At 41.1% G+C, this 144,179-nt stretch overlaps 8 protein-coding genes and 1 pseudogene across 13 annotated transcripts; 4 read left to right on the top strand and 5 right to left on the bottom strand.

Annotated features, from left to right (window-relative positions):
* Positions 1–12,836: 12,836 nt before the first annotated feature.
* Positions 12,837–14,947, bottom strand: LOC147860928 (uncharacterized; annotated as a pseudogene).
* Positions 14,948–53,857: 38,910 nt separating this feature from the next.
* Positions 53,858–57,245, top strand: LOC147860927 (uracil phosphoribosyltransferase-like). 2 transcript variants are annotated; one of them, XM_087323166.1, is made up of 11 exons: positions 53,858–54,085; positions 54,275–54,353; positions 54,560–54,618; positions 54,946–55,026; positions 55,117–55,198; positions 55,378–55,426; positions 55,609–55,670; positions 55,771–55,838; positions 56,456–56,511; positions 56,605–56,652; positions 56,926–57,245. In XM_087323166.1, exons 1-11 carry the CDS (start codon positions 53,960–53,962, stop codon positions 56,975–56,977), a joined length of 762 nt encoding a protein of 253 aa, XP_087179292.1. In that variant the 5' UTR covers positions 53,858–53,959; the 3' UTR covers positions 56,978–57,245. The 2 variants fall into 2 exon arrangements, with proteins under 2 accessions (XP_087179292.1, XP_087179293.1); XM_087323167.1 differs by having other exon boundaries at positions 53,861–54,085; positions 54,949–55,026.
* A 1,826-nt stretch (positions 57,246–59,071) lies between these two features.
* On the bottom strand, positions 59,072–63,424 carry LOC147860926 (uncharacterized). 4 transcript variants are annotated; one of them, XR_015530137.1, is made up of 10 exons: positions 62,646–63,419; positions 62,351–62,485; positions 61,274–61,570; positions 60,848–60,952; positions 60,522–60,662; positions 60,306–60,356; positions 60,153–60,229; positions 59,850–59,948; positions 59,430–59,541; positions 59,072–59,344 (listed from the first exon to the last, which is right to left on the bottom strand). XR_015530137.1 is itself a non-coding variant. In XM_087323766.1 (9 exons), the coding sequence occupies exons 1-9, from the start codon at positions 63,135–63,137 to the stop codon at positions 59,295–59,297; spliced, it is 1,635 nt and encodes a 544-aa protein (XP_087179892.1). In that variant the 5' UTR covers positions 63,138–63,412; the 3' UTR covers positions 59,072–59,294. The 4 variants fall into 4 exon arrangements, 2 of the variants coding, with proteins under 2 accessions (XP_087179892.1, XP_087179893.1); XM_087323766.1 differs by having other exon boundaries at positions 60,153–60,356; positions 62,646–63,412; XR_015530138.1 differs by lacking the exons at positions 59,072–59,344; positions 59,430–59,541 and having other exon boundaries at positions 60,070–60,229; positions 62,646–63,424.
* Positions 63,425–65,986: 2,562 nt separating this feature from the next.
* On the bottom strand, positions 65,987–72,281 carry LOC147860925 (uncharacterized). Its single transcript, XM_087323891.1, has 7 exons — positions 71,944–72,281; positions 68,496–68,595; positions 68,311–68,406; positions 67,484–67,536; positions 66,688–66,736; positions 66,550–66,597; positions 65,987–66,419 (listed from the first exon to the last, which is right to left on the bottom strand). The coding sequence occupies exons 1-7, from the start codon at positions 72,279–72,281 to the stop codon at positions 66,324–66,326; spliced, it is 780 nt and encodes a 259-aa protein (XP_087180017.1). The 3' UTR covers positions 65,987–66,323.
* A 4,931-nt stretch (positions 72,282–77,212) lies between these two features.
* Positions 77,213–82,541, bottom strand: LOC147860924 (uncharacterized). 2 transcript variants are annotated; one of them, XM_087323721.1, is made up of 7 exons: positions 82,259–82,541; positions 79,860–79,959; positions 79,675–79,770; positions 78,878–78,930; positions 77,798–77,846; positions 77,660–77,707; positions 77,213–77,542 (listed from the first exon to the last, which is right to left on the bottom strand). In XM_087323721.1, the coding sequence occupies exons 1-7, from the start codon at positions 82,513–82,515 to the stop codon at positions 77,447–77,449; spliced, it is 699 nt and encodes a 232-aa protein (XP_087179847.1). In that variant the 5' UTR covers positions 82,516–82,541; the 3' UTR covers positions 77,213–77,446. The 2 variants fall into 2 exon arrangements, with proteins under 2 accessions (XP_087179847.1, XP_087179848.1); XM_087323722.1 differs by lacking the exon at positions 79,675–79,770.
* Positions 82,542–85,101: 2,560 nt separating this feature from the next.
* Positions 85,102–87,682, top strand: LOC147860923 (pentatricopeptide repeat-containing protein At4g13650-like). Its single transcript, XM_087323733.1, has one exon. It carries the CDS (start codon positions 85,241–85,243, stop codon positions 87,503–87,505), a length of 2,265 nt encoding a protein of 754 aa, XP_087179859.1. The 5' UTR covers positions 85,102–85,240; the 3' UTR covers positions 87,506–87,682.
* A 3,952-nt stretch (positions 87,683–91,634) lies between these two features.
* LOC147860922 (AIG2-like protein D) lies at positions 91,635–95,462 on the top strand. Its single transcript, XM_087323251.1, has 5 exons — positions 91,635–91,797; positions 93,319–93,391; positions 93,525–93,617; positions 94,744–94,851; positions 95,323–95,462. The coding sequence occupies exons 1-5, from the start codon at positions 91,676–91,678 to the stop codon at positions 95,392–95,394; spliced, it is 468 nt and encodes a 155-aa protein (XP_087179377.1). The 5' UTR covers positions 91,635–91,675; the 3' UTR covers positions 95,395–95,462.
* A 3,635-nt stretch (positions 95,463–99,097) lies between these two features.
* LOC147860921 (ATP binding microtubule motor family protein) lies at positions 99,098–118,249 on the top strand. Its single transcript, XM_087323406.1, has 21 exons — positions 99,098–100,637; positions 103,103–103,299; positions 103,391–103,517; positions 103,824–103,918; positions 105,096–105,237; positions 112,294–112,359; positions 112,451–112,513; positions 112,596–112,646; positions 112,723–112,805; positions 112,953–113,052; positions 113,130–113,214; positions 113,299–113,567; positions 114,547–114,952; positions 115,134–115,174; positions 115,311–116,151; positions 116,332–116,435; positions 116,521–116,583; positions 116,725–116,885; positions 117,247–117,576; positions 117,713–117,791; positions 117,908–118,249. The coding sequence occupies exons 1-21, from the start codon at positions 99,297–99,299 to the stop codon at positions 117,989–117,991; spliced, it is 4,728 nt and encodes a 1,575-aa protein (XP_087179532.1). The 5' UTR covers positions 99,098–99,296; the 3' UTR covers positions 117,992–118,249.
* Positions 118,250–119,603: 1,354 nt separating this feature from the next.
* LOC147860920 (uncharacterized) lies at positions 119,604–125,860 on the bottom strand. Its single transcript, XM_087323925.1, has 4 exons — positions 124,978–125,860; positions 124,521–124,812; positions 122,758–122,955; positions 119,604–120,327 (listed from the first exon to the last, which is right to left on the bottom strand). Exons 1-4 carry the CDS (start codon positions 125,810–125,812, stop codon positions 119,742–119,744), a joined length of 1,911 nt encoding a protein of 636 aa, XP_087180051.1. The 5' UTR covers positions 125,813–125,860; the 3' UTR covers positions 119,604–119,741.
* Between the last annotated feature and the right edge of the window lie 18,319 nt (positions 125,861–144,179).

Genomic DNA, 144,179 nt, shown 5'->3' with positions numbered 1-144,179 from the left:
CTGGGCTTCGATTGGAGAACCTTGTATGCGAAGCTTTATTTTCTTCACGGGTCGGTCCGACAGGTTCTCAAACAACCTATTTAAGAAAGTATATGCAAAAACATAAGTTAGGTAGTCACGTAGATTAAGGTTGTATATTAACATGAAGAACAGTTCCTAGTAGCAGTCCTATATTCAAAAATCTATTATAGGCAGGGCTATTCAACCTAGAAAATATATATCGTAATAAGTAAACAGGGTTATATATTCTTTTAAATAGTAGGTATGACTTATATAGATTCCAAACCTATATTGAGGAGAATTTGCTATCGTAAAGGCAATTTGTGGATCCTTTTCTACTATTTTAAGCTAAAGTAGGTCATAAAACACCTATAATTAGAATTGGTTTTTTTTTTAAAGTAAGGAAAGTCAACATAAAAAAGACTGATTTTGCCAGACAATTTGATATCTTTTCCACCCCATAATTATTTGTTACCCCAAAAACACAATTTTTCTCTCTCAAAGCCTTCTTATATACAGGAACTCGATACGGCGTATTGAGTTCCTGTTTAACGCCGTATCGAGTTCCTGTTTAAAGTGTAGGTTTTAAACAGAAACTCGATACGCCGTATTGAGTTCCCGTTTAAAACCTACACTTTAAACAAGAACTCGATACGCCGGCGTATCGAGTTTCTGTTTAAAACCTACACTTTAAACACGAACTCGATACGGCGTATCGAGTTCCTGTTTAAAGTGTAGGTTTATCGAGTTCGTGTTTAAAGTGTAGGTTTTAAACAGGAACTCGATACGGCGTATCGAGTTCCTGTATAAAAAGCAAAAACAAATTATGAACTCGATACGCCGTATCGAGTTCATGTATAAAGTTTGTATTGTATACATGAACTCGATACGGCGTATCGAGTTCTTGAGAAACGAAACATATTTACAAAAATGTCCACAGTGTCAGACGCCTACCTGGAGTCCTCGCGCTTGATTCTCTTTGAAGACATGGTTGATCGTGTGGAAGTGGAGGCGGAGATCGCGCTTTCGTGCTTTGTGCTTTGTGTGCTTTGTGTGCTTTGTGTGCTCTCTACGTTTTGTGTGCTCTGTACGCTCTGTACGCTCTGGTGAGTGAAATATGACGAGGTCTTACTATTTATAGGGATTGAACACATTGGTTAAAGTAACCATAGTCACCTTAACCAAGGTTGGTAACTTTGAGGATAGTTAGTTGGTAACCATAGTCACATTAACTAGAGTAACTTATGATTGTATTAATGATTACAAAGTCAAACTAACATATTGATCAATCTTTTATAGTCATAACAACCTACAATGACTTCAAAGGTTATGACGGAGACAATGATAGAGGTTCATGAATGTACCAATGATTGATTACTAAAAGCAACAAATTTTATGACTCTCAAATGCTATGTATTAAAGATGTTGGCATGAATTAACCAATGATTGATAAGTCTAATATTTAAAATGGTGAGCATTAAAGAACCAATGAGTGAGACGTTCTATATCAAAATGGGTGCCATTAATTAGCCAATGATTTTAACATTAATCCAACATATTCATGGCTTGTTAATGATTAGTTTTATATTTTACTTGATTTAACTTCATATAGATCTAGTTTATATAATAATTGATATTTTAAGTACAATTACTTTATTAAAAATAATTTTTTGATGTATTGTATTAATAGAATATTACATAATATAGACATTCTATTGATTTGGCTTTTGTTTAGAGAGAAGTTTATGTTTAGAGAGGAGCTTATTAGTTTTTTTCCTTACCCTAAGCACATAACTTAGAGAGCCCTATCTAGACCTTAAGCCATGAGTGAAGATTCACCGTTCTCGATTGAAGAATATTGTTTATCATCAGACCCATCGTTTTGTACTGAAGAGTATTGTTTGTCAACAGAGTCACCATATTCGATTGAAGAATATTGTCTGTCGACCGACTCACCATATTCTATCGAAGAATATTGTCTGAGCTCATCTACAGGGAATGTAAATAATGACACATGTGAAGAGTTCTCTATTGAAGAATACGATATTAATAAAGATACCGAGAATGAAGGAAGTGCCCAGGAAACATTGAATAACATTGGCGATGGTCACAACAGAGAATTAGACTGTAACAAGGTTACACCAACCTCTATGCAGGAAGAGAAATCTGGGAGCCCTATGCATATTAGAAGAATCCCACGAAGAATTCGTCTGGCTAGATTTAGCTTGGTGACATCAGATAAACAGATTGGATTTGATGTCAACAAAATATGTTGTGCCCGTGGTTGTATGTCTATGATTGGAAAATCAAAGTTGCGAGAATTAAGGCGATACTATTTTTCGATGACCGGTGATGAGCAAGACACTTACCTCGGGTCACATATGCAACTAGTATCTGACAAATGTACGGGGATCAAAGTATCATTCGAGTATTATATCTTCCATGCGCAATAGATATGTAGAGTTGCATTCAAAATTGTGTTATGTGTTAGTAATATGCGGCTACATAGAGTACAACAACGTCTACTTAGCGGGGATCAGATGCTCAATTGTAAAGAGGTTCCAAGTATGAAAGGTGCAATTGGAAGACTAGCTATTGGCTGGATGAAAACTTACTTTCAGTTAAATTGTGAAGTAATGCCCACTACAGGTAGGATGCATCTTTCTGATAATTATACACGTCAGGAAGTTTATGATGTCTATCGATCTGATATGTTGGGCTCACGTAATAAGTCTATCACCTATAGCCAATTTACAAGATTATGGAGAGCTCGGTTTTCAAATGTTATTATTCCTCGTAAAGTACGTATGGGGTATTGCTCCATTTGTGCAAATCTTAAAAGTTTGGCTAAAGGTGCAAAGACATCAATGGAAAAGGATACGAGTAAGAAGTTACTACAAGAGCATCGTGAGGCACAATCCTTAGAACGAAGGAAGGCGATGCATCATAGAGAGAAGTGTTTGAAGAGGCCCGAACAATACATGTGCTTAATGATAGATGGCATGGACCAGAAGAAGACATGCTTGCCGCATATGCGGAGGCTCCCCAAAGATGTCAATGATGAGTGCCTTGTTCAAATGCACTTGGTGGGATGCTTGGCTTATAATAGGTCTGTTCGACCTCACGTCTTCATTACTTACCCCAATGTTCACAATGACCCTAACCTAACAGTTACAGTGATTCACCGAGTTTTGATGTCTTGGGGACAACCTTTCCCCCCTGTTCTATACATTCAATTGGACAATACTGCTAGAGAGAACAAAAATTCAACTGTATTTGGCTATCTAAGTATGTTGGTCAACCTAGAATTGTTTAGGAAAGTGAAAGTCAATTTCCTTTTGGTTGGCCACACACATGACCATATAGATCAGATGTTTAGCACATTCTCCAGACAGTTGTCTCGGCATGATGCTTTCACTTTACCTAAACTATTTGATGTCATTTGTGATGCTTATACACCACGCCCAAAAGTGTTACACTTGAAGGAGGTATATGACTTTAAGAGATATATATTAGATGGGGGTGGTGGGAATGTTAAAGTGCTTGCTCAGTTAAACAATATAAGTTTCAATCACATTTTTTTGATAAAGAAAAATGGAATAAGTGGTTCTACACTTTTGTATGCTAAACAATATTCATCTTCTACAACATGGGAACCTAAAGGTGGTTGCCAGTTATTACTTTGTATGCCGAGTACAATTGTCCATGGAGCTAAGCAAATGCCAATTGAGAAGAAAGGACAGTTGCAGAGCGACTTGGTATCAGAACAAAAACGGTCATGGCTCCAAGCCTTAGAAGAAAAAAGAAAGCATATTGAGGCCGCCAAGAAATATGCCGCACAACAAGACACGTCATGGTGGGATGTATTTTATAGTGATCAGAAAGAAATTATAGACAATTGTGTATCTGTTGATAATTGGAATTTGGAAACGCCATTCACATGGTCGTTGCAACATGATCGCGTAAATAGAAGTCCGGAGCAACTAGTAAATGCGATTAATGACAGCTTGGTCCATCCACAATAAAGAGACATTTATGTGGGACCAAGGATGACGAAAGCAGCCGAAGCTAGATGGCAAGGAAATTTGCAAGAGCTCACCGCGGGGATGTTGATTGCAACGCCGGCTGATGAGAACTCACATGGCCACCAATTTTGGGTTGGTAAAATTCTAGAAGTGCTAATGCATGAAATAGAAAACACGATCAAGTCTATAAATGTTCATTGGTACAACACTAGAAGTGCAAATGCTTTTACAGGTAAGTATACATTGGAGATGATTGAATGCCAAACAAGAAGGGGAGGTAGGAAGAGGAAGCGAAACATTCGTAACACCTCGACCCTTGATATCTCTGATGTGGATATCATCGTGTACGACTTCACACTTACAAAAGCCGAACGATTAAGGAAGTCAACAATAGATATAATAAAAGAAAAATTACCAGGTCTACAAGGTGGCTCGAGTCAAAGGCAAACGAGATCTACTACATATAATCTAGAGTCAAACCATTTGGTTTATGACGAAGATAATGCACTGATTGGTACATCCGAGGATGATGAGGAGGAATCGTCATTGTATATTAGTTATAGTAGTGATTCTCCGTAAAGGAGTGATCATGAATGTATATTTGGGTATTAAGTGTAACTACATTCCGCTTGTAACAAATCGAGTAATATAAAATCATGTGTTTTGAATTCTTATGATTTCTAAAAAATCGTTTCTTATAAAATAACATTGGTTGTAAAGTTTGCGATATAAATTGAGAATGTATGTTTTTGAAATTCGTCTTTTTTTAGTTACTTCTAAATCACGAAAATAGTGGATTTTTAACCTTTTTCATAGTATGTTTGAACATGTATGATACTGATATCAATGTGTTTTGTAAAATCATTGAAAAACCCCTAAAATTTCCTTTATCCTTCCATTTATGCGCGATCCTTCCACTTGTGAACGCGAACGTGTTATTGGTAGTCGGACATCTATGTGGGCCCTACGGCCGAAGACCGTCGTCAATCAAGATCGATGCGATTCAAGCTATGAAAGAGATATGTGAGTCACAATCCGAAGTCTGTAGATTTCTTGGTGCATATACATTTTACCACATATGGATTCCGCACTATGCACATATTGCGGACCCACTCTATCACTTGATACGGAAGGGTAAGAAGTTCAAATTGAGGCCGGAACATACCAAAGCCATGAAGAAGCTCAATAAATTACTACAGAGGGCTGAAGCACTTAAGAATCCGAACTATGACCGGGCCGATCATAGTAACGGTTGATACTAGTCCAACTGGGATCGGATGGGTCATCAACCAAGTCGACTCGGATGGTTCGCGATATCCGATCCGATTCGGAGCAAATATTCTCAACAAAAGGCAACGCGGATATGAATTATTGGGAGTCATGTCGGCGATAAAATCGAATCAGGATTATTTGATTGGAGCCAAATTAGTGATCGAAACGAATTGTCTTCCGATATTAGGGATGATGCGATGTTGCACGGTACCGGATGTGGCTATGCTAAGATGGATTGCATATGTAAAGTCACTTAATCCAGTTATCAGACACATCTCTAGAAAAGACAACACAGTAGCAGATATCTTATCAAGAGCACAGTTCGGAGACGAAGTAGCTGAAATGGATAATGAAGAAGTTTCCGAAAATTACTTTACTTCGAGGCATATATCCCAAGTGAACATAATTCAGGAGTTCCGGGAAGAAGAGTACGAAGGAGAAAGCTTACTGATCAGGAAGGTGCTAGAAGAAATCAAGGAATCATTAGACCATAAAGACAATAGAGCCGAGATTCGACGGAAGAAACGGCAATTCAGCAAGTTCTTCTTAAACAATGGATTAATCTGGAGGGAGTCGAAAAGACCGGATGACATACCACTATGGGTAGTCAACAAAAAGGAACAACAGAAACAAATAATATCCGAATTTCATGAATCTGATTGGGCTGGACATCGGGGAACATGGGCTGGACATTTGTGAAGATCAAGAAAAAATATTGGTGGAAGAATATGTTGGGATTACGGTCCCTCCGGATGGGATGGTCGGATGTCCGGGAATCGGGAATGAAGACCCGGTTCCGGAGCCTGTTGATGAAGACCCGGTTCCGGATCCGGATGACGAAGACCCCGGCTACGGAGCCGGATGACGAAGACCCCGGCTACGGAGCCGGATGACGAATGAACCCGGAGAGAGATCCGGATGCGGGGACATATTTGTGAATATGTTTGCCAAGGGCCCTTGAGGCTATATTTGTAAATAGCCCGAAAGTCATATGTGTATAAATATGACTTAGGGCAAACAGTTTTATGTTGTTGCTCATATTTTCTGTTTTCACTTAGAGGGAGTGAAGAGAGCAGCCGAGAGTGAGAGAGAGTGAGAGACGAAGAGGTCGTTGCCTCTGTGTATTACCGCCGATTGTGGCGAAGACAGTGAGCTCAAGGTTGTTGCCTTGTAGCTTCACCATTGTACATCTCTGTTCATAGTGATAGTTGGAGTTTGAGGACTCCCGTGGTTTTTCCCATTTAGGGTTTTCCACGTAAAACATCCTGTGTACTCTTCTCTCTATTGTCGTCGTGCATTTTGTTTCTGTGAGTTGATCCTATTCCTCGGTTGTGGCCGAGCACTGTGTTCAACAAAGTGGTATCAGAGCAACGGTAACACAGAAAATGGAAGGCAGCGGTAGTGGGCCTCCGGGCATGATGGTGTTGAACTCACAGAACTACGCCGACTGGAAGATAAAGATGGAAGACCTTCTCATCGTCCGAGACCTGTACGAACCGATCGACAATGCCGAGATACCCAAGGGGGTAATAGAGTCGGAGTGGAAGCTCCTGAACCGGAAAGCCGTAGCGACGATCCGGCAATATGTCGATGTAAGTGTCCTGCAACATGTGGCGAACGATACGAACGCCTATGAGATGTGGCAGAAGCTGTCCGGACTGTATGAGAGGAAGAATGCTCTGACCCGGACCTCCCTGATGAGGAAGATAGTGAATCTTAAGTACCGGGACGGCGAGAGCATGGTCGAACACGTCAGCACGTTCATGGGATTCGTGAACCAGCTTGCGGCGATCAAGTTCCCGTTGGATGACGCAATGCAAGCCATCATGCTGATGTGTACCCTTCCGGAGAGCTGGGAGAACTTGGTAGTTACTCTCAGCACCTCCTGTAAGGAAGAGAACTTGTCTTTACTAACGGTAAAGACAAGTATTCTAAATGAAGAAGCGCGTCGGAGAGATAAAGAACCGGCCTCCGACTCGAAGGCGCTGCTTACCGAATTGGAACGGGGAAGACAACAGAACCGGAGTCCGCAAAGACGGGAGAAGTCGGGGACACGGTCGCAGTCGAGGGGAAGACCTACATGCTTCTACTGTGGGAAGCCGGGGCACTTCTAGAAGAACTGTCGGCATTTCCGGAAAGACAACGGAACCGACGGTACCGATTCGAAGAAGTCACCGGAGCAAAACGGTGCATACCGGGGAGCCACGGACCGGAGAGGTCCGGATCGGCGAGGGTAGGACCGGAAAGGAACGACGACACTCGCGGCAAGTGAAGAAGAGACAATGCTCATTACCGAAGAGAGGGAGCTGAACCTTGCCGGTGAAGAGATGACCTGGGTGGTCGATTCCGGAGCGTCGTTCCACCTGACCCCGGAGAAGAAATACTTCTCATCCTACACAGCCGGTGAGCACGGCTGTGTCCGGATGGGAAATGAAGGAACATGCCGGATTGCCGGCATAGGAGACGTGTGGCTGATGACATCAACCGGATGCAAGATGCTGCTGAAGGATGTTCGACACGTTCCGGAGGTTCGATTGAACCTGATTTCGGCCGGGAGGCTAGACGATGAAGGCTACACAGGTAGCATCCGGAACTGCGTAATGAAGTTCAGCAAGGGGAGCCTGATAGTGGCTCGGGCCCGGAAAGTCAACACACTGTACCTTATGAATGCCTGGTTGTGTCCAGAGGAGTTGAACGTGGCAGCCGACACTGCCGGTGAGCTGTGGCACAAGAGACTGTGCCACATGAGTGAGAAGGGGATGAAGAGGCTTGCAGAAGACAACCTTATTCCAGTGAAGCATGTGCACCTGGAGAAGTGTACCGACTGTCTGGCCGGTAAGCAAAACCGGACCTCCTTCCGCTCAAGACCACCGATGAGACGTTGTGTACCATTGGAGTTGGTACACACTGATGTGTGTCAGGTAGAAACGAAGTCACATGGCGGAGCCCAGTACTTCGTAACATTCATAGATGACCATAGCCGGAAGTTGTGGACGGCACCGTTGAAGACAAAGGACCAAGTATTGTCCGTCTTCAAAGAACTCCACGCGAGAGTGGAAAGGGAATCCGGCAAGAAGCTGAAAGCGATACGAGCGGATAACGGAGGGGAATACCGGGGGTAGTTCGCGGAGTACTGTCGCTCGAAGGGAATCCGGCTCGAGTTTACTGTGCCGAAGACGCCGGAACTGAACGGGCTGGCCGAGAGGATGAACCGGACCATAATGGAGAGGGTCCGGAGTATGCTGGCGCATGCGAAATTACCCAAGGGGTTTTGGGCTGAGGCAATGTCGACGGCGACATACGTGATAAACAGATCACCCTCAGTACCTTTGGACGGTAAGGAAGTGTCCTACCGGCATCTGAAGGTGTTCGGGTGTCTCGCATACATGCATGTGGCAAAGGACCGGAGAGGAAAGTGTGGACCGGTAAGGAAGTGTCCTACCGGCATCTGAAGGTGTTCGGGTGTCTCGCATACGTGCATGTGGCAAAGGACCGGAGAGGAAAGTTAGATCCAAAGACCCGGCCATGCATATTCCTCGGTTACGGCGACGACGAGTTCGGCTACCGAGTATGGGACCCGGTCGACAAGAAGATATTCAGGAGTCGAGATATCATCTTCATGGAGGACAAGACACTCGCCGACTGGGAGTCGGAGAAGAAGATGAAGAGCTCCAAGTCGACCGGTGAGAATCAACTCTACGAAGAGCAGTCCCGACCGGCAAGGGACCGGCCGAAGACGGTGAAGAAACAGAACCGGCCGAGGAAGATGAAACTGATACCGGAACCGGCCCCGATCCCGAAATGGATTCGGATGAAGAGGAAACGGAGGAGCCGGTTACCGAAGCTCCGGAACGGAGATATCCTCTAAGAGAGAGAAGGGCCCCCCGGAGATTTCCGGAACCAGAGCACGTGCTGCTAACCGACGAGGGGGAGCCGGAGAGTTTTGAAGAAGCAAAGCTTGACACCCATAGCCGCAGGTGGTTAAGTGCCATGCAGGAGGAGATGGATTCCCTGCATGAGAACCACACATATGAACTTGTGGAGTTGCCGAAAGGAAAGCGGGCACTTCGAAACAAGTGGGTGTTCAAGCTGAAACCGGGAGATGCCGGAAACCCCCCGAGATACAAAGCCAGGATCGTGGTGAAGGGGTTCCAGCAGAAGAAGGGCGTCGACTTCGACGAGATATTTGCCCCGGTAGTGAAGATGACCTCCATTCGGACGGTGCTGAGCATAGCGGCAAGCATGGACCTCGAGGTAGAACAGATGGACGTGAAGACGGCATTCCTTCACGGTGACCTCGAAGAAGAGATCTACATGCAGCAACCGGAAGGATTCGAGAAGAAAGGGAAGGAGCACCTGGTATGCCGGTTGAAGAAGAGCCTTTACGGACTGAAGCAGGCTCTCCGGCAATGGTACCGGAAGTTCGACTCTTTCATGACCGACGAAGGGTACCACAAAACGCAGTCCGACCACTGCGTGTTTGTGAAGAAGTTCGAAGGAGGAGACTTCCTAATACTCCTCCTGTACGTGGACGACATGTTGATCGTCGGACGGGACCAGGTCAAGATACGGATGCTGAAGAAAGCGCTTCACCGAACCTTCTCAATGAAGGTCCTGGGTCCGGCGAGGCAAATACTAGGGATGCACATCATCCGGGACCGGAAGAAGAAGCAGTTGTGGCTGTCACAGGAGAAGTACGTGACAAAGGTGCTTCAACGGTTCAACATGTCGGAAGCAAGACCGGTCGGATCGACCCTCCCGGCAAACTGCAAGTTATCCGGCAAGCAAAGTCCCAAGACAAAAGTTGAAAAGGAGGATATGATGAAGATACCATATGCCTCTGCCGTCGGGAGCTTGATGTACGCAATGGTGTGTACCCGACCGGACATTGGATACGCAGTCGGAGTGGTGAGCCGGTATATGAGTAATCCCGGCAAGGAGCACTGGAACGCGGTCAAATGGATACTCCGATACTTAAAGGGCACTTCGAACATGTGCCTCCGATTTGGCTCCGGTAAGCCCGAACTCGATGGATTTATCGATTCGGACATGTCGGCTGATGCGGATACCAGCCGGTCTACATCTAGGTATGTAATGACATATGCAGGGGGAGCCGTTTCGTGGCAGTCGAGGTTGCAGAAGACGGTTGCGTTGTCAACCACGGAGGCGGAGTACATGGCGGCTGTTGAAGCCGGCAAGGAAATAATATGGATGAAGGACTTCATTAGAGAGCTCGGTATCCGGCAGGAGGAGTACCGGCTCTACAGCGATAGTCAGAGTGCCATCCACCTCGCGAAGAACGCGGCCTATCACTCCCGGACGAAGCACATCCAACGAAGATATCACTGGATCCGGGAAAGGATAGAAGACCAGGAGTTCGTGCTGACGAAGATCCACACGGACGAGAACGGCTCAGATATGCTGACCAAAGTGCTCACACCCGACAAGCTGGAAGCATGCCGGAAGAGGGTCGGACTGGAAAGACATCCCATGCCGAAGTGAAGGGGGAGTTTGTTGGGATTACGGTCCCTCCGGATGGCATGGTCGGATGTCCGGGAATCGGGAATGAAGACCCGGTTCCGGAGCCGGATGATGAAGACCCGGTTCCGGATCCGGATGACGAAGACCCCGGCTACGGAGCCGGATGACGAAGACCCCGGCTACGGAGCCGGATGACGAATGAACCCGGAGAGAGATCCGGATGCGGGGACATATTTGTGAATATGTTTGCCAAGGGCCCTTGAGGCTATATTTGTAAATAGCCCGAAAGTCATATGTGTATAAATATGACTTAGGGCAAACAGTTTTATGTTGTTGCTCATATTTTCTGTTTTCACTTAGAGGGAGTGAAGAGAGCAGCCGAGAGTGAGAGAGAGTGAGAGACGAAGAGGTCGTTGCCTCTGTGTATTACCGCCGACTGTGGCGAAGACAGTGAGCTCAAGGTTGTTGCCTTGTAGCTTCACCATTGTACATCTCTGTTCATAGTGATAGTTGGAGTTTGAGGACTCCCGTGGTTTTTCCCATTTAGGGTTTTCCACGTAAAACATCCTGTGTACTCTTCTCTCTATTGTCGTCGTGCATTTTGTTTCTGTGAGTTGATCCTATTCCTCGGTTGTGGCCGAGCACTGTGTTCAACAGAATATGTACAAAGATGTAGCGGAGTTTACGGGAAGCTGCGAGAAAGGCCAAATCTACTCTGGAGTTCAACACTGAGATGAATTACATCTGACATTCTCACCGACAATGAATTTTAAATGGATGGTCAACATTGTGGCCATGCCAACAGGGATCGGACAAAAGAAGTACTTGGTGCAAGCTCGGGAGGATCTGACAAACCAAGTAGAGGGTCGGGGGTTACAGAGAAAAACATGTTCTGCAGTATGCCAATTTCTCTTGGAAGAATTGTTCTATAGGTATGGGTGCGTAGGACAAGTAATTGCAGATCGGGGAGAACTTGATTCCGATAAAGCCAAGGAATTCTTCACTAAACATGGAGTTCAGTTGACACTAACCATGACATACAATCCAGAAGCAAACGGGAAGATCGAACGAGGACATAGTCCAAGCGTGAAAGCACTTGCGAAAGCATGTGACTGAAAAGTGAAGAAGTGGCCACAGATACTTCCATATGCACTATGGGTGGATCGCACAATGCATAGTTCTGTGACCGGGTGTATGCCAGCACAACTTAAGACTGGACAAACGTTGATAATGCCTTCGGAAACCGCAATTGCAACATGGACAGTACTACCATGGAAGGAAGAGATGAGTCAGGAAGAACTACTAGCCGGATACGACAGCTAGAGGAAAGAACGGAAGACGTAAAGGAAGCGATATGTTGACAACAAGAAGCACGATTCCGGAACAAAAGAAGATTCGACACAGAGCACCGTCTACAACCACGAAAGATTGAAGAAGGGGATTGGGTGATAGTCTACGATAGTAGTTTGGAACATCATCATAGTTCGATAAGAAAATTTCCTAAAAGGTGGTTCGGACCAAACTAAGTTCAAAAGGTATTCGACAATGGAACATACCAATTATGTGAGTTGGACGGGATAGTAATATGGGTACCTGTAGCGGAGAAACGAGTGAAGATTTTCAAGAAGCGAAGTGACGAAGAACTCTATGTTAGTTTCGACAACATCGATACAAAGGAGCAATCGAACAAAAGTTACGAAGGTTCAGAAAGCAATGAAAGTGGGCTAGAATTAATAATTGACATAGGGGAAGAGATTGAGGGTACTACGGATGAAGGAGAACAACAAGCTCCAACAACTTCAGCACATACCTGAGGATGTGCGGGTTCGGAGGGGGTGAGTGTCGTAGTGTATTTCACACTAGGTTGCCCATTGGCTTGCATTCCCCCCTATGTGGATTGTTCTATTCCCCTCTTTATAGATAAGTTGCTCGGTCTTTCTTGTTAACTTCTTGGATGCCACGTGCCATATGCTTAACACTTCTCCTACAATAGGTGCATCCTTCGTAGACTTCTTGATAGCTCCAGCCTCCTTCATAGGCTTCTTCTTCTTCCCGATTTTAACACCCAATTCTGAAGGGGGCAACATCAGCCTTGACAATTGAAGACTTGATGAGCATCTGCATCCGCACAAGCTCATTGTTAAAAGCATTGTAGAAATACATCAAGATGTTGGTTTGTTCCAATTTGGGACTATTGTAAGCTTTACCTGGTTAATATAATTAATGAGCATGTTTTGTGTCTCAAATTGTTTCCCAATCATATTTTCCACGAAGTATGGGCATAATAGATTATAGGGAAAAGTACCAGGATACCATTGGAAGTTCTTCTATTTACCAGAATGCCCCTAGAAGTTCCAAATTTACCAAACTACCCCTATGTCCAAAAAAATACACTTTATAAAATAATTATACACTCAAATCTACAAGCCCTATTTACCAGAATACCCTTCAAACACAAATTTCTTTACTTAAGCTATTCTTTGGGTAAATAGGGCTTGATGTACTAAGCTCAATGTCACGTGTACAACTCTCACTGGATGGGACGGGCCCAGCGTCGCGTGTTCGCCTAACAATCGATGGACAATCGAGCCTGCTGTCACCACGAGCCCGTCTACCGTTGCTTGTTGCATTGGAACTCATGTCACCATGTGGATCAATGCGAACGATATCAGCAGGTGGGATGAAAAGGTCGAATGACAAGCCTGGCATGCCGAAAGCCACCTCATCGATGACCCACTCCTCCTCAACTCGTGTTTTGGTATGACTCATCGCAGCCTCACCGAAGCAAAATAGGGTAGTTGTTGTCCGGCCTGAGTGTGCTACACTGATGTCGTCCAGAGCTTGGTAATCTTCCACACTAGTGTCTATGTTGGTTTCCCAGAATACAACCTCCTCAGCTGATGTAGCCCGAATCTTGGTCTTATGGGAGTCCTCCAACTAGATCAGCAGCCCAGTCTTTTGGCTGAAATACCCCGACATTATGTGGCGTATTATCTCTGCAGGTTCCTCGCTCAGGCTTGATAGAATTCTGGGATCGATTGATAGAATCAAGATGAAGCAATCCTCTCCCCGTATCTTTTTCTCGGCAATGCATCGCGCCCGCGAACATATGGTTGCTATCAGCCTTGGATCCAACCCCTGCCAACAATCAAAATCCATCTAAGCATATACTCTTCCCACATCAAATTATCCACCAAGGTTTCCAGTTTAATTTCTCACTTGGTTTTCCCAAATGAATTTAGCCACAAATAATCTAGTAAATTCAACATTTAGAATCTTGCAATCTATCCACTCACAATCCCCATAGCAAAAACCATGCTATTCTAACATGACACTCTCGCATTTAAGCCTGGCGAGTCGATTAATTCAAGAGATTTCCTTACTTGCAAGGCTCGTCGGAGGGGTCTAACGGGCCCGTTGGCAACATCTGAGCCAAGCCTCCAGATGAGCCATCCATCGCTCCCAGGCACAACTTTACCACCACCGATTACCATTCTTCATTCCACATGTCCGGGGCCATTTGCCACAACACAAAACATCCAAATTCGGCCACACACCACGAAACAAGCTCTTGGCCTTGGCCATGTGTATGGTTGTTGTCGCCGCAGCCTCGAACTCTAATGCCAACATCTTCACTCTTCCCATGTCATACAAATTCGGCACATTACCGAGCTTCGAAATGCATGTTGCACAAATGTATTGTTGGATAATGTATTGTGCCAATGAGGTCGCCTAAGGGGAGGGGAATCCGTAACATCAAATCAATATTTATGGGGCATTTCTTAGTAATTGAACTAATCTAAGTTTACAAAAGGATCTTAATAAGCATGAAATGGGTGCCAGTTGAAACGAAATTAATGTCAGTTTAAAATGCATGAGGGAAGTCCATTAAACATGCATACAAGATGATGGTTATAATTGATAATTGATTCTATTGAATCTATGTAAATTGATAATTGCCCCAATCTCAACCATCCCCACCTCCCTTGACCTCTTCTCATAACCCCCACATTGTCAAATCTCTATGGGGTTGGACCTTCCATTAATGGGCTCAGAGGAGTACTTAATCCACAGTACCTTTGCAGGATCTTAAACTCTTCTTCTGCTTCGCCTTCTTCTTCTAATCCAATTTCTTGCTTCTTCTTCAAGATCATCATTCGAGAAGCCATGGGTTGCTGAGATTAGTATCAGCACAGTTAATCGTACCCAAAAAGGTAGCTTTTCTTTCGCTAATAACAAAGAAGCAAGAATCCTTTTATGGTAAGAAGGCTTGTTGACAAAGGGAGGCCCATTGAAGCTTTGACCTTCAAGTAAAAGCTATTCCTCCTACTGATTTGTTTTTGCTTGAAAGGCAATATATGTATGTGAATGTGCATAAATCAAGAAATCTTCAATTAGCTATGTTCTTTCTCACCATGTCTCCTTCTCACCGGGAAGAAAGCAGAGACAGAGTTGTTGGCATAAAAGGACAACTCCTTCCAAATTGTATCCGTCCGAGTGTGAACTCATTAATAAGTTAGGGCTTAGTATATAAGTGAATACCTAACATTGTAATGAGTGATGACAAGTGACAAAGAGATGAAGCGACTGTGCATTGTATCTCTAAGAGGGAAGGAAGTAATAAGAAGCTTTCCATTAAAGCTCGATCTACTGTCTAAGTCTCAATTCACTATATTTTCTATGTGTGTTGTTTTCTGTGCATAAGCGAACAAGTCCGCAAACATTTTCCGCATACATATACATATATATACATACATCAACAATTGGTATCAGACCGACCTTGCTGCACGGCGGCAACAGACAACAGAAGAAGCAGAGAGGAGAAGGCCAAGTTAGAAATCTTACTTTCATAAAAGGAATATGGCTTCAACATCCGGAATAGGAGTTGAAATCAAAAAGTTTGACAGCAAAAAAATTTCCCTATGGAAGGAGATGATGGAGTATGTGTTGATCATCCAAAGACAGATTGAAGCCATTCAGCACAACGAAAATCCTACTTCGATGACAACATAAGAGTGGAGATCAGTGGAGGAAATAGCACGATCCACCATTCGAATGCACCTAGCCGAAAACATCTACTTCAGCATGGCGAAAGAGATGACAATGTTCTCATTGTGGGAGACGCTACGGGCCGTTTATGAAAAGAAGTCCTCATCTTTGAAACTGATCTTGATCAAACAAATGTTCAACATGAAGATGAGGGAGACCGATCCGGCAACCTCCCACATCAACACCTTCAGTCGGGTGTTGTATGAGCTCTCGTCACAAGGTATCAACTTCGAAGAAGAAGTGAAAGCCCTTGCCCTCCTATCGAGCTTGTCGGCGAGTTGGGAGGTATTCTGCACGACATTCGCCACTAGCTGACCAATCCTAAACTTTGACGAAACAATCGGCCAAGTCCAAACAAAGGACATCAAGAAAAAATCGATGGGACTAACTATCGATGAGTCAGCAGAAGCCCATCACTCGACCGAGTCGTTCGACCGACAGAGTTTAACGAAAGAACAAGCCAACATAACCGATCGACGCTACAGCCGATCGAAAACAAGGGGTGACCGACAGCGGTCGAAGTCGAAAATGGGCCGATCAAGCGAGTACTGCACACACTGCAAAAAAGTTGGCCACAATGTTTCCAACTGCTGGTCAATAAAAAGAAAAGAGAGTGGTCGGCAATCCAAGCGGAATCGGGGACATTCCGACTCGAACCACTCTCCAATCGGCAACCAGATCAATGTTGCTAACACCCGATCCGGAGAAATCCTCTCCCTAGAGGATTCGATGATCGGAAAAGTCCTCTACAGTGCACAAGTTGCACACATGTTGCTACTAAACTCTGGTGCCACATTTCACGTGACCCCCAACATTGAATGGTTCTCGAACTATTCGGTCGACACCAGCGGCACAGTCCGACTAGGAAATGGGCAGGAGTGCAAGATAGTGGGAACTGCGGAGGTTCCCATCAGATTGCCAAATGGCAACACAATAACCCTGCACCAAGTTCGGCACATACCTGATCTAAAGAGGAGTCTGGTCTCCATCAGCATGTTACCTGAAGACGGGTATCCAATGACTCTACACGAATCGACATGGGTGATCAGCCGGGGAAACTTCAAAATCAGTAGTGGGAATAAGTATAATAATCTATACCCATTGATGGCGATCAACCCTAAAGGGTTCGTGAACGTAGCCGAGAAAACCGACCCAAACCTATGGCATGGCCGACTTGGCCACATGTCTCAAGCCGGACTTGATTGTCTGATGTCGGTCGGCTACATCCCGAAACTCCAGGCAAAGACGGACTTCTGCGAGCATTGTCGATAAGGGAAACAAACCCAAAGTCTGCACTCTCTCCACTACGAGATGGTACGATAGCCCCTAGAGCTCGTGCACCCAAACATATGTGGGCCCATGCTAGAGCGATCACTAGGAGGCTCCTGGTACTTCATCACATTCATAGATGATTGTACACGAAAAGTTTGGGCATACTCCATCAAGTCCAAATACGAAGCTCTCGAGGTCTTCACTCGATGGATATTTGAAGTGGAGAACCAATCGGGATACAGAGTGAAGACACTGTAATCCGACAACGGAGGAAAATACACCTCCAGACCCTTCAAACTATACCTGTCCGGAAAAGGGATCCGACACCAAAAGACCGTTCCCTACACACCCATGCAAAATGGAGTGGCAGAACATATCAACAAGACGATCCAGGAGAGGGTGACGGCAATGCTCCAGCAAGCCGGACTGAAGCTGGAATTCTGGGTCGAGGCATTGCAGACAACAGTGTACCTGATAAATCTGGCGTTGTCAAGAGCAATCAGGCTCGAAGTGCCACAAGCACTTGACAGGAACTCAAACGCTCCTTATGCACAACGCTCGGCCACAATCGAGCTTAGAATCATACACAGAAAACGGGAAATAAAACACGACACGAAGAAGAAACGAGTGTACAAGATGTTTACGTGGAAAACCCAAAGAGGGAAAAACCACGGCAGCCCACAGGCTGCAAACTATCACTATGCTAGAATGTACAACAGTGAGTTCACGGAGGCAATGACCTCGTGCTCACGATCCTCGCCACAGGTGGCGGTTACAACAGAGGCAACGACCTCTTTCTCTCTCACTCTCTGTACACTGTTACGCGCTCACTCTATTCTTGCATCAACAAGAATGACAACAACTACTACAAGTTTGCCCTAAGTCATATTTATACTAATATGACTTTTCGGCTATTTACAAATATAGCCTCGATGGACTCTCAGAAACATATTTACAAATATGTCTCTTCATTCGGTTCTCACCGGGTTTGCACCATCCGGCTCTCCACAGCCGGGTACTCCTCATCCGGTTCTCACCGGGTCTGCACCATTCGGTTCTCCGTAGCCGGGTACTCTTTATCCGGTTCTCACCGGGTCTGCACCATCCAGTTCTCTGTTTCCGGGTACTCCTCATCCGGTTCTCTGTTTCTGGGTACTCCTCATCCGGTTCTCTGTTTCTGGGTACTCCTCATCCGGTTCTCACCGGGTCTGCACCATCCGGTTCTCCATAGCCGGGTACTCTTCATCCGGTTCTCACCGGGTCTGCACCATCCGGTTCTCCGTAGCCAGGTACTCTTCATCCGGTTCTCCGTAGCCTTGGCCTATCGGCCTCGGCCGAGTTTGTTCATCGGCACTGTTCTTCTCCCTTCCCATTCGGAGGGACCTATCTCCCAACAAACTCCCCTTCACTCCGGCATGGGGTGTCTTACCAGTCCGATCCTCTTCCGGCATGCATCCAGCTTGTCGGGTATCAACACTTTGGTCAGCATATCTGACCCGTTCTCGGCCGTGTGGATCTTCATCAGTGCGAACTCCTGGTCATCTACTCTTTCCCGGATCCAGTGATATCTTTGTTGGATATGCTTCGTCCGGGAATGATAGGCTGCATTCTTAGCAAGGTGGATGGCACTTTGACTGTAGCAATAGAGCCGGTATTCCTCTTGCCGGATACCGAGCTCTCCGATGAAGTCCTTCATCCATAATATTTCCTTGTCGGCTTCCACAGCTGCCATGTACTCCGCCTCCGTGGTTGACAATGCAACCGTCTTCTACAACCTCGACTGCCACGAGACGGCTCCCCCTGCATATGTCATTACATACCCGGATGTAGACCGGCTGGTATCCACATCAGCTGACATGTCCGAATCGGTGAAACCGTCAAGTTGAGGTTTTCCGGAGCCGAATCAGAGACACATATTTGAAGTGCCCTTCAAATACCGGAGTATCCATTTGACCACGTTCCAGTGCTCCTTGCCAGGATTGCTCATGAACCGACTCACCACTCCGACTGCGTATCCTATATCCGGTCGGGTACAAACCATTGCGTACATTAAGCTCCCGACGGTAGAGGCATATGGAATCTTCATCATATCCGCCTTCTCTGCTTTCGTCTTCGGGATTTGCTTACCGGAAAGCCTGCAGTTTGCCGGAAGTGTCGATCCGACCAGTTTCGCATATAACATGTTGAACCGGTGAAGCACCTTTGTCACGTACTTTTCCTGTGACAACCATAATTGCTTCTTTGACCGGGTCCCGAATGATGTGCATCCCCAGCATCTGTCTTGCCGGACCCAAGTCTTTCATTGAGAAGGTCAGATTGAGAGCCTACTTCAGCATCCGTATTTTGACTTGGTCTCGTCCGACGATCACCATGTCATCCACGTACAGAAGGAGTATCAGGAAGTCGCCTCCTTCGAACTTCTTCACAAACACGCAGTGATCGGCCTGTGTCTTGTGGTACCCTTGATCGGTCATGAAGGAATCGAACTTCCGGTACCATTGTCGGGGAGCCTGTTTTAGTCCGTACAGGCTCTTCTTCAGTCGGCATACCAGGTGCTCCTTCCCTTTCTCCACAAATCCCTCCGGTTGTTGCATGTAGATCTCCTCTTCGAGGTTGCCGTGAAGGAATGTCATCTTCATGTCCAGCTGTTCTACCTCAAGGTCCATGCTAGCCGTTATACTCAGCACCGTCCGGATGGAGGTCATCTTTACTACCGGGGCAAATATCTCGTCGAAGTCAACGCCCTTCTTCTGTTGGAACCCCTTCACAACGATCCTGGCTTTGTATCTCGGGGGGTTTCTGGCATCTCCCAGTTTCAACTTGTACACCCACTTGTTTCGGAGTGCCCGCTTTCCTTTCGGCAGCTCCACCAACTCGTACGTATGGTTCTCATGCAGGGAATCCATCTCATCCTGCATGGCACTTAACCATTTGCGGTTGTGGGTGTCATCCTTCGCTTCTTCGAAGCTTTCCGGCTCCCCCTCATCGGTCAGCAGAACATGTTCTGCATCCGGAAATCTCTGGGGGGGCCTTCTCTCTCTGAGAGGATATCTCCGTCTTCGGGTTTCGGTAATCGGCTCCTCCATTTGCTCTTCATCCGAATCCGATTCGGGGTCTTGGCCGGTTTCGGATTCGGCTTCCTCTACTTCTTCTTCAGCCTGTTCGGTATCCTCACCGTATCCGGCTGGTTCTTCGAGTGCTAACTGGTCTCTTGCCGGTTGGGTCTGCTCATCATAGAGTCTATCCTTACCGGTCGACTCGGAGTTCATTATCTTCTTCTCCGACTCCCAGTCGGCGAGCGTCTTGTCCTCCATGAAGATAATATCTCGACTCCGGAATACCTTCTTGTCGACCAGGTCCCACACTCGGTAGCCGAACTCATCGTCGCCGTAACCGAGGAATATGCATGGCCGGGTCTTTGGATCCAACTTTCCTCTCCGGTCCTTAGCTACATGCACGTACGCGAGACACCCGAATACCTTCAGATGCCGGTAGGATACTTCCTTACCGGTCCAGACTCTCTATGGCGTGTCTCCGTCCAAAGGTACTGAGGGTGATCTGTTTATCACATATGTCGTCGTCGATAGTGCCTCAGCCCAAAACTTCTTGGGTAGTTTTGCATGCGCCAACATACTCCGGACCCTCTCCATTATGGTCTGGTTCATCCTCTCGGCCAGCCCGTTTAGTTCCGGCGTCTTTGGCACGGTAAATTCGAGCCGGATTCCCTTCAAGTGGCAGTACTCCTCGAACTGCCCCCGGTATTCTCCTCCGTTGTCTGCTCGAACCGCCTTCAACTTCCGGCCGGTTTCTCTTTCCACTCTCGCGTGGAGCTCTTTGAAGACGGATAGTACCTGATCCTTCGTCTTCAATGGTGTGGCCCACAGCTTCCGGCTGTGTTCATCTATGAATGTCACGAAGTACTGCGCTCCGGCATGTGACTTCGTGTCTACTTGACACACATCCGTATGCACCAACTCCAGTGGTGCATTACGTCTCATCGGTGGCCTTGGTCGGAAGGAGGTTCGGTTTTGCTTACCGGCCAGACAATCAGTGCACTTCTCCAAGTGCACGATCTTCACTGGAATGAGGTTGTCGCCTGCAAGCCTCTTCATCCCCTTCCATATTGCGGCGTTGATTTTGTCCGGTCTCTTATCCCCGAACTGAACCGGCAGCCAGAGGTCTTTAACCACGAGCATGTCCCTCATCTTCGACTTCCATACCGAATAGTTGGAGCCGGTGAGCTTGAACATATCTCCCAACGAATCGTCCATTTTCTATGTCGTTTCGCTCTGATACCACTTGACAGGAACTCAAACGCTCCTTATGCACAACGTTCGGCCACAACCGAGCTTAGAATCATACACAGAAAACGGGAAATAAAACACGACACGAAGAAGAAATGAGTGCACAGGATGTTTACGTGGAAAACCCAAAGAGGGAAAAACCACGGCAGCCCACAGGATGTACAACAGTGAGTTCACGGAGGCAACGACCTCATGCTCACGATCCTCGCCACAGGCGGCGGTTACAACAGAGGCAACGACCTCTTTCTCTCTCACTCTCTGTACACTGTTACGCGCTCACTCTATTCTTGCACCAACAAGAATGACAACAACAACTACAAGTTTGCCCTAAGTCATATTTATACTAATATGAATTTTCGGCTATTTACAAATATAGCCTCGATGGACTCTCAAAAACATATTTATGAATATGTCTCTTCATTCGGTTCTCACCGGGTCTTCACCATCCGGCTCTCCATAGTCGGGTACTCCTCATTCGGTTCTCACCGGGTCTGCACCATCCGGTTCTCCGTAGCCGGGTACTCTTCATCCGGTTCTCACCGGGTCTGCACCATCCGGTTCTCCGTAGTCGGGTACTCTTCATCTGGTTCTCACCGGGTCTGAACCATCCGGTTCTCCGTAGCCGGGTACTCCTCATCCGGTTCTCACCGGGTCTGCACCATCCGGTTCTCCGTAGCCGGGTACTCTTCATCCGGTTCTCCGTAGCCACCTACTGGAGACAGATATAGAGCTCACGACCGACTAGGCCGTGGTAAAGAGAGTTTGTACCCGTTTCGACAAGCGGCGTGAGTGAAACGACGAGGGTTCGGCGATAGCAGGACCGGCGGTGGCAAGTAAGTCTGAGGAGCCGTTACCAGCGCGAAAGGAAGAGACCCGAAATTGGCTCGAGTCGGGATCGGCCCCAATTGGCATGGTCAAGGGCCCATCTAGAGGAGCAGCTTTGGAAGAGGTAACGCAAATGGTGCACGACCTCCAAATTGCACAAGCCGGGAGAGACAGTGGAGAACAGTCATGCGACCCGAGGCCTCCAGCCGAACAACGATGCATGTGGTGTGACGCAGTCGACCATAGCAAGAGAGATTGCACAGAATTTACGGAAGCGCACAAAAGTAACGTGGTATACCTATGGAATGGGCATGTGCACACTAGCGACACCCGGAGAGCCCTGGAGGTGAATACCGGATGTGGCGGAATGAAACAGCTGATGGAGAAAGCTGCGGTGCGCCATGCAGAGGTCGTCCACTATTCTATGACAGCCAGGATCTTGGTCGAGAGCAACAAAGGCCAAAAGACAAAGGACTCTAGATTTTGGCCGATGGTGCTAGAAGGCCTCTCCGGAGTACGACTAAAGAGGGAGGAAGCGGACCGTACGGTGTCGCGTTGTTACGCGTGTGCGTGGAGAAAGGCGGGACCACGGGGGTCTTGGACTACAGAGTGATGGAGTGTAGGAAGTCGTGCTTCACCGTTACTGGGGCATCTCAGAAACCCACCGGAAGCAACCGAAGGGAGAGAGAGCGAGAGAGAGAGAGAGAGAGAGAGAGAGAGCATGTTTAACACTGACTCACGCACACACACGCACACACATGCACACACACGCACACACACGCACACACAGCCCGACCCGACCCACGCCTTATGTACAGAAAACGCAGGAGAGGGTAAGCACCCGACGCCAACAACGACGCGAATACACACAGACAAACGTATATATATATATATATAAGAAGAATGCATTCCCAGCTTCGAGCCGGACTGAGGTAGGTTACAGTAGTCGTCTGCTGCCAAGCCGCCGTCGGGGAGCTCACGGGCTCGTCACGCCGAGCGGGGTCTTGCGCAGGAGATGAGCTGAAGCAAACCCTAAGAGAACACGAACGGTAAGAAGAAGAAGCAGAAGAAACCTAACCCTAAACCTACCGGTATACCCTCTAATGCAAAATGGGCAACCCTTTTACAAAGGGCGTTCCCTTCCTTTTATAGAACAAGGAAAGGGAGGCATTACAATGCGGGACAAATCCCGACTTACATGGGATCGTCTGTCCCGACTTGACTACTCTTCGGTGCCATAAAGGCGCCCTCGATATTCACACTAAACGTACATGGGTGCGTACACACGCTGCACCCCGCTGATGTAGCCAATGTTTCCCGGTTTTTGTCTCTCGCCGAAATTCTTCACGACATCCGCCCCCACCTGACTACACGTCCACCGGTACGTGCCAATCTGGTTGAAGGGTGAGAGATTTCGGCCGGTGAGAAACCGGTCTCCCGTGATCCGCAGATTGGCTCGCTGCCGGTTTGATCCGTCGGCTTCGAGTCTTCCTTCGCGCTCGCCTCCCCGTAGGCTCGTTCGACCCGTCGATGGGTCCTCTGCCGCGATCTCCGTAGTACGCGCTCTTCTGTTGGCCCTGTTCGGCCGTATGAACGCCCCGCTTCCCGCCGTATGCCCGATGTCCTCCGCTTGAGGAATGCCCGTGGCAGCCCGCTTGGCCTCCGTTGTCGAATCGTGATGTCCCGATGGTGTTTCGCGTCGCCTTCGTCCTTCCGCCGCCACCTTCCTTCTCCATGGTCTTACATCGCCGCATTGGCTCGAACCGCCATGGTCTCCGGAACGGTGTGGAGGATCCCTTTCCGACGTTCTCTGCGCTCGCCTTTCCGTACCGGCACCTCCGTGTGCCACATACCCTCGTCCGTTGTCTGGCACTGCCCGTGTTGCACTCCTTGTTGGCCCCTTTCCGGCCAAATCGTGCATCGCTGCTCACCCGCATACCGGTGTCCTCTACATCCGAGGAACACCCCGTAGTAGCCCGCTTGGCCCTTCCCGTCTTCGTGCTGCTACAACAGGTCCAGAGTCTTTCGTTTGCCGTCGTCCCCTCACCCCCACCAGCTTGTCACCCCGGCTTGCCGTGTCAGTCTTCGTTACTTCGACAAAGCTTCCGAGATCTACGAAGCAAGTGTGGAGGATCCTCCTCCGGCCTCTCTTGCCATCCTGATTCCGACCCTGTGCAGTCCACTAGGCACTTGTCACTTCGTTCTCGGCACCTCCCTTGTGCCGTGTTCCGCTTCCTTCGTTCGGCCCCGCCCGCGCCGAACACCGTCCCGTAGTCACACTTCGATCCGGCCCACTATGGCCATTTGCGAGACTCTTGTTCTGTTCTAGGTGTGCCTTTCCGGCCTGACACACCTCCCCGCGTTTGCCCCTACCAGCTCCTTCTGAACCTCGTGTCGTCGGGTCCCGTTCCCTGCCGCCACTGTCCTTCTCCCTCGGTCTCACGTTGCCACGTTGGCCGAACTGCCGGAGTCTCCAGATCAGTGTGAGGGTCCCATAGGACCGGACTCCGTTTCTATGCTTGCCGAAATTCGGGGACCTTTGTTTGAGTCCCTCCCGGACTCTCCTCGTGTCTTCCACGTAGCCGGGTCCCGTTTCCCGCCGCCACCTTCCTTCTCTCTCGGTCTTACGTTGCCACGTTGGCCGAATAGCCAGAGTCTCCAGATTAGTGTGAGGATCCCGTAGGACCGGACTTCCTTACGCCCATTGTCTTCGTCACCTCGCCGCCACCGTCAATATCTTGGTCTTACGTCGACCGCGTTGCCGACTGCCGAAGTCTCTAGAACCGGTGTGAAGGATCCTCCGTAGACGCCCTTCCGTAGCCCTTGCCTTCGTCACCTCGCCGCCACCGTCAGTATCTTGGTCTTACGTCGACCGCGTTGCCGACTGCCGAAGTCTCTAGAACCGGTGTGAAGGATCCTCCGTAGGCCTTCCATCCGTAGCCCTTGCCTTCGTCACCTCGCCGCCACCATCAGTATCTTGGTCTTACGTCGACCGCGTTGCCGACTGCCGAAGTCTCTAGAACCGGTGTGAAGGATCCTCCGTAGGCGCCCTTCCGTAGCCCTTGCCTTCGTCACCTCGCCGCCATCGTCAGTATCTTGGTCTTACGTCGACCGCGTTGCCGACTGCCGAAGTCTCTAGAACCGGTGTGAAGGATCCTCCGTAGGCCCTCCATCTGTAGCCCTTGCCTTCGTCACCTCGCCGCCACCGTCAGTATCTTGGTCTTACGTCGACCGCGTTGCCGACTGCCGAAGTCTCTAGAACCGGTGTGAAGGATCCTCCGTAGGCGCCCTTCCGTAGCCCTTGCCTTCGTCACCTCGCCGCCACCGTCAGTATCTTGGTCTTACGTCGACCGCGTTGCCGACTGCCGAAGTCTCTAGAACCAGTGTGAAGGATCCTCCGTAGGCCTTCCATCCGTAGCCCTTGCCTTCGTCACCTCGCCGCCACCGTCAGTATCTTGGTCTTACGTCAACCGCATTGCCGACTGCCGAAGTCTCTAGAACCGGTGTGAAGGATCCTCCGTAGGCCGCCAATTTGTCTTCCTGACCCTGTCCCGGGTCGTCCTTTTCCTCATGCCGAGAGGGCGGTTTACTCCACACCCTCTCCCATGGTACCGACGTACCGTGTCCTCGGCCTCTTCGTAGGCCTGCTCTCTTCCTCCCTCCCGAAATGGTTATCCGGGAGTCCACTCCACCCGGTTCTCGTCCGTAATCTCGACCTTCGCCCGGTCGGTCTTTCTCCCCATGTAAAAGAGGGCGGCTCATCCCGCACCCCCTCCCGTATCGGCACCTTTATGCCGAGTCCGGCCTCGATCGAACGATCCACAACCGGATCACGCTCCACCCGTATCGGAATGCTGATCCCCTCGTGCTGTGTCCGCCCTCGGCCTCCTCGTAGGTCATTTCCCATCCGTCTTCGCTGGCATCGTGCCAGGACTCCTCGGTACCACCATCCATCTCCTCGGTCTTACATGGGCATACGGGCCCAATTGCCGAGTTCTCCGGAATCGGGTTCGTGGGCTTTCGTCCGCTCCTTCCCCCTTATCGTCTCGCCGGTGATTCTCGCTCTTTCGCCGCCTCCTTCCTCCGCTTGGGACTCATGTGGGCACTCGGGCCCGACTGCCATCGTCTCGGGAGCAAGTGTGGGAAGACACAAGGAATCACCCGTCCGTTCTTCGCCCTTGTCCGTAGCCACCGACTCTTCGTGGTCTGCGATCGTCTTCTTACCGATCGCGCAAGCCCCGTCTGGGCTTGCTTCTCCAATGCCCGGGATCTCGGGCTGACACACCCTTGACCGTTGGTCCCAATGTTCCGGTTCCGCGATCTGTATCTCGGCCTCGTCCTTGGCCGTTCTATTTCCGCATGTCGAGAGGGCGTTTCGTTCCGCAACCTCTCCCGTGGTACCGTCATACCGATCTTCCGTCGTCGCGTGGGGCAAGTCCGTCTCCTCGGTCTCAACTTCTGGCCCTCCGCCGCCGCCTTCCTCCGCTTGGGACTCATGCGGGTATTCGGGCCCGACTGCCATCGTCTCTGGAGCAAGCGTGGGAAGACACAAAGAATCACCCGCCCGTTTTACGCCCTTGTCCGTAGCCACCGGCTCTCCGTGGTCGGCGGTCGACTTCTTACCGATCGCGCAAGCCCCGTCTGGGCTTGCTTCTTCAATGACCGGGATCTCGGGCTGACACGCCCCAAACCGCTAGTCCCAACGTTCCGATTCCGCGATCTGTATCTCGGCCTCGTCCTTGGCCGTTCTCTCTCCGCAAGTCGAGAGGGCGTTTCGTTCCGCACCCTCTCCCGTGGTACCGTCGTACCGATCTTCCGCCGTCGCGTGGGGCAAGTCCGTCTCCTCGGTCTCGGCTTCCGGCCTCGATCTTCCTTCTTCCTCGAGCATCGCTTTGAGCGTTGCATACGCCTCCGCAATCCTGGCCCCAACGCCGACCCTTGCCGACTCTCTTTGCTGTTCGGCCTCTTCCCGCTGTGATGGCACGCCGTCGCGTACCTTCCTCTTAGCCTTCTCGGCTCGCTCGTTGTCTAGCCTTTGGCACACCCTTCCGACCTTCGACCAGTCCTCCGTAAGCCCATTCGCTCCATCATCGTCTTGGAGCTCAATCCCGATGGCTTCCCGTTCCGCTCAGTCGATCGACCTGACGAACAAAAGGACTTTGTCCGCCCCCACCAAACCTTGTTCCCGCTCTGGGAGCCGAGCAAGTCGTTGCTCGAACTCCCGGAACGCCTTCGTCGCACCCTGGTGGGTCTTTGTCGATGCTACCCACTGGTCGAAGTGGTGCCGTCCCCGGCTCTTCCGCCATCCTCCATATGCTTTCAAGAGCGCCTCTTCGAAGGCCTCCCACGAACTATGAGCCTCATGGAGCTCCTTTACTTCCGCATGCATCCGGACAGCTACGACCCGGCAGAAGAACTCCGGCCTCAACGCCTCTTCTACGCCACGCTCCTCCATTTCCACGTTGTAGGCTTCCAAGTAAGATGGGACTTTGTCCCCGTTGAAATGGCCGACTCTTTCGACCACTCGCTCAACCGCTTGTTGCGCTGCTTCTCACCTCATCACCACTCGTGCCGACTCCAACACCACTTCGGCCACCATCTCCGTAAGGTCGTCGTCTTCCAACTCCATCCTCCCTTGCCGCCTTTCACGTCGGGTTCACCAAATATGTCGCGTTGTTACATGCGTGCGTGGAGAAAGGCGGGACCACGGGGGTCTTGGACTAGGGAGTGATGGAGTGTAGGAAGTCGTGCTTCACCGTTACTAGGGCATCTTAGAAACCCACCGGAAGCAACCGAAGGGAGAGAGAGCGAGAGAGAGAGAGAGAGAGAGAGCGTGTTTAACACTGACTCACGCACACACACGCACACACAGCCCGACCCGACCGACGCCTTATGTACAGAAAACGCAGGAGAGGGTAAGCACCCAACGCCAACAACGACGCGAATATACACAGACAAACGTATATATATATATATATAAGAAGAATACATTCCCGGCTTCGAGCCGGACTGAGGTAGGTTACAATAGTCGTCTGCTGCCAAGCCGCCGTCGGGGAGCTCACGGGCTCGTCGCGCCGAGCGGAGTCTTGCGCAGGAGATGAGCTAAAGCAAACCCTAAGCGAACACGAAGGGGAAGAAGAAGAAACCTAACCCTAAACCTACCGGTATACCCTCTAATGCAAAATGGGCAACCCTTTTACAAAGGGCGTTCCCTTCCTTTTATAGAACAAGGAAAGGGAGGCATTACAATGCAGGACAAATCCCGACTTACATGGGATCGTCTGTCCCGACTTGACTACTCTTCGGCGCCATAAAGGCGCCCTCGATATTCACACTAAACGTACATGGGTGCGTACACACGCTGCACCCCGCCGATGTAGCCAATGTTTCCCGGTTTTCGCCTCTGGCCGAAATTCTTCACGACAACGGAGCAGCGGATATGGGAAGTTAGAGGGTGGTCCGACCTAGTCGAGGAGAAGACCGGATTCGTGGAAGACGTGTGCCAAAACTACGAACTTCTGGTAGAGGACAAGCGAGCGGGGAGAGCCGAAGGAACCGGACCCACAAACCAGTACGAGACTCGGTTCGGACCGAAGAAGAACAATGTCGGTAATCCTGGCATACCGGACAAAACGAAGTAGGCCGATTACCGGCTGGTCACAGAGATTGACAGATTGACAGACTTGCAGAAGGTCCTTGAGGAGAGGATCCTCGACAACAAGGTGTAGTTGTCGTTGAGAGAAGTGCTCGGGATCGCGAAGAGGGAGTTCCATGATTCCATTGTGGACTTGGTAAAGCATAAACAGCTCTCGACGGAGCCGGAACTAGAGAAGGCCGTGGAAGTGTGGACGACGCACCTGGAAGACGAGGCATTGGAGGATGAGTTGGCGGAGAGCCACTACTCGAAGTTGCACTGGGCAAGAGCTACTACGGAGACCCCGGTACGGATCGGGAATGTCCAAGAGCCGGTGGTACCATTGATAGACCACAACTCCGAGATAAACCTAATGTCCATGGACTTCTACAAAAAAGGCAAATGGTCGATCAACACCAAGTGTCATGAATCCGTGAACATTATGTGGCTTCACTTGGGCCTGAACCCAAGACCTTGTAATACATAATCAAGAACCTAACCATTTAGATAGCATATGATTATATGAAATAGTAAAAGCTACTTCTTATAATAGATTGATATTGTAAATGTTCTAGAATATCCTAGAACATCTTAGAATATTCTAGGTCTAGAACATTCTAGAACATTATAGAAATCACTAGGTTATTCTATAGGAACCTATAAATATGGACATACAATTCTTGTCAAAACCAATTCGAATCAACACCAGTCTTAAGCTCTCATCACCTATCTTGTATCCATTCTTATTCTACTTTAATACATTTGTTCTTCTCTTATCATTTCATTCCTCTTCTTGTGATCTCTTTATATCTTTCTTTTATCACTTTACCTTCTCTCTTGGTTCTAACACCAAGCACGGGTGGAAAATACACGCGGCTACATGCACCATGGAGGAGTTACACGGAGCATGCCCGAATGTGCGCATGAAGTTAAAAGACGTTGAAATAGACCAGCACTTCTTCGTGCAGGAAACATCCTCACACCCAGTTATCCTCGGCAAGCCATACATTACGGCAGCCCTTATGGAGACCAAAGTACTGGACAACAGTTCACCGTACGCAAGGGTAAAAAGCCAAGATGGATGTCACTCCGTCCAGTTCTTGACGGTACGACCGAACCATGAGCGCAACCAAGAGACCTTCGACGGCGATGGCCGAGGGGATTTTTAGAGAGGGCTATCAAGGTGTGGGGCCGCGATAGTCCAGACACCTCGGAGGAACCCCACACGTGTACCATAGGTAGGAAGTTTTGGTTCTCAGACAGTGGAGGTTGTACAGTCACCGGCATCGGCGGCCGGGAAAGGAAGAAGGTCGAGGAGCGTCTCAGGGCGTGCGGACTCCTTGGCCCAAACGAAGAGATTAGTGATGCCGTGGAGGCAGTCTCCTTTGACGACACCCTGGGAGAGATAGGGAGGGTGTTCGAAGAAGGCCTCGATGAAGACCGGGTGGTTCCAGTTGCTTCCGTAGAGATGTACGAAGTCATTGCGGACTTCTGGGAGAGGAGGACCGGTTTCGGAGGATGCTCGGGAGGCACGAAAAGGCCTTCGCATTCTCGTCGGAGGAGATCGGGTGCGTGGACTTGATGATCACGGAACCAATGGTTATCTTCACGGTATCGCATTTGTCGTGGAACCTCAAACCGATTCCGGTACCAAGAGCTCACATCTCGAAATTGATGGAGCTACTGAAGTTGAAGGTGGAGATTGGCATCCTCGAGCCGTCGAGTGCCCCGTATTCGAATTGGTGGTTTACGGTGCCGAAGAGGAATGGCATGTTGTGCTTCATTCAAGACCTGCAGTCGGCCAACAAAGTGATTATACTAAACGCATGGATCGGGCCGACGATTGACGAGTTTGCAAAGGCCTTCGCTGGAAGGTCGATCTATTCGGTTGGTGATCTGTACTCGGGATACGATCAATTCCAACTAGCCGTAGAGAGAAGGGATATTACGACAATGCGGACTCCTCTCGGTTTAGTGCGGATGTGTACCCTACCGCAAGGAGGGACCAAGTCGGTGGTGCACATGGTGAACGCAATGAATAAAGTGCTAAGGGACTGCATCCCAAACATCGCCATGCCGTTTTTTGAAGAGGTCCCGATCAAAGAATGTCCAGTAGAGGATATGGACGAATCGGTCGGACCGGATGGATGCCGGAGGTTTGTAGCAGACCACATCGACGACTATGAGCAGGTGTTATATAGGGTCGAGAACGCGCGGCTCAACTTCTCCAGAGAGAAGTCTGCTTTCGGGCAATCCGAGATCTTGGTGGTTGGACACTTGTGTAGGCCTTACGGTCGGAAACCGTCTCCGACGAAGGTGGAAACCATCTCCACAATAAAGGAAGAATGCAAGTCGGTTACAGAGGTCCGAAGGTTTCTAGGCGCGTGTGTGTTCTATCACATCTGGATTCCACACTACGCAAATGTCTCAAAACCGCTCTACGGGTTGTTGAAGAAGGGGCACAAGTTCGAGTGGAATAGGAGCATATGGAGTCGGTCTGGAGGTTGAAGGAAGCACTAACCGCAACATCGGCACTCCGGAAAGCGGTTTACAAAAAGGAGGTCCCGATTTATGTGACCGTGGATACAAGTCCGATCGGGATCGGATGGGTGGTCAATCAGGAGGAAGGAAACGGCACGAGGTTCCCCATCCGGTTCGGAGCGAAGGTACTAAGCGAGTGGTGGCAAGGGTACGCCCCGGTTAAGCGCAAACTTTGGGGTATCATTTTGGCATTTAAGGCCGACAAAGACTATCTTATCGAGACGAAGGTAATAATCACGATGGACTGCCTACCGATCCTCGGTATGGTTTCCGAATACGTGACGCCAGACCTGGCAATGCTCAGGTGGATCGCGTGCATTAAGTCCCTGAATCCGGACATACACCACATCTTCGGGAAGGACAACGCCATGGCCTACATGCTTTCCAGAGCACGGTTCGATGACGAAGGCGGCATGGTTTCTGAAGACGAAGAAGTCGGCATAGACTTCTTCGAGTCAGCACGCATGGCGGCAAGAGAGGGGAGCACACCGGCACTTCACGAATTTAACAAAGGTGAGTACAACAGGGAGTGGCTCCAGATCAGTAGGTACTTGAGGACGTTGACACCAAACGAGGCATGGATGAAGGACGAGGCAAACCGGATCCGGAAGAAGGCGTACCGGTTCTTCCTACGGGACGGGAGCTTATGGAGGCATCTGAAGAAGTGAAATGGTGTCCCACTCCGCGCAGCCGGAAGAGTAGAGGAACAGAAGGCATTGCTATCGGCGTATCACGAGAGCCCTTGGGCCGGACACCGTGGAACGTGGGCCACATTCGAGAAGATGAAGGAGAAGTATTGGTGGCCGGGAATGTACCGGGACGTGCACCAATTCGTGACGACCTATGAAAGTTGTCTAGTGCATTCCGTGATCCAGCACAGAGATGAGTTGCACCCGACCTACCCGCCGACTGTCCATTTCAAGTGGATGGTGGATTTAGTGACGATGTCGATGGGGGTCGGGCAGATGCGGTATTTGGCACTTGCACGAGAGGACCTGACGAACCAAGTGGAGGGTCGTGCGCTACTAAACAAGACGACTGCGGCCGTGTGTCGGTTCCTGATCAAGGACGTGATATGTCGCTACGGGTGCATAGGGAAGATCGTGGCTGACCGGGGATAGCTGGACGCGTAGGAAGTCGATGAGTTGTTCGGCCGGTTAGGGGTTAAGCTCTCTCTCACGACAACGTACAATCCGGAGGCGAACGGGAAAGTGGAGCGCGGACACGAGCCGATCGTGAAGGCCTTAGTATGAGCATGCGAAGGACAAGTTGGTAACTAGTCACGACTCCTACCCTACGTTTTGTGGGCGGACCGAACTACGCATAGTTCGGTAACTGGGTTCATGCCGGCAGAGCTGATGTGTGGGTAAAAGACGATCATGCTGATGGAGCAGACGAATTCCTCATGGGCAACATGTGGACTAGAGAGACGAGATGAGCCGGGAACAGCTGTTGGCGGCGCGGATTCGCCAGCTTGAGAGAAGACTAGAGGACGTGGACCAGGCAAAGGCAAAGCTGCAAGCGGCGAGGGTGAAGAATAAGGGTCGGTTCGACTAGACGCACCTGCTACGACCGAAGAAGATCGAGGAAGGCGACTAAGTACTGATTTACGATAGTAGCCTCGACAATCATCACAAGGCAACGCGTAGGTTTGTGAGGAGGTGGTTCAGGCCCTACACCATAACGGGCGCGAATAGCAACGGCATCTACCATCTCGCAGAGCTCGACGGAACGCAGATAGCGGTACCGCTGGCGGGGAAGAGAATCAAGGCGTTCAAGAAGCGGCACAAAGACTAGCCGGTCCCGGAGAGAGTGGACGATTATTCGGAGAGCGACAGTTGACCATAAGCCGGTTTTCTCCCTATATCTGTCTCTTTTCGGCGCATGCCCGTAGATGTGTGGTTTGGTGGGGGTGGATGTCCTGGACAAAACCGGCCGTAGGAGGGAGTCCTAGCACGTGAACAGTTTTTACACAGATACGCACCGATTTAAGTTAATGTACCTCATTTAAGAGTAGGTCGGCGTGATGTAAATATAAACATATTAATAGGTTAGCAAATCAAGGCGTATCTCTGTCCGAAGGGACAGGGAATAAAGGTGATGTAACTAGGATGTAACGGCCGATCCTCAACGGCCTATAAAAAAAAGGGGGGGAGAAAGACTGAGGGAGGGGATCGCTTTTGGGAGGAGGTGTTGTCAGACTAGGAACCAAGCACCAATTTCTTTTGTTATCTCTGCAGGATTCTTGCGTGGATGCCTTTGTTCATGAGGAAAGCATGTGTGCTTCCGGTAGAGGCTACACAGCGCATTTTTAACCTGGTGTGTGTGAGTGTGAGTGTGAGTGTGAGTGTCTGGCGTGGACGTCGGCGTACCGGTTGTAATCTCCGTCTAGTTGTAATCAACTCTTCCTAAGTGTGATCTCTGTTCAGTTGCAATATTCTTTAAACCACTGCGATTCTTTGTCTGTCTTTGGCGTGTTGTCGTGTCATTGTCTGACTCGGCAAGCTCTACGCTTGCTGGCATCTAGCACTTACTGTCTCGCTCTGTCTCTTTCTTTTCCTTCTATCTTCGCACACTCCTCGGTTCAAGGCCCCCGCGGTCCCGCCTTAGTTTCCTACGCGCAAACATGACAACATGACATCGTGGCGATAGAAGATCTAGAGCTCAAGCAGATGGACGTAAAGATGGAATTCCTACACGGAGATCTGGAAGAAGACATATATATGTCTAAACTGGCAAGCTTCACGGCGATAGGGGAGGATAGTCACCTCGTATGTCGACTAAAGAAAAGTCTATATGGCCTAAAACAAGCGCCGAGAATGTGGTACTAGAAGTTTGACTCCTACATACGGCAGCTTGGATACAACATATCAGACTCCGACCCATGCATGTATGGTCGGCAATTGGCCGATGAGTCAAGTATCTATCTGATCCTATACATCGATGACATGTTGATTGCAGGAAGCAATCAAGTAGAGATCGGTAAGCTGAAGCGGATCCTTCACGCAAAGTTCGCGATGAAGGAACTCGGACAAGCCCGACACATACTGGGCATGAGGATAGAGCGAAATCGGACGACCAAAACTCTCCAACTCTCCCAATCCGAATACATCCGCAAGGTGCTGAAGTGCTTCAACATGGAGAATGTGCACCGACACCGCTTCCGACGTTGATCAGACTATCGGACAGAGACTCTCCTGCAACGGACAAGGAGAGAGAGCTTAATGGAAAGATACCCTATGCGTCGGCAGTAGGAATTATCATTTACGCAATGGTGGCAACCCGACCTAACCTAGCCTATGTCGTAGGGGTGGTCAACCAGTACATGTCAAACCCAGGAAAGAAGCATTGGGAGGCCGTCAAGCACATTCTTAGGTATCTAAAAGGAACCTTGGATGCATAGCTAACTTTCGGACTGACAACCTCAGCCAAAGTCAAAGGCTACACCGATTCCGACTACGCTGGAAACACAAATAATCGGAAATCGACATCAGGCTACAACTTCACCTATCGTGGTTGGTGTGATATCATGGAGGTCGAAACTTCAAGAGTGCACGACTTTGTCTACCACAGAAGCCGAGTACATAGCATCATCGGAAGCAGCGAAGGAAGCGATCTGGTAGCACCGACTGACTGTCGACTTCGAAACTGCAAACCTAAAACGGCTAACCAACACCGACCATCTATTGCAACTCACAAAGCACAATACACCTCATCCACAATCCCGTCTATCATGTGAAGAGGAAGCACATTGAGGTGCGGTATCATCATATCTGAGAGCTCGTGAGCGAGAAGAAACTTGAAATCCAGAAGATTGACACCGAAGTGAACATCGTTGATTGCCTGACGAAGCCACTCCTAGATCAATGTTTTGGAACACTAAGGACGAAGATGGGGCTACGACAAGCGATCGAGCAGAAGAAAGCCAAACGAGGAGCGCAAGGTAAGAGTTGACCGACACTCATACTATACCCCTGCCGACTCGGCTACTTGCCGACAGACTTGTAACATAAAATCTAGTTAAATTTGTAATCTAGGTTTACGATGGAGATAACCCCAAGCACTTGTACATGCAAGAAAGAGTAGTCCTTTTACGGGGGAGTTTGTTGGCATAAAAGGCCGACTCCTTCCAAATTGTATCCGTCCGAGTGTGAACTCGTTAATAAGTTAGGGCTTAGTATATAAGCGAATACCTAACATTGTAATGAGTGATGACGAGTGACAGAGAGATGAAGTGATTGTGCATTGTATCTCTGAGAGAGAACGAAGTAATAACAAGCTTTCCATTAAAGCTCGATCTACTGTCTAAGTCTCGATTCACTGTATTTTCTGTGTGTGTTGTTTTCTGTGCATAAGCGAACAGGTCCGCAAACATTTTCCGCATACGTATACATATATATACATACATCAACAAGAGCAAGGGGGGAAAAGCGAAGATTAAAAAGCAGGGATGGGGGAGCAGAGTATATATATATATATAAGGGGGCAAAAAGTTTTTCTCTTTTTTAGGGGGCCAAAAAGTTTTTTTTTTCTTTTTTTTTTGGGGGGGGGGGGGCAAATAGCCCATTCCTATATATATATAGCTTGAATCGCTTAAGTCAAGAAATTTGTGTTTGAAGGGTATTTTGATAAATAGAGCTTGTACATTTGAGTGTATAATTACTTTATAAAGTGTAATTTTTTGGACATAGGGGTAGTTTGGTAAATTTGGAACTTCCAGGGGCATTCTGGTAAATAGACGAACTTCCAAGGGTATCTTGGTACTTTTCCCTATATTATATTCGTAATATTATGAAATAGTTGCCACCTCACATAAGCTAATTCATGATCACCAACTTGCATGCTTCAATAAATGCCAATTGACAATCATGAATGGATGTAAGGTGGCAAGCATACATGGGTCCACCCATGCTATGTAAGCAAGCTCTTTAGTCATTGATGAATCATTCCGATTTGACTTTGGTCTTCGGTGTATTCTTGTAATCATGTTCTTCTTTTTAATATAATTCACTTTCTTCTCTTATTTCTCTCTTCTTTTATCATTCTATCTTGTTGGCAACAAGTGTATTCTTGTAGCTAATTGATAGGCTGTTAAGAATTAGGTAAGTAATTAGGAGTTAATTAGTACCTAATTATGTGATAAAGTTAAGTGCGGAAGAGTATGTGATATGTGTGTGTATGTGTGTGAGAGGGAGAGAGAGAGAGAGAGAGAGAGAGAGAGAGAGAGAGAGAGAGAGAGAGACACTTATGAACAATACAAGATGGGGGATGAGTAACTATATATTAAATTAGCATCAACATCATCATCCAATATAAAAATACCCACAATAAGGTATATATACATCTCATGTGCAAAGGTGCACATGTGTGAGTAGAATATAGGTACTAATGTGTAATTCCTATATTAAATGTACTTAGGAGTGGAGGATCTAGAATATCCCACTCAAGTACAAGGTCCTATTTAAGGCGTTATGGTCAACACTTCTAACTAGATTCTATCTAGGTAACTACAAAGTTACATTGTTGACTAACTAACTAAACTAAGTTGAGCTTGATCTCTCAACAGGCTCCATAGTTGTGAGAAAAGCTCAATATGGTTCTCTAATAAGAAGAAGAAGAGACGAACAAGAAAACCTTTAGTTCAAATATCAAGAGCTTAACAAAATTGAGAAAGGAAAATAAGGACAAACTAGAATTTTATTATAGACACCAATATCAAGAGTTACAAGGTTATGTTGAAGATTAATGTTGAACTATAAATAAGAAGTATGTTTAATGCAATAATGTAATGGTTGAATTTTAATGTGCATATGTGTATATTTTAAATTTAGTTGAACTAGGACTTTCATGGGTTCAAGCGCCCCCCAAGATCTTTGATCTTTTGAGTGTTGATTGCACCAATACCACACTCTTGCATCGAGTTCCATGAACTGTAATCTTCAAACTAGGACTTGGGTTATCAAAATAACAATGATGAAATTCTTTAATAAGAGTTGCAACATTAGCAAGATTTTCGATCAATTCCCAAGCTTGAGCACAATGTACAAAGTAGGACTTGGGTTATCAAGATATCATTAATGAAACTCTTCAATAAGGGTTGGGGCATCAACACTTCAATAACAGTCGAGGCATACATAACATTTTCAATCAACTCCCAAGCTCAATTACCAAGCGTGTAACTTAACCAATCCATTGCATAATATAAATTGTTGTGCACAAACTTGGATTCCAAAATTACTTCAACCGTTGGCGAATATCTAATAGAATTAGAGGTGGGAGATGAACAATGTGATTGCCATGATAATCCAAAATGCCATAGATTTTGGAGGATTTGAACCTAAAACCTATCACAAAAGCATCCTATTCAACACAATATTAAATTAAAAAAGGAATTTTATTCTCAACAAGAACAAGGTTTGACAAACCGGTTTACCCAGATCGCAACAAAAAATACACATAGGTTTAATGGAAGCTTGAATCGGAGCGGGAGAGACAGAGAGAGCACAACAACATAAGGTTAAATTCAAAATACAAGTCCTTAAAAGGACTGACATGTACTTCAATGCTCATACGAGCGACTGACACTAACTCCAAGAAATATGCCTACGTACTAGGCTAGGACCGTGGGCCTCTAACGGTCTACCAGTTACAATCCAATCGGTCTCTCCGATCCGACTCATGGTTCCAGATACCTATACGGTTCTCCGTTTTCGATACCGATCCGGCTCTGGCTTATTCAGCTGATCCGGATCCAGTTGAGCTTGTCTGCTCAACACTCAACCTCAAGCTCAACTTCAAGTCGGATTGTTGTGTTAGTGTTTGTCGAGATTTGTAGTCGGCTTCTTCTGGCATCTTCTCGCCTTGCTCGCGCTCCTCGACCCGTCCGGTTCCGCTTCCCACGACCCCTCCGGCTCTGCGCCTCTTGACCTTCTCGGTCGGCATGTCTACTCAACAGGCCCATCTCAGCTCCGTTGTTGTTGCGACTTTGGCGCTTCTTGACCTATCAGTTCCTCCGTGTCGGTGTTGACTTCAGCCGCCTCCTCGTCTGTTTGGCCTTCTCTTGATTCCACTACTCCGAATCGGCTGCCTCCGATTCGTTCTAACTCTTGTCCGAATTGGTTGTCTACAATTCTTCTTCAACCTTCAGGCCCTTCACCACGTCAGACCACGTCTAGGTCTTGGCCTTCTTCCTCCGGTCGGCTCTGTCCTTCTTGACTCTACCGTCGTTGCCGCTTGTTCTGACTTTATCGGATGTGCTGACTTCTTTAGTGGACTCAACTTCCTTTTTCTTCTTGTCTCCCCCTGCCTCAGTCATTTCCTTCTCTCTAGCTGCTTGTCCAGTGCGTTTGCCTATTTTCCTAGTTTCCTCCTTTCTCCCCCTCAAGGGCGGCATGTCGAGATGCTGAAGACCAAGCATCTCCGAAAAATGTTGCAACTTGTAGGTTCCGAGTGCCTTGGTGAAGATGTTGGCAACCTGCCGATCCATCTGGACATATCAAAGTTCGACTTCATCGTTGAGGACCCGCTCCCGCACAAAGTGATAATGCACTTGTATGTGCTTTGTCCGAGCATGGAACACAAGGTTCTTGGCTAGTTGCATGTTATCGCAGTGATAATGCACTTGTTGTTACAGTGGTTTGGGATCGGAGTCGGTACTTCGATCCGGAGGTCTTGCAGCAGCTGTCGAAGTCATATGGCTTCACAGGTGGCAACGGTAGCACCTCGATACTCAACCTCAGTGCTCGATAGAGCCATAGTCGGCTGCTTTTTGCTACTCCACGCAATAGTCGCGCTACCTAGAGAGAACATGTAACCAGAGATGTAGACCGATGATCCAACGCATCATCGTCCCAATCGGCATATGTATATCCGACTAGCTTTTCGAGTATACCGGTTGTTATAACAGTCCCCGGTCCTTAGTGCCGCTAACATACCTCCGTATTCGGTGTGCACACTGAAGGTGCTCCACTGTTGGCTTCTACATGAATTGACTTATCATCCCGACCGAATAGCTGATGTTGGGTCAGGTGATTGTTAATTATATAAGGCTTCCGACAATCTGTCGGAACTGTCTCTCATTGCAGGCCGGTCCGGAGTCGGGATGAAGCTTGAGGTTCCGATCCAAGGGTGTGGAGACTCGTCGGCAATCCGTCATACCAAACTTATAGAACATATTCAACACATAGTGTCGTTGTGAAAGCAATATGTCGTAGGGGGTATGGATCACTTCGATCCTGAGGAAATAATGAAAGTCACCCAGGTTCTTCATTTTGAATGCATCCAACAATTGGGACTTCACTCGGCTGATTTCAGCAAGTCCGGTGATGACTAGATCACCTACATATAGCAGGATACATACCAGACCTTTCTGGATAAATAGTGAAGAGTCTGACTTCGAGGCCGCAAACCCCATCTTACACAACTGGTGCATGATCTTCGAATTCCAAGCACGGGGAGCTGGCTTTAGGCCGTGAAGGGACTTTTTGAGTTGGCACATTGCCGATTGAAAACCGGGGGGTTGGATCATGCAGACCTGTTCTTCAAGGTCACCTTGAAGAAACGCATTCTTCACGTCCATTTGGTGAAGATGGCACCCCCTTGTCGCAGCAACTGCCAGCACCACACGAATCGTTGTCATCTTCGCTACCGGAGTGAAGGTCTCGTCATAATAGATTCTGTGGGTTTGCGCATACCCTTTGGCCACTAACCGGGCCTTGTACCGGTTGACCGAACTGTCGGCATTGTACTTCACCTGGAAAACCCACTTCCAGCCAATCGGTTTACAGTGTCGGGGAAGGTCAACCAATTCCCATGTGTCGTTGGCATCAAGTGCCCAAATCTCTTTCTCCATAGCGGCACGCCATTATGCATCCTTTTCTCTTCTGCATAGCTCTCCGGCTCACGCACTTCTGCCACTTTTGTCATGTACGCATAGTGATGCACCATGTACTCATTGTACCCATACCGTTTTACGGGGTTCTTCTGGCGGGTGGATTGGCACAACTTCTCATTTGCCGATTTCAAGGCCCTCTTGGTCGGCTTGGACTTTGTTCCCGAAGGTCCGTCTTTGTTCTTTCCGGAGTTGTTCTTGCTCCAATCTGACTCTTCTCTGTCGATGTCATACTCCAGCATCTTCTTCATCCCCTTCTCTTTGCGTGTGAACAGTTTCCTTGGTTCCTTACACAGGGAGAGCACAGCCGAGTCTCCACTACTCGTCGACTCTTCATCTGACTGGTTGTTCCAACTCAATCGCTCATTCGGCCCACTTAGCCGGAATGAGATCGGACTCTCGTCTAGAGTACCAAATCCTTCTTCATCTTCTGCCTGTATCAATTGAGGCTCACTAGCCTCATCTTCCAGAATCTGGTCAGAATTGGGGGTCAGAGTCTTTCGAAAGTACCATGATGCCGACTCATCAAATTCGGCATCTCAGCTCACTCGAACTTGTTTTGTTCAGGGGATATAGCACTTATAACCCTTTTGTTCATGTGAGTAGCCAACACTGATACACTTCTGCGACTTCGGGTCCAACTTTCTCCGCTTCTCATCCGGCACATGCACATAAACAATGCTACCGAATACCTTGAGGTGTCTTAAGTTCAGCTTCCGCCCGAAATACAGTTCATGTGTTGGCACCTTGTCCCCGATCTGGTTTTGGATGTAGACAGCCATTTGGACCACTTCGGCCTAGTAGAACTTGGGTATGCTCTTCTCTTCCAGCATTGCCCGTGTTGCCTCCACAATTGACCAATTCTTCCTTTCGGCCACACCGTTTTGTTCTGATGTGTATCTACAACTGAATTCCCTCTGAATTCCTTTCTGTTGTAGATAACTGTTGAATAGGCTAGAAAAATATTCTTTTCTGCCATCTGACTACAGGCACTTGATTTTCCACTCCGTTTGCCGTTCCACAAGACTTTGCATGTTCTGGAAATAGTCGAAAAATTCGCTTTTCCTTTTGATCAGGTAGATCCATGTGTGCCGGTTGTAGTCGTCGATGAAGGAGACGAAATATCGACACCCGCCAAGACTAACGTTCTATGCCGGTCCCCATACATTTGAATGTATCAAGTCGAGCTTGTTACGGGTTCGGTTTATTTCGGTGAGGAACGGAAGCCGGTGTTGCTTCCCGAGTTGGCACGCTTCGCAAATTTGAGCCTTTCAACCACTAAATTTCGTCAATCCGAAGACAACCTGTTTCAATTGCAAGTCTTGAAGCCTTGTTATCTGTGGGACAAAGGTTATGAAGTGTGGAACAAATCTAAAAGAAACGAGTAGGTAAAGGTAGGTGAAAAGGAGAATCCATCGAGCATGAAGGAAGTACCGAATGAATTACGCACAACTGAGAATAAAGACCAGAAAATCAGAGAGGTGGTTGAAGCGCGCTAAGAAGAACCAGAAACTATAAAAATCCAAGTAGTAGTAGTAGGAACGGAGTGTGGGCAAAGAGAGATGTTTGTATACCTTTAAGAGAGGGAGATACTCCTATTATACTAGGCAAAGAGAATTATATATGTATGTCTACTTTTTTCCTGTTAGAGTGAATAGAAATTTCGGCCCTAAGCCGTGTAATCGTTTATGCAGTAATCTTATAATACACAATTGTGGGCCTATCTTTTCGTGTCATTAAACATTCATCTTTACTATTGGGTTTTTTGTCCGAGTTATAAGTATAAATCATAAGACCGGTTGTGGCCGGCCATTTTCATAGTCGATCGGTATGTTCGGCCCTATTTTTCCGTTGTACGTAACCACGATTCCTTGACCCGATTACCAAGGAAGTAATCGGAGGTGTATCTCCAAACAAGACATAACACAATTTGGCAGGCCTGGTTCACGTTGTGCAACACAAGGAACAACGTAGGAAGAAACCCCCAACCGCACCACGCGTTCTCAACTACCATCCCGCAGTGTCGAGCCAACCGAGGAAACTTCCGACTCCGCGCTCACAAAGCAATCATTGCCGGAGCCACCGGAGTCACACCACTCGCCATTAACGGCACTAGACACCCAGTCGCACATAGGCTCTGTTCCCGTTGCACCCTCGAGCCCCCCCGAAGTTAACGAAGCTGAATACAATCCCTTTCCGGTGTTACCAAAAGACCTGGACTTCGACACCATGTCATAACCATATCCCCATTATATAGATTGTCCCGATGCGGAATCCCACATCCGCTCTTTTCTGTCCACTTGGCAAGCCAACCATTCAATGCAGCGTCTCACCACTCTAGAGATCGATGCATCCAAGATCTCGGAGTTCACACTAGCCCTCGATGGACCCGCTACACGGTGGTATTCCCACAACGATCCGAGGGAGTTCACGACATTCTAGGATGTCTACACCCACTTCCTTGGACTTTTTCACCGTGAGATACCCAAGCGAGAATTGCTCCGCCAATTCTACACTATTGCACAGGAACCGAACGAAACGGTTTCTTAGTTCACGCTCCGATTTCAGGATCTCTGTCGGCAACTCACGCGGGATGTGTCGACCAATCATTTAAAAGAAACATTCCTTGCCGGACTCCGGGAGCCTCTACGAACAATGCTCGCCTTGACCGATTTTCACAGCAAACCATCAAGCAGGTGGTCGCTCGCGTCTTACCTTTGGACAGAGCACACCATAGCAATTCTTTCTCGATGGGCTCTCTCCAAAACACCTTGCCAACACAAGAAGAAACCCAGTTTAGGCAGGCTCTTCAATGCACAACGTGCTCGAACTCTGGCCACTTGGTCGTGGATTGCCCTTGGTGCACACTGCCCGATCTACCATTCTCAGGTACATACGATCGAGCGATGTGAATACAATATGGTTAATCGTAGAGCCTTTGCTCCTGTACGATAGATTGAACCACACCACGATCGCCCTCAACAAGATGATCGTCCTCCACCTCGGAATAGGGACGCCGAACGGTCGCGGTACAACGATCGGCATCACCGTGAAGAAGGTTATCGACCCAAGCCAGATCGCTTTCGCCAGGATAACCAGTACCAACCTAAGGAGCTGCGTTATCGGTCAGATAATCGACCTCGACCCGAGGACAACTGCCACCGATATCGCAACGAACGTTATCATCCAGACAACGACTATTATCGATATGATTACAACCTGGAGGATTACTATGAACCAAGATATCAAAGTCATGACCCTCCATGCCCCAATATTTGACAATCCCCCGCACACTCCGAGTCTCTAGAAAACACTCCCCGCGCACAACCCTACGCCTCGTTGGCTTGAAAAGAACACCGCTGACAACATCAAACATCTCAGTTCGAGCACGGGGAATCCAACAACTCGGCACCGGTGACGTGCTTTAATTGTAACCAACCGGGGCATTATGCCACCCAGTGCCCAACAAATGATCGCAGAAAAGCACCTCTAATAAATATCATTATGGCTGACGTCCAACAAGTCACCACCCAAAGTAACGCCCAGAAAACACAATGGGAAATACAGGACAAAGTCGGGCAAGCTGCCAAGCAATGGATAGAGACAGAAAATCACGCAAACACCAATAAAATGCATACCGAGATGAAAGATATCACTATTTGTCCATCAGCCTCCTCTCAACCTACCGGGTCGACAGACGATGACCCTGTTTGGCAAGCCCTCACAAGCTGCCAAAGCTCCATGCCCTTGCATAAGATTCTACAATTACTTCCACGATTGAAGGACATAGTGGTATCCCTAACAACCGGCAAAGAGCCAACCACCCTGCTAATACACCTTGCCAAGCCGGGCGTAGGTCCACCATTAATGAACTCCCAGAACCCCGCGGTTAAGCTCATGATCAAAGGGCGAGATGTTCACATCTGCATTGTCGATGGTGGCTCCAGTGTCAAAGTTATCAGTGAGGCCACATGTCATGACCTCAGCATCACCCGATGGGAGCCATGTCCATTCTGGCTTCGAATGGCGGATACCCGCTCGGTTCGACCAATGGGGTTAATTCCACACCTCGATTTTATCCTTGGAGGCCACACCTTCACAATCTCAACGGTGATGTTACGCCTCGATTCTCTCAGTGCGTACCCAATACTGCTCGATCGTCCGTGGTGGCACACGACTAAGATTAAGGACCACTGGCAGAGGAATATGATCTCGTTCCGACGCAATAAAACCAAGGTTTGTGTCATCACAAAGGAATGGATCGCTACACCTCAAGACACCACTCTGTTATATGCCGAACGAGTCCACATGCTCGCCGGACTTGCCCATGAAGAAGTTGACCACTTCCTGGAGGAACATTCGACGATTGTCCCTTTGTTTGAAATCAATGTCCTCACGGTTGTTAGACCGTACGTATCGGAGCCAGCCACTGAAGAGAACGAGGTTCATCAAGAACCTGATCCAACGTTCATTGATGAATTACGGCATGCTCACGATGCACCTGACCGTGAATTGGTGATTTCTCAATGAGTGAGGGCATCCAAACTAGAGGATATCAATCTTGGCTCCTCCATTGAGCCACATACCCTAAAAAACACAAAGGAACTATCTTGTGACAAACGTTCAACCTTGGTTGGACTACTCACAAAATGCCAAGATATGTTTGCTTGGTCATACAACGACATGAAGGGGTTATATCCCCAATACTATCAACACCAGATTCATCTTCAGCATGATGCACGACTAGTACAGCAACACCGCTACCGCATGAATCCCAATTACGCGGCCAAAGTAAAGGACGAAATCGACAAACTCCTTCAAGTAGGGTTCATTCGGCCAGTTAAACAGGCAAAATGGTTAAGCCCTATTGTCGTCATCCCGAAGAAAAATGGTCAAATACGGGTCTGTGTTGACCTTTGCAAGCTGAATGCAGCAACCGTCACAAATGCCTTTCCTCTTCCGTTCACAGATGGAGTGCTTGACGCGATGGCCGACCATGAATATTATAGTTTTTTAGATGGTTTCAACGGGTATAATCAACTCCACGTGCACCACGACGACCGAGAAAAGACAGCATTCGTAACAAAATGGGGCATTTTCGTGGTAGTCGTCATGATGTTCGGATTAAAGATGGGGTCGGCTACCATCCAAAGATTTATCGCCGAAATTTTCGAAGATTACATTGCGGCCTTTATGCAAGTCTTTCTCGATGATTTTGTCATGTACGGCTAGCAGATTGAGCACCTCGGTTACTTACGCTTTTGTCTTGAGCGATGCCGGCAAGTTCGGCTGAGCTTAAACCCTGCCAAGTGTGCATTTTACGTGACGAGTGTAGGCCATCTTGAATGCTCCAGCCCCGACCATAGCAAAAGCCCTCAATCGGTTTCTGGGCCAAATTAGATGGCACAATCAAATGTTGCGTTACCTGGCCAAATTCGTGACACCCTTGCACGTAGCGGTCCATCGGTTCTATTTCGATGGTCAGCAATGGCAGAAGACGCTTACTAATCCCTTAAGGTAATGCTATCACATGCACCGGTGATGCAACCTCCCAACTGATCACAACCCTTCCACGTTTTTGTTGACGTGTCGAACGTGGCCATCGGGAGTGCCCTCATGCAAAAGACGCCTCCAAACTGGTATCAACCAGTATATTATGCTAGCCAACGTCTCTCGATAGCCGAGAAGAATTATTCGACAATGAAACATGAGGCACTCGGCATGGTATACAATACAACAAAATTTCGACACTATCTACTCAGGCCGAAAATTTACATTCAATGTGGATCACTTGGCGTTACTATACCTCGTCAACAAGTAGGCACTAACTAGCCGATTGACACGGTGGATGTTACTACTCCAAGAATTCGAATTCGACATACACCATTGGGTAGGCGTGCAACATGTGGTGGCGAACTACCTAAGTCGACTCGAATCGGGGGAACCAACGGAAACAGTATATGATGATTCAAGCCCGACGGCTATCTCTTCAGTATTGATGCGGCCACAACACATACCAAAAGCAAGGACGAATGGATACATGACATGATGCACTTCCTAAACACCGGACTTCCACCCGACCATTTGACTTAGATGCCAAGAAATGGTTGGCAGTCCGTTGCCAGAATTTTTGCCTGTTCGCGGAAACACTCTACTACAAGGGCTCGGACAACGGTGTGATAGTTCCAAAAGGATGCAATCCTACGAAAAACACATTATGGAATCGCCGGCAGGCACTATGTCAAAGACACCACGGCTCGAAAAATTTGGCAAAGTGGGTTATGGTGGTCGAGGACCGGCAACTAGTCATCACACCCGAAAAGACAGTGGCAGTGGTTACCAACAAGGCTTTAGCCTTAACAGGACACATAGAGCAAGGGCAACCTTCCTGTTTCTTAGAGGAGGAAGTACTGACCTTCACAGACCTGCTGTTAAGTCTTACGAGCTTGGCGCAATCTTAAAATACGGCACAACATACGAGCTCATCGACTTCCTAGCTCGCCTCAAGGTTGCTGCCACAGCCCGCATGGCTCAAGATCATGCCGGACAACAGATGGTCGAGCGGGCATTAGCCAACGAGCTCGAATCAAATGAGGAGCCAAAGCTACAAAAAGTCGGACGCAAGCGAGTTACCAAAACATGTCGAGCACGGATCGAGCTACCTGAGCTCAACACGGCGTTGGTCGAAGTCTATCGTGAACTGGAAAAAAACCACTCGCGTGGCCAAAGATATGGATGTCAGCAACAAACAGGCACGCAAACAGGCGAAAACGACCACGGAGTTATGGCAGGCCTCGGAAAGCCGCCTGACTGAGCTTCAACAACAGCTCCAAGAAACAAGCGGACCCAACCTTCTCGCGTTACCACCCCCTGGTTCCACTCTTATCAAGGTATACACACAAACAGACGAAACACACCCTCTCGAACCTGTGGAGGAGTTCACTCAAATTGACAAGCCAACCGACTCTGTACTAGCCATAGTCGCGACCAAGGTCCCAACCCGCAACTATGATGAGGAGCTCGCAGTCCAAACGGCAATTGTCGACAAGGCCAAGGAGTGATACAAAGAGTCTAGAGCCAAAGCAGACCAACTCTCGGCACAAGCCACAAAGCGCAAGGCCGAATTCCAACATCTGCTAGATGCACAGACGACCCAGCTCCAGGCCACAGAAAAAAATGCCGCCACGACTCTCAAGGCCGTGTAGGACCTCGCAGCAACAAAGTTAGCGGAAGCAGAGCAAGAGCATCGAAGGGCACCTTGCCAAACATCCGACGAAGTCGTATCTTTAAAAATGAACTCTCGGAACTCCAGATCCACTCAAGTCGGCTCCTTCACTAGTTAGATGAAACTGAGAAGCAACGAGCGGCATTGTCAGAGTCCCTTCACCAGTTGCAAATCTCCATGACCCTAGAACTCGAATTGCAAATCTCCACAATTCCTCTGACGCTACGACATGCATACACTAGAATCACAACTCGCCAACGTTACAACATCGTGTGTGATCCTCAAAACCAAGCTCGAACGGGACGCAGCGAAAGGTCAAGATGAACTAAACACCGTCCGAGCCAAATATGAAATGGGTGAAGCACGAATCAAAGCCCTAGTGACCAAGCACCGAGTACGGCTAAATCAGAAAGTCGAGGAGATAGTCACTCGAGGCTGGAATGAATGGTCGGCTCAAGCAGCCGAGTTACAAGTCTTCCGAGCAGACGCCGAAAATAAGACAAAAGAGGGTCGTGGTTTCTACAAGATGGATGAGAACAACATCCAAATCCTCCGCAAAGACCTCACCAAGGAATTCCGCGCCCTAGCACAAATGCACACCACGAAAATCAGACACCTTCTTGAGGAATTCAACGACAATTAGATGTTGTTGAGATTAGATGTGGAAGCCTAGGAACACTAGCACATCCTAGCTAAAAAGGAAGCATAAGCCGTCGCACATGCATCAACAGGCCATGTAACCAAGGAAGCCGCACAGGCACTGAATTAAGAAGAGGAACCACAGTTGAGAGTAGAAACAGAGAAAGTGGATGCACAGATCATCGAACCACATACAGAGGCAATGGTTCCAGAATCCACGAAGGAGACTCAAGACCAACAACTCGATATATCGGTCGAGTTACATGCCAACGAGCACACAAATGAAGACCCACCTCAAGAACTGACGTATCCACAATCAGAGGATATCCTCACAATTTTGGAAGAAGAATGGGGCTACCATAGCGAAGTTTTTTCAACTATATAGCATTTCGATTTTTTTTATTTTTTCGATTTCTATTTTAGAAGTTTTGCTTTGGGGTTCGATGTGCAAGGAAATGTCCCACAGGCGTGCCAAGTGTTATCCGTGGGACAAAGGTTATGAAGTGTGGAACGTATCTAAAAGAAGCAAGTAGGTAAATGTAGGTGAAAAGGAGAATTGACCAAGCGTGAAGGAAGTAGTCGAATGAATTAAATGCAGCCGAGAATAAAAACCGGAAAATCAGTGAGGTGGTTGAAGCGTGCCAAGAAGAAACAGAAACTATAAAAAAGCGAGCAATAGTAGTAGGAAGGGAGCGTGGGTAAAGAGAGATGTCTATATAGCTTTAAGACAGGGAGATACTCTTATTATACTAGGCAGAGAAAATTATATATGTATGTCTATTTTTCTCCTGTTAGAGGGAGTGAATAGAAATTTCAACCGTGAGTTGTGTAATCGTTTACGCAGTAATCTTATAATACACAATTGTGGGTCTATCTTCTCATGTCATTAAACATTCATCTTTACTATTGGGTTTTCTATCCAAGTTATAAGTATAAGTCGTAAGACCGGTTGTGGCCGGACATTTTCATAGTGAATCGGCCTGTTCGGCCTTATTTGTCTTTCCTACGTAACCACAATTCCTTGACTCGATTACTCAGGAAGTAATCAAAGGTGTATCTCCGAAGAAGAGATAACAAGCCTTTGATAGTTGACGTGGTCGATCCGCTTCTGCCACAAGTCGATATCTGACTCGACTGTTTGTCCTTTTGCGAACAAGGCAGTGCCTACGTCATTGGTGTTGATGATGAACATCCTCCTGTCCCAACACCCTTGCGCGATGATCTGACCCTCTTCCTCAATGAAGCACCCAAGATGTGTAAACCACACCTACATCCCTTGGTCGATGATCTGCGCGACCAACACCAGGTTCTTCATGATTGTCAGGATGTGAAGCACATTCATAAGCTTCCCTTGTTGTCTGACATGACTCAAGGGGACTTCTCCAACATGCACGATCGGGTGAGGAATGTCATCTCCGGTTTCGACAACTCCCGATTTTTCCGGTTTTTCCAAATATGAGAACCACTCTTCATGGCTCGTCATATGGTTGGATGCTCCAGAATCAATGTACCACACTTCCTCTGATCCGGAAGTGGTCTTGTTCATCGAGTTCGCTTTGTGTTTCATCACAAAGGCTGGCCCTTTTCCAGTCTTACCGGTTGTGGATCCTTCTAATCCTTCTGTGTAGTGGGAGCTTTGCCAGTTCCCTTGTCCGGCCTTTCTAGATCCGGATTTATCCGAATCGGCACGCTTCTCCAGCAGTACCAACATTTCATGCATAGTTGCTCTGGTCGAGCTTTTCAGTAGGAAGCGAGCTCGCCATGCTTTTGTCCATATCTTCCCTCTTTTCGGTCTGTGCTTTCAGAAGTTAGGGTTCGTCTATGGAAATCGTTTGTCGGCAATAGAGGTTCTCAACCCTTGCATTCTAATACCATTTCAAAGTTAATGTGCGGAAGCTTTGACAAACCGGTTTACTCGGATAGCTACAGAAAATACACACAGGTTTAATGGAAGCTTGAATCACACGGATAGAGAACGGGAGAGACAAAGAGAGCAGAACAGCATAAGCTAAATTCAAAATAATAACACTTTGTACATACAATGTGCTTAGTGAGCACTTTTATACAAGTCCTTTAAAGTATTGACATGTACTTCAATGCTCATACAAGCGACTGACACTAACTCCAAGAAATATGCCTACGTACTTGTTGTCCGCCGTAAGTGGACAAATGTAAATAATGCATGATAAAGAGGCGTATTATTATAATAGAAGCGTTGAAGTAACGCGTGTAACAGTTCACACGGGAAGCGTAACCGACTAGGCCCTATGTATATAAAGGGCATATGAACATTGTAAGAGCTAACGCAATTTTGAGCATAGTCGTTTAATACAGTTTCTGTCTTCTCTTATCTCGGTCTCTAGAGTTTCCTGTGTTGCTATTTCTGTGTCAATACCTAGCGTAATTGTTTAAGATGAGTAAGTGTCGTTGTGTATTTACGCACGATAGGAGCTCGGTTGTAACCGTCTCCAAGTTCATGTCTTACCTCACAAATAGCCAATACACCATGACGTTAGACTACGATGTAGTTACGCATAGTACACATGGCCATTCCCTGTACCACGATCTCTTTGAGCCTACCCCGAAGGACTGAGGTTAGGCTGTGTTCCTAACCGATAACAGTACTAGGCTAGGATTGTGGACCTCTAACAGCCTACCGGTTACAATCCAATCTGTCTCTTAGTTCCGGATAACGATCCAGATACCTATCCGGTTCTCCGTTTCGGATATCAATCCGGCTCTGGCTTATTCAGCCGATCCGGATCCGGTTGAGCTTGTCCGCTCTACAAATTGTATTCGCAAAAAAAGAAGGAATTGCTAATGGACGAATGCATTCAGTGATTGTAAGCAAACTTTGTAAAATGCAGTAAGTTGACTTAATCATCTTGTTGGTAGTTGATGAAACAATGAAGGTACCACTTTACTGTTTGATTCGTACTCTGTTATTAGTTGTCACTTTTAGATGATAGCTTGAAGACAGCTTTCAGGAAATATTATTGTCACAAAATGCATCATTTATATACAACATATCGATGACAACTCTTATGCCACCTTCTCTTTGACATGAAAATTTGGTTTCATGAAAAAGCTATAATAAATTTATTAAATGGAAAGGTAAATCATTATAAAAGGTTATGCCCACACTTTTTGAGATGCATCACACTCCCTCGGTAATGAGCATTGATCAACTATTCGTTGAGGAGTCTCCCTACAAGTCACAACATCTCCTACCCCTACCTTATATGATCCTAGTGTGGACACCGAAGTGTGGACAACCCCATGCAAAAGGGGCTAATAGCCTTCCACTTTGTAGAATATATAAATGATACTTTTAATATGTTGTTACTTGTTGCTTTAATATAAATAACTAAATGTCATTTGATCCTCCATAACTAAATGAATCTCAACAACCATGCAGATTATAAATACCAACAAAAGCTCCATTCAAAGTGGATATGATAATTCTAGAGATCATTGTGCACCCAATTTGATGAATACTAGCATAAGTTTCCACACCAATACTATAGAGAGAAAAATCATGAGTATAAAACACACATAAAATTGTCCATGCATTCAAAATGTTCTAAATATATCCATTCCAAGAAGGAGAAAAAAATTTCCCCTGGCAATTTTTAGTATGCAAGTCACTAGTCATGCTAAAGACAAGTATGACAATGGGGTTGGTTTAGATTCCGAGAAAGAACTTCCAACTTTTTATGTTTTCATGTGAATCACGGTCTCTGTTACACAAACAAGGGTTTTGACCTTGAAACAACAATTTGAAGTTTGGATGTTCTCCTTTCTTGTTTCTTGTCTCTAAGCCATTTATGGAGTTTTTTTCACGTACATCTTCTTCTCTATAAGGGAAAACAAAAGGAGTTAATTCATTATTTACCGAATCACAATGATTCTCCTAACAAGTGGGGTACATGCAATGCAACATAAATGGTTGAGTTATTAATGACTTTGTACTAATGAGTGCTAAACACATAAGGCTCTAAATATACCCTCTCATTGTCCTTTAGACACATTCATACGCAAACATATTTAAGTAAACCAAACACAATTGATCTAGTTATGGCTTTAATGATTCTCAACCAATTCTAAAATTTGTCCTTGAATTCCTTTGCACAATATGTCTCTTCCTTAGGCTAAAGATTTTATGCATCTAACAGTTAGCACTCATTTATGAAGATGGTTCAATTACTAAGTGTATACTATCAAAATATCATGCCCAAGGGCCAAAAGGCTAGTCAAAAAGGTTGAATATTGTACATGCCAAGAAAGTTTCCCCAAAAAACTTATTGTCAACACATCTCTAGAAAGTGAGTCGAAAAGTCGAGAGACAATAAAAAGGTTCACATATGGTTGAATAAGTGTAGTAGTCAGACAAGGGTATCACTAAATATGTAGTTGCCTTCGACATAAAATTATGGTATGCTACAAATGTTTATATGCATTCTATGATATATAGGATTATCTATTCTCAAAGGCCACACAAGGGTTTTGGTTTCTAAAAGTTCTTTTAGGAGAAACGTAATAGTTTACATCATCCTAAACGCACAATATGAAGTAGAACAACTAAAATCTTGTTTTAGGAGAAACCCTCTAGTATGCAATATCTCAAGCAAAAAACATGAAGATTTTTTCATATTATAAGTGCAATGTTAGACTCATTGCTTGAGACTCAAAACCATAACCATTGGTCCACTTGACCAAGTTACAAAGCACATGCTCTAGCACTACACTATCATGCATGTTCATTTTCATATTGTAATGGATTATGTTGTTGGTTTATTAAATCAATGGATCGATTTTAAACATACGTATGATACCCACAATTACAAATATGTCATACGATAGGATACCTTTAGATCAATAATTGGTTTTTATTATCTCCATTATTGCTCATTGTGGAGCCATCTGATTTTCTACAACACAAACAATGCTCGGTCCAATAGACACAATCGAGCGATCTGTACACGTAAGTACATGACATATATGTGTGCAGTTGTAATCAGGTCCTTATGTGCAAGTTTACGTTAGAAGCCAAAGCAAAAAAAATGGTTTCACATTCTGCTATTGAATAATAGTAGCACATTGTGTTTTGGTGCAATTTGTCGAAGTTTCATAAGCATGGATTATGAGCGTTATGATGGAGAAGAGTGCATTATCGTACAATGGCGATAGTATACAATCGATCATAAATATAAAGATAGCAATATACACACACACACACACACACAAAGTGATAGTATACAATTGATCATTAAATATAAACATAGCATTATATATATACACAATTTCTTGTTGGTGTGCAACTACTTAGAAACCTAATCTCACATACAACCCAAATGAATCCAAATGTTTTATGTACATATATATAGTATACATACTAGAGGCCTACAAATTACAACCATACATGCATATACATACATTAAAGTAATATGTACACAAATGCTCAATACAAAATACTGATAGCATGCAATTAATTCTGTGTCTTCATTCATTCATTCATTCTAGAGAATAAATAAATGTGTGTGTAGGAAAGGCATAGGAAGGTTGCTCTGTTTTCACACACAAACTGTATATATATACATATACTGTTATACATATATATTATATATATATATATATATTATATATACACATACATACATACATACATACATACATACATACATATACATATATACACACATCCATACATATATAATTTGATTACTCTGTTCTTACCAAAGAGTTTGTAGATTGCTCTGTTTCTTCCAAAAAGTTTGTCCATTACTCTGGTCGTACAAAGAAATGCATTGCTTGAGGTTCTCTGATGATACTAGTACACCTCAACATACCAAGAATGACAATGTTCCCTTCGTTTGGTTCCCTGCATCAACCCTAATTCAACGAAGAATTGGAGAAGAATTAACACTGGTAGGAAAAATAAATAAAGAAATATATATGTTTTTAATTTTCTGGGTAATTTTCTTCCTCTTCTTCTTCTTCTTCTTCTTCTTCTTCTTCTCTGTTTTTATGCATTTGTGATGAGAGTATATATATACCCTATTTTGTATATATATGTATATATACATACATATTTTAGGGTTTGGTATGTAATTACAGGTTTTTGTGCCTCCACATCCACTTATCAAACATTGGTTATCTATCCTTCGGGACGAACTCACTCCACCATCCATTTTCAGTATGTATAAATTTTCTATTTATTTTGGGGCTCTTTTTAATGCTAGCTTTCAAAGATTACTCACTCAATTTAGTACTTTTTAAGTTTTAATTTATTTTCGTACAAAGAGAAACCCTTTTCTTGGCTACTCAGATGTTATTATTCTGTTTTAGTTCTCTTTTCTTATCATTATTTTCTTGTTTTGTCTTGATCATGTTTGACACTAGAAAATGCTTTGGCTGAATTGGGAAGATTTCTTATATATGAAGCTGCTAGGGACTGGCTAGTGAGTACAATGTTACGTTTCATATTGTCAATGTTGTTCAGGTTGTTGAAATTGGATGCTTTCATAGACCAAGTATATTATGGGCATAGGCATAGTAAATTACTTGGGGTTAATTATCCTAATCGTACTACATAACTGGAGTTTGATGAACCTCCTAATCATATTAAGGTGATTCATTAAGATCCTAATAATGTAGTTATGCATTCAAGACACAATGAACCTACTCTACACTTAACTAACTCCTACTAGTGTAGTTTTTGTGTATTCATTTAAGAAAGTTGATCATGCATTTCCTTTTTTCAAAGTATTAGAACACTTGTGACATAGCAGCTAACTATCAAAGGTGAGGTTCAAACACCCTATGGAGTTGCAGATGTGGACTTTATTGATGGCCAAGAGCCTGTAATGGTGAGCACTTTTTATTTATGTATTGAATATCCATTATCCATTCTTCCAGTAATACGTCCAGATTCCTTGTTATTGGTGGCAATCTTATAGGTGATACCCATGCTTCGAGAAGGGCTCGTATTGGTTGAACATGTGGCTTCTGTTCTACCCTCAACACAAACATATCACATTGGTGAGTAGTCATGGAATGTCATATCTTTTCGATATGAATATCTTTCAGTTCTCTTAATCTATGTTTTATTATTACACATGCTATGGGCTTTCTACTTGATTGACCATTTTTATGTTACCACTTTTGAATACATTTTGTAAGCATGGAATTTCTATTCCTTTCTTATCTCGGTTTGCCAGGATTTGGCCAAGATCAGGTCACACTCAAGCCTACCCTTTATTTGAACAAGTTAGTTGAATCATCCTTGAAACATTTCATGTTGGGAATCGAATCATGTGATAATTACCTTATTTCATAAGAATCATACACAGAAAATCTAATAGGAAGTGCTTGCTGGGTTTGGTATCTCATGAGGTTTTCTGACTTTTGGTCAGATGCTATGTATCATTTTCTATTTGTATTCTTTTCAGGCTACCAGATGAATTCCCAAATGGTGTCAGAGTTCTTATTGCAGATGCATTGCTAGCCACAGGTTAGCAATCAGGATCAAATCTTCGCATTTCTAGGATGTAAGAAAAACGATCCAACAGAATATAAGAGCATGAGCTGTTTTTTCTGTGTTGATTAAGCAGGTGAGACACTTATTTCTACAATCGAGCTATTAAAGCAACGAAATGTGAACCACCGACTGATAAGAGTAGTGAGTTGTTTAACCTTCTGTCTAGTTTAATTACTGGGATGGAGGAAAGAAATAATTGGTAGGCATATGAGGAGGAGACCAATAACTTCTGGGTGAGCCATTGCATGTCAATGGTAAAAGCAAATCTCTATCCAAGTAGCTAATGCTTTGGGCAGATAAACTCTTCAAAAAATCTTAGTATCATTGATTATGGATAGGAGAACATATAGGTTGGTTTATTTAATGTTATCAGGCATTATGGAAATTGGAGAATTCATATCTTCATACACCCATTTTGGAAGGGTGGATATTTTCATATTAGAAACATAGGAATGGGGGATGGGTTCCTAATATCTGTTTACTATTTGTATTAAGATGCCTGCTCACATCTCTCCACGGGGAAAAGTCATTTGTAATGGTCAACAAGCTCTTATCAATCTCTTACAAATAACCATCTGACTCTTGAGTGAGAACTTGCATGCACCTACTATAGCTGAGCTGCTGCTAGAAATAAAGATAAAAATGTTTACAAATTTGTTTATGATGATCCCAGTGGGATGGATACTTGTGCAGTCTCTTAACATGCATAAGCAGAGCTTTGAACTTTGACACCTAACCATGGCTGTCGTATCACACAGATATGTGCTGCTGTTACGCCTCCAGCATTGGATCAACTTAGTAACAAGTTCCCTGGGTACAAAAACATGTGAATCTTTTCCTGAAAACGTGTGAAAATCTATTGTTCCTAAATAAGAGCACCTTTATGCTGTAATATGTTCCTCTATAGGCTCCGAATATATGCAGCAACTGTAGATGAGGCAGTTACTGAACGAGGGTGAGTAATCAATTCTATCTTCTGATAGTCTTTTGTAATTTGAGACTACTCGGTTCCATTTCGTGCATTGTTCATATAGGATTGATCTTCTGTTTGACAATTTTGACACGAAACCACTTTTAACATGTATATGCATTTCCTCCATATATCATCTTCTGTAACTTGAGACTTAGTTTGATCTTTACTATTCCTTGTGGTGATATTTATAAATTTATCTTCGGGGTTCTTTGCAGTAATAGTTCGTAAATTGATCACACTCAATATTCTTTGCAGTGATATTGTGCCTGGTATCGGAGATGCTGGCGATCGTAGCTATGGGACATGATTCTTTTCTTTGTAAATACAAGCTGTATTATGCAGTTTCTATGCGAGGCTCCTGTACAGGTTTAAATCTGGTACTAACAATGACTCTAATGTGAGTGTATCATTCAACTAATGTGATTGTGTGTACAATGAATGACCCTTTGGCATTTTGATTCTGAATGCGGAAAAGATTTGATTTCCAAAGCCTACTTTTACTTTTTGTAAAGGTATGCATGAACCTTTTTTTTTGTAATAATACATGAACCATTTTTAAAAATTTCACTTGTAAACATTACCTAGCAATCCTCAGAAATTTTGTAAATATCCATAAATAAAATTATGCGTGGAATTTACATTATATTTCAAGTGAAATGTGTCATCTCAATTTCAATTGGTGTTCTATTTATGACTCAATTATGAGAGATCCCTTGATTAATACCAGGTAGAGATATGTAAGCATACTCGTATCCATTGGATACATACTGAACTTGTAACACCTTCAGACTCTAGGAAAGAATAATTAACGAATGCAAGAACGTGGTGAATATATAATGCTCCATGGTATCAGTTGGATCTTATGATGGTTTGAAACATGGTTCTTTACCCGTAATTTTGAACATGAAAACAGGAACATAATGAATGTATTATCAAATGCAAGAATCTAATAAATGTAGCACCGAGTGCAAGAATTGATATGGATTGTTAACCTGCGTAGCACCTTATGGTTTGAAACATGGTTTTGTATCCATTCTTTTGAACATGAAAACAGGAACATAATGAATGTATTGTCAAATGCAAGAATCTAATGATTGTTATCTAGTTTCACTACGGAAAGAACCCATCCAGGAACATAATGAATGTATTCTCAAATGCAGGAATCTAATGAATGTTATCTAGTTTCAGTACAGAAATAGCTCGTCCTTTGGTGCCAAAGAATATAGTATGCTATTTACAGTTGCTGATATCATGCTCAACTTTGTAAACATGGAAATGATGATTGCTCTCATTGTCATCGAGCTTACAAGAGGCTCATGGGCTACTTGTGATGCATTTGGGATTGTTCAATATATGGTGATTCAATTGATGTGTGTATAATTCAACTGTCCCAAAATCCAATTTATGCCTACTTTGCAAGATTTTCAATACACATTCAAAGCACTACCACTAGTAAGATTTATTACCTTCCATATAAGTTATGATCTATTGACGAAAAATCTTACTCTCTAATTTGTTGCAAGATTGATATTGATTATTTATTGACAGAAATAGTTAAATTATGATCAATGGTATGATGCCAATACATAAATACACAATGAGATAGCAAATACAAGCACGTTCTCAACATTATAGAGTAGTAATCTATTGACTAAAAATGACATCTATGTGACCTCAACGCAAAATTGAAGAATAATGCTTCAGTTAATATATAGCCTCACAATAATATTCCAACTTGGCTTTTTTGTCAGCAGTAATCCATTAAGTGCAAGTTGACATAGCAAATCATTTTGCAAGAGAGTTTCAGACATGTGAACTATTTCATAGGTTTCTCATATAACCAGATGGAGGAAACTTGTCTCTGGTATTTTTTATGTTTTCAGTTCATTTTCCATTCATTATTTGTCATTTGCGATACATATCATGACTCTTAACAAAGCTTTGATTTTCCACTATTTGACATAGCATAGCATAGCCATACTCCAAGGAACCAATATATAAAGTTCTTTTTAAGCTTTTGTCTCTCATTCAATATCATACCAGGTATGCTTTGTATAGCACTGTCTGGCCAATGATGGACAGTACAGAATGTCTAAACTACAGATATACTTATACACACAAACTGATAATATTCTCTGCCCCCAATAACTAATATTCTATACCCAATTATGATTCACACAGACATTTGAATAGCTAAACACCTAAACCCTGCACAATTCCAATGTTTTCTCCATGTGCCATAATTACTACTATCTTAATTTTTATATGTTCACTAATAGCTGTGTATGTGGAGAAGACTTGGGAGTATCCCAAGTAGTTTGCACAATTTGCCCTGGAGTACTATATCATCAGCAGCATATAAAAATAAGAGGTAACATGGTGAACATGCCAATCCAATGCCTTGTCACTGTAACTTCTATTGAGTCTCCTTATTAAATATTTATTGCATGATAGAGTACATATGCCAAAAACTTATTTTGTTACAACATTATTATGAGGGTACAAGAAAAGGCAAACTACCGTTTGCATCTGTGAGTAAAGAGGCTAGAGACACCAGTTGTGAACTCTCTATTGTGGAGATGAATATATATTGGGAGATGAAACTCAAATGTGCACCAAGCTGGCTATTCTACATCCTTTTGAATCTCATATAGCTGCCGAATATTTCCAGAAGCTATATACAGTACAACAACTACATTAGAGGGTTCAAATAAGAAAAAGGATATTTCTGCAAAGACAGTGCTGATAGATATACTCACATAAAAGCCACTCCTTGAAGTGAACTCGCATGACATGCGCCAAATGTCGTTTCCTTGGTACACTTATTTTCAGTGACTCTAATACTTCCCTCAGCACCTGAGCCGCTTTATTCTAAATACATAAACAATATTTAATGTACATAATCATCAAATTCCATGCTCATCTACTAAGATAAATAGTTTACTTAATTACTTAAATAGGGGGAAGTATTATGTGAATATTCAGAATCAACAAATAATAATGCATTCCTATTAGAATAATAAAAGAATTAGTAGATAGTAACTGTCAAGACAATAGAATACAAAAAACGATAAGCCTACATGCATTCATTTTAGAAACCTTAGCAGACAATATATTATGTTCCGAATTTGCATGACAATAGTTTCTATAGACTAAAAGAAAAAGAACTAGGTGATTACCCTTTGTGTCTGAGATTGTAAATATGCCCTTGGCAACATGAAAGGGTTACATGTTGTGACAGATCCCCGATAAGATTTACTATCAGTCCATTTTGGGATCTGCAAATTCAAAGGCATGGGGTATTGCCAATAATATCAGAATACCAAAGAATGTGTCTCGGCGACAGTGATTAATTACTGTAAGAAACACCAAGCTGCCCGTAGCTTGTTGCGTATTTACCAGAATGACCCTAAGCAAGTTAGGGGTATTTAAGTGTTTTTCCCTTGATCATATATCATGAACCATGACCAAGATGCACGCACCGTGAAGCTTGTGAAATGATCTGCTGGCAAGAGAGACGCACCCTCTGTTTCAGAATCAGCAATACCAGCTGCATGCACTGTAGAATCATGTGGATCAACAGCAGAGAATGTCAGTTGCTCATCCCATTTGTTAATGTTTGGTTCAAAACCCACTTGGCTCAAATGTTCCTCCAGCTTGGGGTAGTATGTATTGTATGGTGCTACCTATGTAAATAGGAAAAAATAAAATTACATAGGCATTTAATATATATACAATGATAGTATCATCAGTTGTATATTCTTTTGTAGTATCATTGCAAAATCTTTAGGAATATTTTCTATACAGTGATAGTATTCGTTTATACTCTCTGGCATTATAAGAATCCAAACCTGCAAGCTATGGTTTTCACCAAAAATCACTGGAGCTTGATTCACTGCAAGGTTAAATCGGCATTCTCGACAATTTGCAATGCATATCCGTACAGTTGCCACTATCAAGTGTACCCTTTCACAATGCTCCATGCGAACAGCCTATCATGCAAAAGTAAATATCATACTTACAGCTTGAAATAATCTTTTCACAAATAATCTAAATTCTTATAGAAACCCTAAAGGAATGGTGATGTTGCTTGCTTCTTACTCAATTGCATCAGAAGGAAAAACACATGCATGTAAACACAGGTAAATACAATACCAGATATGCAGGTCCAAAGTACCTTTCCAACAGCACCAAGAACCACTGTACAATCTGAGCATCCATAAATAGATACATAATTTAAAGGTGCAAGGACATAAATAGTTGAATCATTGCAATTTGTGACCTATACATCAAAAGAAGCATCATGAGATTTTCAGTTGGTAATTATACACTATTCGATCAAGCATATGGGCATTAGTAGACAGAAATCAATAAAATGGAAGCCATGGTGCAAATATAATATAAGACAATCTAAAAATTGGTAAGTTTTGCATTGAACTGAACAACTGAAGAAACAAAGACCATTGACCAAATGATACTTTAAAACATGAACAAAATTTAGGATAATTTTATCTAGAATTGGGATCAATAATTGGACTCTCAACTTTCATGCCTAAAGATTTAACTCGCCTCGCATAGACTTGGTGAAATAAAACATTCTCACCTTTACAGAACCACCGATAATGTTACTCTCATCCTTCAAAAATGATACTTTGATTACTCCATCAATGACTGTAAAATCTTGAATAGATGAGCATCCATTGGCATTACAATGGGTAGGTCTATCCTGTAAATGGTTTGATCTAGAGAATAAGTGAGACATCACCCAATCATGCACTTCTTGTAAAGGGACAAGAGCAGTGGATTCTGAGAAGAAAGGAGCGGCACAGCTTAGTGGCTCCAACGTTGACGACTCAATCAAGAAACCAAGGTGATTAAACTGCTCTTCTGAGATTAGCATCTGTTATTGCCAACAAATAATAAAATGAAGTTAAAAGCTACATCACTAGTTTTAAGCAACTTACCAAGAATGTCACAACTAATACCACTTATATTTCCCTTTGAAGACTAGAAATTTTCAATATTGAAACAAGCTGGGCCAGTACTCATGACAAGATTTTTAAGTTATTAGATCCACAGTAGATGTCAATATTTCTGAGGTTAATCTCTGTAAAATGTCAATATTTCTTGTGGTAAACCTCTGAACTTAATTTCCTTGAATAGGAAACAGCATATAAAACTAAAAGAATGTGCATGTAACTAAAACACATTCAGAACAAAGTTTCCTACTGATAATGGTCTAATGATTTAAAGATTATAATGCTACCTATATTTAAGTTATTATACTTCAATATATATGTTGTGATCCATATTCATAACTTAACATTTGGATGTCTAAGACTAACAAGAATAAATTTGCACACATTTTGCATTCTATGTTGAACCATCATTTCACAAACAATAGAAAAGATAACAATGCTGTAAAGGGGAGCTCAAAAATATCAACATTGTTGAATAGAAAAACAAATGTTCATTATTGTAAATAGAAATGAACACTAAATTGTCAAAATGATTAAGATTTACAAGTATAAAATGCAATGCAAATAACATGAATGCCTCCATTAAAATAACAGAAATTGTCGAATCGACGCACAGAGAATAACAATTTTTCAAAACGGCATAATAAAGTGTCTTCTATGAAAAATTAGTAAAAGCCAATATACGCATACCACCCATTAACCTGTGAATCAGTGCAGGTGTTTTCCAATGGCGCTGCCAAAAGAGAAAGTAAGTCATGAAGATGCTTTTGCATGTAGGCGAGCTGATGAGCTTCTTCATCTGATTGTGATGGTGTTGTGGTTTTTCGAACTTTTACCTGAAATAAACATGTAAATGTGTAAACTTGCAAGTGCTCATACGATAGAAGAAGACACAGTGTACCCCATCAATGGGTTAAATGACAAAAAAAAAAACCATAGCCAGTTTAGTAATCAACTTGAGCGTAAAAGCATGATTGAAGGGCATAAGATGCAAACATGATGTGAAGTAGAAATAGGTGTAGTAGTAGTCGTCGTAACAGTTGTTGCAGTTGTTGTCGTAGAAGATGACCCATCAAGGGGCCAAACATCTTCAACCAAAGAAGCATCTTTATGTGGCCGAATTGGAGCTCTCCTATAGTTCTGAATGTATAAGAACATGATCAAGTCATCAACGGAAGCACCCACAGAATCAATCTCTCCAAGAGAAGCACTATATATAGCATCATCATAATATGGAGGAAAGACGGAGGCAAATGTCTCTAGAAGCAATTGGGCTTGTTCATACATGATCCCAAGGCAGAGAGAGATGCCCGCCGCATTGATTCGATGATTTCTACGAAGATTATTTGAGTACCGATGCATCTTCAAGCGTAATCGCATGAGAGTAGATGATGAGGATGTATCCGCGGAGACGAAGCTCGGATCAGAGAATGGAAGAAGACCATATTCAAAAGGTTGGAATCGGAGATATAGATAGAGGCTGTTCATTGAGATGAATGTGTTTTTTTATCTCTCTCTCTCTGTTTTGTTTCGATCTCTTATGTCTTTATGCTCTCTGATTTTATCTTTTTTCTTGCTCTGGTTTTCTTTACCTGTGTCTCACTCTGTTTTCTTGTTTTGTTAAAAATATGCTCTGTTTTTTCTTCCTTTCTGCTTCTTGATTGCTCTGGTGTCTGTAAGAGCACTGCTTTTCTTTAATTCTTTTTGCTCTGTTCTGAAGTGTGTGATTCTCTCCTGCTCTCTTGCTTTGCTCTCTTCTGTCTCTCCCCTGTCTTTCTTGCTTTTCCTCATATTCTTCCATTTTTGTGGGCTTTCTTTTTGTCCTCAACAAAACAAAACAAACAAAAGAACATTAAGGTTTTGAAGACTCTCATAAAACCTTCTGTCTTCAACATGGCTTCATCTCTTGAGATTTTGAGAGAGAGAGAGAGAATGTGTGTGTGTGTGTGTGTGTGTGTGTGTGTGTGTGTGTGTGTGTGTGTGTGTGTGTGTGTGAGAGAGAGAGAGAGAGAGAGAAGTGTGTGTGTGTGTGTGTGTGTGTGTGTGTGTTTGTCTGTGTATTAAGTTTGGCTTTGAAATCTGTCAAGCAACAAAATATGGGACCCAACCATTTTCCTTCTCTTCCTGTCGGGTACCCCTTATGGCGTCCTGTTGCGATCATTTGCTCTCGTAAATGGCATTAGTATGAGACACGCGACGGACAAATGCATCCTATGTTGTAAGCCCCCTAAAAACAGAAGGTTTTTGTCAATTTGTCTTTTCAATCTGCCTCACATTCTTCTGGTTGGGTTCATTTCATACGAAAGAAAGAATCTCATGTGAACTCACATAGTAAGTGTTTCGGCTTCATTAGTGAGGCGTTGATGAGTTCTGGAATCTTTTTGTCATGGCTATTAGCTAAAATTGTTAAGTGAGGCAAGTCATGTGTGACTCCATTTTCTATACAAAAAACAGAAGGTCCTATAGAATCTTTTTCAATATGCTCTTTCTTTCTCTTCTGAATGTAATATATTGTTTACTAAAGCCTTTTGGAAGCTTTTATTATTAGATAAAATGTTGGATACATACACGTACTTTGACAAGGAGATGATGCTGACAATACCTTCTTGCAAGATGACATGGCAAGCATCATCATTCCCTCGCTCAATGACTTTTCATGTGTCTTGAGCTCATCTAGCACTGATTGTGTCATCCTACAATTTAGATATAAACATGTTTTGAAGCCCTCTCTCGTATCTCACTCTTCATTATTTCCTACATTTTTTTTACCCATCGATTCGAATACATGAATAAGTGCCTTAGACTGTACTTTTATACTCATGAATTACAAAGTGATGCTACAAAGAATGGTGTAAACAAGGAGAAATTTGGGCATTGATAGCCATTCATTTTGATCGTGTGGCAATGAGAGGCCACAAAATTTCAATAACATTTTAATAACATGTCAAACACCCCCAATGAATATACCACATGATCATGTAGTATTTAATTCCCATTTTTCACATCAAAGCAAAGTAGTTGAAATATTGAGGCTTGTCAAAGGATATTAAGGCTGACAACTTGGTACCTAGTCATACGATGACATAATTTGGGCAAAGCACAATGAATCACCCTACAAAACTTACAATGTTACTAAGTCCCCCACAATTTCCGAGTGGTCCATGTGGTTGCAAATCTTAAATGTATCATGACTCATGCACTATCATAGTTGACATTCAATGCCATACAACACCAATTTAATACAAAGAAATTGAAAACATGAATCATGAATTCAATCATAGAAATTTGCCATGTAGTTGAGGTTGAAATGATTGCTATAATCCAATCATCAAAGATGATGTTCTTGTTCCAATTAAAACTACACCAAAACCCTAAATGAAACAATATGTCAAATGTAGGAACCACCATGCACAATGGGTTTTGATTACCACCAGCATTATTGACAGTATAAATTTGATGAGGTTGTTAAAAGTAATCTCTTTTTGCCGGTTGATAGTGTGACTTACTCGAGTATAAACATAATTTGCCCCACGAATAATAAGTAACCAATGATAGCAAGATTGACCTTTGAAATGACAATCAAACCAACCTTCAGCCTTTATAACAATGAAGGTGTACATCAAGGTCATTGACGGTCTTTATATCCTCGACATAATATTCACCCGCCCAAATTCTGTAACATGGAGTTCAACAATGAACACACCAACAAAACATGGAAAACGTGATGCATTCAATTGACAACTATAGATTCACAATTGATTATATGGTATAATCAATTGAATGAATGATTACCTAACCTAACCCCCCCACCCCGACAATCAAATGCAATGTGATGTACAAGTTGCAACTACTAATTGTTAGTCAAATGTAAAATGTTCACATCATGCATCAAAATATGAAGTCATTCATCAAATATATGCTACCTTCTTATATGTAGAAACATGTTTCTCAAAGAGTATTCCACGGTCATCATGATTTCTTGTTGTCTACGGGTGTATAGCTCTAAGATACGAGTTAGCAATGTTTCAATATATATATACATATCTATATATTTCATTACTCTCTCCAGTCTCAACATCGTACTCAGTTCACAATCTCTTCATACAACGAGTAATGCCATACGCTGCAACCTTCACTCCAACATAACATTAAATTTTAAGTGAACATGCCATTAAATCAGAACCCATTTCACAAAAAACTAAATATAGAGTCTAATGTGATATTTTCACCTTACAAATCAATGCCCTATTGAAATTCATAGGCATCATATTACATTCACTTGAATCATTTGCTGCGTATTGGAAATGCCAATAAATATGATAGATATACACAATGACTGAAGTAGGATAACAATGTGGATTCTAATGTCATGTTCACCTACAAAGTGTGATGCCATATTGAATTGGCATTGGTTGCCATTATAGATGGTGTACATAATCTTTCGTGTAGTATAACAATGTAAGCCTAATATGATATTTCACTCCAAGAGTAATGGCATATTAAATTTTTATCACATGAGCTTTTTAGTATTGGCATTGTTGAGAATAAGACATCGGATTATATATTTTACACATAGTTAAAACAATTTTTGTTGGCCATTTCAATTTGCCATTACAGATTTAATAGATTTACAGAGTCTATTATCAAGAATCATAACTTTTTTACCATAACATGCTAATTTGGTGAAGCGTTCTTGCTATAGTCCTTAGCAAATATCGCAAATCTGTCGAGATCTTTCTGGAGAATGCTCTCAACCAACGGTGATACAGACTGCAAGGATTATAATAGACACAAGAATCTTTTTTCATCAAAATCTAAACATTTGCTGAAATTACGAAGCTCTAAATCAGGGAGACAAATCAATTCCATGGGGTGAAGTAAGATTGAAAAATGAGTATACCGCGAGTAAAGGAGCCAACACATCTGGTACCTCATATGAAATGGTTAGCTGCAACTCATTTATTTGATCATATCAAAATCTTCTTTCTCTAATTTAGGGCACAAAAATCTCTCAAGAAGTCTTTGTAACAACATTTACCTGAATTACTACAGATGATGTACCTCGGGGATAAAAACGAACAGTGCCCCTGATATAATAAAACCCAAACAAAGATTTTAATTTTTTTGAAATATTTGCATAATACTCTTAAACAAACTATGCTATATATCATTTTAATATTTTTTATATACATAGATATTTTCATTTTCCACATTTCAGAACATTTAGAGAACAGAACCCAGCAGAGAAGCAATACAAACGATTGGATACAAATTAATGCTATTAAATCAAATTAATCATGATTTACAAGACACGTTTAGAGAGTAAACTCTCATCATAACCTATATCCCCCAAAGAGAGGCCTATTGGGGTTTGGCTAGATGTATAACAAAATATTTTTGTCCTTTCTAATATTCTGCAGAGATAGAGCTGAAGAACACTCTGAGATCCTTTTTTCAATCTTGTATTAGATCAGGACAAGTACGTCAGAAAATCCAAGGTCAGCAGTGCTTGAGGCAATGACTCGTAGAAAAAATAGAGCTACTTTTATATCTGATTGATTTAAACTGAAAATTAACTTACATTAACAGATAGAAATTTGGAGTACAGCATATGCAGTCTTTTTTCTTTATCTCATGTAAAATTAACAATAGAACAAGTGTACTTGTTTGGTAAAACGAAATGGTGGTTCCATTTTCCACCATCAGCAAAAAGCAAGTCTAAATTATGATCAGCGCTACTGCACTGGCATTACCTCTGTTATTGTTATTGCTGAGAAATAATAACATGACATTAGAAATTTTGGTTTAAAAACTAGTATAGGATATGCTTGAACCTGTTCTGTAGGCCATCCATAGATCGCCAATGAATCTTCTGGTGATAAATGGGCTATAAACAAAATGAAAAATGAATCAGATGTACTCAATCCTACCTTAAAAAGTCTCTAAATTAATAGCCAGTAACAACTGGTGTCCGGTAATAAATATCCTTAAGTATGGATATATACTCAACCTGCTCTAGAAAATGACATGGTTTGTGCATAGAAAAATCTAATATTTTACGAGCTTCCATCTAGCATGGAGAAATATGTTTCTTGAAAACAATCACATTTATGCAGTGACCAGAGGGTCAAGGGCCAGATTGTAGGTTCAGGGACGAATTGATGAGATTCAGTAGTTGGGAGGTGCATCACATGTCTTCTCCTTAGGATTGTTGTTCCGCTTGTGTATGGCTTGTAGTACATCATGTGCATAGATCCTAAAACCTACTGCCATGAAAGAGAGACCGTAGCAGAAGGAAAGAGTAATGAAAACACACAAAATGTATAAACAAACCTATATGCACAAAAAATGAGAACCTCCTGAATATCCTACATATAAAGGGTGAGAGTAAGAGTGCATGAGCGGCCTAGAAAGCTCGATGCTCAAAAATGAGTTGTTGAATGCATAAGAGGGAAAATGAGGCACACCCCTATTTAAATTTAATAGGGCCCAGGGCAGCTAACCTGTCCAAGAACACAACTAGTGTGAAATATTATAATCATACTATTAATAGCAGAAACAATATGCGGAGAGGTAAAACAAGATGTAGCCCAAGTTGCTAACACTGATGCTCATGACAAGTAAAATAACAAGCCTTTTCCCTCTACTGAAATGGCATTACCTGTAAATTCTTTGCAGTCCACTTGAACTCAAAATCTTGTCCAAATGTACTATACTTCAATACCCATTCAGATATTTGAGGGTTATCCTTCGAAACCTATATATCCCATTCAATTATGTTTCATTGCCATGCATACCCACAAAGACTTAGAATTTCAAACAATCTGAAAGGCATATATCACAAACCTTAATAGAGTGAATCCATGGCATCCAACGATTAATTCCCTCTTTATCAGACCAGAGATCCCAAGCCAAGGAGAGAGGTACTGCAACTTCAACTTGAGCACTGCAGAACATAAGAATATACTTGTAAACATTTAATAGTCATGGTAACTTTTAAAAAATTTATTATAAGAAAAACAGCCATACAATATGCTTCATGTGCAGCACATGAATACATTTAGTAAATCTAGATTGCGAGTGGTCAGTTCCAAGTGAGGCCAAAGCCCGTGTATTTCCCTAGGCATTGCTTCATAAATATTCATAGTAGAAAAAAAAGCTATTTATACACTCTTCCTTTCCTACTATTTAAATATTATATTAGAAACAAGAACTGTCAAAGCAATGTAACAACCCCGAAGCCGTAAGTTCACAATGCATTCAACTGCATTGAGCGCAAACATTATAGGATTGATGCCCCAAATCAAGCGTTTCACATGTGCCATTGGTGCATTGATCCCAAACCAAGTTTGCCTCCCAATACCTATTCACCCTAATGTTGAACTATGCATTTCTTTTAGCATAACCATGAAACTTGCTGAAATAGCAAAATTCTTGCCGCCATCCATGTCAGAAAGTTTTTGCCCTCTTGCCTTTTTTGGAAGGAGAGGTGTCCATGTTTCAACTGTGACTAGTTGCATGAATAATCAAGCACATAACATGTCTAGAGATTGCTTGAGTGCAAATAGATTGTCAATGGACATGTCTAGAGATTCTTCATGTAAACAAGCAATTTACCCTAATACTGAAGTACGCAGTTCTTTTAGCATAACCATGAAACTTGCACAAATAGCGAAATTCCTGCCACCATCCATGTTGAAAAGTTTTTTCCCTTTTGCCTTTTCTTTTGGAGGGAGAGGTGAACATGTTTCAATTGTGAATAGTTGTGTGAATAATCAAGCAAATAGCATGTCTGAAGTTTCCTTGGGTGCAAGTAACCACCCTCACTGTTACGAGCATGACCATATAATATCCCGTGGTAAGAATTTACCGTAGTAATCTATACACGTGGATAAGTGTGAGGGTTAAATGAGAGTGTAAAGAAGGGGAGGATTACTTTTAATCCTCGGGATTGAGACAACCCATTAGGTCAAGTGTGAACTTGCCTGGGGGCCTTGGGTTTCGCTATAAATAAGAGGCCTAGCTACCCTCATTTGATCATCTTTTGACTACATCGAGACTCTGCTCGTGTGGTGGGTCAACTCTTGTAGCGAGCGCGCCAGCACCAGGTACGACTCGACGCCACGGCGGTGGTATGGGACGCCGATCGAGGCTCGAGTCCGTCTCGATCCCTTCGCTCGGGGGTGGTCGGGTGGATCGGCACCCTTCTTTCTCTTTCTCCTTTCTATCTATCTTTTCATTATCCTTATCTTAAGCTTACGTTAGTACTAAGATCTATAATATTTGGTAGAAATGATCATAGTCAGCCCATAAATGCTCCAATTCTATGATATACTCCTGAATCGTCCCATCTCCCTGCCAAACGGCATCTATCTACTGCTCAATTTGAAACACTCTCATGTTATTTTCCCTCCCAACGTAGGTTTTCTGTAATTTCTCCCAAATATACTTCACATTTTGAATTCTATCAACAATGGTTGCAATTGATGGAACCATGGAGTTGAGAAGCCAAGTATACAAAGACGTGTGGGTAGCTCTCCATGCTTCCCACTCACTATTCATTTTAACAAGAAGCTCTTTCTCTTCTCTTGTTAGATAGCCATCAACACCTCTCCTTGCCAACGCACCCGTAACCCGAAGCGACCAACTCAGGTACATGGCCAATCCATCGAGTTTGAACTCAACTAGAAGGAATTCAAGTCTAGGTGGTGGTTGTGTTCCCATCACACCTCCAGATGCTACAATCTCAGTTTGCTTCATGTATTTCACCAATGTTTTCACCTCATCCTCGTTCAATTTTGACAATGCCTCATCCATCTTCTCAATCTAGACTATCTCTTCTCTTATCTTCTAACTTCTTTTTCCATGTCACCTCTCAACCACATAGCATTGTCATCCTAACAGAAGAATCCTCCCTACCTCTCTTGGATGTTATGACAGTGCTGTTCTAACTGCTGTCGCACCAGCAGAGGGTGAATCTAGGGTTTGCACACCTGCAAGGGACCAACGAGCAGCAACTCACTCTGATACCAAACTGCAAAATGAACATTCTCCTTTCATTTCTTCTCAAGGGTATACATATATGTTACGACAGGAGAGTGAAAGTACAGAGATCGCTTATTAAAAATGAGGAGAAGGCACCTCCTTATAAAGGCCAAGATATGGCCGTTGGGCTAACTAGCTATAAGGGCTGGATAGCCATTGGGCTACAACTTTAATCATTCTCAACAGTTGCTAGTGCTTCGGAGACAAAACATGCGCTATAATGACAAGCAATAATGATGGCACAAGTCACATGCAAATAAAAGTTGTGGAGGGGAATTTGAAATACAGTGTATAGGCTTTAGTTGGTTGTGTTCCTTGGTCCACGTAGAAGCGGGTGGAAAGGAAGGATGTCGAATTGTGGTGGTTACAAATAATAAGTTAGTCTTCTTAACAGCTATTGAAAAGGTACAGAGCATGTGGCATCCAGGGAGGGGTTGATGGACTCAAGGTTATTGTTCGTATCTTGATTTGTAGACGAATATAATACTTAACATGGGATTTAAGCCTCCTTGAAGTGATGTTTTGCATTAAAGGTGGGTAAAGTCTCAGAAAATATTATTGAGCAGCAAATATTTTTTGCTTATACTGAGAATACGAGGATCATTTTTCATCCTATTCCAGACCACATCTCGATGTGATAGCTGCAGCAAGGACATTTCCTCAAGATATGTACATCAAAACATCGTGCTTTTATTCCTAAGCTTCTATAGTGGGTGTTCAAGGATTGGTGAGATGTGCCGGTAATCATCCAGCAACATGAGTAAGACGTCAATCTGACGATTGCATGGCTCTAATTGTTGTCCAATGCAACTCACGTAGTGCCGTCAGCCATGGAGGATCAAAAGATGGTGACTTAGGTGCCAAAATACAAGAAAAATGTGATGAGATTCAACTTGATCACTTCATCAAAGAAGCCCAAGTCAGGATGACACCATCAAATGCCACACCATTGCTACTGTCATACTCTATGGCTGCTACTGTGCTGAGTCTTCTCTCTATTGTATCATCTAGTTAGATACATGCCACTGTGGGTTGTGTATGTATTTCAAATTTTCTACATTTCTTGTTTTCATAAAAAGGAAACAAAAATCTAAAACTTATACTATATAAACCATTTTGCTGATACTTGAATCAGGATTCTGATGAGACAAAAAGAAGGTTTTGAATCATTTTTGCTGAAGTTTGTATCAGTATCATGATGAGACAAAACTAATGTTTAAAAGAAGGCGAAAAGAATAGATGAACATACCTGCTATCAAGCCATTGACTAGCGGTCCAGCGAGTTCCATTAGAGATCCAAATTAGTCCGTCCTTATCCTTCTTCTTATTCTTCTTCATCACCGTCATCTTCCGATTGGAAGGAGACCGTAGACCTGCAGAAACAGGGTGTGATAGATCCAGGGGGGCTGTAGTGCTTGGCCATGAGGAGAGGTTTGTGTGCAGAATTGAAGGGATGGGCTGTAATGTGGTTAAGCCAGAAGAAGCTGTGAGCATGGAATCCATTGTTGGGAAATGTCTGATCAGAAGGACATACACATCATCATCATCATCATCATCATCATCATCATCATCATCATCATTGGTCATCACAACACTAACCAAATCATACATACATACGCTCGTGTCCTGCGACCACATTGGTCGGCGCCATGCCCGACTCGAGCCACCGTCTCGTTTCATCCGCTCTTGTCAGAACCGGTTCCTCCCTGCACCCGCGTCGGTCGTCAACGACCCCATGTCGTTCCAATCGCGTCGTTTGTCGAAACGGCCGCAAACTCTTTTGACCACGGCCCAGTCGATCATGAGCCCTTCATCTGTCTCCAAGAGGAGACCAACCTTCTCGCGGTCAAGCACGTCGACCGACTTCACAAACAGTGGGACCTTGCTCGTATCAAGCACGGTCCAGTCTAGCGTCGAGAGTTGCGCAAACCACTTTTCGAACTCCTACAGTAGAGCCGACATATTCCGTCCCTTGTCAGGGCTCTCGACCCAATCCATAAAGTCCTTCTTCAACAATCGGAGCGAGTCAGCGAAACTGTACCTTTCGAGGAGCCACCCCTCGAATTCTGCCCAGTTACGGCAGTCTGCTCGCACCTCGAGCACCTCGGCGTGGATGCTCGGCGTAACAACTCGAGGGAATCCGGCCAACCGTCTGTCCTCCGATATGTCCCTCATCATGATCTCGGCCCAGTAAACCTCCAAGTAGCTAGTCACATCTTTGCCATTGAAACGGCCTATCGCGGCGACTATCGATTCAACGGCTCTGTCAAGGGCGCTTGTGCCCTCTCGAGCGTTCACCAAGCGGTCAACGGTCGTTGCCATGGCTTCCGCGAGTTCGCTTCCGACTCCTCTACCGCCCTTTACACCTCAAGTTCACCAAAGATGTTGCGGTTTTCCGCGTGGATGTGTAGAAATAGGACGGGACCACAGGGGGGTCTCGGACCAAGGAGTTAGAATAGGGGGGAAGGGAGGATCGTGTCACTATTCAAATACCTATGCCGGTTCAATCCATGGTCGTGTATCGAATACGGAATGGTACTCGGATCAGAGCAGCACAGCTCACCAGCCTAAGGGAGTTGTATCTTTCCCTGATTAGGATGCCTGGGAGCAGCGGCAAGCGCACAGGCTCACGGACTCGTATGTGCACGCAACAGATTCAGGACGGGAATAAGACACAAGCTCAAAGCATGGCCAACACACGACAAGTAGGAGCCACGTAGAAACCCCAACAAAGGGGACTCAACAAACTAATGATTAACAGAGAATCCAAAGAGTACAACCGGGCGCGGCCGGCAACAACGCTTAAGGAGAGACGCTCACACATACACAAGGAGACAGGGCAAAGAATCTCTGGTCGGGAGCACACGGGTTGCCAGCGCGAGCAGAGACTTCCTCTCCTTGTTTGAAACGATGGCACAAGACCTGAAGAGAGAGAGAGAGAGAGAGAGAGAGAGAGAGAACTTGGCACTCAATCCGAGAGCACTTCCTCCTAATTCCTAAAAATAATCCCTTTTCTCAGTCTTCTCTCCCTCCTTTTATAGCTCAAGGAGATAGAGAGTTGTTAAATCATGTAGTTAAGTCAACCGCTTCCGACAGAGATTTTCCTCGATTCCCTCACGTCAAACTCCCACATTCCTCTCTATCCGTGCGAGTCTTTAAAATGCCCATTAAACCCTACTACCTAGTAATTACTAGTCCTATGTTATTACATGTTTCACATATAAAGGCTAAACTTTGTACATCCGTGTAGACACCCATTCCCGCGCGTCTCGCTCCATTTCCCTCTGTGGCCAAAATCCTTCACGACAACATGGGAAAATGGGAGCTACAAATTGTTCATATATATATAATTCTTAAAAAATGAATGTAAGTGAATGGCCTAGTGGTCAGGGCTATTCAATGTGTGTAGGAGGTGTAGAGTTTGATTCATTTCCTAGAGTAGCCACATTAAAGTATATTATTCTTTTTTACTTTTATATGGGGAAAAGGACATCTACATTTAATGTAAATGAGGCGTCTCCCTCCCTATAAAAAGAGAGCGGGAGACCTTATTTTGGTTCCTTCTTCTTTCATTCTTCGTTGTTAGGTGGTCTTGTTCGACATTTTGGGAGCTTGGAGGTATTCATCTTCGTCTTCTTGGAGTTTTTCATGGGTTCTTCTTCATTTTCTTCTCTTCTTCAACTCTTCTTTGTCTTGGTTTTCGACACTCAACTGGAGGCAACAAGGAGATTGCAATCTAGCACACAGGCTGTTCGTAGGGAGGACGTAGTGGCACGAGAACTCTACCCTGATTCAAAGCATTGTAGCCATCAGAGGTAGTTGCGGACTTGGTGGCCCACTCGACTCGCATACATTGGAAGCTTCATTCCTCTCACTTTCTATCTCTTACTTGAGATGATGGTTAACTTGAGGTTGCCACCGTTGTATCCCCTCCCCTGTTGTAACTTGTAAACATTATTTTATAAAAGGCCCTCTAAATGTAATCCAACATCTACTTTTTAGTACAAGGCCATTTTGTCATAAACCCGTAGTCATCGCCTTAATCAAGTGATTAATCTCTCATGTAAGCATCTAAGATGATCTAGTTCGCATCGACGAACCCCCATGATTTTGTGTTCCATGAGCATTCGCTTCTTTTCGTTTGTCTAACCTTTGCCTTGTTTCTTCAACTTCTTCATTTCCTCAACTAATTCATTCTTTGACTAGTTTGTTTCTTCGACAAGGGGTTTCTTCGACACGAGGTTCCTTTGCCAAGGGGTTCTTCGACAAAAGGTTCCTTCAACAAGAGGTTTCCTCGACAAAGGCTTTCTTCGGCAAAGGTTTCTTCAACTAAAGGTAGCCTTCGAAGAGCTAGAGTCATCGATGTACACATCTTGTGGACTTGGAGACACTTTGACACCCGAGTCTTTTCGACTCTTAGATCTTTTCCACCCCATCCTTTCGAGTCCTCCTAAACTTTTTGATTCCCTAGTCCAAGACCCCGGTGTTTCTGCTCAGGTAGCACATGCACGAGCGTTTATGCAACAACGTAATACCCATAGTCGGTCCTATTGGGTTGTGTTGGGATGTGGAATTTGTGATGTGTTCCCTCACTTAGGATGCAATGGCCTCCACGCATGCTACATATCCAATGTATACCATGATATGCGAAAGTCTTCAAGGAAAGGATTGCCAAATTATTCAATGGATCGCAAAAGTCTACAAGGTTGGTCACCTTCTATGCATCCACCCCGGTTGGACTATTGCGCATCTTCATCCAAAGCACCCAATGGCCCAAGTGCAAATGTGAGTATGAAAACGTAATCCCGCTCTTGCACACAACCGATAGATCCAAGCTTCAACATGCAAGTTGGAACCTATTATTTCGACTTGTCATACCAATATCACAAACCATTAACACTTGTCATACTTAGTGTACAAAATGAACAAACCCAAAACACTTTGGCATACATGGCTAACTTATTACATATTGTCATGTTTTGTTATCTTGTGGCTTTCCCAAATCCAATGTGGGTTTCAACTTGAATACAACTAAAATGAATCATTAAAAATGTTAAGCCCATAAGTCGTAGTTTTGTGATTTGGTTTGGTTTGTCAAATCAAACCATTGTTGATTGCTATTGGTGGTGAGGAACATCAACAATATTTTATGTTTGTCTCATGTCTTTTGATGGAAAGTAGTTGGTATGGTTAAGCACACTAAACTCATTATTCTTTTCATCTCTCATATTTTGTTCATCATTAGTTTGATTTGAAATAATGATATAAAAGTATATATATGCACCAAAATGAATAGTATTCAAAGTTGTTATGTATGTCATTATTTGTGTCCAATAAAATGTGCATGTGACTATAAAACTAAAGGTTTTTGTCGAACATTTCTTCAATCTACTTCGCATTCTTCTTGTTGGGTTCGTTTCTCATGTGAGCTGATGTGACAAGTGTTTCGGCTTTATTTGGTTTTGAATATTGTTGTTGTTGCTATTCACTAAAATTGTTGAGTGAGAGCATAAATTTGATGAGGTTGTTAAAAGTAATCTCTGATGGCCATTTGACAATGTGACTTACTCAAGTATAAGCATAATTTAGCCCCACTAATAATAAGTAACCAATGATGGCAGGATTGACCTTTGAAATGACAATCAATCCAACCTTCGGTCTTTATAACAATGAAGGTGTACATGAAGATCATTGAAGGTCTTTTTAACCTAAACATGACATTCACCCGCCCAAATTCCGATAACATGGAAGTCCAACAACAAATACACCAACAGATGGAAAACGTGATGCATTCAATTGACAACCATAAATTCACATTTGATTATATGGTACAATCAATTGAATGAATGATAAGCTAACCTAACCCTTGCCCCGACAATCAAATGCAATGTGGTGTGCAAGTTGCAACTGCTAAATCGTTAGTCAAATGTAAAATGTTTACACCATGCATCACAATATAAAGATATTCATCAAATATATAATGCCTACCTTCTTATATATAGATATATGTTTTTCAAAAAGTATTCCTAACCTGAAAACTATTCCAAGGTCATCATGATTTCTTACTGTCTACGGGTGTATAGCTCTAAAATCAGAGTTAGCAATGTTCCAATATATATATATATATATATATAATTCGCTACTCTTTCCAGTATCAACATTGTACTCAGCTCACAATCTCTTCATACAACGAGTAATGCCATTGCAACCTTCACTCCAACATAACATTAAATTTTAAGTGAAAATGGCCTTAAATCAGAACCCATTTGACAAAAAACTAAATGTAGAGCCTAATGTGATATTTTCACCTCACAACTCAATGCCCTATTGAAATTCACAGGCATCATATTATATTGGCTTCAATCATTTGCTGAGTATTGGAAATGCCAATAAATACGATAGATATACACAATGATTGAAGTAGGATAACAACATGGCTACTAATGTGATGCTCACCTACAAAGTGTGATGCCATATTGAATTGTCATTTGTTGCCATTATAGACGATGCACATAATCTTTCATGTTGTATAACAACGTAAGCCTTATGTGATATTTCACTCCAAGAGTAATGGGATATTGAATTATCATCACATGAGCTTTTTAGTATTGGCCTTGTTGAGAATAGGCCATCGGATTATATATTTTACACATGGTTAAATCAATTTTTGTTGGCCATTTCAATTTGCCATTACAGATTTAATAGATTTATGGAGTCTATTCTCAAGGATAATAACTTTTTACCATAGCATGCTAGTTTGGTGAAGCATTCTTGCTATAGTCCTTAGCAAATATCGCAAATCTGTCGAGATCTTTCTGGAGAACGCTCTCAACCAATGGTGATACGGACTGCAAGGATTATAATAGACACAAGAATCTTTTGTCATCAAAATCTAAACATTTGCCAAAACTACCAAGCTCTAACTCAATTCCATGGGGTGAAGTAGGATTGAAAAATGAGTATACCGCGAGTAAAGGAGCCAGCACATCTGGTACCTCATATGAAATGGTTAGCTGCAACTCATTATTTTGATCATATCAAAATCTTCTTTCTCTAATTTAGGCCACAAAAATCTCTTAAGAAGTCTTTGTAACAACATTTACCTGAACTAGTACAGATGATGTACCTCGGGGATAGAAACGAACAGTGCCCCTGATATAATACAACCCAAACAAAGATTTTAATTTGTTTAAAATATTTGCATAATATAGCATTTTAATATTTTTGTTATACATAGATATTTTCATTTTCCACATTTCAGAACATTTAGAGAACAGAACCCAGCAGAGAAGCAATACAAACGATTGGATACAAATTAATGCTATTAAGTCAAATTAATCATGATTTACAAGACACATTTTAGAGAGTGAACTCTCAACATAACCTATATCCCCCAAAGAGAGGCCTATTGGGGTTTGGCTAGAGGTTCAGTTTCATCCTATAATACACACCTAGGACCATCTAGCATATACTTTAGATTAGGCATGTGCAGTATAATAGTCCTAGAATGTAATATTGTCACTGTACAGCCAGCACGAACATCTAGCATATACCTTAAATTAGGAATCTGCAGTATAATAGCCCTAGTTTGTAATGTTGTCACTGTATAGGCAGCACAAGGATGCACCCATCATGAAGCTCACAGCTGAACCAAACAGAGTTGATGAATAAAAAGGACATGCCACACTGAGCTACTAGCTAGGTCATTAGCATGATAACAAGCTAGTAGAGTATGTCAACGCAGAAAAATACTTAGCCAAAAAGAACACTATGACATCCTTTTTTCAGTCTTATGTTAGATCAGGACAAGTACGTCAGAAAATCCAAGGTCAGAAGTTCTTGAGGCAATGCATAGTAGAAAAAAATAAAGCTACTTTTATATCTGATTGATTTAAATAGACAATTAGGTTACATTAACAGATAGAAATTTGGAGTACAGCATATGCAGTCTTTTTTCTTTATCTCATGTAAAATTCAGAATAGAACAAGTGTACTTGTTTGGTAAAACGAAATGGTGGTTCCATTTTCCAGCATCAGCAAAAAGCAAGTCTAAATTATGATGAGCACTACTGCACTGGCATTACCTCTGTTATTGTTATCGCCGAGAAATATTACCATGACATTAGAAATTTTGGTTTTCCAGAATAAATTTAAAATCTAGTATAGCAAGGATATGCTTGAACCTGCTCTGTAGGCCATCCATAGATCGCCAATGAATCTTCTGGTGATAAATGGGCTATAAACAAAACGAAAAATGAATCAGATGTACTCAATCCTACCTTAAAAAGTCTATAAATTAATATCCAGTAACAACTGGTTTCTGGTAATAAATATCCTTAAGTATGGATAAATGCTCAACTTGCTCTAGAAAATTATATGGTTTGTGCATAAAAATATCTAATTCTTTTACGAGCTTCCATCTAGCATGGACAAATTTGTTTCTAGAAAACAATCACATTTATGCAGTGGCCAGAGGGTCAAGTGCTAGATTGTAGGTTCAGAGACAAATTGATGAGATTCTGTTGTTCGGAGGTACATCACATGTCTTTTACTTAGGATTGTTGTTGCGCTTGTCTATGGCTTGTAGTATATCATGTGCATAGATCCTAAAACCTAGTGCCATGAAAGAGAGACCGTAGAAGATGAAAAAGAACGAAAACGCACAAATGTATAAACAAACCTATATGCACATAAAATGAGAACCTCCTGAGTGTCCTACATATAAAAGGTGAGAATCTAGATGCTCAAAAATGAGTTGTTGAATGCATAGGAGGGAAAATGACGCACCCTATTTATATTTAATAGGGCCCAGGGCAGCAAACCTGTCCAAGAACACAACTAGTGTGAAATCTTATAATCATACTATTAACAACAGCAAAAATATGCAGAAACGTAAAACAAAATGTATCCCAAGTTGCCAACACTGATGCTCATGACAAGCAAAATAAAAAGCCTTTTCCTTCCACAGAAATGGCATTACCTGTAAAAGCTTTGCACTGAACTTGAACTCAAAATCTTGTCCAAATGTACTATACTTCAATACCCATTCAGATATTTGAGGGTTATCCTTTGAAACCTATAAATCCCATTCAATTATGTTTCATTGCCATGCATACCCACAAAGAGTTAGAATTGCAAACAATCTGAAAGGCATTTATCACAAACCTTAATAAAGTGAATCCATGGCATCCAACGATTAATTCCCTCTTTATCAAACCAGAGATCCCAAGCCAAGGAGAGAGGTACTGCAACTTCAACTTGAGCACTGCATAACATAATGAATATACTTCTAAACATCAAATATTCAGGGTAGAAAAAAAACTATTCATACACAATTCCTTTCCTACTATTTAAATATTATATTAGAAACAAGAAAGCTCAAAGCAGTTTAACAACCTTCAAGCCTTAAGTTCACAATGCATTCAACTGCATTGAACGCAAACGTTATAGGATTGATGGCCCAAATCAAGCGTTTCAAATGTGACATTGGTGCATTGATCCCAAACCAAGTTTGCCTCCCAATACCTATTCATCCTAATACCAAACTACAGATTTCTTTTAGCACAACCATGAAACTTGCTGAAATAGCAAAATTCCTGCCGCCATCCATGCCCAAAAGTTTTTGCTTTTTTGCCTTTTCTTTTGGAGGGAGAGGTGATCATGTTTCAACTGTGACTAGTTGCATGATAATCAAGCAAATAGCATACCTAGATATTGATTGAGTGCAAATTGTTTGTGGGTGGACATGTCTAGAGATTCTTGATGTAAACAAACAATTAACTGTAATACTGAAGTACGCAGTTCTCATGAAACTTGCAGAAATAGCGAAATTTCTGCCACCATCCATGTCGGAATGTTTTTGCCTTTCGCCTTTTCTTTTGGAAGAAGAGGTGAGCATGTTTCAACTGTGAATAGTTGCGTGAATAATCAAGAAAATAGCATGTCTAGAGTTTCCTTGAGTGCAAATAACCAGCCTCACACTAACCAATGACTGCTTAACAATGATTAACGCACAATATCAAGATAGAAAGCATATGATTAACAATCATTACTAGTAACAGTAGAAAAGTACAAAAGATAGAAAGAAATGGCAAGGGATGGCTTTAACTATACATTCTAAATGTAACAGATCAGTTTGATGTTGATGTAGATCTTGCCTTTGTTTTCGCACTCACATAGCTGGGGTGTAATGTCAGAGGTCAAAGAGATCAACACATCAGCATGCTTTGGGATTGCTCACTTTGACCCACAATTTTTGTCAATTCCATTAAGCCACAAACACTTGTAAAATATTATGTCCATATTCGTGGGAATGGTTGCTAGTGCTTAGGAGACACAAAATGTGCTATAATGACAGGCAATAATGATGGCATAAAAGCAAACCCAGATGCTACAAGTCACATGCAAATAAATGGTGTGGAGGAGAATTTGAAATACAGTGTATAAGCCTTTGTTGGTTGTGTTCCTTGGTCCACGTAAGATCGGGTGGAAAGGAAGGATGTCGAATTGTGGTGGTTACAAATGTGCTATAATGACAGGCAATAATGATGGCATAAAAGCAAACCCAGATGCTACAAGTCACATGCAAATAAATGGTGTGGAGGAGAATTTGAAATACAGTGTATAAGCCTTTGTTGGTTGTGTTCCTTGGTCCACGTAAGATCGGGTGGAAAGGAAGGATGTCGAATTGTGGTGGTTACAAATAATAAGTTAGTCTTCATAACAGCTATTGAAAAGGTACAGAGCACGTGGCATCGAGGGAGGGGGTGATGGACCCAAGGTTATTGTTAGTTGATTTGTCAATGAATATAATACTTAGCATGGGATTTAAGCCTCCTTGAAGTGATGTTTTGTATTAAATGTGGGTAAACTCTCACCCAGGGATATTGAGCAGCAAAAAAAAATTGCTTCTACTAAGAATACGAGGATCATTTTTCATCCTATTGCGGACCACACCTCGATGTAATAGCTGCAGCAAGGACATTACGTCGAGATATGTACGTGTAGACTTCGTATAGTGGGTGTTCAAGGATAGGCAACATGTGTGGTTAATCGTCCAGCAACATGACCAAGATGTCAATGTGATGATTGCATAGCTCCAGTTATTGTCCAATGCAACCTGATCAGTGATCACGTAGCGCCATCATCCATGGAGGATCAAAAGATGGCGAGAAATACAAGAAAAAAACTGACGAGATTCAACCTTATCACTTCAACAAAACAAGCCCAAGTCAGGCTGATACCATCAAATGCCACACCATTGCTACGGTCATACTCCATTGCTGCTACTGTGCGGAGTCTTCTCTCTATTGTATCATCTAGTTAGATACATGCCACTGTGGTTTGTGTATGTATTTCAAATTTTCTACATTTCTTGTCTTCATAAAAAGGAAACAAAGATCTAAAACTTATATTATATAAACCATTCAGCTTATGCTTGCTTGTATCAGGATTCTGATGAGACAAAAAGAAGGTTTTGAATCATTTTTGCTGAAGTTTGTGTCAGTATCATGATGAGACAAAACTAATGTTTAAAAGAAGGCGAAAAGAACAGATGAACATACCTGCTATCAAGCCATTGACTAGCGGTCCAGCGAGTTCCATTAGAGATCCAAATTAGTCCGTCCTTATCCTTCTTCTTATTCTTCTTCTTCATCATCGTCATTTTCCGATTGGAAAGAGCCCGTAGACCTGCAGAAACAGGGTGTGATAGATCCAGGGGGGATGTAGTGCTTGGCCATGAGGAGAGCTTTGTGTGCAGAATTGAAGGGATGGGCTGTAATGTGGTTAAGCCACAGGAAGCTGTGAGCATGGCAGCCATTGTTGGAATTTTTAGCTTGGAAATGTCTGATCAGAAGGACATACACATCTCATCAATGATCATCACAACACTAACCAAATCATACTTACATACATACATACATACATACATAAATATCTGATCAGAATGGCATACAGATCGCTCAGAGTGCGATCTGCACTGTCCGATTTGGATAAAAAAAAGAACGCGTGAAAGAAAAAGCTGTCGGAGGTCGCCCAACTCTGATCGTTGCAGTTCGCCCAATCGATTCAAAAAACTTAGTCCAAACAACAAAAAATCATCTTAAAACATAAAAACTTCAAAACATACACAAACTTAGACCTAACAGCAAAAAATCAACTTTAAACATAAATCGGGATGGAGTGTTATCGGGATGATTAGTCCCCGATTAAAACGAGGGTTTAGTGTTTTTAATGATTAAAACAAGGGGCGCTGGTTAAAACTCTATGAAGATTTGAGATTAATTCCCTACGCTCAAATGCATATTAATATGACAATTATTTTTGTTGTTTAATCATTTCAGGTTGTTGGTAGCTGGCAGTTGGAAGACCTGTTGAGAAAGTTGGGCGGTCTTATTAAAATAGGTTAGGCAACTTGGTAATAGGTTGGACGACATGATTAAAATAGGTTGGGCAACTTGATAATAAGTTGGACAACCTGATTAAATTAGGTTGGGTGACCTAATAATTGGTTAGACGACTTGATTATTTGGTTGAACAAAACTGTATGCAATGAATCATGGACTTGAGATCTGTAAAGAATCGAGTATGATTCGTGTGTAGCGGAAGCGATGTGTGTTATGTGTGAGAGAAAGGAGAGAAGAGAAGAGAAACACAAGATAGATAAGCTAGAGAAATGAAATACTCAAGAAGAAGAATGTGTATATTGACAAGTAAAATAGCAAATACAAAATGTAGCATTACAAGGAGTCACAACCAACGTAATATGAAGTATGGGGAGGGTGCTTTATATATAGTCACCCTCTCTCTTCATTAACTAACTATAACAACTACTCTACTCTCTCTTGGGAAATGTAAAGACTCATAGTCATGGGGAATATGTAACTCATTCGTTATGTTGTCACAAAATATGATTCTATGACACATAGTTAATGTGTAGATAGTAGTGGTGTGACACTTGACCTTTGAGTAATCATAGATTCTCAAAAGGTGTGTTCACACGTTGCACTATGTTGAGCTTGATTCTCAACAAGATCAAAAACTTGAGATTGACAACAACATTCTCTAATTTGCTCACACTTGAGATTCAACAAGAACTTCAGATAAACTATTTTCATTTTTTGAATCATGGATGCGTTGGATCAAAAACTCGAGGAAGAAAAGAAGAAAGTGACGTGTGCCGCACATGAAGAAGCCTCCCACGCCTATAAAAGGAAGCATAATGCATATACCAAATAGTGCACACACAAGAAAACATAGAGAATCATGAGAAAACAAAGGTCGTTTGGCATCACTATTTTCTTATAGTACTACATCTCTACATTCTTCTATCATTAAGTATATAATTTACGTAAAATCATTCCTTTATCTCAATTTTGTGTTTCATCTTGTTTGTCTTGGGGGTCCATCGTGTATTCGATGTGTATATCTTGTTGTATATATTCTAACAACACAGGGCCCGACATTTACTCACAAGTTCAATCCTCGCACATGGGCTAAGAGCCCTATCGTGGACTCCATGTGGCATCTCTGAGTGCATGCCAACGAATTGATTGATCCTTAACACTCTTGTTGTATATATTCTAACAACACGGGAATATACTCACGAGTTCAATCCTTGCACATGGGCTAAGAGCCCTATCGTGGACTCCATGTGGCATCTCTGAGTGCATGCCAACGAATTGATTGATCCTTAACACTCTTGTTGTATATATTCTAACAACACGGGAATATACTCACGAGTTCAATCCTTGCACATGGGCTAAGAGCCCTATCGTGGACTCCATGTGGCATCTCTGGGTGTATGCCAACAATTTGATCGATCCTTAACACCAGGAGCCCCCCCCCCCCCCCCCAAAAAAAAAAAAAAAAACTCCACCTTGGGCATATTGGCCTATGCATAGGTTGGACACGATCACATCAAACTTTTAAGGATCAAGGAGATTGTCAATCACGCGGGGAAGGACATAAGCATGACATCATTTATATTGCCACACCAATTTTCTTTTCTTCCTACGGCCCCCATGTGTGGTTACAGTTGTAAGTAGACATCAATCAAAACAAATGCACATGTGATTGAAGTTTCAGGCATGTGAAGATACATATGAATGAAACATCTATGGATGGGATTTAAGTTACAAATGATTAGTTGAGATTCAAGGTGAAAAAAATGTAGGGTTGTAGTTCACAACAAAGTGGAGGTGAGGCCTTTTTCTGTGGTTCGGTCTGGCCCTTGTGATCGATCCCTGATGAAAGCATGCAATGCCACCATAGATAGCTAGCAGGGAGCATCACAAGAAAGGTGCTCTGAAATTGGTTGGGCCACAGCCAATAGAGACTCATCAGCACAGCAATACATATAAAAGAGCAATACATATAAAAGTGCAAAAGCATACATTTGTAATTTTGGAGAACTACATGCCCTGCTCCGACTGTTCGTCCTCATCATATGCAAGTTCCTTCCTTGTGCCAGATGAGACACTTCAGACCCACATGAAGATCTCGCACGGCAGACACAGTAAGCTCTCTTCCATCTGTACAGAAAGATGGAAGAAGAAGAAGAAGAAGATGAAAAAGAAAAAGATGATGATGATGATGATGGAAGAAAGGCTTTGAACCCTAGAACTCTTGTGTCTTTGTTGAAAGCATGTGCCACAAAGAGAGATCTGCAGAGAGGATGCCAAATCCATGCTAGTATTGTTGAGAAGAGATTACTTAGAAAAGATGCCTACCTTGGAAGTGCATTGGTCAGCATGTATGCTAAATGCGGGTCCATTGGGAAAGCGCGAGAAGTGCTCAGCATGCTTCCGGTTCGAGATGTGGTTTCATGGACTGCATTGATGGTAGGATGTGTGGCTTGTGGCCATTTGAAGGAGGCCCTCCTATGCTTCGAGCAGATGAAACACGAAGGTGTGTCTCCAGATGTTTACACATATGCTTCGGCATTGAAGGCGTGCACTGGCCTTGGGGTTCTCGAGAAAGGTAGAAAGATACACGATGAAGTCTCAAGGAGAGGGATGGAGGGACATTTCCTGGTTGGGAACACCCTGGTTAATATGTACTCAAAATCAGGGCTGATTCTGAAAGCAAAGGAGCAATTTGAAAAGCTTAAAGTGAGGACCATGGTCTCGTGGACCGCACTCATAGTAGGATATGCAGACAACGGATACCCCAAGGAAGCGCTACATTGCCTCGAAGAGATGCAGAGAGAGGGCATTTCTGCGGATGCAGCGACATACATTTGCAGTTTGAAAGCGTGTGGCTGTTTGGGAGCCATAGGCAAGGGTCAAGAAATACACGGAGAAATTTGCAAGTCGGGATTCGAGAATGATACTCTAATAAGCGCTTTGATCGACATGTACGCTAAGAGTGGTTCACTTGTGGAAGCAAGGTACTTGTTTTGCAATCTTCCAGATGGCGATGTGGTCTTATGGACTTCTCTGATTGCAGGGTATGCTGAACATGAGCAAAGTGAAGAGGCTCTTCGGCTCTTTGCACAGATGCAACATTGTGCTATTTATCCAGACAACGTAACTTTTGCTTTTGTGCTGAAAGCCTGTGGAAGTATAGGAGCTCAAGGAAAGGGTCAAGAGATACATACAATCCTTGCCATCGGAGGAATGGAATTGGACCTTCTTTCTGGGAATTCCTTGATCGACATGTATGTCAAATGTGGAATGATTACAAATGCACATGAAGCATTTAATAAACTTTCCACTCGAGATGTTGCCTCTTGGACCTCATTGATGACAGGTTTTGTTGAACATCGCTTTAATAGGGAAGCCCTTGACTGTTTTGAAAATATACCATATGACAATATCTCACCTGATGAAGTAGCATATTCATGTGCTTTGAAAGCATGTGGAAATTCAAGAGCTATCAATAAAGCTGAGGGGATACATGCGGAGATTGTTATGAAAGGTTTTGAAGCAGACCTTGCTGTCACAAGCACCTTGGTTGGGATATATGTGAAATGTGGGTTATTTGTGGAGGCTTGTAAAGTATTCGATAGTTTGCAAGTTCAAAATGTTGTCTTATGGAATGCACTTATTGGAGGGTTTGTAGAACATGGACTAAATGAGGACGCACTTGATTGTCTACAAAAGATGGAACACGAGGGTGTTTCTCCACATGTGGTTACATTTCTTTGTGCCTTAAAAGCTTGTGGCAACATAGGAGCTACAGACTTGGGTGAAGGAATACATTCCGATATTGTGAAAAGAGGTTTGGAATCTGACCTTATTATTGGCAACACACTAGTTGATCTGTATGCAAAGTGTGGCTTGCTATTAGAAGCACGGTATGTGTTTGAAAATCTCCTAGATCAAGATGAAGTTTCATGGAATACATTGCTTGTAGGGTACTCACAAATCGGGGAAAGTGAAAATGTTTTCAATCTCTTTCAAAGAATGATAGGAACAGGCCGGAAACCCGATACGGTTACGCTTGTTAGCATTCTTAATGTGTGTAATCATGCTGGTAAAGTAGATGAAGGCCATCTATATTTTGAAGCCATGAGCAAGGAGTATGGTATTATTCCAACTCCTGAGCACCATACTTGCCTGGTGGATCTCCTTGGCCGTGCAGGTCATGTTGATAGTGCAGTAATATTGATAAAAGAAATGCCATTTCATCCCAGTGCAACACCCTGGCATACTATCTTGGGAGCTTGTCGGAAGTGGGGTGATGTGGAACTTGGGAAACATGCTTTTGCACAAGCCATAGGACTGAGTAGCACTGATGTCTCGGCTTATGTCTCTATGGCGAACATCTTTGCAGATGCGGAAATGCAGATTTCTAGCCTGCATTGAAAAAAATATCACCTTTTAAATTGGTACCAGCCACCCACTTACATCCTTTCAGCCATAATACACTACCCTTTCCTTAATATATATGTATTATAGAAATTGAGTCATTGGGTGTTCTTGATTGTCAACTGACATACCAGGCATATACTCTTCTGCAATGCTTGAAATCAAGTTGCTTTAGATGTTAATTGCTATACCAAATATATATTCCAAATGCAACCATGTCATTCAGCATCGTGCATGACAGAGACTATATCAAATTGTCTTGATTGCATTTATGGAATACAAGCATACAATGAAATTTGCTCTTGCATGGTTTGAACTCGGAAGCAAGCAATTTTCTCTTTTGTAGGAAACAACTACAAATTACAATGTTTCCTCCATTAAGGGCACAAGTTTCTGAAGCAATTATTTCCAATAGTAAAAGAAAAAAGGGCTGCACTCAACTTTCTCTTTCAGATTTTTTTCCCTTTGACATGTTTGACCACACACACACAAATGGATAGAAATAAGTTCTCATTGGAATTGACTCTCATGGCCATTCCATTCATAACCATGCTTGTGGCCACACTCATAGTGGTTCCATTGGAAGGCATGAAATGGCCAAGCATTGCCTCATGGGTAGCTCCCATGTTACGTTTTATCATTAACACAAGTAGACAATCATCAACACTGCTTGTATCTGTAATGCAGGTAGACTTCGTCACAAGTGTAGTCAAGGCGTGGGTAGTCTTCATCATGAGTCTAATCGTGGGGCGAATAGTCGTCAATGCACATATAGACATGGGATGGGTAGACACCATCGAGACATGTGTAGTTGGAGCATGCCTAAGTTACATCATGACATGTGTAGTTCCAGTGTACTTAGGTGTCATTATTTTGGAAGTTGTGCCATGGGTTGACATTAATCTACATGTAGTTGTCATGTGAGGGTTGTTAGTCAACATGGGAATTAGGGCAATGCCCCACGTAATCATAATTGTGTACATGAAAATTGTAAGCTTTTGGGCACATAAGCTTAAGTTGTAGCATTCACATGTTTTTTTTAATACTTATGAGGAAAATCTTTGAAGAAAAAAAATCACAATTGTGTATGGGGTTGGGAGGGTCGTTGGGTCATTATAAACACACCAATCAAAGGTATGGTCACTTGCTTGATGTTGTGAATGTTCTTTTACCCTAGTATTGGGGTTTAGGGTTGAGGTGAAGAAAGAAGAAAGAATGGTGTTGTTCATGCTTGGTTGGGGAGGGTGGTGAGGCATTACATACACCCCTATTGAAGGTGCAGTCACTAGCTTAGTGCCATGAAGATCTCTCGTGAATTATGTAAGAAAACATCTCACATAAATAGCCCTTGTAGATATATGAGATGAAGTTTGAGATCAAAAGTTATCGTGGTAGCACATAAATAACCCTTCAACATTTGTCCACGAACTCTATCTTAATAATGCATGGCAAATCTTTGAGGCTCAACTATGTTTATTCGCCTTAAAATTACTTGGACATTGGATTGGCAAAAATAAGTAAATAGAGTTGTCTACATTGAGCATGAACTAATGATCTTGGTTTTTAAGATCATGTAGTAATAGACGCCGATTGCACAATTTGGTATATGTATAAATGCACATGTTTCACATGCACATTGAGCACCTATAAAATTTTGATAGATTTTGTGTGTGTGTACATATATATCAAGTTGGTTTTGTATGGTGTTTGATTGTTTATTACTATTATATGAACATTATAATAATAATTGCAAATATTTCATAGCTTCGAAGTAAACAATAGGTATATTATTGATAGGTCTTAGGTTGAAGTTGTTGAGATATCAAGCTCAACTAAGTTTAGCCTATCTCAACTAAGTTTAGCCATTTAGTTAACCACGTAACTTAGTAGTTACCTAGATAGAATCTAATTAGTGTGTTGACCTTTTAAACCCTTAAATAGGATCTTGTATTCGTACGTAAGTGGGGACACATTCTAGATCCTCGACTACCTCGAATTTGTGTGTGTGTGGGAACACACTTTCTTGCTCTACATAGTTCTTTATAAAGCAACAAATGTGCACGAACATATGTGCATTCGCGCGACTAATCATCTTGTGCTAATGATCAAAGAATGAGGGCTATTGATCGATCAAACACTGAGTAAGATCAATCAAAAGTATCAATGGTGATAATTAATGATCTATTCATGATCGAATAAATATAAATGGCAATCAATTAAAGATTGATTGGCAGTAAAGACCAAGTACAACAATTGATAAATATAAAATAAAACATTCATAAATGTTCAATTAGCCCATATTACATATATTAATGTTTGAGAAAAAAGAGGCACTAATCAATACATAGAGAGCAAAAGTAAATATGTATATTAATGACGAGATATCAAATGTACTCTCGAAATGGTAAATGTTTAATATATCATTATAAGTTTCAAAAAATCAAAGTCAATGCATTTCATATAAAACGATTGCCATAACATAATGTATGTGTTAGAGCATAAATAGAAAAAACAAAGAATACTTGTTCGTCTTCTCCTTTGGTTTCCTAGATCAACTGACAATAGTTAATGACCTACAAAGATAAATAGATTATATTATTGTTTTCCAAAGTCAAATATGACTTATGAGACCAAACAAACATTTGTACCAAGCTCTGATAACAAATATCATGAATCAAATACAAACTACACGCAATGAGTGATCAACGTCCTATACCACCAAATATTACCTTACGCTATATAATGGAAGTTGAGATGAACAGATCTGAAACTGATTGGGCTCTTAGGTTGCGACGTTTTCCCACGTGTCACAAATCTTACGATAACTTGTTCCCCATTTGTCCTACCCTTAAGCCATTTAAATGTTTGCTTGTAAAACTGGCCCATACGAACAATTGTACCTATTATTACACAAAAGATGAAACATCCCTTTGTACAAAATACCTCCTCTAAACATGTAAAAAAACAGGGGATTGCATTACAATGGATGTTTTTAGATGTCCTCAATTCCACTCTTGGACATCCTCATGTTAATGTGTCCCATCACTATTTTGTTCTTTTTCTTTTAATGATATTTATTATTATTATTAGGTAGTAATATAAAACAAAATGAACGTTTTGTTTCTTTAGTAATTATTACCTTTACATTATTTCTTGAAAAGGGTAAATGTAAGTTACGATTTTAGTGTGTGTAAAGAAAAAGAAGAAAAGAAAAGAAAGAGAAAACAAAACAAAATGACCTTTTTGTTTTGAGCGGTATAAAGAGAAGAGAGAGTGGAAAGGAGAAATATATAGCGAAGAGGAGAGAACGAAAAATAGTGAAGCTTGGTGCTCAATTCATCTACCTTCCACCTCCACTATTCAATGTGAGATCGACACGCTTACTACTTCGACTTGTGGGCTTTCTTATCCAGGTTTTATTCTCTCTTCTCGTTCACTCATATGCTTGTGAGTTAGCCATCATTTCTTTGGATTACGGTACCATCTTTGTCGGGAGTATTTTGCCACACATCTCTACTTATCTCCATGTGTGTATCTAGAGGTAGAGCTTTGTATTTGTGTTGTATCTCCGTGGATCGGTTTTCGGACATTGTCCCCGTGGTTGTTTCCGTCATTGAGGGGGGTTTTCCCACGTTAAATCTCGTGTGTCATCTTTATTGTCCTATCTCGCGTCGATGTCCGAAAGTCATTTAGGCGAAGTCAGAATTTGGCTCAGGATTAGCCGCGAAAGAAATCCTGGGTTTCCCCCAGAATCTGGGAGCTGTAACGCGGTCCGTTTCCAGACCCAAAGGCATGATCCGATGGAGTCCGACCGATCTTTATTGTGTGATTGCGTGTGTTTTGTGGTCTTTTTTATTCGATCGCAACCTCATTATAATCGAGCGTAAAAAAACGTGAAGCGTGTTACACTCTTACGTGTCTATATCTCAAACACCTCAATCTAACAATCTAATAATCTAACAATCTAACAATCAACAACAACTCTTGGGTTCATTGGCAGAGAAACAGAGAGGAAGGTAAAGGAAGGGCGTTTGCTGTCTTTTTTCTTGCTCATTTCTCTCCCTTAAGTTGCGCTTCTGTTTAAAACCTGATTGAAAGACCAGGTAGCAGCAGTACACAGCCCTCCCGGGAATCTCAAAGAGCTCACAAGTCCAGCTCCTCAGAATCATGGGCACTTCATCGGCAGAAGCTCACACAGTTTTTGTGTATGGGTCCCTCCTCTCCGATGAAGTGGTCTCTATCCTCTTCAAACGCCTTCCCAAGTCGTCTCCTGCTATCTTGCCAGACTTGTAAGTGGGCATTTTCTGTTTGAGTGTAATCATATATGTACAATATACATTGGGCTTTTTCTATTTTCGTATTTTATTTGATTTTAAAATTTATTTATTTTTACTTCTCTCTACCTGGACTTTCCATTCAAATTCATATCATCATTTCTGGGCATGTCTTACCTTGTTATGTTTAGATATAATCGTGGTTTGGGCATGTTTTTCCATTACCAATTCATTGCCGTATTCGTGATTAATTTCTTAACATGTAATCAATGGCTTGTTTTATTCTCTATTTCAATCATTGTTGGATGTCGCTTTGGATATCATGTTTTTCATTGAACAATCATGTCTCAGCATTCTTGTTGCTCTGTGATTCCCAGTGGTAATGGTGGTTTGGGTTACGTTGTTTTAATTGCATAATTCACTGAATATATAGTTTATCAATTGAATTGTTTTATTGACTATATCATCATGTTTTCCATAATGCTTCTTGCATTATGATTTGCAATGGTGATGCTGATTGTTAGGATTTACTCTGGTCTAACTGCATAACTTGATGTTAGTGGTCGTTTGCTTGTGACTGTTAGGATTGAGTTCAACTAATAAACTTGATGACTTGATGGAAACATATAGAATAATATTAATTAAGAATCAAACCAATATATCAAAGGGGCATCATGGTCTCTCTATGGTGTCCAGAATCCAGCTCATTCGAAAAAGCCTTAAAAGGGCTTCCGTTGAACATGAAATACATGGATCATATGTGTATGATGGGTGTAATAAGTCTCTCCATTTCTTGTCCATTTATACAATTGATAGATGAATGAGATACTTGATTGTTTTAAATGGATACATCTCTCACCACGACTCATCTGGGTTCCACCGGAGTCGTACCTTTGTCTTCTATTGATAGTCGAACAACAAACAACTCATCCTTTGGAAAACCTCAATTCTTATACGTAAAAGTGTGGGCTCACACTATTTAGAGCAATCAACTGCTGTAAAACTTCATTTGTCACAAGAAGATTTTGAAGATTTTGCAACTCTTCAATAGTGGCAAATACTACCAAAAGAATATTATCCTGAAAATGCTCATCCAGATATGATTAAGTAAGTGATCTGGAATTCACAGCTCAAATAGATTGGTCTTTTTCACGTGCCTTCTTAGTAGTACAAGACTATAAAGGTGAAGATTGTATGTCATTGTGTACTCATTAGTTTAAATTCCCGTTTTGTTTCTTTGAACTATAATTGCTTAATGAGTTTTTGTGTACATGGAAATTGTGGAAAAATGATAACACAGACAATATGCATTTGCTTGTTGCTAAAATCAGGAAAGAATTGGAATATTGTATTCTATTTTACTTTTCTTATTAAGTACAAATCAAAGTGTATAGATTGAATGGATACACATTAGAGCTCCAGAGGGAGTAGATCTTATTTCCAACAAGAGTTAATGTTAAAAGTCTTTAGGAAATTATGAAAGGGGAAATTATGAAAGGAAGCTTGGAACTCATCCAAAGTTTGAATAATTTTCAGCCATAGATTCAGTATAAAACGACGTACATACCCAGCAATTCTACCAGCGAAAGGGGACAAAGTAACTGGGAAGGTTTGTGCATATAAAACTTGGAGAAACTTATATATATTTGTATGTGCTCAAAATTGGTCTTGCAGATCTTCTATGTTTTGCATACTCAAACTCTTGAGTTATATACACATATTTATGGTTCATTGTTTTGCAGGTCCTTTTCGGCATCACTGATAAGGAATTGGAAGTATTGGATGACTTTGAAGACACCGAATACACACGACAAGTTGTTGAACCAATTGTAATGGTATTGGCCACGTGTACATTCTTTAGTTCTTGGATATCTTATTATAACATTTCACAACCCATTTAAGTACTTGCTTTGTGAGTTTGTTTAGGAGCTCTTTGGCACATGTAATAGCATATATACAATATGTATTATATATCCATGTTAATGTGTATATGCTTTGACATGTCTATATATATATATATATGTATGTATGTATCCAAACGTACACTTTTCTTCGTGTAATAAGTTATATTACAAGTGGCAAACCTCAAGAGGAGTTGAAAACACAGCAGGAATGGATACAATCGAGAGACCTTGAAGTTCCTTAGGTTCAAAAAACTAATAGAATTCAAAATAATTAACATAAGGATGCCTTGGGAAATATAGCAATCATGTAGAGACAATCATAGTGATCTCTTGAAGGTAATATACAAAGTAGTGGTGGGTTTCACCATATTGGCCTTGTTGTGGAAATATTGGCCTTCAAAATATTTTTGTGATTGACAAGCCCTTGCTGGTTCCAAAGGTAGATGGGTAGAGCACATTCAAGACTTTGATTTTTCTATTCATTATTACAAGGGTTCAATGAACCAATGTTAGTTGTATTCGTGAAATTAACATACTTAGCTTCATTGAATTAAAATTTGATCTTTTTATCCCAGGACTTGAGAACCCATTAAGGATCTAGTGCACGTGGACAGGACCTGCCAATCTGGGAGCCTAAGGACTTCAATTGTATAAAGGGGACTAGCTACTCTCTTTGAATCAACATCTTAGAGAGATTGAGACTTTGTTGGTGTGGCAAAGCTCTCATATATTTTGGATCCGTAGTCTTGAAGACACTAGTAGAGTCTCAACTTCTCTAAGGTAGCATATCAAACAAGGTAGCTAGTTCCATTATGTGGTTGAACTCCTTAGGTTGACACATGTTGTCCCATGTCCTAGTTCCTTAAGGGGTTGCATTTACATGCTTGGATAATCAATTTCCCAATTAGTTTACTCCGTATGTATACATGTATATAAAATTCTAGGACGGATGTTTTAAACAATGCTACAATTATATCATGAGGCCTTCTAAAGATATTTTTTCTTAATAGGGGCCTATTTTTTGAGTATCTGATTTGTTATTTTGAAATCAAAACAGAATGGATATAACTCACACGCAACTGAAGAGAGGTTTCATGTACAATCCTACGTGTATGTTTGGGGTAATATGGATGATGAAGACCTGTATGGAGATTGGGATTACGAGGTATGACTCTTTACACTCGGTTCGTTTCTAGCAAAGTCTCTTCGATAAAGTAAAAAGAGAACGTGTTCATATATATAGAAGTCTCGTAGAATGTCCATTATATTTTTTGTGTTTCAATATGTTAATATAAAAGTCTCAAAAAATGTCCGACAATTTTTTTCATTTAAAAAACTGTTCATATAGAAGTCCCACAGGCCATGCACAGCAAAATGGAATTGTATCTAAACTATGTGGAGAGACATACTGAGAAAAAAGAAGAGGTTTTATTATCATCCTTGGAGACATTTAATCCAAAGGGGAACAGCTTTACATATTTGAGTATGGATTGGTAAACGACCCTTTATGTTCAAGATTTTTACTGATGGAACATTGCAATTGAGGGTGCACTTTCTGCTCAACCGAGAAATGTGTGTGGGGATTTGTTTGGCTTGAAAACATGGGAGAAGCCCAACTCTGAATGTTTCTTCACAGGAATGGAGGAAGTTACACATGGAAGATTTTGTGTCCATGTGCACAACAAATGCTAGCGAGAGTATCGATTGACATGACATTTCGGCTGCAGTGCAATTATTACAGTGGCTGCTGGAAAGATGAAAGTGAATAAACATACATTGGTATGCCAGATCTTCTTTTTTATTGGATATGTAAGTATAAATCATTGAATCATGTTTTGTGGAGCTTGCTTTTGTAGTTACAGGCATGTTTATTTATTGTATATGATAATGATCAGATGGACAAATCTAAATATTGTGAATATATATTGTTATGTTCTCAACCAGTTAATACTTCGAATTATACCAAATTGAGCATACCAACACTTTTAGTTGGAAGGTACACATAATATAGGTGCTCTTCTACTCAAAATGCACACATATAGCATACGTTAACAATGCAGTAAGTAACGTGCCTTTTGTTGACCACTTCCGTCTATTGGTTTCGTATCATTTCATGCTTAAAGAACAATCATGCGACACAATGTGTACTGATTACCGTTACCAAATGATCTATTCTTCCATATCCTATCTGATTATCTAAGTAGAAATTTTGTTGTAACAATTTGTGAACGAGCATTCTTGATGAGTACATCTTTTAAACTTCTCTTTTCTCTATGATAAGTTACAGCCTCTTTAGAATGAACATTGAAGAATCTATCATGCCATCATGATCAAGTTTTGTTTGAAAGACAACTTTTTTTTTTGCATTCTCTAACACTAAGTGTTGTGTCTCTTTTTGCATGTTTTGTTTCTTTAACTCTTATCTTTCAATCTAGTCTCTTAACACTATTTTAAGTTATTATTTTGTGTCATAATTGGATACATGAAACATTGTGCTGATTGTTTTTAGTCACCCAATAAATCATTCTCTCCATCTCTAATGCATTGTGCTAAATCAAGATCGCAAGAGTTTGGTGGTAGGGAGGTTTAACTATTGTGTGGAAATATCGTTCTATCAATCCAGAAATCAAATTGTTTTTTACCTTTATTTCAAATGTAGAAACTATTTTAGAGTATAATTTGGCCTTCTCGTGGAAAATATTTCTGTGGTGTGTAAGATGAATACGAGTATTATCTTAAAATGCTTCCATGATAATTCTTGGTGTGGTCAATAATGTTAGGTTCACTGACTAATATATCTTCTTTTAGAGAAGTTACTATATTTTTATAGGGTCCTTATGTTTATCGTCCCCTTAGTGGTTAATACGTTAATCAACCTTGGTCTCTTTTCTTGCAAGGCCCTTCCATGACCACCCATATTTTCCCTAATGGTTTCAATCATAATTCTCTCGTGCAAACACCCACACATCCTTGTTAAAAGCAAAATGATCTTTAGAATGGATCAACATTTTTATATCCACTTGTTAGGATGCTTCAAAAACGAACATGAAATTAATCTTTATTGTCGTCATATGACATAGAAGTTGTGATAAGAAAAAATTGAAGAAACTATGGATGGGAGAAACCAATAAGAAAGGGGTTCATCATAGATTGGTTGGAGAAATGATCAAGTGTACAAATTATAACCAAACATTAGGAACAATATTGGGCCACACATCAAGAAGTTGTTAACCATGCTCTAAACAACATTCTACCTAGAAATAATATTGCTATGGTGGATACACTTTTGAAGGTTATTATTGAGATGGAGATACTACAAAAAGACATCCTTAGAAGCCTTCTCAAAGTTTTATGGGAAAAAATGCCATTGGTAAGTTGGGGTTCACCGATGACATAATGTTATGGAGAGAGGGAATTGTGGTGCACATTGCATATGTGTGCAAAAAGGCCCAAGAGGTTTCATTAAAGTCATTTCCATAATAGAAATGCATTGAGATAAAATGTTACATCCATTCACCAACATCGATCCTAACTTGCTTTTGCATGAAATATGTTTGGACCATGATATCCTTGATCACCCTTGGCTATAAGATAATTTGTGAGAAAAATGATGACTTGTTAGATGGGCATGATGATCTAACTAAGTGTCATACTCAAATGTTCGCCACGAAGAGTGAGCACATTCGTGCGTGCATTAATTTCACATAGAGAGTTTTGTTTACTATAATGCAATTATCCCCCTTGTTCGGAAGGAGTTGCATGCAAGATGACATGTTGGTCATGTATAGTAGTAACATATCTATTTTATTATATCTTTGCCTTTTAACATTAACAAAGTGACTACATTGTTGTGATGGCTCCCTTAAGGGCATCAATTGTTCTTTGCCCGAGTTCTATCCTACTTCAACCGTGATCTTGTTACAACTCATGTTTTTTGCTCTAAGCACCATTTTACACTTGCTTCGTATAGTTATGTAGCCCTTGCTGAGAGCTTTTTGATGCATATTTGGACACTACGTTTCGTTTATGGAAAACGCTCTCTGGCTTGTTTATTTGTCTCCGGCTCTCTCTCTCTCTCTCTCTCACTCAAACATGTTTACCCTTTTGTGTATGTCTCTTTAAGAAAAAGCAATTGTGATCTACATTGTGATGTTGTAGAAGAAAAATAACCTAATCCATGACATTGTACCACTATGTAATGACTTATTCAAAACCTACATACATGAGACAAAAAAAACTCTTTTATTAACCATTCAATATGTATATATAACCATCTTTCCCATGTCCTCGCTTTATTCTCAGAGCCGAGACATTGGCAACTCCCCACTCTTTCTGGTAGGTACTAGGGAATTCATTCATATATATATATATATATAGTCACAATTGCCTAGGGAATTTATTTATACATCAACTTCGAGTGAGTGATGTGACCAAAATGAAAGAGACAATTTGAACATCAATGCATACATATATGTCCTATTGTGCTTGATCGACTCGATCGACTTGATCCTATGGGCCGACTTGGCTTGTAGACCCCCCTTGGAACCCACCTGATCAAGGTTATCCTCGTTCGTGTAAATTGACTTCGAGTGAATGATTTGGCCAAAGTGAAGGAAACGGTTTATACGTCAATCCATACATATATGTCTTTGTTGCGATGGATTTGACACACTCGATTCGAACATGACCATACATAACAGGGAGAGACGCGCAGAATGGTGGGCAAATCTTCTGGTTCAATTTAGTTCCACTTGGATTCTGATCCGCCATATATGTCTTGCTCCGTTGGGCCGACTCACTCGATTCGAACATGACCATACATAACAGGGAGAGACGCGCGGAATGGTGGGAAAATCTTCTTGTTCAATTTAGTTCCACTTGGATTCTGATCCGCCATATATGTCTTGCTCCGTTGGGCCGACTCACTCGATTGACTTGACACGACTCGATTCGAGACCTGAGCATACAAATGGTGGGGCAAAAATCTTGTAGTTCGATTTAGTTCTATTTTCGTTTGATCCGCCATATGTGTTGCTGCGCTTGACCAGACTCACTCGATTGACTTGACTCGATTCGAACTTGACCATACATACATACATAGAGAGAGAGAGACTAGACACACACACACACACACACACACACACACACAAATGGTGGGCAAAATCTTGTGGTTCTGTCTATGTAGTTCTGCATATTTGCATTTGATCCGCCCATCAAATTCAAATTCAAATTCAAATTTGCGAGCGCCACTCATCTCCATCCATCCCATTCCCATTGATGCAGAGGAAGGCGACGAAAGGGATTCAGATAGATGATCCGCAGAGAAAGCTTCTGTCTCTGAAGGATCGGAAAAACCAGTAGCAGCAGCAGCAGAAGGAAGGAAGGAAGGAAGGAAGGAAGAAAGAAAGAAAGAAAGAAAGAAAGACAGACAGACAGACAGACAGGCAGACAGAAGAAGGCGACCGATGAAGAAGAAGATGAAGAAAGAAAGAGGTATTTCTGGCTTCATCACTTTTGGAAAGAAGAAAATGAGCAAGGAAGAATGAAAGATGGAGCCCGAATAATCCATAGAAGTGGAATTGGAAGCAAAGAATAGCAGCAGCAGCAGCGATGGAGACTCCCATGTCTCTAAGACGAAACCCCCCAAGGAAGGCCAGAATGGTCTCTGCAGGAAAAACTGAAGCCAAATCTTCCAACAGTGTTCACAAACGGTTCATCATTTCGGAAGGTAAAGCTCTCCTTCCTTCCTTCGAGAACTCTATACCGTCGAGATCATCGAAACAGCCTCCTCCGCCTTCTCGATTGAATCAGAAAGAAAAACATGTCCTTCTGAAGGATGCAGAATCTCTTTTCCCAACGGTGGTTTCTCGGCCTATCAGTCATTCTTTACCACAAGTGGCATCTGAAGAGCGTGAACATGTATTGGTTGGAGGATTTGGTTCTTCTTCTGGTTCAACCAATCTTGAAACTGTGAATATGATTCAGGAAAGTTTCCCCAGGGTTGATTGTGTCACAGAATCTTCTGAAGCTTTTAAGAATGTGACCCAAGGACGATCCTCATGCGTTCATCAAGTTACAGAGGCTTCAGCGATTCCTTCCAGAACTTTGGAGAATGCAATTCAAGAAGCATCCTCATGTGTTAATAACTGTAGCATGGAATCTGTCGGGATTGCTGATTGTGCTGTCAAATACTTTGTGAATTCCCCTGGAACTGCAGAGATTGCAAGTCAAAAAATATCCTCATGCGTTGATCCTGTTATGGAGTCTGATATGATCCTTTCCAAAACTACAGACAATGATCAGGTTCCAGGATATTTTGCAATTTCTTCCAAATCTGCAAACGTGAATCAAGATAGCTCCTTGGACGGTGATTCAGTTTCAGAATCTTTTTTGATTCCTTCAGAATCTGGAAATGTGATTCAAGGAAGCCCCTCTAGTTTTCATCTAACCACAAAATCTTCAATGCTTCCGTCTGAACCCACACATGTTATTGAAGAAAGATCCTCGAGCCTTGATGGAGTTATTGAATCTATTATGATTCCGTCTGAACCAACAAGCATTGATAGTGTTACGAAGTCTCTTATGACTCCTTCTGACATGGAAAATCCTTCTGCTAATGTCTCTTCTGAAAAGGGAAATCCATCAAAGGTTTCATCTTCTTCAAAAAAGATGCATGTTTATCTTCGCATCAGACCTGCACGTGTTAATAGAACAATAAAGACCATGAAAAGGTCACAAAAGATCGGAGATAGTCTAATCAGAAGCATACAGAGTTGGAAACACCCTAATCCAGTGGAAGCGAAAGCATCATTGAATGCTAGTGATGTATGTCTTCACCATGGATCTGATTCTGTTACTCTTGTTCCACCTCCATCACTATCGGGTCTTCGTAGATCTAAAGTGGAGGAATTTAATGGTTTCTCGCACATTTTCAGTCCTAATTCTAGTCAGGTGAGTAACGTCCTAACGTTTAAGGTTAAGTTAAGAATTTGATTCAAATATGATTTCAAGGAAAAAATCAGTAGACCACTATATCTTTCCTCATGCTGGAAACATTTAAAGAAGAGGGCATACACACGCTACTCTATCTGTTTTGAGACATAACAAGAATGTGCAACCATCTTATGTATCTATTTCATGATGATTATGTGCACACACATTATAAAAGCTTAATTACTTTAAGCCTCCAAATTAATAAAATACAGCAAAAGGCTATTGTTTATCTGTTATATCTGTATAGATTTATATATTGACTAAAGCTTTGCCGTTTTATCAATTCATTACCTTTAAAATTCTAATTTTGTGTTGCGTAAGACTCTTTGGTTGACTTGGATCCTGTTTTATTTTATTTTCTAAATCTTTTTTTTTGGACAGAGTTTCTGCAAATTGTTTAAATTCCTATTGGGCAACACTAATGCAGCTCTTCATGAGATATTTGTATAATTTGTGAGAAAATCTGTTAATAGCAACAGTGGAATAGTTGTTAGAACAAAATAGACACTCCTTCGACTTGTGAATAGCCTTTTGCAACTAGACGTGCCTTATGCTTATCCTTTGGCTGAGTGGGCCGAGTTTGATTTTGGTGTTGGTTGACTTTTGGTAGAAGAAGATTTCTTGGCATTGTCCCTTTTCTTTTTCTGACAGTCGGGCTGAATGTGACCTTTGTAGGCTGGGTTGTTTGGTGGTCTTGGATTGGGTTTGTTGTAGGAGTTTCTATTTTGCTTCCACTTGCCTTTACTTTTCGCATGTAGAAGCGCCTCATTTCTTCCTTGTTGCCCTATCTTGTAGTATGCCAAGAAATGTATTCATATCAGGTGTGTTGGGAAGAAGAGAAATTGTGTCTCAAAAGGCTGAGAATGTCTCATGCAACTTGATCATTAGACGATGCACAAACTCAACTTTGGTTGACTTGTTTCTCAAAGAAACTAGTTCCCTTTTGGAGAGTAACAAATTGCGTTATTTGATCCATGATGTTGGGAGTGTCATGAATCTTGAGATTTGCTAGTTGGCTCTCAATAGCTATCATTTGAGCATGATTAGCTCAATGATACCTGTTTTTGATGGCAGCCCATAGTTCATTGGCTGTCTCTTCATTTGTATCTTGAAATTGACGGGCGATGCTCAGTTTAATATTAAACATGAGGAAAGCATGAGCATGAGAATCCTTATCTAGCCAAGCTTCAATCTCAGCTTTAGATGAGCCAATAAATTATTTGGTTGAAGAGGATGAAGTTACTGGTGGTTTCTTCTCAATACCATTGACTACATTTCATAGACGATGGTACTGTAGCAAGGTCTTTATCTGCAGTTCCCAATTTAAGTAATTGTTCCCATCCAAGATGGACTCTTTGGGGAGTTGGGGAATGGTTGATGAAACGATGGTGGCTTAGATGAGGGGAAAAAAAAAGAACCTCCTTTGTAGGTTTGGGAGGGAGGTTGCAAAGAAAAGAAAAAACTCCTCTTAAGGGTGGGAGAGTGGGATAAAAGAAGATAGGTCTGTGTGCTCTTTGGCAAAAAAATCAGGATGAGGCTATGGAGACCTCATTGCTCTAATACCATGTGAGAAAAGCTGTTAATAGCAGCAGTGGAATAGTTGTTAGAACAAAATAGACACAGCCAAGCTGTGCGAAGGCTGTTAGACAGCAGTAGCAAAAATGGTTGCAAAGAGTAGAGACACAACCAAAGAGAAGAGCTTGTTTTTGAGTAGCAGCTAAAATAAAGTCTTTACAAAAGAGGTTGGTATAGCCTATTTATACAAAATTGGGGAACGTGGGTGAAATGGTTGTTTGGTAGTTAAGTGACTCTTGTACTACCAAACAGGTACAATAAACTAGGAATAAGAGGGAATATCTTGGAAAAAGAGGAAGAGAGAGAAGGCACTTAAAGTGTTGCAGATTCTAGAGAGAGAAAGGATTTAAAAAGTTGTGGATTCTAGAGAGAGAAGAATCTAGGAAGAGAGAGAATGTAGAAGAGAGATAATAAAGATTAAAGAGAGTGCAAGTCTAGAGCTGCCACCCTCCAACGTAATTATGGCAGCAAATTGGATCCTTGACTTTGCATTGTCTCTTATTTAGTTTTTGGATTGTCTGAGTATTAGTGTTGTTTTAAACAACACACAAATGCTACTTACATATAGACACATGTTCCCACACACCCCTGCATTTGCAATTGTATATCCACATGTGACTTGTACATGCTTAATCCACACTCTGAAAATACCCCAATACTTATTTTACCAATCTCTCATAAGAATTGAAAGCTTTGTGGTTTTGATTTGTCTATTAGTAGGATAGCTTAGACCCAGATTTGATCAGTAAAAAGCATATAAAACCTCAATATTCAATGAAAGGTCTATTTTATTACTTCCAACAAGTTTGGGTTACAAGTCATGATACTGACATTTCTTTGACTCTCAGGATAACGTATTTAGCACAATTCTTCTTCCAAGATTAGTAGATTTGATAAGAGGAGAGAGTTCACTCGTGGTTGCCATGGGACCTACGAGTGCTGGTAAGACTTACACTATGCTAGGAACTCCTGAAGATCCTGGATTACTTCCAAGAAGTTTGCAGTATTTACTTGGAACAAGTCATGAATTTGACTCTACATTAATGTGAGTATAACACCTTTGACTTATTTCTGGAACATAAAAAATTTCTTGAATGGAGAACATTAATATTTTCTTTGTTATAATCTGAATCCAGAAAGATAGTTATATCCATGTTTGAGATATATTCAGAGCAAGGAGGCAGGTCTGAAAAGATTTTGGACTTGCTGCAAGATGGAGCTGAGCTTAACCTACAGCAACATCAAATTAAGGGTTTGCATGAGGTAATGAATTTGCGGTCTGTCCCCTCCTCCTCTGACATTGATTTTGATGTCATCATTTGGAATGTACACCTCTTCTGTGGTCTATTTTTCATGGTATTTCTCAGTGATATAGCCAATTTGGACTTCAGCTGTGGTGTATACTATGATTTGTACTGCCATCAGAATTAGGCTACATGAAAATTCTGTAGAGTTAATACTCAGCCCTGTTTTGCTAAGAAAAAGGATATTTTTGTGGTGAAATAATATTGTTGCACCTAATATACTTATTCGGTATTTATGACTACATGTGATATGCCAAGGATGCAGGCCTTTGTATCAACAGCAGAAGAAGCTAGTTCCATTGTACTAAATGGCTTACAAAGGAGGACAACTGCAAGTACTGCAGCAAATCATTGTTCTAGGTAAGATAATTCCAAGGAAATGTGAAGCCACACAATTAATTCGAAGTCTGAAAGAACACTTCAAGAATGATGTTTTTGGTTGTTCAAGGTTCATTTTAGTGAAGATAGTAAGCAGACTGTTCGATATCCCTAATTTGTTACTTTAAATAGACACACACATAGGTGCTGGTTTGTTCCCATCTGAGACTATCGAAGTTTATTCTATGCTGGTTTTCATGTAGCAAATTAAGAATTATGATCATTTATATGTGTGGATACAAATTCATGTGATGGTAAAGTTAAGTCGTGTAGCAAAATTGCAGTCTCTATGATATTACAAAGATTCATCAAGAACAAATTTCATATCATCAGCAATTGGTGTGTAAAGATATGGAAGCCTAATTATGTAGAGAACTATTGCGTTATTACATATTTATGAAAATCTCAACTTGATGTTAAAATCGTAAAAGCCATGTCACGAGGATGACCAAAAGGTCTTCATATATGTGTTGACTTTGAGAACAAGGTTGCCTATGTCAAACTTTAGATACATGATTGATTGCTCACGGAAGTTGATCATAGTAGCGTTGACTATGGGACTCCATATTGTTCATATGGAGCCTAATCCACACGCCCAAATATCGAAAGAAAGAAAGGAAGATATATTAACGTCTCTAAGAGGCCAAAATGGCTGTAAATACCTTCAAGGAAATTCTTGAAAATTTAGTAAACTGTTTAAGGTACCAGATATTCTTGTTAGCTAAGCACTTAACATTGTGATCCTAGATAAACAGAAATTTACACCTTTGAAAGATCTCCAACATGGGATGATCCAAGATGGAGAGTTCTTTGAAGTGAGATTTGCACCTTCTTCAGAGAAATCTTGAATATTGTATGATTTAATCGATGTTCTAAAAAATTTGTAATGAGGTGAGCAATTGTGTAATAGGTGAAACGTGAACCATACATATCATCTACTCCTTATAGGGCTTTATTTCTATAGAAACCTAAAAGTTCAGAGACATTATATGCTGAACACCTTGGCTGGGTTCATGCTTGGATATTGTTTTTTATGTTCTTGAAGGTGAATAATTATTCCTATCTTATTTTAATCCATTATTTTTCCTGACATGCTTGGATATTTTTGATTGTGAATAACTATTTCTGCACTATTCTAATCCAGACTTTTTTTTGACAGTCGATCACACTGCATCATTAATATTTCTATAAGTGAAGAAAAGGTTTCAAAGGATGAACATTTAACAGTCTATTCCAAACGTGCAACATTGACAATTGCCGACTTAGCAGGGTTTGAGAGGGAAAGGAAGACAAGAAACCAGGTTGGTTTCAGCTCAAGTGTTTATTCTTGATATATGATGAAAACTGAAAATATAAATATAAATATAAATGTTAATGCAGCATGAAGGTAGTCTATAAAGTTAAGATAAAATATAAACATGTAAAATATGAATGTGGACGAATGCAATTATAACATAAATAGAAATATATAAATGAAAACATAAGTAGTGGATATAAATACCTTTCTCTCATTCCTATCATTCAAGAGCAAAAATAGGATAATCAATGTGAATATGTGCTACGAACTTAGATGCCCTTTTTTACAAGTAACTCTATCTTTAAATTCAAACAAAACTGGCATTTCTGGAAACTATCCATAGAAGTTGGTGTTAGACCTAACCAGTAACGAAGTAATGGCCAATTTTATTTAGAGGTAACATATTCCCTCAAGTATTATGTTGGGCTTATTTGCAAAACATGTTATGCAATTTGGAGAATATTTTGTCCCATGATACCATTGGCATGTTTGGCATCTTTAAGCTTTATATTATGCAACTTCCTTGTTGAATAGCAGTTTGGTTGAATGTGAACTTCTTGTAGAGAAAAATGATTGTATTTACTCTTAAAGGGTCGGGTGATTCAAAAGTTTTTCATCTGCATTCTGGATGCATTGAGTTGTGAGTACTGATACATCAGTTTCTCAAATTATTTGACATATTTTGTCGCATCCAGCATAGAGCAACACAACCTATACAATTTTGTCCTTAGCATAAAATCTGGTGCTTGTGTTGCACATGATGGGTTTGGTTGTATGCACTCTAGTTATCATGCAGAAAGAAAGAAAGAAAGAAAGAAAGAAAGAAAGAAAGAAAGAAAGAAAGAAAGAAAGAAAGAAAGATATATTAAAGTCTTTTAAGAGGCCAAAATGGCCTATAAGACCAAACAAGAGATTACATCTTAAATGTTGTCTCGCCTTTGAGAACAACAAATCAAAATAGAATAAGTATTACTCAGTAAATATAAAAGTAAATAAGATAAAAATAGATGAGGGAATCTGGTTTTCGGTGCATGTGAGGTTCTCAAGTTTGATATATTGTAACTTTTGTCTTCGAAAGGTCTCTAGCATAGGTTGATCCAGAATGGAGAGGTCTCCTAAGCAAGGTAAGCACCTGTGATGATGGGAGATAATGGCCTTTATTTGTCGATGACAAGGGTGTTGCGGACGTGGTCCATTGTTTGGGGCCTACGTGCACGACAAATTGCTATTGCTTGATCTATTGTAACCCCTTTGTCATGTCCTGGTCGAGAGCCCATTTGTGTATTCCCTTATGTTATGTACATATAACGTAGGTGAGGGTAGGTCACTAATATTTACATAAGTGAAGGGTATGTTCACTAATGATATGTTAAAAAGGGACTAATGTGATTGGATAGAAGGAATGATAGGTGCATGCACTATCATGATTTGGACAACCAATGAATGGAGAGTCCTTTAGAAAGGCACATCTATTTAAGGGGCCTAGGGAGAGGTATAAATATGAGGCTTAGCTACCCTCATAGGCACATTACGTCGAAAGGTTGCTGTCTTAGCCACCGGTGGTGCGGGCTAGGCTTTCGTCTCGACGATCGTGTTATTTTTTCCAAGGAATTAGTCATCCTAATATCCGGCGGTATGGGACGTCGGTGGTAGGTTGGCCATGTCTAGATCATAGCTCAAGGTTGGAACGGGTTCTTCTATACAATCTATTTTCCTTCTTTTTACTTTATTTTGGTCTATTGATTAGTAATAGATTCTTAACACCTTGATTGACTCGTAGCATTGGAGTGATGGGGCTAAAGATAGTTGTGATTGTCCTTTGTGGATGAGCTTGTGTGGTTGTATTATTGTCCTTCAACAACTGTTCCCTATGTCTCTTGAGTTCTAGCAATAAAAGTCCTAGGCACCGTTGGTTCTCATATTCCATTACCTTGTGTAGTGGGCCAAAGCCTTGTTTAAAGAGGCAATGGTATCTCCCACTGATTTCATAAAAGACACTACAATGACAAACATAGTGTTCTTCGAATTCCACTCCTTGATGACACAATTGGCAAATTGTTTCTTCTATAGGTATACATGTATATTTGCCTACCTCAATCTCTAACTGATGTGATGAAGTTCTCAGCTGCCCTATCACATTGCGCAACGCATAGGATAGATGTATTCCTAGATAAGGTGGCCCACTGATGAATCCATCCTTTGATGTGTGTAAGAAGTGTGTCTTGTAGTGGGCCATCTTTGTACCAAGTGAAATATTGGGGCTGATCCATGCTATCTTGTTTTCCAAGTTAATAATATTAGTTCGAATCACTCTATTATTTTCCACTTTGGTCATATTTAGATGGGGAGAGTCCAAGCTATATTGGAATGGGGGTAGTGCATTTATACTCATGCCATTTGACTCGAACCATTGCTGCATTTCAGCATACTAACAATGAATGCCTCCATTTTCAACCAGTTGTCTTGATGACATAAGTTCCAACCTTGGGTCCCATAGATGTTGGATACATGTCATGATCAGAACAATGCCTCGGTGATTATAGGTGCTGCTCCCATATCTGCCTGGATTATATCATGGGGCACCAATGCTTTGCTCCTTATCATGCAAGCAATCATTGACACTAATGGTCTCTCTAAATCTTTCCAATGATTCGCCTTGTTAAGACTCGATCCCCATGTTTCTACTCCATAGAGAAGAGTTGGTGTGACAAGTGTATCAAATAACCACAACTTAGTTCATGGCTCTTGGAACTGCAAATGTGCACATTGTCTCTCGAGGGCACCAATTGCAACATATCCACGAGAAAGCTAGGCACAAGCAGCCTCCCCTACGGAGAACCTAGGCCCTGTAAATGTTACTCCTAGGTATGTGTAGGAGCATGTGTATTCCACCTTTTCCTCTCCCAAGAAGAATTCTAGTTCTGATCTTGTTACCCATGCTTGAGTGGTGTTGAACACCATCACTTTAGTTTTATCCATGTTTATTGATAGACCTTTGTTAGTACAAAATAGTTTTAAGTCTCCATTTTCGGCCAGTTGTCTTGATGACATAAGTGCCAACCTTGGGTACCTTTGTTTCAGGAGCTCCCAAAGACGTTGGATAAATGTCATTGATCGGAATAGTGCCTCGATTATTATAGGTGCTGCTCCCATCTCTGCCTGGATTATATCGTGGGGCACCGATGCTTTGCTCCTTATCATGCGAGCAATCATTGACAATAAAGGTCTCTCTAAATCTTTCCAATGATTTACCTTGTTAAGACTCGGTCCCCATGTTTCTACTAGAATAGAGAAGAGTTGGTGTGGCAAGTGTATCAAATAACCATAGCTTAGTCCGTGGCTCTTGGAACTGCAAATGTGCACATCGTCTCTCAAGAGCACCAAGGGTTGCATATCCACGAGAAAGTCGGGCACAAGCAACCTCCTGTAAGGAGAACCTAGGTCTTGTAAATGTTACTCCTAGGTATGTGTAGGAGTGTGTATTCCACCTTTTCCTCTCCCAAGAAGAATTTTGGTTCTGATCTTGTTACCCATGCTTGAGTGGTGTTAAATACCATCACTTTAGTTTTGTCCATGTTGATTGACATACCTTTGTCCGTACAAAATAGTTTAAAGACATTTAGATGTCTTTGTAGTCCTTCTGGAGAGTCAGAAATCAACACAATGTCATCAGCATATAGTAATATTTGTATGTAATTTTTGATACCTCATCTATATAGAGACCGAAGAGAGTGGGGGATAGTGGGCATCCTTGCTTCACTCCAATTGTGCTAGCCACCGCCTTTGACAAGCCCTTCGAAGATTGCACTTTTCTTGACATGGATTCATAAAGTGCATAGATTCCCCAATGCATATCGGTAGGAACACAAGCCGTTGCATAAGCCGAGCACGTGGCACAATGTCAAAGGCTTTTCGGAAATCCACAAAGCAGCAATAAATCCTCTTATTGTGGGCTCCGCCCTCCTCAATAAGGGCCCGGAGGGTCAATATGTGATCCAAAGTTGTGAACCCCTTCCGAAAGCCTGCCTGTCCAACTGAACGCCAACCATTATGCTCTGCCCATATACTCAATTCTGATTCTAGATTTGATCCATATAGTTTAGCCAAGTAATGGCCAATCATGATTGTCCTATAGTTGCTTGGCATCATGGGGTCTCCACTCTTGAGGATTGGCACAATGGTATGCTGAGTCCATCTAGTAGGGAAACCTTGACACATGGCTCTATTAAAGATGTGTGCTAGCAATGGAAGCAAGATGTCACATGCATAGATAAAGTGCTCACCCACCAATCCATCATGATCTTGGGCCTTCCCAAATTGTATCCGATCAATGGCATTTCTTACATTTTGTAGTGTAAAGAAGGTTGATTCATGTGGACGTGCGACATTCGGGTGGGGAAGAGGAGGTTGCCCCGAGATATCATATAGAACCTTTGCATATTCATGCCACACCTGAGGTGAGGTCAATTGTGTGGTGGGTTGCCTTTCATTAAACATTTTCCATGCTCTTTTACTCTCTTGTCCTAGGAACAAGCGATACAAATGATCTTTAAATTTAGCCAAATACAATCTCTTCTTCTTCCTTACGAGGCGTTGGAAGGTTGCTCTTGCTTGGTTGTGTGTATAAATGCCCCGAGTTACATCACGTTGCAAGCATCTCCTTGTATCACGACATTCCTCATCATACCAACTATTTTGTGTTACTCTACCAAGTTTGGGGGGATTGGCCGTTGTGTGAGGGAAGGCATTTGTGGCAGCTTTATGCAATGATTTGGACAATCCTTGGGTAAGTTCAAGGGGTGCGAAAGGATCCAAATCTAGCATGCCATTGTATACACCACAACTATACACATCAATTGTCTCTTGAGTAAATAGATACTTAGCTAGCCCACTCCCCTTAGCATATACATCCTTTGTGCATCCATCCTTTACCTCAAAGCATAGATATGCATGATCTGCTGCCAAGCCAATAGGTCTACCTGATATAGTGAACATTTTTATATCAGGTATAAGAGATGGGGATCCCATTTGATAGTCGATTGTGCTTGCACCCCCTTTTGGGTTCCAAAATGTCAAACCACTTGATCCAAGCCATTGTATATCACAAATCCATGCGCACTTCCCTAGGCTAGAAAGTGTTTTCCATATTCAGTTATAGCACTCATATCTTGAGCTTGTTGCTTTAGACCAACCTTTTCTGCCATAACTTATCCATAAACAACCTTGTTGGTGTTAAACATAGTTGTTTGTTCATCTTTGGTTCGTGCATTAAAATCTCTTGATCGTATTATGTCCCCCATATTAGCAAATTGCAATATATAACTCCCTAAGATCCCCTCTTTTTATTTGTATCCACATGTAGCTTGCATCTACATCCTTATGGACAACATGCACTCTATCATGGAGCTCCTTTTTGTATAGCACAACCACTCCTCCCGAATATCTATTGCTTCCTTGTGTCCGAGGTTGGGGGCGACATATTGAATTCCAGCTATATCCTTGTAACTTAGGGAGTTTGCTAGCCATGCATTGGTGAGTCTATGTATACATAGCAATATCTATGTTTTTCAATGTATCTTCAAAATATTCGACATCTGTTTGTAGAGAGCTGTTGCAATTCCATATGGTCATGCCTAGAGTCTCATAGGCCATATATCATCATGCGGTTCTCTTCTCTATAATAATGACCTTGCCATCTCTATAAATGGCCCATTTTCCTTCATTTCTTGCATCAAGCACTCGTGGCATGTTTTCTTTGCGGTGTGCCACTTGGGCTAGAGTGAGATCGTCATCTAAGTATATTTTTTCACCCTTGAGTGCCTTTCTTTTAGAGAGGAAAGCTTTTTTCTTGTCAATATCCATGAAGTGGATGATAAGGGCTTTAGCTCTAGACTCATCTCTTCCCACCCTCCAAGCCGAAGGAAATGGAATATTTGATGCTCCAATATTTGTTTTGAGATTCTTGGCATCTTCTTGTGGACTTCCTTTTTCGGCCCAACCAACCACTCGTACATGCAACGCACGAGCTTTCCTCTTGGCTTCATCTTCTAATGTAGCATTCATCATTGCTATCCTATCCATGAATGTTCCTTTTTGCTTTTTCATTACCTCTATCCAAGGGGCATTTGCTTTAATGTCGTTTTGGGCGTGCTTAGCTTGAGCGTTGGATCTTTGGCCATGTCTGCCCATGTTTGCATTTCCTTAGTGTCATTGGCTTTCATAGTAGAGATGCATCTTTCCACTGCTTCTTGTCCTTTTTCTAAATCTACTTTTATAGCTCCTAACTCAACCTTACTTGAGGATATTTTATCCTTAAGGTATTGTGTCATGTCATCCTTGAGCTCTAAGTGTGATTTCTTCACATGGCTTATTATGTCTTTCCACATCTTTTCTAATAACTCAGTCTTGAGAGAGGCATGCAACTCTGTTTTCTGTTTCTCTATCTCCTCTTTCATTTCTTCTTTTAGTGCTATTTCTATATCCTCTCTAATAAGATTGATCTCTTGCACAATCAAATGGCGTAATAGGTCATGTTTCCCATTTTCAACATCAAATGGAATGTCAAATGGGTCTTGCGTTTTGTGTGCCTTGTGCGCCCTTCTAACGCTATTCGGGTGCTTCCATCCCGTCCTTTTCGTATATCGTATCTTCTTGGGGTCTTACATGGATCTGGACCCTTATCAGAGAGAGAGAGAGAGTTGAGGATCATCTGAAAGATAGATTAGTGGTAGCTTGTACACTTGATATTTAGAGATGATGGCCTTGAAAAAGCATGATATGTGTTGCAGTTCAATGTTCAAGCAGATAATCTACAGGGCACAAAGTTATGACTTTTTAGCGCCATGGTTTTGTTGTACAACTAGTGGTGTGGTTATTCCATATGAACTTTTTTTAGAACCACTAACAAAATTTGAATAGGAATTTATATTGTGGTACTATATTCTATGTTATTTTCAAATTTGATGAGGGCGATTGCAAAAATGAGATTTCAATTTTACCTCTCAATATCTGTATGCAACATCTTTCAAACATGACAATAGAAACATGCTTATTCTTGTAGGGGGTTCGTTTGAATGAAAGCAACTTTATCAACAACACCTCAATGGTTTTTGGGCAGTGCCTCCGAGTATGTTATTCTTTCTACATATAAAATGTATAGTAACTAATTGGGCTTGTTGACTTTGTGAACTGTAACCATCCTATCTATTTTCTTACAGGCTTTGCTTGAACATCAGAAGAATCCAAAGAAGGCACTTCAAAAACACTTTCAGTACTCTATGGTATACATCAGATTGCATACCAGTATACTGCACATGGGATTTTAGGTACCTATTGAATGGTTTTTCTGGTGTATATTGTCAGCTTACAAGGTATCTTAAACCGTACATGGAGGCCAAGGGGAACATGACATTGGTGAGCCAATTAATAGTTTGCTAATCAGTAAACTTCTGCTAGAAAAAGGGAAAGATAATGATGATTGTACATGCAGATAATTAATGTAAGTCCCTGTGAAGAAGATTATCTTGATACAGCATTTGTGCTGAGGCAGGCTGCGCCATATTCAGCTATAAAGTAAAAGACTGAACTGACCTCGTTTTTGCTACTACAGCTGCTTTAAAGTATTATCAATAAGAGATATAACTCAATTGATTTGGAAGCATCTTTTTTAGTTGTCATAGGTAACCTTTTCTGGACTGTTTGTTGATTCTTGTTATCCAGGTTAAATTTATTGCCACCGAAGGAGACAATTGATAAACCAGATTCTGGGAAAAGAGCATTCATGCATCAACATGGACATTATGTTAAGAAACGGAGAAAGGTAACGTAACTTCGTCATCATTCTTGTCCTATTTTTCTGAACAAAGTTCATTGAAGTTCTGTGAACTTTGGCTTCAGGTTGATGGCATCGGTATAATGGATTATAAGTCCGACGGTATCCATGTCACACAAACAAATAAAGAAGTGGAAGAGAATTCTGCAGGTTCTTATTTCCCTTGACAACACATGCTGATATTAGTGAAATTGCTATGCAGTTTTGATATATAGCATCATTTTTCATGTGCAGTCCTGAATGCAGACATCCAAAATGTTTTGGGAGTAGAAAATTTTGAAGTTGAGCTTGCAAAGAATCCTGATTCAGATCTTATTACATATTCAAGAATGGAGAATATACCCATTTTACATGAGCAGATATCCAAAACATTTAAGCTAACGGTTGTTGAAGAAGTAAATAAAATTCTTATTCAGAATCAGGTGAATAACTCCATGGAAATATCTCAAGCAGTTTATGAAATTTTTGAGAAGGCCCTTGAACAACATCACGATGAAGTTTTGGTATGCACAACTACTCCCTAGAGAACCTTTGTTACCTTATTGATCACATTTGTTTTTTTCTATTTGTTATTTTTATTTATCTCCAAACATTATGTTAGACGATTAAAGTTCACAAATTTGGGTTCGCAGTGTCACTTTGGGGAGATTCTTGTTGTATTTATCTCATCATTTTTGAAATAATGGTTCATTAGTATGCATCTTCTGCTCATCATCAAATGGCATATGATGTTTTGAATGTGTTAATCTGAGCTAGGTAGTTGGGAGAAGATTGATATAAGAAACAACCTTGACTCCAGTGGTGGAAACACAGAATCATGTGGTGCCATCGTAACAATTGAGTGCTATTGGACAATATGCATAAGCAATTATTCTGACTGTGCATGGCATATTAGGGTCAGGTTTTTATGATATTTGTCATCATTACCTTCAGGTACCTCATAAATCAACTACATGTGTAATTCATGGTGAGAAAAAGGGGTTTCAAAATTTGGAAATGAAAAAGGGCTCCAAACAAAAAACTAATTATGTATGTTGTTCTCTTTGGAAAAAAAAGCATGATTGAGTGAGAAGTTTCTGCTACTATTATAGATGCATGACAGGACCATTTCTGGGTAATAAATGACAGAACATGAAACATGTTCTCATTTAAAGCAATATTATTATTATTATTCTTGCTCTTTCACTTGCTGGAGCTCAGTTTTTTAATTTTTGAAATATTTTATTTTTGCTTCACTAATGTTTTGTATTTCACAACCGGAGACATTGAGTTTACAAATATAATGTGGGATGGAAGGGCTAGTAAGCTGTTTCATTTATGGTGATGTATGATAAGAATGACCACAAATTCTGGTTTTAATATCACCAAAAGCTGAAAGTTGTCTTAGAGTGCAAATCATGAGTTAGATTAGAGCCTTGTTTTTCACATTAGAGAGCCTTATTCGTCATTTTATAGAATTTTAAACTTTATTCATGGCTGCAGGGTTTAAAATACAGGTTCGAGAAACAACGTGAAGATATACCTTTGGTGACAGAAAGTTTGGGCACAGAACAAAATCAGAGTTATTCTCTATTCAAGAAATTTGAGTACATAAAACAACATTACAGAGAGGTAGAGAGACCATTAACTATGGGCATATCACGAGCTGATCATGAAGATTGTAATGTAATGATACCAGAGAGGGAAGAGAAATTAGGTAGTGGCCATAGTGAGAAGGGTATAACTGGAGGAAAATCTTTTGAGGATGTGCTAATCATGCCCATATCTTTAGGCAAACATGAGGATTCTTCTACCATGGGATTGCAGATAGATGAGAAGATAGTTAATTGCAATGAACTGTCATGCCAGAATAATGATGGCATTTTGGACATACCAGATATATGCCAGGGTACTTATTCTCTCCTTGTGCATTTTTTGAAGAAGAATTTGAATAAAAAACTTGAAATTGGAAGTGAAACTTAGTGCTTCATATTTTTACCAAGGTATATCATGAAGGAAATAACTTGGTACTTTTTTATGTTCGATAGCTTATAGTCACGTATATGACTTCATTTCTGTGCCTGTGACAGATATAGAGGCAAGAAGATGGCACTGCGCTTCTATGTGCAAGGTCTAGTGACTTTCTTTTTTGCATAGACTATTGAACCACAACATGCAAGGCATTTGAATATTTTCTTATGGGTAGATGGATGATGACACAAGAATTTTCAAATATGTAAACACATTTAGTTCTTTACTTTGTGCAGGATAACATCACAGGTGTCCAAATTGAAGGTGAACATGTCAGGAATGCTAATGTGTTCGAAGAATCCACACCTTCAGCCAAGGAATTTCCTGCCAGCAGAATGAATTCTCTGGGTTCCCGTGATAGTTTGACAGCAGAATCTGATAGGGACATTATTGGGACTAGCACGTCTTCAGACATTTGTTCTTACAAAGATGTTGATTGTGAGATTGGCCATGCTGATAAGGAAATGCTTGTTAGTAATGATTTGCAAAGCGGTGAGTTATCTTCAGTTTTGGAAGATAGATCTATGTTCAAGGTTGGTGATGTGGATAAAGTATCATGGGAAGTCATTCCAAAACATTGTGAAAGTGATACAATGATGGTAGCAAAGGAGGTTGAAGATTCTGGTGTTAATACCTCCCATGAAGCACAGGTACTTGGATTTCCACTTCAAGTCAGTGATTCAGAAGATGAGCTTGAAAATGACAGCCTTATATTGCAGCAAGTCCAGTTCAAATCACTGAGACGACAGCTGGTTTCCCAGGTTTCTCTCTCTAATGAAGAATGCCAAATAGACAAACCTGTGCAAGAAATGATAACTCCACCAGAAAAAATGTTATCGTTGCATGTTGAAGAAGGGGAGGAGTTTGGTCATCAGGCCATTCAAACAGGAAGTGAATTTGCTGGTTTGAGAAATGTTGCTGATTCAGAAGATCCTCTAATGACAGACCTCCATGAGGTTAAAGCAGGAAGTTCTGAACAAATCACGAAGTTTACTGGCTGTATCAAGTCAAAAATGCCATTGGAAGAGAAGAATGTTAGCAACTTGCTAACTGAAGCAACTGATGCACATAACACATGTATGCAGATATATTTTTTCCCTTCTTTTGTTGGATGAATCTATTAATTGAATTTACCTTCTCTTTTGTCTAAAACAGTTATTGTCAAGTGTAAACTTGTACAAAACAGAATTTCTGTTTTCTTTGTTTGCAACAAAAGAGATCTAGATAGACTAAATTCAAACTATACATGGATTGCAGGTTTGGAAGAGGGCAGAGTGTCATCCTTTTCCAAAGGAAGATTACTGGTTTTATCTCTAATAAAAGATCCCCAAATATCATTAGGGATTAGAGGTGACCCTAATGTGAGACTTGATTTATACTTTCTGTAGATTTAAGATTTATGAATTTGATTGCCTCCCAAACTTTAATTGTATTTCTATTTTGCAGGGTTGCTACTCAGTTACGAGTAGGAGTACAGAGACAGTTGGACCAATCGGGCTTGACCTAGAGGTACATGTGATCCATTCTTTTGTTTCAAACAGTATAAATCAGGAATATTCTGATAAAGGGCTATGTAATCATATTTGGGTACACCATGGGCTTCGGATTGTTATGGATTTTCCTTTGAACATTTTAATTTATACAATTCAGGAGATCCTAGAGATACCATTACTAGATATTGAAAAGGACCTATGGGAACCTGAGGGGTATAAATGTTCGAGGCTTATCAAGCTACTTGAAAATAATGGTGGTATTCTTGATATCAGCAAATTCCCAAGAAGATATTCACAGCAACGATCAATCTGTCTAAGGTTAGCTATATATCGAATATCTGATTTGTGGCTAATGTACCTTTGGATATGATGTCTTTTTATTTCTATGTGATGAACATTTCAAATTGCTTTCTTGTACTGTGCTATTGTAAGTGAAACTTCTAGATACTACCCTTTTGTAAGTAAAATTGCTTTCTGCATTTAGTTTGAGGATTTTTTATGGACATTTCAAATTGGTTTCTTGTACTATGCTTTTGTATGAAGTGAAACTTCTTTCTGCATCTAGTTTGAGGATATTTTTCTCCCACAAGCTTTTAGTTGGTAATGTAATACTATTCCAAGGAAAAAGGTTCTTCAAGCTGTTCTTATATTCATCCATCTTTCTGAATTCCAATTCCAGGTATTGCTTAGCAGTGATCTGTGGACAAATGAACGTGGATGGCAGATGGTTTCCATTGCCAAGAGAAAATCTCTCTTCTAGAAAGAAGCACTTTTGTGCAATTATAAAGGCAAAGACTGTTTCTGAAGCTGTTGGACATGCCAGATATGGACTTCAAGAGGAATCACAATTCAGCATTCCACCAACCAAATATAGGGAAAAGCAGGATGTGACGGAAACTGTTGTGAATGAGAAAGCTGTGAGGTCAGGGACTATATTCTCTCAAGCCGAAGATAACAAGGAAAATAATAGCTTTTCTTTGCCTGCCAGTAAATCAGTTGCCCCTAAAAGGTGAGCCATTTTCATGCAGAAAGATGTACTTAATCATCCATAGAGATGAGCTTTTTATGTACACAATTTCTGGTTAATTATAACCATGGACATTTGGTACTGAAACAGCATTTGTAATATGCCTAATTTTTTGTAGGAGAAAGCTGCAACCTATGTCATCACTATGCTTACAGCCAGGCAATCACAATATTATCACAGATTTTGAGAATGAAGACGTGAGTAAAAGAGTTCAGTGTGTGAGGAGATTATAAAATTTCATTTTAAGGAACAAAATGCTCTCAAAGATTGTACTTCTTAATGTTTTTATTCACTTATTACTTTATTTTTGCAGGCTACTGTTGATGAGCCATGTACTGCAATGTTGCCAAAGAAAGTCAACTCCTTGGCAAATCTGCTAATGGGCAGTAAAAAGTAACTTCACTTCCTTTTTAATGCCATTAACTTCTAAACACATACAATTTAATAGCTGCCCAAAAGGCATTCTCAATATATGTAGAGAACCTCGAGAAAAACCATATCTTTCTCTAACCACTCTTTCTATTGCACACTCTTTTTGTCCCTGGAGTGTTAATCTTCTATAACAGTCTGTAAATATTGGTGTAACAAGAAAAGTTACCAACATTGGGATGGTTGAATGGGATAACAAAAATGAAGGCCAATTTGATTGTCACAACATAGTTTTGATATGTATGGTCTTGGATATTAGGCACATACTAATGGTCCATTAAAATGCTTGATAGTTATGGATACCACTAATGATTAAGTAAATACTTTTATGCTAACCACCTTGAGCAAAGGAATTGAAACATTTCATAAACACCATTAGCATTCCATACCATGGACACAATCAAAATAATGCTATTGCAGCCTCGCCACAATGTTTATCTTTTAATGGAGATGTTTGTGTCCCTCTATGAGGTTGGCTGCTCATTTTTCACTTATCTTATGATTTCAAGTCATTGTATGTATTAGCCATGTAAAATCTTATGTGTTGTGCGCAATATAGGGAACTAGCTATGCATTCATTATGTCATCTTGAGACTTTTTTGAGACTATTGGTGAGATTAAGCTCTCTTCTTTGGACATGTTAAATTATCAAGGTATAACCTAAGATAATATTTGGTTCGGTTTGATATGAGAGTATCAAATTTGAATTGTTTAAAAAATTTGAATCAAATCAAACCATGGAACCATTTAAATTGGAATGGTTTAAACCAAAACAATTCAAACCAAATTGTTAAATTGTTAAAACTGTAGTTTTGTTGCTCGGTTTTGGTTTTCAAGTTAGGTCGAAATTCAAATTTTAATTTTTAAAATTTTCAAAATTGTAAAGACTTGAACTTGAATTGAATCATTAAGTCATAGTTTTGTGGTTTGGTTTGGTTTGTCAAACTAAATCGTTGTTGATTGCTATTAGTGAATGGAACATCTACAATATTTTATGTCTCATGTCTTTTGATGGAGAGTAGTTTGTGTGGTTAAGCACTCTAAACCCATTATTCTTTTCATATCTCATCTTTTGTTCATCGTTAGTTTGATTGGAAATAATGATATAAAAGTACATATATGCACAAAAAAGAATAGTATTTGAAGTTGTTAGGCATGTCATTCTTTGTGTACAATAAAATGTGTATGTGACACTTTGTCTTTCGTTGTTGGAGCTTCCATATTGTGTGAATTTATATGCGTTGGATTGTAGTTTGTATTGAATGACATGAGACAAATATAAAATACTAAAGAGAAGTTTATACTCATGCATTCTTGAAATGTAAAGTTTCATTGCAACATATATTGGATCATCACAACCATAGATGTCAATGTAGGTACCAAAGAAAACATGATGAATAATTCACATATGAATGGGTCTTAACCAATTCAAATAAGAATTGTGGGTTTACTGGGTCTCAACCATCCCTATAGTTTGGCTCACATATGAGCAAAATATTGATTTGTTATCACTAACATGTAGTTGTGAATCCCATAAATAGTATAGAGTCACAAATTTGAAAAAGATTTAGCAACATATACATTTAACTTCATGTATTAAGTTTCTTTATCATCTTGGTGTTGTGTATAATGCTAGCTAGGTTATGTTAGTTTTATGATAAAAATTAGGCCAAAATAGGGCCAATAAAAATGTTTGAAAATAGAGGATTTAAAAGTCTCTATTGTTGATGTGTGGGTTCTTCACCAAGGCTAGAGAGCAAGATGTCACAAAGATAGCTATCTGTGTGATGGTCGAGGTTTACATTACTGACTAAACTTGATAAAGAGCTAGAAGAGTGAGAGGCGAGAGGTGGGGTAAGTGATGAGAGGGCATTAGGAGTGTGATGACTATTTGGAGGATCACAAGCATTTGGAAAAGGTGTGATGGCGTTAGAAAAGGAGGGTTTAGAGAAGTGAAAGTTTTGACTAGAGAAGTTAGGGGATTGAGCACGAGAATAGTTAAGACTACTTGTGTTGATGGGCATGGCAAGGTCATATGATGTATGTGGGGAACCTATACCATCATTGGCCATTACGGGTACCTTCGGAATCATTGAAGGTCGTGGATTATTAAAACGAAGCATTTGCATTTGGAATTGTTGTTCTCCTCTTGATCCAGCTACTGTTGTTGTTCCTCGTAGCACTGCTGGACTATGGTGGTTATGATGTCCCTCATATGTTGTTACCACGAGGCTTGGATCTTGTGATGATCGTTCCACCCTTTTCTTCACGGTGCATTTACTATTTGTGCATCGATAATAGCTCCTATATTCATCAATTCAAGTTGCATATATTTAAAGGATGTTTTCAATATTCATATAGCAAGAGAATTTGTTTTATTGATAGCTTGTTTTAACAATGTGCATTACCAAAATTATCATGTGCACATTTTATAACATGCGAAATTTTTATGTGATTCCTTGGATAAAAATTATTCCCTAATCTCATTAAACTTTATAAACAAATAGAAATCGTCAATGTCACAAAATGTAAGAGCATCAAATGCTCGTGAAATATAGAACATGTAATAAAAGAAAACATACATGCGAGAATGTTTGAACGTTTGTTGAAGAGAGTTGAGTACCTAGACAATAGGCCTTTAAAAAGCACAACAAAGCATCAAACACCTATGTCTAGGGGGGTAATAAGGGAGGAAGAAAAAAGGAAAATTAATCCACATGTAAGCCATGGGAGAGCGAATGGACTAAAAGGTTCAATGGACAAAATATTCCAGAAAATGAGTGGAGAAAGAAGTATTTTAAGACAGGTAAAACTATTGCATAAAACGGTGCAAAGACTTGTCTAACAATCGGCCAAGACATCTCCTTTATTTGACACATGATGTGAGAGGATTGCATTAAATATAGACAGACAAATTCATAAATGAATGTGTAGCGACGCATGTATACATGTGCACATATGTGATGTGTGTGCATGTGTTGTAAGGTTTATGGGTCAAACCAAAGAGGCCCATTATTTGTTGTGATATATTTCATGTGGCCTCGGATGTCCTACCACAACATGCAAAGTAAATGCATTCTCTTGAAAATATGGCTTTACAAAATACACAATGTGAGGGTTGAAGACAATGACAATGATCTGCAACGATGCATTCTTAATAAAGAGATGCGTACATTCATTTTAATTTTTGCTATTTGCGGTTGCAAGTTAGTTACGACCAACCTTTGAGAATTGTGACATCAACAATTAGATACAAAAAATAAGTTATGTAGTTTCGGAAAGGGGTGCGATATGCCATGAATATACCGGTATAATTATGGGAATTCACCAAGAAGCCTTCACAAGCTGAAAATTACAAACTCCCATTCATTGTTTTCACACTAGATCTAGTTAATACCAAATTCACACACATAAGTGGTGCTTATGTTCTTGGACAGAGGAAATAATAAGAAAAACTAGTGTATTTGATTGCCCATTCATGAATAGACTTGTTAGGTTGTCTGTTTATCCTTAGTTATTATTTCAATGAAGTAACAATGTACTAAATAATGATGTTAAATTAAGCTAGTTTCGAAATTTTTTAATCTTCACAAAAGGCAATATGATTTAATTAGCAATTGATGATACACTTGTAGATTAATAACTTTGAGAAAAAAGAGAGTTAAGTTAATACGTGTTTCCCAAATTTTTAATGGCATTTTGGTAGATCTCAACAATTATAGTGGTATATTGGCAATTTTGTAAAGACAAACCTATACCTATTAAGACCCAACGAAAACTTTTTGCAAAGTTTGAAAATATCCGTGCCATTGCCATTGGGACATGAAAGATGAATTGTAGTGAGAAGTCTAACATTAAAAATCTCCATACTCCTTGAATGGGATGCTATCGCTATACTCACAAGCTTGTTCAATGCAAAGGGCCCATGCGAAGCTTGTGCATTGAACAATCAATGATATGTCATATGATAGGGTTATGATATCATGTATCAGAACCTTTCATGGCCAATATCCCCCAATGCCTGAATATGAGTCCAAGATTCTCCTAATGCATTTGTATTGTTCCATTCCATGTCTCTATCTAAGAGCTACCTACCATGCATGCACTAATCATATCGAAGCTTGGATCAAAATAGTCACAAGATGAGATATCATGATATCATGTATCAGAACCTTTCGCGACCAATATCCCGGAACGCCCAAATTCGAGTTCAAGATTCTTGTAATGCATTGTATTGTTCCATTCCATGTCAGATCTAGCTAAGAGCTACCATGCACACACTAATCACATCAAAGCTTGGATCAAAAGAGTCACAAGTCGAGATATCATGAGTCACAGTAGTTGCTAACAACAAACCACATTACTACTAGGCTTGTTAGGCGAAGAAGAACTTGATTGTCGAAGAGCCTTTATGAATTTCAAAATGCATGCATGATTTAAAATCTGTGGGGTGGTCGACAAGACAAGTGATGGGCAACATAAGGACAATTCAAGACGGATCCTTGGGCACTGGCAGGCAATTAAGTGTATGTAAGTTATAGGAGGAAACCTTAAGTTAAGTGACTTAAAGAGGGGGGAGTCGGAACTACATCCCAAAAGACTAGATTGATAGAGAAGCTAGGACATTGTGAAAAGTTTGATGCCAAGGTCATTTAAGAAAGGGAAAGGGGAACCAACACCATTTGAAAAAACAAAGAGAATTGAAGACAATGAAATTGAAAACCAAAGGGGTACCTAGGGTGGGGGCTATTCTTGACCGCCTTTTGGCCATATTTACGCCACCGAAAACCGTCTTCCAAGTGCTCAATGTCACTCTTGGTGACGAGGGCCACTCTCGGCTCGCGTCCGCGCACCTTCTTCTTCTTCCATGCTTTCTTCGGTGGTGTCGCCTTCGATGCCAAGGGCGAGGATCTCATTCTCGTTGTCATGGACCTACTCTCCAAAATTTCACCCAAAAAGACACACACACACATTTGGTTCTATTATTATTGTTGGTTACAATGAATGTAGGACCCGACACTTTCTTTTGTTTTCTTTCTTTTGTTTTCGGATATGGTTGGTCACCACAAAAAAAAACACCATTAGAAGAAAGGGGGGCTCCCTCCCTCCCTCTCCCTCCCTCTCCCTCTCTCTCTCTCTCTAATGGCGGTAAGTTGTTACACTACTAGCCCTAGGTCTTAGGTTTGAGACACAATTCTATTACTCGATATGTATCTTCTTAGTTTACTAGATGCTATTTATCTTCTTAGTTTACTAGATGCTATTGTGGAATGTAGGGGGTTTTGAAGCCATTAAGCCTAGGTTTTCTTAATTTACTAGATGCCACTTGTGGAATGTAAGGGATTTTGAACCCATAAGCCGAGGTCTTGGGTTAATTTACTAGATGCCACTTCCAGAAATGTCGGGGATTTTGAACCTTATAAGCCTAGGTCTTCTTAAATTTACTGGAAGCCACTTGTGGAATGTAGGGGGTTTCGAACCTAGTAAGCCTAGGTCTTCTTAAATTTACTGGAAGCCAATTGTGGAATGTAAGGGGGGTTTCGAACCCATGAAGCCTAGGTCTTGGGTTCAAGACCCAATTTCATCATCTCTCTATTACTCCATAGATATCTTCTTAATTCACTACATGCATATCTTATTAAGGTAGATGCATATCTTCTTAAATTTAGTAGATGCCACTTGTGGAATGTAGGGGGGTTTTGAACCCATGACCTCTCCTTGGTCTTCCATTGGGGCCAAATTTGGTCATAGAAGATGATAGTTTTTCTTTCTTTCTTCTCTTTCTCTCTCTCAATCATTCAGTTAACTAATTTTAACTAATTCTAACCTTCTCTCTCTCTCTCTCTCTCTCTCTCTCTCTCTCTCTTTACATGCTATAAGATCATTCATGATCTTTTTTTATACACATGATTTTTCCATCATCCATTCAATTCCCATTACTCATCATTACCCAATGTCTGCATATCATCATCATCATCAATCAATCAATCAATCAATCAATCAATCAATCTTTTTCCATCTCTCTTTATGTTATTAAACTTAAAAAAGATATGATTGTGCAAAATCAATGCACGTGATTTATGCACAGCTTTTAGGGACATGATGATTGTGCTGCAATTAAACCTATAATTTCGCGTTTTTATGCTTCGAGAACCTCTTAATGACGATCTTTTGCATAACGCTAATGACGTGATTTGTGCTAAAAAAAACAAAAATTTGTTTTTATTTTTTTCTATGTTGTTGATTTAATTAAATGGCATCCCATATTTTCTGATCAAAATCGCCCCCACCAACAGAATCGAAAGTAAAAATAAAGTAAAAATTGTATCGAATCAAAGCAATCACTGACGTACAAAGCATTCACTAATGATGATGAAGATCCTGCAACATTCCTATTTACCCGTTTCTTGATCAATTTTTGGCATTAATTTGTTATTTCTTTATTTATCGATCTAATATATATACCATCCATTTTGTTAATCTTCGTGATTCATTACCGGCTTTTGTTTGTCAAAGAATTGGATGCATTTGCAGCCTGTATTTGAATGCCTGTTTTTTCTGAGACCGGATCGTGCTTCTCTTGATTATAATCTTCTGCTAATCGCTCTGATCCTTTTTGAGTGTCATCGCCTGCTTCTTCGGAAATGGCCAAGTCTTGCTGATTCTCAGGCTCACGATAATGAGCCTTATGATCGATGGAATGCTTGATCTGTTTTTCATGTTGATCCTCCAAACTGTCCGCAGATCTTGATCCATGAGCTCCACGATTATGTATGAATCGATCACAATCTGATAAAGAGAATTGAATTAAGGAAATCAAATTCTGAGATAAAATGAGGAGGTCCTGAGATCTCAATGTTTGGATCTGCCTGTATTTGAAATTGATTCTGAGGCAAATAAGGATTGATTATAATGGTTTGATCAGAAAAAGGAAATGTAATGGTAATAAAAGACCTGAGATGAGTAACGGCGAGGAATAATAATGTGGAGGGAAATAATCGTCATCGTCATCGCCATCGCCATTATTCACATTTGCGATGAATCCCTGCTGCATTAGTGATGATGATGATGATGAGTTCTCTGCAGAATTTCCTGCAGATTTATAGAAGCCATTACTATTATTATTGGGAAACAATCTTGTACTAGCATTATCTTTGTCATCATCATCATCAGGAGCAGCAGCAGCAGCAGCCGTAGCAGTAAAATCTCCCATATCTGTGTCGATTGATAATCCATGCTCAAAGCCAGAATATTGCTCCAAATTAAGATTAGTATTACTATCCTGATAAGAACCATGATGATTACTGGTGTGAGTGCTATGGTTAGTGCCAGTGTTATGATTAGAGTTCTGATTAGTGGTGTCAGAGTCAGGATTAGTAGTGCCAGCGTTATGATTAGTGTCCGTGGTATGATTAGTAGCAGCGGAGGGATCATGCAGATTACTGATGTTATAACCATTATGTGATTGTCCCATTATTAGGATGGATTGATCATTAGACAGACAAGCATACTCAGAGGAGGAGCAATATGAAGGAGGATCAGGCGGATATATAAAAAGGCCATAATCATCATTAGGAGGAGGATCAGGGTAATAACCAAGGTAATTAGCGTGAGGATTAGAGCAAGTATTAAGGTTAGTACTTGGATTGTAATATGATGAGGACCAATTATATGGTGCCTGCAACAAAGTAGTGCTGCTCCATGGAGAGGTGTGAGGGTTAGGGTTAGGGTTAGGATTAGGGTTAGGGTTAGGGTTAGGGTTAAGTTGTTCTCCTTCTACAGTTTCCATAAGAGGGAAAATCTCAACCCTGCAAGCAAAAAACAAAAACAAAAAACAAAAAAGCAACAAAAAGCAAAACACACACACAAAAAAAAAAGAGCAAAAGGAGAAGTTTTTGTTTGGGGGGGGGGGGGGGGGGGGGGTTTGCATTAGAAAAGCTTCTAACAATTTATATTCACACTTGTATAAAACAAAAAGCACACAATAATAATGTCTTCAGTTATATGAGATATTTATAGATTATAGGCACCACATGAATATATAACCAACATAATACATACATATGTACATATATCGATACCTCGGGTTACCTGACCCTCCCTCGGACACATGACCCTCTGCAACACTCCCTCGCGTCTCGTCTATAAGTCTACCCGAAAAGATCCAGTGATCCTACAAGAGACATCTAGAGTCTATTCGGGTACCTCAGGCATCCTCCTGCTTGTCTGTCATTGTGTCACTTTAAATCTCGTTATAATCTGCATTGGGTCACTTAAAATCTCGTTATATAGCTCACGATAGCTTGCCACATTCCGCTCGTACACTCTCTTCTTTCGTGTCCCTCCTCCTTATATGACTAAACTAAACTGCAGAGAGAGTTAACAATCGGCAACGGTTCGGTTCGGTTTGAGAGGGTCCAAACCGGTTTGGAACCGAACCGGTTAAATTTTTTTTTTAAACCTAAACCGAACCGAACCGAACCGTGAAACTGTTAAACTGAACCATTAAACATATTTCAAACCGTTAAACCGTTAAACCGTAAAAACCGCGGTTTCGTGGTTCGGTTTCGGTTTTCAACATAGGTCTATTTTTTTATTTTTTATTTTTTAAAATTTATAATATTTCATTATATAGAATTTTAAAATTTTTTTAGATGTTCCTAAAATGTGAGAATAAGGTGTAAAAATGAAAAGGTTGTTTAAAAACAATTTTTAAAATTTTTTAATAAAAATTTTAAAAAATAAAAACCATTAAACCGTTTAAACTGCGGTTTTTTACTGTTGAAACCAAACCGAACCATTGAAACCGTTAAGCCGTTAAACCACGGTTTCGCGGTTCGGTTCGGTTTGAACCGAACCGTTACCGATTGTTAGAGAGAGTGATGGACCATCCTCATATCCCTAGGGTGTCACTTAAAATCTCATTATAGCTCACGATAGCCGCCACATTCCGCTCGTGTATGTGCTTGCTTGCTTGAGGTTGGTGCAGGTTTTACACGATAACTCATGGTCGTGGGAACCATCGCTGAATGGTCACGAATCATGAATCGATGTCATCATCATTGTCGTCTCATGAGATGCTTGACTCTTGCCTCATCCTTGGTCTCATGATTAGGGGTTGAAGATTGCATTTCTAGCGTTAAATGGATGCTATGGGTGATGAGAAGGATGTAGTTTGCAATGTATGTCTCATCATTTGCTTGACATAATTCATTCGTTCCCTAGCATATATCGGGTTTACGTGAGCCTTGTATAATTTTGTACTTTGCTATTCGTATCATCCGTTGGTTCAACATGCTTTCACTGTATCTTGCAAGCACGTGATTTGATGTTTGTTGTTGTGGCCATATATCGTTCTTGTGTATTTCTAATAGTGTTGTCACATCCCAATTTCTTAAACCATTTGCTTGTATCATGCCCCTAGCTTAGTAGATAGAACTTTTGCTACGTCCGTCTTGTCATGTGTTGTGTGACGTTTAGCATCCAGGTGTTGGAATTGGATTTGTAGATGATCTGCCTCCAATATTATTAGCCACATACTTGTGGAGATCTAATTAGACCCTCCAGTTAAGATGAGTTTCATGCTTGTTTTCGAGATTCAGCAAATATGACCCGAAGGGTAAAATTGTTGTAGATTTAGGCGTAAACTTCATGTCATGGGTATGAATGAACATTGTTGTTCACATGGTCAAGAGAAATTTCATAAGTTGATTAAGTAAGTAGCTATGATTTCGCAACCTTTGTCCACAATTACGTTGATTCCTAGATTAAAGGTTTTCAGTTTCATGGGTAATTTCTAGACAATCTACTTAATAAGAGCATCCCAAAACATGGGTTATTTTTGAAACATATTACATTAAACTTTGAAATTCGAATTGCAAGATATGTATATATAAAGGTACATGCACATATATTTGTATATATATATATATGCCTCACTGATCGAAAGTGTTGGAACCATGTGAAGGTCCGAGAAGGCTTCAACTTCAATGTTGTTTTCATAAGTACTGCATCAGAGTTAAGAAAGGCTTTGCATATGAGTGGACTTTTATTATTAAGTATAAACTTCAACCTTAATTAGCTTTTTAAGATTTTATATTTTAGTGAACGTAAAAAAGAAGGGACTAGAGCTTCCAGATGCTTTTCAGATGACAACTTGCAGGCCATGGTTCACTTGTGTTGAGAAAACCTTAAAAAGGTTAAGTTTGTTGAAACAACCTTCAAGGATACCTTCTCCATTTGTCTTTTTTTTAAAACAAAGTTACATCCATGGTTCACATGCGCATCATGTTTTTTCAGTAATTTCTCATTTCACTTAGAAGTAAAATGTGTTTCACACATGAAACACAAAAAGTTTGCTCATGGAATATCAAGATTGGATGGATTTGAGGTTTTTCCTTTATGGTTCGGATGCTATGTTTCTACACATGCGATGCCAATCAAGTTACTCTTTTTGTACACCAAAAATGGTTTGTATAAATTCTTTTCGTAATTTTACCATGTCAAGTTGTCAGCCATGGAATGTAAGCAACGTGAAGTACCTCTACATATCCAAAGAACGAATGCACACATTGTCAGGAAATTCTCGAACGTGTGCATATGAAGGTTCTAGTTGTGATAAAACCAAGCTTTCAGTTCTTGTCAATCAATCGTATGCAGGACCAACTTGTTGTGTCACTTTCATGACTATAAATAACAACTTTAGAATACAATATCATACACCATTCTCTATTAGTTTGAATTCAGGTGTGCTCACTATATAATTTCCACAATCTTTGCTCGTAAGTTTTGACATTGAGTTTACCTTTCCATGCCAGTTTGAGTTTTGACCTAAGTGTACAAGTCCAATATATCCTGAAATTGTTACAGCTCACATATTAGTCTATGCTCTTGACCTTAACAGATATTATTTCCCAAACATTTTATAGCTTTGAAACGAGATGACTACACTTGCAGTGAATACAAATATTATTTCCCTAACCGACTTAAATAAACGTATGCTAGAAGCAAGCACAAATTGGGCCAAATATAAAGATTTGAAATAATTGGATTTCTATTTGTATCGTAGTAAGTAAACGTTAATAATATAAAAGTCACTGTTCATAGCTTTAGGTCTACTATATGATAGCAACATGGCTTGAACCTCTTATCGATGTGTTTTTCACATTAACAAACAAAAACCAAGTATTGCAACATAACATGTAAATATATGTTAAAATTTCGAAACATCACTTGAGACAACTCAAACATCATTTGCATGAATTGAATAATCTTACATAATATATAATTTCATGCTATCATGGCCTTTAATAATTCATTTTATTTTCGATAGAAAAATAATGGTCCTAGTGACGTTCTCACTAATATTTTTACTTGCTGATTTCATATAAAGTTGCTCCTAGAAGTGCCCTCCCTTCTTGTTCACATAAACCCCAGTAGGGCGTTATCTTTTCATGTTTGAAATTATCATATAGGTTATGATAACCTCATATAATGTAAGCCATTCCTACTTCAAAGACTTATTATACATCCTCGTCATGATCACCATCACTTCCATCTCTCACATCACTCTCTCTCAAGTGAATAGAATTGTGAAAAATCAATTTCAGAATTCAAACGTACACGTTTTCCATGCATACATTGAACTTGGAGAGTGGATGAGTGTAATACAACCTTGAATTTTTACAATAACTAAAGAGCCGAAACTCAAATTAATCACAAAATGCTCACCAAGGAGTGTGCTTTTGCCAGCAACCTAGCCTTTTTGAATGACTTCTTGTCTTTGAGTGAGCTTAGGTGACTAGCACTGATATGTTATTCTGGAAATATTTACGGTACTACATGACATGATGAAGAAGTTTTGACTTTCAACTTCCATGTCCTCATGTAGCAACACCCCCCCCCCCCCCCCCCCCCCCCCCAATCTTCATTTTTTTGTTTGACTTTGATATCTTAATGATGCCATGAGTTCTGACTTCAAGGTACGCATGGAAATAGGATATCTTTTGGCTCTATAAAAGAAGGAAAGATATATTAATGTCTTATAAGGAATAGTGAAAACCTATTTGAACCTTTTAAGCTCAACACAGAGTGAGCGTAACCAAAACTTTATTTCGAGATAATGTGGCCAAGGAATAAAATAGTGAATTGTTATAAAATGTGTATGGAAAAGATGGAGGAATTGCCACAAGCATATGCACATTTCCTTCTCTCTCATGAGCCCATAGTTAATGGTTATGGATATGCTCACTCTCATGCCAATGTTGTAGCATCTATATGCATCTATCTCTCTCTCAACCTTACCTTTATTCCTAGTAGGATACATACTCAATGAATTTGTATCCCGTAGTATTATCCTTCACCTGTTATTCCACGTTTGCGAAATAATAACAATCCTTATTATCTAATAACCAAAGTTGGTGCTAGGTGGCAGAAACGCTAACTCCAAGGTTATTTAATCACTTTATTTCCCGTCATGTTCATACAACTACTTTGTCGCTTGAACGTTAAATATGTAGCCTCCCTTTAAAATGAACGATGTAGGTACGTGCATTATGGTTGTCCAACACCTTTATAAAATGATTAAAGGTTCTAGAACCTACGGGGAACAAAATGTCTCAATGATTTATATCATTTTAATTGCCTCTGTAGATTGATGTTTGGACACGTGCACACCAACAATTTCGCATAGAAAGACACACATATCCTATAGTAACTATAGATGTGGCACGTCTTGATTAAAATCATAATATATGATGAACGTACAATTATTCTAAACGTTAACTCATGTCATGTAGCATGATAATACGTGGCATTTGAATTTCTTTTTCATCATTCTTTGCAATGGATCCAATAATACCAAAATCTAGCTCTTTGCGTGATCACCACTATACTCATATTTTTTTATTTATATTTTATCATAAGTATACATGCGAAACATTTCTTTACAACATTGCGTCATGCTTGGAGGCAATCTATTGATTTTGAAAGCCTAGTTTGAAAGGGTATAGAACTTAGGGAAAATGAACTTTGTGATTCTCTTACACACTTTTTTCTTTTCTTTTTGTTTTACACCATTTTTATTACAAACTGTGAACTTCAAGGTATTAACAATAAAGTGTGAGCGCTAGGCGGGTATGAAAAAAGCAAGGACCCATATAACAACATGAGTATCCCACTTTGAGTCATTTAAAACCCTTTAATACGTACTCAATATCCATTCAACCTACAACTTATCTATATCTCACACAAATACACGAGGATGAATATTGGTTACCCATTGTTGGGTAAGTGTCCATGCCTAGCATAGCAATTGCTATGCATTAGTAGTAAAGAAAACACTATTTTCCTTACTCCTCGCATAGAGACTTACATTGAACAAATAATGAGAACATGCAAGTGTGTTGATGTGTATGAGAGAAAGAGAGATGATTGTCAAAATTGACGCTTTGTAGAAGTGAAACTCATGACATATGGGACTGAAAAAATAGTGCTACAAGACAATATTCTCTCTTGGCATAGAGGGTGTAACCGCTTGTGGCTCATGTGTTTTCTTTTGAACAACTCCTATGCTTGATTAGAGAGCATACACATGTATGTCTATGAAGCGAGCCTAAGTGTGTCCAAGGTGCAAAAGTCATATGAGGTTTGTGCACATAATAATTGAGAGAGAGAAAGCAAGGTTTCAAATTGCAACTTGAATGATGCTAATTAAAATATTAACCACCACGACATTTATGACATTATTATCCTTATATTTTACGTTATGTAATTATACAACAATCCGATAATTGGTATGCGAGTGTTAACTAGCTAATTCTAAAGTAATCCACAACTAAATATGTAAGTTCTCTAGTTGCATCAGCCTACTTAATGGATCGATTTTGTCGATTATGTGGGGCATACCAACTTTTTCGATAAGGGGCATAAGGTGATTTTCAAAAAGATATTAAGGGTAAAACAATATTGGTATACTATTGTTAGTTGCCAACTTTTATCTTATTTGTATTTCCTGTCAATAGTTGTAGTTTACAACAAGGTTTTCTCTTTCTAACCTTAATTTGTCCAATTCGACTACGACACACTGTAGTGACAAGTTAACATCCTTTTAAATGTTTATCTTATTTATGTGACTGCTATCGTCACTCGATAAAATATTGAGCACTTCGTTGTCAATTTCGAAGTAAAGTTTAGATTTGCATTAAAGTAAAATGCACCTTTCGGTCATTACATTTGATCCTAGGGAATAAGACCCATTTAATACTAGCTACATACCTTCATACACAATACGTCATATGAAAGTGTCTCGATCGATGGTAGAGGCATATTCCAAGATGTGTTTAGTCCGTTGATCTAGTGTTTCGGAAAATAATGGAAATATTTTAAAAGTAAAGCTTTGTAAACATTACATGTAGGTATAAAACATAGTAGAAGAAGAAGAAGAAGAAGAAGACGAAGGTGAGTTTGTAATAACCAATGTTGCATATTTTCTATTCTTGTGGCAAGATCGCCATATTTAAAGGATTAAGTGCGTAGATATCTTTATTAGTTGATCTTATATTATAACTACCTTGGTTTTCAATGCTTCCAAACACGCTAACCATAGAAAATAATTACACAAACACTTATGTACTAAACTTATAGAAATAGACAACGTGATTGAAGGTGTGAAATATTGTCTACACCGTGAACTACTACCCATGTGATCTTCCCTTTAACACGATCATATTTAGATCTAAATGGCTTTTCACTTCATCCTTTCTCACAAGCATCGACTTTTTCCGATGTTCGATTGAGGCTTCCTCGACATTCCCATTTGGAAAAAAGATGAGCATTACACAAATTGATGCAGTCTTGTATAGTATTGTAGGAATACCATGTCTTATAATATCTAAACACCATGACTACATATTTGATAGGACATGGTCCGCATTTTTTATTTGCCATCTAGTGGGCTCAACACTATGGACATCCTATGATCGTTTCTCACCATGGATTTGAGCATTGTTTTACAAATGTAATTTTCAAGCTATCTGCCATAATGTATTTTTTTAATAATATGCAAGGAATTGCATCACTAGCAAATCCAATATGTATGGATTTACGGATCAGTCTCCACTTTTTTCAGTAAAGCATTCCTCTTTGATCTACCCTCTTTTGTGTGCCCAATATTTCAGCAAATTGACCGACCTCTTAATGGTAAATTCATGACACTATTCCCTTCCCTATCCAATGAGAAGCACATAGTGGATTAATACTTTGTATTTACCAATGAAGTATAGACACTAGTGAGTCATCATAAATCCTCAATGTTTCATATGAACAATTTTGATCGACAATGTCCACTTCATCCTATCCTTAATTATCATTCTTCTTTATTGATTTGCTTGAGTATGAGTTATTCACGCTTCTTGTCTGTATACATTGTTTGTCTCTATCTTGCATTATATTCTACGTGGGAAACCTCATGAAGTGAAAACCTACGAAGAATGGAATACAATGTAGTGAATAACAATCGGCAACGGTTCGGTTTAGTTTGAGGGGGTCCAAACCGAACCATTTAAAAATTTTGAAACCTGAACCAAACCAAACCACGAAACCATTAAACAAATTTCAAACTGTTAAACCGTAAAAATTGTGGTTTCGTGGTTTGGTTTCAGTTTTCAACATAGGTCAAAAATATAATTTTTTTAAATTTATAATATTTTAAAAATTTAAAAATTTAAAGATTTTCCTAAAATGTGAGAATAAGGTCTTAAAATGAAAAGATTGTTTAAAAACAATTTTTATAATTTTTTTAAAAATTTGTTTAAAAAAAATAAAAAATAAAAAATAAAAAATAAAAAATAAAAAATAAAAAATAAAAAATAAAAAACAAAAAACTGGTAAACCGTTTAAACCGCGGTTTCTGACTGTTAAAACAAAACTGAACCATTTTAAAAAACATAAAACTGAACCAAACCGAACCGAACTGTTGAAATTGTTAAGCCGCGGTTTCGTGGTTCGGTTCGGTACAACCGTTGCCGATTGTTAGTAGTGAACTAGAAGTCTTGATGCATATCCAAAATAATTAAAGCATGAAAACGATGATAGTAGTTGAGTGATATACTATACTAAATATTCAAATGAAATATGAGCGTAAGACATGTAATGTATGTGCAAATCATGTTAATTGTTTTAGGATATTTCTTCTCTCTCCCTTTAGGTCCTCGGATATGGTCAACATCTTATTGTCAAAGACTAGAATTTACAATGCATTTAAGCGGTTTCTATGAAAGTCATACATGATATTGTAAAGAAATATGAAAATAAACAAAAAATATGCACAAGCTCAACAAGAGATTTGATATATAATCATGAATAAAATAGCCTAATGGTACATAGAAACATTAGATAGATTCTTAGAAGGCTCAAGTTTGGCATTGAGCCATGATGGTTATAAAAATTTGAGGCAACTCTATATATAGGTCTTGATTTCTAGGATAATTTACCATCACACCACTTGAAAGGATGGGATGACACCAAGTATTGCACATGTAGCGAATGTGAAACATTCCAAAAACAACTACATTTATGATAAAGGTTAAGTAGGACACCTTACAAAGGTGTATTTGCAACTGGAAAGTTTTGAGTTTGAACTTTGCTTTGTGCAACTACCTTTTTATGTACACAGTACGAGTGTAACAATGTTCTCACCATGGATTTTGGTTACTCTCTAACTAGATGTTTTTAAATTCTAGTTACTATCATAAATTTTTTAGGATCCTATCCTTTTGGTCTTCCTTTTCATATCTTAATTTTAACCACCTAAATTTCAAGGTCCTTTTCTATGGTTAAAAATAGAGAAACAATAAAAACAATTCTATGGTTATTAGGGAGGTAAATTCTCATGTGTGTCTTGTATTATAATGTAGAGAGTCTTTAATATCACTTACATTTCAGATATGCAATGTTTAGCATTTATGATGTCTTAGCAACCATTGAACATGTTTCAGACTAATGTAAGTTTATATATGTTGTCAATGTTACTCATGTTCCTAATTATATTATACATTTTTAGTACTATGAAATAAAAGAATGATAAATTTCCAACAATTGCTCACAACTTATGTAGTCCTTTACTGGTGAACCACTCTATGAACATTGAGTATGAACTTGGTTTCTAACCTGCCCTCTTGAACATAATGAGCTTCCTTTCATTAACCTAAAACGTGGTCGTATCTTGAATGTAATAGAAGGATATCAAATGTTGGCGCATTAGTGAGACCTAATGGCATGACCGTATACTCGAAGTGCCCATATCTAGTGCGAAATGCGGTCTTCCATTCATCTCCTGGTTGGATCCGTACGAGGTTATATGCTCGTAAGTCGATCTTTGTGAACGACCTTGCACCATTGATCCGTTCTAAAAGACTTGAGATAAGGGGGAGTGCATACCTATTCCTGATGGTGACCTTTTTCAAGCCACATTAATCTACGACGAGATGAAGTGATCCATCCTTTTTCTTGACAAAGAAAATGGGTGCGCCGGCTGGAGATTTCGAATGTCGAATGAAACCGTTTGCCAGATTCTCCTCTATATAAGCTCGAAGGACTTCTAACTCGGTTGGTGACAAGTTGTGGATCGATTCCCATGGTGGCTCTTTCCCCCGTTGTAAATCAATGGGGCAATCATACGGTCAGTGGTGAGGAAGCGTATTGGCTTGTACCTTATTGAACACATCGGCATAATGACGATACTTCTTTGGAAGTTGAACTGTGGATTCCTCTTTGGTGGTGTTGGCAGGTTTTACTGATACCTCGAAGACGAACATTGCTTCCTTGAGTCCTTCCTCACACAATTGATGTAGCGAAATGGTTGCAATCCCATGAGTAGATCATCGGGTTTGTCGATACCAGATTTCTCTTGTTCTCCAATCTATGTTTGGGTTATGTAATTCGAACCATGGTAATCCCAAAACAATGGGATGTTCTAGGCTACTAATTATATTAAATTATACTACACTGGCTAAATTATCTAGGACAATATTAACTGGCTCTAACTCTTCTATGATATTTCCGGAAGCAATGGGACGAACATCAATGACTATATGGAGGCGAGACAAGGGAGTTTTCTTAGGGATATTTGATGAGCTTGGGAAAAATTCCTATCCATGAAGCAAGAATTAGCTTCAGAATCTAGGAGTGCTAAGACATGTTCTGGAGGGTTACTTTTCGTACTAACTGTTACTTGAGCTAAGAACACATTGCTAACTTATTTAGAGGGAATGGAACCACTAATGGGCTGCACAGATCTAGGGCTGTCCAACCAAAGGACTCCTATTTTGGCCGAACGTAGTTGTTTAACTCTTCTTCTAATTGACTAAGGACATCAAATTTGTTTGATAGACTTGGGCTATTAGTACTATTTGGACTATCAAACACTTGTACTGAAAAAGACTCGGGTTTAGTACAAACAACTATTTGATTTACCTGTCTTATTGGCCTATGTGGACAGTTTATTGCGATATGCCTTGGTCCTCCACAGTAAAGACATGATTGATTTACTCGACATCGTTGCTTTTCTTCTTCCGACAATGGTCCACGACGACTTGTGGCGTCGATTTCCATTGGTGTTGGAGTATTTACTGAAGATGCATGATATGACACCGCTGCAAATGGTTTTGCTACGACCGAGGTGTATGTGGGCTCTGACCTGGTCCTTGGCATTTGTAACTGGCATTCTGAACGTCGTTCGAAAAGCCGGTTATCGCATCATACCGCTCGATCGATTGCCTATGTGAGAAATTTTGGTTCTTCGGAGAAAGTCAGGAGTAAATCTTTGACATCATTTCGTAGGCCATATCAAAATTGCTCCATCAATGCTTGGTCATCCTAGGGGATATCGGAAGCGAGTAGACGAAAATTTGCAGCATAAGTGGAGGCTGGATGATCACCTTGATGTAATCGTCGAATTGTGTTGATTGTCGTCCTTATGCTATCAGTATTTCCAAAACATGCTTTAAACTTGCTTATAAACTCTTCAAAATTATTTAGTAAGGGAGAACTTTTTTCTTAGCAACAGAGCGAACCATGCCAAAGTTGAGCCGCTCAGTAACGTGCCTACTAGACCCACTCGTGATGCATCGGTGGGATATCGGGAAGGATGCATTTGAATGACTAATCGTACCTGATTAAGAAATGCTCTAAACTGTGATCGTGTTCCATCGAATTTCATAGGAAGGCCGACCTTGGGCTCTTTATGAATCCCTTGAGTACTTGATCCTTGTTGTTGCACCTAGCTAGTTATACCTTTCAATCGGCTCAATATAAGGATACTTGGAGTAGGTTAGATCGAATGTATGTAATGCATACCGAAGGTTTTTTACTAGAGATTTTGGATATTTCAGTGTCTTATGGGTCAATTATATCAGATCATTTCCCATTAAATTTTGAGTTCAATCACCACTCAATTAGAGGTTTTCATGAGTTTTTAGGAAAACCACCATTGATTTTTAATTCATCATTTTTGGATCATGAGGTCTTCCATGCCTATATGTGTCAATTGATTGATGCATTTGCCTATCATGTTCAATTTGATGGGTATGAAGCGTGGGAAGTATTTGTTGCAAATGTTCAGAGGTTAACTAGATATTATGGAATTCACCATGCTTTTCAAAGGAGAAAGAAATTAAGTCTCCTAGTTAATTTGCTTGCTAAATGCAACTCATCGTTAACTTATTGGCCAACGAATGTAGAGTTGATGGGATATCAAGAGGTATTAATTTCTGCGATGCATGACCTAACGGCAAAAAATTATCAATATGCTAGACTACATCGTCTAAGACAAGAAGTGGATGATGCTAATTGTCAATCACATAAGTTTTTTCATGACCTTCATGAATCACATGCACGACATAATGTGGTAAGGTTAGAGGAAAATGGTATCATGTGTTTCGATCCTCAAGAAATTATGAAGAAATGCATAGAATATTATACACAATTGTTGGATGTACAAGTGTGTATCGATGATAATGTTAAAAAGGATAGAGATGTATTTTTTAATGGAGTGAAAAATCATGTATTGCATGATGTGGCACAATCATTAGATGCTAATATTTCAGAGGATGAGGTGGAACATGTCATGTCAGATCTTGCTAATGATAAGAGTCCTGGGTGGCATGGATTAACACATGAACTCTTTAAGAAATATGTGATTAAGTTAAAGGGGCCTTTTACGATTTATTTCAGAAGGTGTGGACATCAGGGGAAATGTCTCATTCTTGGAAGATTGGTTTGATCAAGCTTTGGCCAAAGGTGCCTTCTTCATCTTCCTTTGCTCAATGGAGGCCCATTTCATTGATGGGGGGGATGTACAAGATTTTTGCAAAAGTGATGGCGAATAGGTTGCATAAGGTTTTACCTTCTATTATTCATGATTAGCAAAAAGAGACATTTTACATAATATTTTTAATGTTCAAATGGCAATTGACTATGCAAAGGAGTCTAAACAAGAATTAGTGTTGCTACAATTGGATATCGAGAAAGCCTATGATAATGTGTATTGGTCATTTATAAATCAATTGATATCTCATATGGGTTTTGGTGATCGTATGTCTAAGTTGATATACACATTAGGGGAGGGTTCGGTTTCACATGTGATGTTTAATGGAGGAGTAACACAACCGATTTCTATTCAGAGGTCAGTTAAACAAGGATGCCCGGTAAGTCCTTTACTATTCACTATTGTGACACATCCTATTTTTGTTAAGTTACACAATATGGCTACGGAGGAAGAATTGCTTGGACTAAGGTTGCCATGAGGGAAGCCATGTATTGTTCAAGCTCTCGTAGATGACCATATTATGTTTTTGGCACCTAATCGGGAAAATATTAGTAAGACAAGTGATGTGTGGGAATTGTTTTCAAATGCTTCAGGGTTGAGAATTAATATACATAAATCTGTCCTCATTTCATGTACAAAACAAGATGTGTTAGGGTTGGGGTGGTCAGGAAGGATAGTACATCGTGGTATGATTTGTCGTCATCTTGGATATCCAATTGGGGTGGAAGTTTCTCATGTGAAACTTATTGAGTAGGTATCCAAAAGGTTGGAGGATAAGTTTATGTATTGGAGGTTTCAATTTTAGCCTTTTCATGTACGACTTAAGGTGGTCCAATCGATTATGGTCTCTATGGTATCTTATTATCTTCCTTTGCTCCCATCGTCAAAGAAAGCTCTTGAAATGTTGTCACGCTCGATACGACTGTTGTTATGGAAAGGAAAAAGGAAAAGACTTGCCTTGTCATGGTTGGCATGGGATCATGTTTGTACTCCAAAGCGTCTTGGTGGGGCATCAATATTTAATCTATATGAGCATATGGTGGCTCGTCGATTTACTTTCATTCGATTCATGTTTGAAGGTGTACAACCTTATATAGAAATGGTGGCATACTTTATAGAGAAGAACGGAATAAAGCTTGGAAACATGAAGGTTGAAGCGAATTGGTGGAATGTAATTAATTTTGACAGGGATGTCAAATGTACAGGGTCTATGATAGTTAATCATTTGTTGACATCTTGGCAAAGTATGTTGGATTTTGTGGAATGGCATCCCCCACAAGAAAGGGGATGTGCCAATTCATTACAAATGGAGGTTTTGGCAACATCAAGGTTGTTGAGGTGGGAAGGTAAACAAATTCTTAACCTTCAATTTAACTGGATGGCTAGATTGGGTTTGGTAATAGTTAAGGATGCTATGTTGGTTTCACAAAGAAGATTAATGGCTTTTCGAACAATAAGATCAACATTTCGTATTCCAAAAGGTTATAACGTTATTTGGGGTAAGTTGCAACAAATACTATCTTCGCATGAGCCAATTCCTGATTTAGATGGGCGATCTCAAGAGCTCGATTGGAAGTTTGTTGGAAATAAGAGATTGACTATGATCTCAACGAATGTTGCTTATCACAAGTTGATTGACAAACATAAGTGGTTGGAAGAAAGGGTTATAAAGATATGGGGTTTTCATAAGCCCATTACTTGGTGGTTTCATATGATCAAGGCAGGTTGGTGTTCTCGATTGATGCTACGAGCCAAGGTATTTATTTGGAGAGTTATGGTTGGAGCTTTATCATTAGGGGATGCATTAAAAAAAAGAAACATTACTAAAGGATTGTGTTTCTTTTGTTCGGTGGAATTGGAACATAGTAGGCATTGATTTATTTCATGCCCGATGGTAAGGATGGTTTGGAGGTGTATCAATTTAGTGTGGATGTCTCTAATAGGAGTAAGTCTATCTTCCTTCAGTTGGGTTTTTGCACATATGGAGAACAATGTGTTGGGAAATATGTCCCTCTAGTGGGAGGAAGATCCGATCTTCCGAAAAGCCGACACTCGAGGAGCCAAGTTGATGAGGGACTCGGCCGAGGTCGAAACCATAATCGTGTAAATAACCAACTCGGAAGACTATATCTGTAAATAGTCTAAGTGTGCGCCCCATGAGGGCTACATATGTAAATAGATAGAAAGTTGTGTAAGTATATACGCAACTAGGGCAAACTTTAACTGTGTGATGAATAGAGTAGAAATAGAAGTTGTAGTGTGCAGGAGTGCGAGAGACAGAGAGAGTGTGTGTGAGCCGCGCCATAGCTGTGTGAGTAACAACAGATGCGAAGAGCCCTGTGTGGCTGATACACTCGATAGAGTGTTGTATTCCTCTCAGTGTTGTATATCCACTTTGTATAGTGAAGATTCTATTTACCTATGTTCACCATTGTCCACGTAAATCTCTGTGCACCATTGTTCATCTTGTCTTTTTCTTGGCATATTTCTGTGATTCATATTTCAGCGCATTATTTGTCTATTGTGATTTATTCCACAATGATTTCTCGACAAACTGGTATCAGAGCTTGAGGTGCAAGCATGAATGTTAGCGGTGTTAGCGGTTTCCTAGGTATGATAGTTTTGAACTCACAGAACTATGCAAACTAGAAGATAAAGATGGAAGACCTTCTCATAGTTAAAGACCTGTACGAGCCAGTCGGACTGGAAGCTTTTGAATAGGAAGGCGGTGGCCACAATCCGACAATGTGTCGATGTAAGTGTTCTTTAGCATGTGGCGAACGACACGAATGCCCACGGGATGTGGCAGAAGCTGTCGGGTCTGTACGAGAGCAAGAACGCGTTAAACAGAACCTCGCTAATGAGAAAAATCGTACGGCTGAAATACAGAGATGGTGAGAGCATCGTCGAACACATTAGCACATTCATGGGGTATGTGAATCAACTTGCAGCGACCAAGTTTCCCCTGGATGACACAATGCAGGCCATCCTGCTGATGTGCACGTTGCCAGAAAGCTGGGAGAACCTGGTGGTTACTCTCAACACCTCCTGTCAAGAAGAGAACTTGTCTTTACAGACGGTGAAGACAAGCATCCTAAACGAGGAGGCAAGGAGGAAAGACAAAGGAGTCCTGTCCCAAACGGAGTCGAATCTGACTCAACACATGGACAGAGGAAGGGACCGGCGGAGAGGAAGTCCGCAACGAACGGACAAATCCCATGCCAAATCGAAGTCTAGAGGTAAGCCTATGTGCTTCTATTGTGGAAAACTTGGACACTTCCAGAAGGACTGCCGACACACGAGAAAAGACAAGAGTGTTGGCAAACCCCGGAAGATTCCGGATGAAAAGAACACGTCGGCCATTGCTACGAGCAATGAAGAACTCCTGTTCATTTGTGACCAGACGAGTGCAAATCTTGCGAGTGAATATTGCACGTGGGTGATCAACTCCGGCGCATCCTTCCATATTACTCCGTTGAGAGACTATTTCTCGACTTACATAGTTGGGGATCATGGCTATGTAAAGATGGGTGATAGTGGAGAGTGCAAGGTAACCGAAGTCGGAAGTGTATGCTTAACGATGTCGATAGGGTGTCGACTGACGTTGAAGGATGTTCAACACGTCCTCGATATCAGATTGAATCTGATATCAACTGGAAGGCTTGATGACGAAGGCTACAGTGGTAGCTTTCGAAATGGTAAGTGGAAGTTCTGCCGAGGAAATCTCATAGTGGCCCGAGCACAGAAAGAAGGCACATTGTACATGATGCATGCCCGACTGTGCAAATCGGAAGTAAACGTGGCAGGGGAGATATGGCATAAGAGGCTAGGCCACATGAGTGAGAAGGGAATGCACCTGTTAGTAGACCAGAAACTTCTACCAGAAGTCAAGGGAGTGCACCTGGAGAAGTGTGTCGACTGCTTAGCCGGAAAGCAGAACAGGGCGACATTCTACACTAGACCACAGAGGAGAAGAGATGTTGCACTGGAACTAGTGCACACGAATGTGTGCTATGTGGATGCTCCATCGCATCGAGGAGGACAATATTTTGTGACATTTATTGATGACCATAGTCGAAAGACATGGGCCTTCGTACTGAAGTCGAAGGATCAAGTACTGTCGGTTTTCAAGGAGTTCCAAGCAAGAACCGAAAGAGAGTCGGGTCGGAAACTAAAGGTTGTCCGAACCGACAACGGTGGCAAGTACAAAGGGCAGTTCGAGGAATACTGCAAGTGCCAAGGTATTTGGATCGAATACATAGTGCCAAAGACCCCAGAATTGAACGGGCTTGCAGAGAGGATGAATCGAACAATCATGGAGAGAGTAAGGAGCATGCTCTCTCATGCGAAACTGCCGAAATCCTATTGGGTTGAGGTGTTGTACACAACTGTTTATCTTATCAACAGGTCTCCCTTAGTACCTCTAAAGGGTGATGTCCCACAGAGAGTGTGGACAGGAAAGGATGTCTCCTACCAACACCTGAGCGTGTTTGGATGCTTGGTATATATGCATGTACCAAGGGATTAGAGGTCAAAGCTCGACAACAAGTCGAAAGCATGCATATTCATGGGATACTCGGAAGATGAGTTCGGCTACAGGCTATGGGACCTAGTCGACAAGAAGGTAGTGAGAAGTCAGGATGTAGTCTTTCTAGAAGATAAGACAATTGAAGACTGGAAGCAACAGAAGTCGGAACCGACTCCCCAATCAACCTCGACTACCATCGACTGAAGGCCAAGTGAGTCGTCACCGACAGCTGTAAGGAGACAGCTGGCCGACAGAGCCGAATCTGAGTCGGTCAACTCGGAAAGATCGACAGACTATGAGTCAGAGTTGGCAGAGCTGCTGAAGTCAATTGATGAATATGAGTTGGAGTTATCCAACCTGGAGATGCCGATTGACGAGTAGAATCCTGAGCAAAGAGAAGAGTTGGTAGAGACATCTGAAAGAGAGCCAACGATGAGTGGAAGGAGATACCCACTCAGAGACAAGAAGGCACCAACTACATATGTTAATCAATACATCCTCTTGATTGATGACGGTGAACCGGAGTTCTATAAAGAAGCCATTGCCAACGAGAGCAGAGAAAAATGGTTGAACGCGATGCAAGAGGAGATGGAATCCTTGCACGCGAACTATACCTACGACCTAGTATATGGTAGTGGTAGAGGTTGGAAAAGAGCTGATCTGGATGAAGAGTTTTCTCACCGAACTAGGCCTGAAGCAAAAGGAGTTCTTGGCTTCACTGTGACAATCAAAGCGCCATACACCTAGCCAAGAACGCGACATACCACTCCTGGACCAAGCACATACAGAGAAGGTATCACTGGCTACGGGAGAGAGTCGAAGATGGAGAGTTTACTGTTGTGAAGATCCATACTGACGACAATGGATCCGATATGCTGACGAAGAACCTACCTATGGACAGACTCAAAATTAGTCGACAAAATACAGGACTGACAAATTTCCTCCCACAGGAGTGAAGGGGGAGTTTGTTGGGAAATATGTCCCTCCAGTGGGAGGAAGATCCGGCCGTTTGGAAAGCCGACACAAAGGGGAACCAAGTTGATGAGGGACTCGGCTGAGGCCGAAACCATAATTGTGTAAATAGCCAACTCGGGAGACTATATCTGTAAATAGTCTAAGTTTGCGCCCCATGAGGGCTACGTATGTAAATAGACAGAAAGTTGTGTAAGTATATATGCAACTAGGGGAAACTTTAAGTGTGTGACGAATAGAGTAGTAACAGAAGTTGTAGTGTGGAGGAGAGCGAGAGAGAGAGAGAGAGAGAGAGAGAGAGAGAGAGAGAGAGTTAGCCGCGCCATAACTGTG

This window comes from Azolla caroliniana, unplaced genomic scaffold (assembly GCF_043228905.1).
Source record: "Azolla caroliniana isolate FFs.n. ecotype wild unplaced genomic scaffold, voAzoCaro1.0.p SCAF_8, whole genome shotgun sequence".
Lineage (NCBI taxonomy): Eukaryota > Viridiplantae > Streptophyta > Polypodiopsida > Salviniales > Salviniaceae > Azolla > Azolla caroliniana.
Note: the sequence above shows the minus strand (reverse complement) of the source record. Positions and strands in the feature narration are given on the sequence as shown.

What these genes read in the sequence shown, in the direction of transcription:
- LOC147860924 (XM_087323721.1), bottom strand. Translation starts at nt 82,515, where the DNA reads ATGGCTGCCATGCTCACAGCTTCCTGTGGCTTAACCACATTACAGCCC. An exon ending in ATGGATGGCCTACAGAGCAG is followed by an intron (nt 77,847 to 78,877) that starts GTTCAAGCATAT and finishes GTATTATATCAG; the next exon opens with GGGCACTGTTCGTTTCTATC. An exon ending in CATCATCTGTACTAGTTCAG is followed by an intron (nt 77,708 to 77,797) that starts GTAAATGTTGTT and finishes AATGAGTTGCAG; the next exon opens with CTAACCATTTCATATGAGGT.
- LOC147860926 (XM_087323766.1), bottom strand. Translation starts at nt 63,137, where the DNA reads ATGAACAGCCTCTATCTATATCTCCGATTCCAACCTTTTGAATATGGT. An exon ending in ACACCTGCACTGATTCACAG is followed by an intron (nt 61,571 to 62,350) that starts GTTAATGGGTGG and finishes TGGCAATAACAG; the next exon opens with ATGCTAATCTCAGAAGAGCA. An exon ending in GTGAAAACCATAGCTTGCAG is followed by an intron (nt 60,357 to 60,521) that starts GTTTGGATTCTT and finishes CTATTTACATAG; the next exon opens with GTAGCACCATACAATACATA.
- LOC147860922 (XM_087323251.1), top strand. Translation starts at nt 91,676, where the DNA reads ATGGGCACTTCATCGGCAGAAGCTCACACAGTTTTTGTGTATGGGTCC. An exon ending in TTGTTGAACCAATTGTAATG is followed by an intron (nt 93,618 to 94,743) that starts GTATTGGCCACG and finishes AAATCAAAACAG; the next exon opens with AATGGATATAACTCACACGC. An exon ending in ATGGAGATTGGGATTACGAG is followed by an intron (nt 94,852 to 95,322) that starts GTATGACTCTTT and finishes GTTTCTTCACAG; the next exon opens with GAATGGAGGAAGTTACACAT.
- LOC147860927 (XM_087323166.1), top strand. Translation starts at nt 53,960, where the DNA reads ATGCATTGCTTGAGGTTCTCTGATGATACTAGTACACCTCAACATACC. An exon ending in CTTAGTAACAAGTTCCCTGG is followed by an intron (nt 56,512 to 56,604) that starts GTACAAAAACAT and finishes GTTCCTCTATAG; the next exon opens with GCTCCGAATATATGCAGCAA. An exon ending in GAGGCAGTTACTGAACGAGG is followed by an intron (nt 56,653 to 56,925) that starts GTGAGTAATCAA and finishes TATTCTTTGCAG; the next exon opens with TGATATTGTGCCTGGTATCG.
- LOC147860920 (XM_087323925.1), bottom strand. Translation starts at nt 125,812, where the DNA reads ATGGAAACTGTAGAAGGAGAACAACTTAACCCTAACCCTAACCCTAAC. An exon ending in CTCGCCGTTACTCATCTCAG is followed by an intron (nt 124,813 to 124,977) that starts GTCTTTTATTAC and finishes TCTCTTTATCAG; the next exon opens with ATTGTGATCGATTCATACAT. An exon ending in AAGAATAGCCCCCACCCTAG is followed by an intron (nt 120,328 to 122,757) that starts GTACCCCTTTGG and finishes TGATGAATATAG; the next exon opens with GAGCTATTATCGATGCACAA.
- LOC147860921 (XM_087323406.1), top strand. Translation starts at nt 99,297, where the DNA reads ATGGAGACTCCCATGTCTCTAAGACGAAACCCCCCAAGGAAGGCCAGA. An exon ending in GGATTAGAGGTGACCCTAAT is followed by an intron (nt 116,436 to 116,520) that starts GTGAGACTTGAT and finishes TCTATTTTGCAG; the next exon opens with GGTTGCTACTCAGTTACGAG. An exon ending in AAATCAGTTGCCCCTAAAAG is followed by an intron (nt 117,577 to 117,712) that starts GTGAGCCATTTT and finishes AATTTTTTGTAG; the next exon opens with GAGAAAGCTGCAACCTATGT.
- LOC147860925 (XM_087323891.1), bottom strand. Translation starts at nt 72,281, where the DNA reads ATGACCAATGATGATGATGATGATGATGATGATGATGATGATGATGAT. An exon ending in AGTCAATGGCTTGATAGCAG is followed by an intron (nt 68,596 to 71,943) that starts GTATGTTCATCT and finishes TATGTTCTGCAG; the next exon opens with TGCTCAAGTTGAAGTTGCAG. An exon ending in CATCATCTGTAGTAATTCAG is followed by an intron (nt 66,598 to 66,687) that starts GTAAATGTTGTT and finishes AATGAGTTGCAG; the next exon opens with CTAACCATTTCATATGAGGT.
- LOC147860923 (XM_087323733.1), top strand. Translation starts at nt 85,241, where the DNA reads ATGGAAGAAGAAGAAGAAGAAGATGAAAAAGAAAAAGATGATGATGAT.